The sequence below is a fragment of the Salmo salar genome, chromosome ssa27 (genome assembly GCF_905237065.1).
Source record: "Salmo salar chromosome ssa27, Ssal_v3.1, whole genome shotgun sequence".
NCBI classification, from domain to species: Eukaryota; Metazoa; Chordata; class Actinopteri; order Salmoniformes; family Salmonidae; genus Salmo; species Salmo salar.
Genome location: NC_059468.1, coordinates 25407588 through 25516488, shown reverse-complemented (window position 1 = coordinate 25516488; position 108901 = coordinate 25407588). Strand labels below are relative to the sequence as shown.

The following is a 108901-nucleotide window of genomic DNA, read 5'->3' as shown; positions in this document are numbered from 1 at the left end:
ATCGTGTATTTTGTCAGTATAACAGACAAGTTTTGGCTCCATCCAAAACAATGACGCAACGATGAATGGAAGAGAAAACGAAATGGGAGGGGGAGGGGAGGAGAAAAATATGGGAATGTAGCGCAAAGAAACATTTAGACCAGCCAGGCTCAGTAAGACTAGTTGAGAAGCCAGTGTTATTGTGTATATTTCAAGCATAAAGCTTATAGTTTGAAACCAAATCTAAGCCTACTATTATTCTGTACACTTCTATTATCCCACAAAGTTTTATTTTAGGAACTATGACGGTCATTACCTAAAAGCATTGCTCCTGGATTTATAAGGCATCAAATAATTAATTTGATGATTACTATCAGAAAAATGGGTCAGAATCTCTCCATCATCATGGTCACCTCAAACCAAATAAAGCAAGATTTACAGGTTAGGGCGAAATGATCATAGGCCTACCCAAGTGAGCAACACTGAACAATAATATAAAACACAACATGTGAAGTGCTGGTCCCATTTTTATCCTCTCCCTTACCCCCTCCGTCCTAATTTCCTCTTCTCTCCGTCGTTTCCTGAGCTGAAATAAAATATCCCAGAAATGTTCCATATGCACAAAAAGCTTTTTCTCTCAAATTTTATCCACAAATTTGTTTACATCCCTGTTAGTAAACATTTGATCCATTGTCAAGATAATCCATCCACCTGACAGGTGTGGCATATCAAGAAGCTAATTAAACAGCATGTCCATTACACAGGTGCACCTTGTGCTGGGGACAATAAAAGACCACTCTAAAATGTGCAGTTTTGTCACAACATAATGCCACAGATGTCTCAAGTTTTGAGGGAGCGTGCAATTGGCATGCTGACTGCAGGAATGTCCACCAGAGCTGTTGCCAGATAATTGAATGTTAATTTCTCTACCATAAGCCGCCTCCAATGTCGTTTTAGAGAATTTGGCAGGACGTCCAACCGGCCTCACCATGTGTAACCACCCAAGCCCAAGACCTCCACATCCGGCTTCTTCACCTGCAGGATGGTCAGAGGAGGAGCGGTTGGGGCGTATTTCTGATTGGCTGGGCCAGGCTACCAAGTGGGTGGGCCTATGCCCTCCCAGGCCCACCCATGGCTGCGCCCCAGCCCAGTTATGTGAAATCCATAGATTAGGGCCTAATTAATTTATTTCAATTGACTGATTTCCTTATATGAACTGTAACTAAGCAAAATCTTGTAAATTGTTGCCTTAATATTTCTGTTCAGTATAAAACAATAATTGGCTGCACTTTATTTTAAGGCACTGTGTTAACTGGGTATGCTAAGTAGCCACCTACAGAGAATATCTGATAGTAGTAAAAATGCGCGCCGGGTAGGTGGACTGTTCTCATTTTGAAACCATTTCATGTGTCTGAAGGTACAAACTCTGCCTTCCAGCCAGGCCCAGAGAACAAATCAAGTGGACCATAAACTGGCCAATCGGATGGCTCAGATGAACGGGTCTGCAGTAACATAGCAGGCATGAAAGCAAAGTTAATACTGTGAGATTTCAAAACGTTTAAAACCATGACTAGAGAGAGACTGTCAACGAATACAGCAGAGATGCTGTTTTTATGAGTTCAAGTTTAAGTTCTTACTCAGCACTGACTACACTTTATATTCAACACTTTTATAAGCCATAAAATGCGAGCTCTTCCTATTTCCACTCAGCACTTAAAAAAGCACTGCATCAGTAATGAATGAGTAGGAACATGTATCAATAGGCTTGAGTTGTTATTATTAGCAGCTAGGTTTTTTTTTTTAAATGGAGGAATATTTCATTTTCTCTGTTTATAGGAGTGACATGAATGTGTGCATGAAGCAGAAATAATGCAGTGCAACTGGAGTTTCGCCATCAGCTGGAAGATTGTGTCACTTTTTGGTCAGTGTCAGTGGAGGAAAGGGAGAGAGGAGGGATATTGAGAGATGGACCCTCAGTCTGCTGCTCTCTCCCTCCACTGAGACTGACCATCAGCTGCAGGCACCATCAATCAGCCCAGTAAAATAAAAAGCAAACTATTTAAATGTATCCTCACTCAGCTGTGCTCTACAAGTAATACAACAACGGATCCATTACCGGTGTGATCATATAGCCTACCTCAAATGTTGAAATATAAATTAAAAAAATGGCCCGAACAACAATGCATTGGCAGGGCAATTCGTTCAAAGCCAATATGCGATGATAATGTATTGGGCCTATAGCTTACTGCACAAACCTAATTGCTACAATACGGTTTTGAATTGGTTAATGTTGGATAGACTTATGTTTTTTAAGTCATGTTAAGCGGTAGATCTTGGATGGCATTTTGACTCAAAGTGATCTTGACTCAGTAAATGTTGGTGACCACTGTTCTAGAGTTTTCCCTATTAACACGTCCCTTTACTGTTGCAATTGTGATCAAACAAATGCATTACTAACCACTTTCAATGTAACATATCAAAACAAAACTAACTATGCAATATATTTTGTTGTAGGCAGAACACATCGGAATAGGGTTCTATTGCACTGACACACTACTCAGCCCATACTCTACACAGACCGGTGCAGCATAAACAATTTGAGCTGCAGGAGGGTTATATACAAGAATAGACCATTACCATATATGGATCTGTGCCATTTACTTTGAACTGGACTGTGTTTGCAGCATGAGCAGTCGTGAGTAGATGTGCTTGTTTTAGCAATATGGGAGTGATTGCTTCCTACAAGAGCACAAAACGTATACATTTCTAGACATATTTGAAAAGTATGTGAATAATAACACTATTTTGTAAAGTGGTTTCTTGCATCAAACAACATTTTCAGTCACCTCGTCTGAAGGACAAGTGGATTAACAGGTTAATGTCAAGCCCTGCATGCTTTTTTCCAAGTCTCATGGAATGTAGGCCTACATTGAACACCACACATTGTCTGCTACTGTAGGCTGAATGATATAACAGTTATTTCTATGTTAAAATGTTATGGGATGCATGTTCTCCATTGTTTTTGATGGTATGCCACTCTGGTAAGCCTACATTATGATCCAATAGCCACAGCAGCCTATATCGCCACTGTTAAAACTAACTTAAAGCGGGTACAGCCTCAGTGTTCACAGTAAACGCACTGGAAGTTGCACAGAATTTTCACAACATTCAAGTTTCACTCAGCAGACATGAAATTAGCTCAGTGCTTAAACATTGGAGTAGACATACTGTGAAATTAGTGCTACCTAATATTTTTTCCCCCTCTTTTGGTCAGAGGGTAGGCCTAATACCATTTTTTGTTGTTGCATGTATGAATGGTCCATATGAGCCTGTTTAACTGCTAACATGACAAACTAGACTTTCAATGAATTAATGCAATACTGTTGCAAATAGCTAATCAATGTACCAGATTAAATGTATAAAACACCATTCTCCCCCTGCAAGCTATCTTCATGAATAAAAAATACACACTTACTTGTTATACATCTTTTAATATTTTCGAATTATGGTCATAAAATATTTTCATGCATACACAGGAAACCAGATAGAATCTCATGACAGATGTGCACATAACTGTCAAAGAAAGCATTGCTCTGGCTGCATCCCAAATGGCACCCTTTTCCCTATACCTACAGTATTTATTAGTGCAATACTTTTGACCAGTGTCCTATGGGCCCTGTTCAAAAGTAGTGACCTATGGCGACAATAGGGTGCCATTTGGGACACAGCGTCCATAATGAAAGACAATAGTAAGGAATTCTCTGCTGCTTGTTGAGAATGTTTATTCATTCTCATTATTACAGTGGGCTGAAAGAGAGGGTGCTATGATGGACCTTCTCTCCATGCCTCCCCCCCCACACAACCCACTCCCTCCTGTATGAGTGTGTGTGCGTGCACTCGTCTGTGTGTAGTACCTTTGGTTGTGAGATTTGGCAATAATGTTCCTCTTTGACAGACCGTTTGTTAAAAGCCTTTTATGGCATTTCCATAGACACCATTAGGTTTAAATGAAAACATTTCCTGCTACATGAACTAATCTGGAATCTGTTGGGGAGAACAATGGTCATTAAAAGGTCATGTTTTTGCGATTTAACATGAATGAAATTACAATTACACTCTATAAAATGTGTGTAAAACCTCATATGTAGGGCTCTTGCTTTAAAGGACATCTGAAAGGTATAGCATCTTTAATGCATGTTTATCAATTGTTGCTAATTTAGTGGGAAGTGTCCTTTCTCTCCTTATTGGATTTAATCTGTGAATATAACATCAGTCAACCTGGGCGCTTGGTTTGTCGTCAACAAGCTTATTCAAGCTCATGCATGTGTAATGAAATCCACTCACTCACTCTGCATACACCAATAATGTGCAATATTGAGATAACAGAGAAATGGGAGGAAAAGTAAGATAATATTATTGTTTAACTGTCAAATGCAGATATCATCATTGCAATAGCTAGTTATTTAGTCAAAACTTACTCAGTTTGAAAATAAACACCAAACAACAATATTCATTCACTTTTCTTTAAAAAAATAAAAAAGTACCAACTTTGACTTTTATGTTTTAAAATGCCTGTACCAACACAATGTACCATACTTGAATAAAACAACAGAACAAAATAACCAATGAGATGGTGTCCTATTAAAACAGACTACAGCACCCCCAAACTGTCATACGCCACCATTCAATCATCCACTGTCTATTTTCAACAATAGTTAGGTCACTCTCTGAGTAAGGGGCATACTTACAGCTAGCCGAAATGTATTCCCTTAAAATGGCATCATGGTTTTACTGTATGTGCTTTTATAGCCACTACTAAGCAGTCCAAATCACATGCATACATACTACAAAATATACTTTACCATTTGCAAATTCATACATTAGCTGACTTAATGAAATAGTACTCTAACTTTATACAACCCTCGGTTAGCATGTCGTCAGCACATGCTACCTTAATAGTGCTTGTTCAAATAGTTAAGTTAGAAGCATTTGATATTCTAATTGTGCACATGATGGGTTATATGTATGCATGATGTTGTTGTTGCTATACGCTCTGTACAGAAGCAGTAGCATAATGTTGTTTGACACTTTGTGCTTTAAAATCCTTTTCCACCGTATCAATAGTATGCGTACCTACATTAGGGTAAGCATAAACACGCCATACAACACACACATTATACACCTTGATCAATACAGCTGCATTAACACACCATTTTGCTGTTGCATATTGTCACATTGAGCGAATATAAGTATTTTCAATACATTTTAAATCATGTGAAGAAATATAGAGAAAACAACTGAGTTGAACAATTCACACAAGAAATCACAACAACATTGATAGATATGGTCTCACCATTGTTCGTCTTTTGTTTGAATGAATGAGTCCTTTTTAAAAAGTCTGGATTATTCATGAGTACCTTTACTACTTTATTACCATGGTAACCCACTTATTCATCTGTTTATCCTATGTACATAACAAAACCTTTTCAAGTTTCCCTCACAAACAAGCACACTTCCTGATATCCCTTAATCACACAATGATCCACCATCTTCAAATAAATAGGATTTTGATAAAAAAAAAAAAAAAGGTTGACATGTAAATCAAATAAAAAATGTTTTAGAAACTAAAACAAGCCGTTCCGTTGAGAGTCCGGCCGTCTAAACTGCCTGACTTGAGGCTACTTTTTTCACAACAGTATGTAAGTACACATATCTATCATATCTCTGATTTATCATGAAGTTCTGAATGAAATGTTGCACTAGGAAGGGAGAACAGATGATATAAAAAATGACATTACATTGCGGGGAAACATTCTACTCATACCTTTATAAGTGCCTTATAGAACGACATTATGGCACAGACTCATTGGTTTTCAATCACAAGGCACTGACAAAGTGTCACTGGCCAGTCAGCTTGTCACCAGGCTTATAAAATGAACTGAATTCGTAATGACTGGTTAGAAATGTTTAGAAATGTACTATTTTATAATCTGAGGAAGTAATTATGATGGTGATGGATAATGTAGAAATATTGTCCTTCCTTCCCACATTGATAGCAATCGTTGATAATGTAGCTAACCTTCAATCTTCAGTGATGTGATGTGCACCATGATAAAGAGTGAGAAGTGACATCACAAAGTGGACGGACGCCAATAACTTGAAAACGGATGGTGATTTCATAGTTCAGATACTGATATGATAGCACCCCGAGTACGTACATTGTAATTTAAGGGCACCATGATTGATAGAGAATTAAGATTATAGCTAATTCAATCAGATATCGCTGGGTTGTGGGCACACCCAAACTGCACTGAGGGGGTAGTGGGCGGAAACCCTGAATTGGTGATGATGGGCAGTAGGGTTGAAGGTTGAAGTTCAGAGCCCTGAGGTGGTGTTCCTGTCATCAGGGCTGCTAGGTAAAGTTGAGGCTAGTAGTGAGGCTAATGGCTGGGGTTGAGGGTGAGGCTAGGAGTTAGGCTAATGACTGGGGTTGAGGGTGAAGCTAGGAGTTAGGCTAATGGTTAGCATTGAGTGTGAGGCCAGGAGTTAGGCTAATGGCTGAGTTGAGGGTGAGGCTAGGAGTTAGGCTAATGGCTGGGGTTGAGGGTGAGGTTAGGAGTTAGGAGTTAGGCTAATGGCTGAAGTTGAGGGTGAAGCTAGGAGTTAGGCTAATGACTGGGGTTGAGGGTGAGGCTAAGAGTTAGGCTAATTGCTGGGGTTGAGGGTGAGGCTATTAGTTAGGCTAACTGCTGGGGTTGAGGGTGAAGCTAGGAGTTATGCTAATTGCTGGGGTTGAGGGTGAGGCTATTAGTTAGGCTAACTTCTGGGGTTGAGGGTGAAGCTAGGAGTTAGGCTCATTTCTGGGGTTGAGGGTGAGGCTATTAGTAAGGCTAACTGCTGGGGTTGAGGGTGAGGCTATTAGTTAGGCTAACTGCTGGGGTTGAGGGTGAGGCTATTAGTTAGGCTAACTGCTGGGGTTGAGGGTGAGGCTAGGAGTTAGGCTAACTGCTGGGGTTGAGGGTGAGGCTATTAGTTAGGCTAACTGCTGGGGTTGAGGGTGAGGCTATTAGTTAGGCTAACTGCTGGGGTTGAGGGTGAGGCTATTAGTTAGGCTAACTGCTGGGGTTGAGGGTGAGGCTATTAGTTAGGCTAACTGCTGGGGTTGAGGGTGAGGCTATTAGTTAGGCTAACTGCTGGGGTTGAGGGTGAGGCTATTAGTTAGGCTAACTGCTGGGGTTGAGGGTGAGGCCCCAGAGGCTCAGGTTTAGGCCTCACACTGTAGCTTTACTCCCCAGTTAGAGACGGGAACTCTCCCTGTTCAACCCCAGGCCCAGCTCACCTACACTCTCATAGTCTGGCTCCTGAACCTGGTTCCTCAGCCCCAAGTCCTCTCCACTACCAGTCTTAATGAGGCAGATGTTCTCGTAGCCCGGGTCGATGCTCTCTGCAGGAGACTCCTGGAGGTCCCCAGGGGGTCCCTGGGGGTCTGACTCCCCCTCTCCGAGCTGGGGGTAGATGTCCCTGACAGTAGCGTAGAGATCACTGGAGGACGACTCAGGGACCAGACCTTTGATCTCAGCGATGCTGCTGTAGTCACTCTCCTTCTCCTCCACGTCTAGGTGTGTCTTCCTCACTGTGGAGTACATGTCTGACAGCTGGAGAGAAAGAGGGATGAGAGTGAGAGAGAAAGAGAGAGAGAGAGAGAGAGAGAGAGAGAGAGAAAGAGCGAGAGGAGAGAATGCAGTCAGAGTGAGCATCGAAGGACTATTTGATTTATGTATCCTTTATTCAACCAGGGAAGTCACAGACTGACATCTCTTTTTCAAGTGATTCCTATATAAGCACCAGGACAATAGGGGAATGAGTTCAGTGGAAGGTCACAACCCTACCTCGTTCTCTGACAGCACATGGTTGTGAAGCCCCGGTGAGGGAGAGAGCAACTAGAAGAGAAAACAACAAAAACAAGTCCACGCATTACAATATAAAGAACCATGTGTGTTGTGCATACTGAGCTAAGCAGGTGTATAATATGTAGTCAATCATTTCTGAACAACATTACTGATTAATCAGTTAATACACAATAACATCGCTACAATTCTCATTGTGTATCGCTGCTATATACAGTCCCTTACGATTGATGGGGTCATTAATCAACAACACATAGCTGACACAGACATCAAAAACACCTTTCTAGGGTCAATATCAGAGCTAGTACGGTAGCTAGCTGGCTACTACCTCACGCCTCCTATATGTTGGATGTACTGAGGATTAAGCCTGGTTTAAAATCCATTGTTCACTTGGTCAAGGACATATAAGATGTAAATCTTGAGTTAGACAACCCAAGGTTAACCAATGACTTTACATGGGGACTGGTGAGGATGATGGTGGGATAACTTGAATGGAGAACCAGAAAGGGTTGACCACTACCATCTATATTCAGCATCATCTATCTTCAGCATCATCTCTATCAATATTCAGCATCATCTCTCCATCTATATTCAGCATCATCTATCTTCAGCATCATCTCTATCAATATTCAGCATCATCTCTCCATCTATATTCAGCATCATCTCTCCATCATCTCCATCTATATTCAGCATCATCTATCTTCAGCATCATCTCTATCAATATTCAGCATCATCTCTCCATCATCTCCATCTATATTCAGCATCATCTCTCCATCATCTCCATCTATATTCAGCATCATCTCTCCATCATCTCCATCTATATTCAGCATCATCTATCTTCAGCATCCTCTATATTCAGCATCCTCTATATTCAGCATCCTCTATATTCAGCATCCTCTATATTCAGCATCCTCTATATTCAGCATCCTCTATATTCAGCATCCTCTATATTCAGCATCCTCTATATTCAGCATCCTCTATATTCAGCATCCTCTCTCCATCATCTCATCAATATTCAGCATCATCTCATCAATATTCAGCATCATCTCTCCATCTCCATCAATATTCAGCATCATCAATCTTCAGCATCCTCTCTCCATCATCTCATCAATATTCAGCATCATCAATCTTCAGCATCCTCTCTCCATCATCTCATCAATATTCAGCATCATCTCTCCATCTCCATCAATATTCAGCATCATCAAACTTCAGCATCCTCTCTCCATCATCTCATCAATATTCAGCATCCTCTCTCCATCATCTCATCAATATTCAGCATCATCTCTCCATCTCCAATATTCAGCATCTCTCCTTTGTTTCTATCTCAGAGAGCATTGAATCCATATGCTTACTTTATGGACAGACATTCTCCTTGATTAGCGAACCAATTCATTTGATTGCCTTGGAGCCCAGTGGTGTGGAATCATGAAGAAAGTTCTTGACCCCATCATCAACAAGCCTCCATGTGTCTCTCATAATGTTAGTCTGTTCTAATTCCTGAATTCCCTGAAGTCTTTGTCCATGTAGCTTTACAAATGAAAGTGCCAGTCCAGTTAAGTAAGTCGTTTCATGACTACAACCAGGAGTTGTTTCTGACTACATGACTTGACCAGGAGAAAACAGGTTCCTAGATATACCAGCCAAGTAATTTGTCCTGACTATATTATAGCTGAAAACTAGGGCCCAGAGTTGTTATGTCAGGTCACTTTCATGGTCAGGAAAAACTATGAAAAGTATGCATGTTAAGGCATTCCTTCACTCAGTTCAGATGTCTTATAGATAAGAATGTACACTATATATACACAGTTCCAAACTGTCTCTGGAAGCAAGGTCAGCACAAGAACTGTTCGTTGGGAGCTTCATGAAATAGGTTTCCATGGCCGAGCAGCCACACACACAAGCCTAAGATTACCATGCGCAATGCCAAGCGTCGGCTGGAGTAGTGTAAAGCTCGCCGACATTAGACTCGAGCTGAGGAAACGCGTTCTCTGGAGTGATGAATCACGCTTCACCATCTGGCAGTCTGATGGACGAATCTGTGTTGAGCGGATGCCAGGAGTACCCCAATGCATAGTGCCAACTGTAAAGTTTGGTGGAGGAGGAATAATGGTCTGGGGCTCTTTTTCATGGTTCGGGTTAGGCCCCTTAGTTCAGGTGAAGGGAAATCTTAACGCTACAGCCTACAATTACATTCTCGACAATTCTGTGCTTCCAACTTTGTAGCAACAGTTTGGGGCAGGCCCTTTCCTGTTTCAGCGTGACAATGCCCCCTAGTACAATGCGAGGTCCATACAGAAATGGTTTGTCGAGATGGGTGTGGAAGAACTTGACTGGTCTGCACAGAGCCCTGACCTCAACCCCATCAAACACCTTTGGGATGAATTGGAACGCCAACTACGAGCCAGGCCTAATCACCCAACATCAGTGCCCGACTCACTAATGCTCTTGTGGCTGAATGGAAGCAAGTCCCCACAGCAATGTACCAACATCTAGTGGAAATAATTCCCAGAAGCGTGAAGGTTGTTATAGCAGCATGATTTTGGAATGAGATGTTTGACAAGCAAGTGTCCACATACACTACATGACCAAAAGTATCAAGGCAGTTTGGGGTATGGACTGACAGACAGGACATCTACTATGAGGCTGATGATGGAGGACTGAAGTCTAACATACCAACGCATCAGTCAGCCTGAGGATATGTGGTTTAGTTTCACATGGGTACACAAACACACAGGCAAACACACACACACACACACACACAGGCAAACACACACACACACACACACACACAGGCAAACACACACACACACAGGCAAACACACACACACACAGGCAAACACACACACACACACGCAAACACACACACGCAAACACACACACACGCAAACACACACACACGCAAACACACACACACACACGCAAACACACACACACACACACACTCACACACTCACACACTCACACACACTCACACTCACACACACTCACACACACTCCGAATAAAATAAAGCTCTTTCCCTTTGGCGACAGACAACTTGACTGTTGACATGCTGAATATCACAGTTTATCTAAGAAAATTGCCCCTGGTGTACATCACACTAGTGACTGGCAAGGTCAATTACATTTTGTCAGTGTAGAGCAGAAGCTTGTAAAGTCACAGGCAACACAAAATCATATTATTCCAGAAAACAGAACAGAGTCATTTCTGTTTATTATGGTTCAATAGCTGTGTTACAGAGCAGGAGAGGATATTGTATGTGTCTGTGTGAGGGCTCTGAGGGTCTACCTGAGGGAGAACCTTTCAGACGTAAACACGCAGATGTCCTCCTGTACACACACACACACACACACACACACACTTGAGTGTCATCCGTCATCTGCCTGGTCTGTCAGACAGAGGAGAGCCTGCCCATAATCAATCTCCTTCCCTCTCCTCAGCTCATCTCTTCTCCCCCCCTCTCCCCCTCTCCTCCTCTCTGCAGCACCATAACAAAAAGACACCCACATCCTCTCCTCCACTCTGATCTGCATACATTACCATACACATTACGGTCTGACAAGACAAATCACCAGCCAACCCCAGTCACACCGATGCACCGCCACCGAGAATAAAGAACGTTCTGGGTTAACCTTAAATCAGCTCCAGAGTGTCTGCAAATGTGTGTGTCCATGCGATTCCACCAGTGCGTGTGCAATATGGAGGTTGTAAAAATAAAAGTGGGAGTAGAGACGCGTAGAGGAGAATTAATGCTGACTCCACATTCCAACACGGGGGGACGCAATAGGAACATGCTTTGGGGGTGCAGGTGGCCCAGCGCAGCCCTGCGGTTGGTTCAATATTTCATCATATAGCAGGGAGCCAGAGGGTCAAGCTGGGCTGGGCGTCACCTGCTGTCCAATGATACACTTGTATTACTGATTAGCTAATTGGCTGGAGCTTCAGAGACAAAAGATGGTTGCTAGGAGAAAAAGGAGGGTTAGACAGACAAGGCTGTGTGTGAGTGAGTGAGTGAGTGTGTGTGCGTGCACTTCGTTTTATTACGGGTGACAGGTTCAGTACACATCGCTGCGTTCCTTACCAGAAAGTAGGTTGGCCCTCTTTGAAGTCTCGTAGGTTGATTCATCGCTGTCTTTTTATTTATAAATCTCTCTCACTAAAACTCCCGGTGTAACTAACTTCATTAATAACCTTTAGATCTCTCTCATCGGGAGCAGGAAGTTTCATATATCCTAATTGAGCGGAAGAGGGAGTCTCCTTTGCCAGGGCAAAGGATGCAAATCACTATCTAGTGAAACAATGCATATAGTATTGTGAGGAATAGTTAGCGCTGTCGTCCTACTGTCCGTTTACTCAATTTCTCTCTTCCACACATAGGCGTACACAAACACAGACAGAAACACAGACAACCATCCTCACCTCTCCGTTGTGAAGTGCTGCCCCCATTACCACCACCCCTCCTGCGTCCATCATAGTAGGCTGGTTGTCGTTCTCATCCAGCACCTTGTCAGGTATAGGCGGGGGTCTGTCCTCCTCCTCGGGCTCCTCTGTGGGGCTCACAGCAGCAGCGATGGTGGCTGAGCGCCTGGCCTCCAGGTCTGCACTGTAACGGCTCTTCTTGTTCAGATCCACCGAGGCGTACTCCACTCCCGCGCACAGGGGCCCCCGCTCCGGGGTGCTGCAGGGGCTGAGGTGGCCATTGTGGAGGGCTGGACGGTGGTGGGAAGGGGGTAGGTGGTGAGGGTCATCATCGGGGCTGAAGGGGGACGTAGTACCGTGTCCGTTGGGTAGACCTACAGCCAGGCTCCCTGGATGGTCCTTCAGCTCTTTGACCGTCTCGTAGAGGGAGTCTTCAACGCTCACGTCACGGGACGCCGTCAAGGTGCCGCCTCTCTCCTTCATCACCTAGTTAGTTGATTGAGACAGCTGTCAGTACATTAGGACTAGTCTTCCTGGGTGTATACTCCAATACAATCCAGTACAACTATACAATAAAAACAAGAGGACTCATTCCAATGAGTAGCTGTATAAGTACACAGGCACAACAACATGAATCCCTAATACCGCGTAGGTGCCGTCTCCAGAGACGGGTAGAGGGGGTTCGCTGGAGGATCCCATCCCCTCCAGGGCGCTGTTGGGTGGGATGCTGGGCAGCTCGCGGTCCTGGGGACACTTGGAGCTCCGCAGCTCTGACTGGCTGGACAGCATCTCCTCAGAGGGCTGGGGACTGCTGTCCTGGGTGTCGGTCAACACTGGGAGAGGATGGATCAATCCAATTGAATCCAATGTTATTTTTAGATGAGTTGGGTTGAGTTTAATTGAATTGAATACAACAAAGGGGGCAGTGTGTGGGTGGGTGGTTATGCCGGGTTAACAGAGAGAGAGAGGGGGTAGTGTGTGGGTGGGTGGTTATGCCGGGTTAACAGAGAGAGAGAGGGGGTAGTGTGTGGGTGGGTGGTTATGCCGGGTTAACAGAGAGAGAGAGGGGGTAGTGTGTGGGTGGGTGGTTATGCCGGGTTAACAGAGAGAGAGAGGGGGTAGTGTGTGGGTGGGTGGTTATGCCGGGTTAACAGAGAGACAGTTTGAGAACCAGGTACTGCAGTGACGTCTCTTGTCTTAGACCACTGCGCCACTCGGGTGCCCCACGTCTCTGCAGTACTTGGTTCGAATCCAGGCTGCATCACATCTGGCCATGGACTAGATAGCCACAGGTGTGGAAGCCAAATGAATAATCAAGCAAATGTGTAAAGTGAAGGCTAAATGTAGATGTAATGTATTCTGAATGAAAATTCCACTCTCTGAAATGACGACAAACAAACAACACGTGCAGAAGAAGTCATTGTGTGTGTGTTTGTGTGTGTATTACCTGTACCACTGGTTAGTGGGCCGTTGTGTGAGCTGCTCACCACTAGGTCAGTCCCTGGGCTGTCCACAGATTGACTTCCGGTAAACGTCTCTCTCTCAGACACCTGTACAATAGAGACAAGGACTAGGTTAGAATGGGTCTAGGTGGCTTAATAATATAGACACAGATCTGGGATCAGTTTACCCTAAATCCCTATGTGGTCCTGTGTGGCTCAGTTAGTACACATACAACAAACATATGCGCTCACTGTACTAGAAGTCACTTTGGATAAAAACATCTGCTATGTGGAGCCAAATACATTACAAATACATTACAAATCCATGAAATCAGTGTCATCCAACTCCTCAATCTGAGAGGCTGAGAGCAAATCTAATGTATTTACACTTCATATTAACACCATGACATTGTGGGGGGAGAAACGGCATTGAGCTAGCAGCCACTGCAGGCCTTTGTTTGTTGTTTTTCAGACACCTTCACTGATAGAAAACCAAGAAACAGTGAGATATATAGTTCTATAGCACCTCCTATTGGCTGTGTCTGGTAATGACTGTTGCTAGGCTGAATCTGATGGAATTCCTATAGACATAGGCGTTAGCTGCGCAGCACTTAGCCTGTCGAGTACAAGACAACGAGCTTATTTAACCTAATAATGAGGGCAGTAATCATGCTGTCGAGTACAAGACAACGAGCTTATTTAACCTAATAATGAGGGCAGTAATCATGCTGTCGAGTACATGTAATGTATTCTTTACTATAGCTAATGCCCATCATGGTCCTCATCATCATGGAATAGCTGGGGATAGTGTAATAATTCATAATATGCACTCAGAATCCCATTGAAATAAACAGTTTACTATGCAATTAATGTGCTAACTCGTGAACTGGTGAAAAAAAAGGTGAATTAAATATTGTGGCTCTGAAAATACTGATTCTTCTCTGAGAACATTAAAGTCCATATAAAGATACTGCAGACTGAAGCGGAAGACATTCTACCCATCTGGTGTTGTTTCCAGACCACAGTACACAGTGTGTGTGTGTGTGTGTGTGTCGGAGTAAATATTTTGACTGCATTCATCACATTAAACTAATACTCCTTCCCCACTCTGGAATTCATGTCTCCCTTCTGTCTATTCCTTCCTGGATAATGTTGACCTCTGAACTCTTAACCTGGGTCATCTTCCCTCCCGTTCTACACCACACTCAGACAAAGGAGTGGCTACATCTTCCTCCCTCCCCGGTCATTATGGATGCTAATGTAACTGCCTCATGACACCCGACAGCACCCAGAGAGAGAGACACTGGCTCGCATGCACACAGGCACATGCACAAACAGCTTCACAACTCACAGCTGTTCTCTCCTCTCCATCAGTCTAACCCAGGAAGACACCAACCCACCAACTCAACCATTCTGCTAGACAAGTTGCCTCTGACATGTTCTCTCCCTTGTTTTCATTGACTAACCCTGTAACCCACAAGGCCAACCCTCACTCACTGAAGTGTTGAGAGGAATGTCTGACAGAAAATGAAAGGAGGAACTCTCAGATTTCTTTTCAGGGAGAGATATACACTTCAGCAGAATAACAGACTGGCTGTTTTAAGTGAAGGAAGCGAGGGAACCCTTTAAAAGAGGGAAAAGAGGAAAGAAAAGAGGACTACTTCAGACAGACTCACTCCATTCATGAGGTTCTCATGGTCTCCTGGGCGGCCATTGGATTTATTTTGCCTGGAGAAGAATAAGGAAGAAGATGATTAAAACGTAGACTTTGTCTGTTTTTAGAGTTTATGTATGGACTCTGAACTACAGAAGACTGTAATAATGCAGTCTATTATGCAGACACCCAACTGTGCTAGTCTGTCTGCCGGTACCAAAGTAAGAATGGGATTAATTAACTGAAATCAACAGTACAGTATAACTACAGTGGCTTCAGTATTCATACCCCTTGACTTATTCTATATTTTGTTGTGTTACAGCCTGAATAAAAAAAATATGTTTGTTTTGTTTTTGTCACCCATCTATACACAATACTCCAAAATGATTTTTAGAAATGTTTGCAAAAGTATTCACACCCCTGAGTCAATACATGTTAGAATCACCTTTGGCAGTGATTACAGCTGGGTAAGTGACTAAGAGTTTTCCAAACCTGGACTGAAAATTCTTCAAGCTCTTTTAAGTTGGTTATTGATCATTGCTTGACAGCCATTTTCAAGTATTGCGATAGATTGGCAAGACTAACTACGCCACTCAGGAACATTCAATGTCGTCTTGGTAAACAACTCCAGTGTATATTTGGCCTTGTGTTTAAGGTTATTGTTCTGCTGAAAGGTGAATTTGTCTCCCAGTGTCTGTTGGAAAGCAGACTGAACCAGGTTTTCGTCTACGATTTTGCCTGTGCTTAGCTCTATTCCGCTGATCTTTTTCCTAAAAAAAGTCCAGTCCTTGTTAATGACAAGCATACCCATAATATGATGCAGTCTCCACCATGTTTGAAAATATGAAGAGTGGTACTCCGTGGTATGTTGTATTGGATTTGCCCCAAACATAACACTTTGTAATCAGGACTAACATTTAATTTCTTTGCCACATTTTTTTGCAGTATTACTTATTGCAAACAGGATGCATGTTTTTGAATATTTTTTATTTGTACAGGCTTCCTTCTTTTCACTCTGAAATGTATGTTAGTATTGTGGAGTAACTACAATGTTGTTGATCCATCCTTAGTAATCTCCTAACACAACCATTCAACTCTGTAATTGTTTCAAAGTCATCATTGGCCTCATGTTGAAATCCTTGAGCAGTTTCCTTACTCTCCGGCAACGGAGTTAGGAAGGACGCCTGTATCTTTGTAGTGACTGGGTGTATTGATACACCATCTAAAGTGTAATTAATAGCTTCACCATGCTCAAAGGGATATTCAATGTCTGCTTTTTATTTTTACCCATCTACCAATAGCTGCCCTTCTTTGCGAGGCATTGGAAAACCTCCCTGGTCTTTGTGGTTGAATCTGTGTTTGAAATTAAGTGCTTGATTGAGGGACCTTACAGATAGTTGTATGTGTGGGTTACAGAGATGAGGTAGTCATTCAAAAATCATGTTAAAAACTATTATTGCACGCAGAGTGAGTCATTGCAATTTATGTGAATTGTTAAGCAAATTTTTACTTCTGAACTTATTTAGGCTTTCCATAACAAAGGGTTGAAGATTTAGACTCAATACATTTTAGCTTTTCATTTGTAATTAATTGTTACAGATTTGTGTGTATTGTGTGTAGATCAGTGACACAAACTCTCAATTTAATCTATTTTAAATGCAGGTTGTAACACAACAAGATATGGACAAAGTCAAGGGGCGTGAATGCTTTCTGAAGGCACTAAGTAAAACGACAGTATTCATGCATTTCATTTTATTGTGTCCCACTCACCCCTGGCAGCTGGCACACAGCTGCAGTAGCAGTGAGAGCAGCACGATGGCAGAGACGGCCATCAGGGTGACCACTAGGACCAGCGGCTCGTTGCCTAACGATGTTGCCGTGGCGACCCCTGACCCCGCAACCCCCAGTCCTAACAAGGCACTGAGCACCGGAGCCATGATGCATCACACACTGGGAGGAGACCTGCTAGCAAGGGGGCATCACACACATGGGACCGGGTGGGGGTGGGGGGGGCATCAAAAAGAATAGTGCACACTGATCAAGGAAGAAACCTCTGATCCACATCTCTTCATTCTATACTGACCATAACAGGTTCATTCTATACTGACCATAACAGGTTCATTCTCTACATTCTATACTGACCATAACAGGTTCATTCTATACTGACCATAACAGGTTCATTCCATACTGACCATAACAGGTTCATTCTCTACATTCTATACTGACCATAACAGGTTCATTCTCTTCATTCTATACTGACCATAACAGGTTCATTCTCTTCATTCTATACTGACAGGTTCATTCTCTACATTCTATACTGACCATAACAGGTTCATTCTCTACATTCTATACTGACCATAACAGGTTCATTCTCTACATTCTATACTGACCATAACAGGTTCATTCTATACTGACCATAACAGGTTCATTCTATACTGACCATAACAGGTTCATTCTCTTCATTCTATACTGACCATAACAGGTTCATTCTCTACATTCTATACTGACCATAACAGGTTCATTCTCTACATTCTATACTGACCATAACAGGTTCATTCTCTACATTCTATACTGACCATAACAGGTTCATTCTCTTCATTCTATACTGACCATGACAGGTTCATTCTCTACATTCTATACTGACCATAACAGGTTCATTCTATACATTCTATACTGACCATAACAGGTTCATTCTCTTCATTCTATACTGACCATAACAGGTTCATTCTATACATTCTATACTGACCATAACAGGTTCATTCTCTACATTCTATACTGACCATAACAGGTTCATTCTCTACATTATATACTGACCATAACAGGTTCATTCTCTACATTCTATACTGACCATAACAGGTTCATTCTCTACATTCTATACTGACCATAACAGGTTCATTCTCTTCATTCTATACTGACCATAACAGGTTCATTCTCTACATTCTATACTGACCATAACAGGTTCATTCTCTACATTCTATACTGACCATAACAGGTTTATTCTCTACATTCTATACTGACCATAACAGGTTCATTCTCTACATTCTATACTGACCATAACAGGTTCATTCTCTTCATTCTATACTGACCATAACAGGTTCATTCTCTACATTCTATACTGACCATAACAGGTTCATTCTCTACATTCTATACTGACCATAACAGGTTCATTCTCTACATTCTATACTGACCATAACAGGTTCATTCTCTACATTCTATACTGACCATAACAGGTTCATTCTATACTGACCATAACAGGTTCATTCTATACTGACCATAACAGGTTCATTCTCTTCATTCTATACTGACCATAACAGGTTCATTCTCTACATTCTATACTGACCATAACAGGTTCATTCTCTACATTCTATACTGACCATAACAGGTTCATTCTCTACATTCTATACTGACCATAACAGGTTCATCTCATTCTATACTGACCATAACAGGTTCACTAATTCTATACTGACCATAACAGGTTCATTCTCTTCATTCTATACTGACCATAACAGGTTCATTCTCTACATTCTATACTGACCATAACAGGTTCATTCTCTACATTCTATACTGACCATAACAGGTTCATTCTCTACATTCTATACTGACCATAACAGGTTCATTCTCTACATTCTATACTGACCATAACAGGTTCATTCTCTACATTCTATACTGACCATAACAGGTTCATTCTCTTCATTCTATACTGACCATAACAGGTTCATTCTATACTGACCATAACAGGTTCATTCTCTTCATTCTATACTGACCATAACAGGTTCATTCTCTACATTCTATACTGACCATAACAGGTTCATTCTATACTGACCATAACAGGTTCATTCTCTTCATTCTATACTGACCATAACAGGTTCAATCTATACATTCTATACTGACCATAACAGGTTCATTCTATACATTCTATACTGACCATAACAGGTTCATTCTCTACATTCTATACTGACCATAACAGGTTCATTCTATACTGACCATAACAGGTTCATTCTCTTCATTCTATACTGACCATAACAGGTTCATTCTATACATTCTATACTGACCATAACAGGTTCATTCTATACTGACCACAACAGGTTCATTCTCTACATTCTATACTGACCATAACAGGTTCATTCTATACTGACCATAACAGGTTCATTCTCTTCATTCTATACTGACCATAACAGGTTCATTCTCTACATTCTATACTGACCATAACAGGTTCATTCTCTTCATTCTATACTGACCATAACAGGTTCATTCTCTACATTCTATACTGACCATAACAGGTTCATTCTCTACATTCTATACTGACCATAACAGGTTCATTCTCTACATTCTATACTGACCATAACAGGTTCATTCTCTTCATTCTATACTGACCATAACAGGTTCATTCTCTACATTCTATACTGACCATAACAGGTTCATTCTCTACATTCTATACTGACCATAACAGGTTCATTCTCTACATTCTATACTGACCATAACAGGTTCATTCTCTACATTCTATACTGACCATAACAGGTTCATTCTCTTCATTCTATACTGACCATAACAGGTTCATTCTCTTCATTCTATACTGACCATAACAGGTTCATTCTCTACATTCTATACTGACCATAACAGGTTCATTCTATACTGACCATAACAGGTTCATTCTCTACATTCTATACTGACCATAACAGGTTCATTCTCTACATTCTATACTGACCATAACAGGTTCATTCTCTTCATTCTATACTGACCATAACAGGTTCATTCTCTTCATTCTATACTGACCATAACAGGTTCATTCTATACATTCTATACTGACCATAACAGGTTCATTCTCTACATTCTATACTGACCATAACAGGTTCATTCTCTTCATTCTATACTGACCATAACAGGTTCATTCTATACTGACCATAACAGGTTCATTCTCTACATTCTATACTGACCATAACAGGTTCATTCTCTTCATTCTATACTGACCATAACAGGTTCATTCTCTACATTCTATACTGACCATAACAGGTTCATTCTATACTGACCATAACAGGTTCATTCTCTTCATTCTATACTGACCATAACAGGTTCATTCTCTTCATTCTATACTGACCATAACAGGTTCATTCTCTTCATTCTATACTGACCATAACAGGTTCATTCTCTACATTCTATACTGACCATAACAGGTTCATTCTCTACATTCTATACTGACCATAACAGGTTCATTCTCTACATTCTATACTGACCATAACAGGTTCATTCTCTACATTCTATACTGACCATAACAGGTTCATTCTCTACATTCTATACTGACCATAACAGGTTCATTCTCTTCATTCTATACTGACCATAACAGGTTCATTCTCTACATTCTATACTGACAGGTTCATTCTCTACATTCTATACTGACCATAACAGGTTCATTCTCTTCATTCTATACTGACCATAACAGGTTCATTCTATACTGACCATAACAGGTTCATTCTATACATTCTATACTGACCATAACAGGTTCATTCTCTACATTCTATACTGACCATAACAGGTTCATTCTCTTCATTCTATACTGACCATAACAGGTTCATTCTATACTGACCATAACAGGTTCATTCTCTTCATTCTATACTGACCATAACAGGTTCATTCTCTACATTCTATACTGACCATAACAGGTTCATTCTCTTCATTCTATACTGACCATAACAGGTTCATTCTCTACATTCTATACTGACCATAACAGGTTCATTCTATACTGACCATAACAGGTTCATTCTCTTCATTCTATACTGACAGGTTCATTCTCTACATTCTATACTGACCATAACAGGTTCATTCTCTACATTCTATACTGACCATAACAGGTTCATTCTCTACATTCTATACTGACCATAACAGGTTCATTCTCTACATTCTATACTGACCATAACAGGTTCATTCTCTTCATTCTATACTGACCATAACAGGTTCATTCTCTACATTCTATACTGACCATAACAGGTTCATTCTATACTGACCATAACAGGTTCATTCTCTACATTCTATACTGACCATAACAGGTTCATTCTCTACATTCTATACTGACCATAACAGGTTCATTCTCTACATTCTATACTGACCATAACAGGTTCATTCTATACATTCTATACTGACCATAACAGGTTCATTCTCTACATTCTATACTGACCATAACAGGTTCATTCTATACTGACCATAACAGGTTCATTCTCTACATTCTATACTGACCATAACAGGTTCATTCTCTACATTCTATACTGACCATAACAGGTTCATTCTATACATTCTATACTGACCATAACAGGTTCATTCTCTACATTCTATACTGACCATAACAGGTTCATTCTCTACATTCTATGCTGACCATAACAGGTTCATTCTCTACATTCTATACTGACCATAACAGGTTCATTCTCTTCATTCTATACTGACCATAACAGGTTCATTCTCTACATTCTATACTGACCATAACAGGTTCATTCTCTACATTCTATACTGACCATAACAGGTTCATTCTATACTGACCATAACAGGTTCATTCTATACTGACCATAACAGGTTCATTCTATACTGACCATAACAGGTTCATTCTCTACATTCTATACTGACCATAACAGGTTCATTCTTTTCATTCTATACTGACCATAACAGGTTCATTCTATACATTCTATACTGACCATAACAGGTTCATTCTCTACTGACCATAACAGGTTCATTCTATACTGACCATAACAGGTTCATTCTCTACATTCTATACTGACCATAACAGGTTAATTCTCTTCATTCTATACTGACCATAACAGGTTCATTCTCTTCATTCTATACTGACCATAACAGGTTCATTCTCTACATTCTATACTGACCATAACAGGTTCATTCTCTACATTATATACTGACCATAACAGGTTCATTCTCTACATTCTATACTGACCATAACAGGTTCATTCTCTACATTCTATACTGACCATAACAGGTTCATTCTGAACATTCTATACTGACCATAACAGGTTCATTCTGAACATTCTATACTGACCATAACAGGTTCATTCTCTACATTCTATACTGACCATAACAGGTTCATTCTATACTGACCATAACAGGTTCATTCTCTACATTCTATACTGACCATAACAGGTTCATTCTCTACATTCTATACTGACCATAACAGGTTCATTCTCTTCATTCTATACTGACCATAACAGGTTCATTCTCTACATTCTATACTGACCATAACAGGTTCATTCTATACTGACCATAACAGGTTCATTCTCTACATTCTATACTGACCATAACAGGTTCATTCTCTACATTATATACTGACCATAACAGGTTCATTCTCTACATTCTATACTGACCATAACAGGTTCATTCTCTACATTCTATACTGACCATAACAGGTTCATTCTGAACATTCTATACTGACCATAACAGGTTCATTCTGAACATTCTATACTGACCATAACAGGTTCATTCTCTACATTCTATACTGACCATAACAGGTTCATTCTATACTGACCATAACAGGTTCATTCTCTACATTCTATACTGACCATAACAGGTTCATTCTCTACATTCTATACTGACCATAACAGGTTCATTCTCTACATTCTATACTGACCATAACAGGTTCATTCTCTACATTCTATACTGACCATAACAGGTTCATTCTATACTGACCATAACCGGTTCATTCTCTACATTCTATACTGACCATAACAGGTTCATTCTCTTCATTCTATACTGACCATAACAGGTTCATTCTCTACATTCTATACTGACCATAACAGGTTCATTCTCTACATTCTATACTGACCATAACAGGTTCATTCTCTACATTCTATACTGACCATAACAGGTTCATTCTCTACATTCTAAACTGACCATAACAGGTTCATTCTCTACATTCTATACTGACCATAACAGGTTCATTCTCTTCATTCTATACTGACCACAACAGGTTCATTCTCTACATTCTATACTGACCATAACAGGTTCATTCTCTACATTCTATACTGACCATAACAGGTTCATTCTATACTGACCATAACAGGTTCATTCTATACTGACCATAACAGGTTCATTCTCTTCATTCTATACTGACCATAACAGGTTCATTCTCTACATTCTATACTGACCATAACAGGTTCATTCTATACTGACCATAACAGGTTCATTCTCTACATTCTATACTGACCATAACAGGTTCATTCTCTTCATTCTATACTGACCATAACAGGTTCATTCTATACTGACCATAACAGGTTCATTCTATACTGACCATAACAGGTTCATTCTCTTCATTCTATACTGACCATAACAGGTTCATTCTCTACATTCTATACTGACCATAACAGGTTCATTCTCTACATTCTATACTGACCATAACAGGTTCATTCTCTACATTCTATACTGACCATAACAGGTTCATTCTCTTCATTCTATACTGACCATAACAGGTTCATTCTCTTCATTCTATACTGACCATACAGGTTCATTCTCTACATTCTATACTGACCATAACAGGTTCATTCTATACTGACCATAACAGGTTCATTCTCTACATTCTATACTGACCATAACAGGTTCATTCTCTACATTCTATACTGACCATAACAGGTCCTTCATTCTATACTGACCATAACAGGTTCATTCTATACTGACCATAACAGGTTCATTCTCTTCATTCTATACTGACCATAACAGGTTCATTCTCTTCATTCTATACTGCCATACAGGTTCATTCTCTACATTCTATACTGACCATAACAGGTTCATTCTATACTGACCATAACAGGTTCATTCTCTACATTCTATACTGACCATAACAGGTTCATTCTCTACATTCTATACTGACCATAACAGGTTCATTCTCTACATTCTATACTGACCATAACAGGTTCATTCTCTACATTCTATACTGACCATAACAGGTTCATTCTCTACATTCTATACTGACCATAACAGGTTCATTCTCTACATTCTATACTGACCATAACAGGTTCATTCTCTACATTCTATACTGACCATAACAGGTTCATTCTCTACATTCTATACTGACCATAACAGGTTCATTCTATACTGACCATAACAGGTTCATTCTCTTCATTCTATACTGACCATAACAGGTTCATTCTCTTCATTCTATACTGGCCATAACAGGTTCATTCTCTACATTCTATACTGACCATAACAGGTTCATTCTATACTGACCATAACAGGTTCATTCTCTACATTCTATACTGACCATAACAGGTTCATTCTATACTGACCATAACAGGTTCATTCTCTTCATTCTATACTGACCATAACAGGTTCATTCTATACATTCTATACTGACCATAACAGGTTCATTCTCTACATTCTATACTGACCATAACAGGTTCATTCTCTACATTCTATACTGACCATAACAGGTTCATTCTATACTGACCATAACAGGTTCATTCTACACTGACCATAACAGGTTCATTCTCTACATTCTATACTGACCATAACAGGTTCATTCTCTACATTCTATACTGACCATAACAGGTTCATTCTATACATTCTATACTGACCATAACAGGTTCATTCTATACTGACCATAACAGGTTCATTCTATACATTCTATACTGACCATAACAGGTTCATTCTCTACATTCTATACTGACCATAACAGGTTCATTCTCTACATTCTATACTGACCATAACAGGTTCATTCTCTACATTCTATACTGACCATAACAGGTTCATTCTCTACATTCTATACTGACCATAACAGGTTCATTCTCTACATTCTATACTGACCATAACAGGTTCATTCTCTACATTCTATACTGACCATAACAGGTTCATTCTCTTCATTCTATACTGACCATAACAGGTTCATTCTACACTGACCATAACAGGTTCATTCTCTACATTCTATACTGACCATAACAGGTTCATTCTATACTGACCATAACAGGTTCATTCTCTACATTCTATACTGACCATAACAGGTTCATTCTCTACATTCTATACTGACCATAACAGGTTCATTCTATACATTCTATACTGACCATAACAGGTTCATTCTCTACATTCTATACTGACCATAACAGGTTCATTCTCTACATTCTATACTGACCATAACAGGTTCATTCTCTTCATTCTATACTGACCATAACAGGTTCATTCTATACTGACCATAACAGGTTCATTCTCTTCATTCTATACTGACCATAACAGGTTCATTCTCTACATTCTATACTGACAGGTTCATTCTCTACATTCTATACTGACCATAACAGGTTCATTCTCTTCATTCTATACTGACCACAACAGGTTCATTCTCTACATTCTATACTGACCATAACAGGTTCATTCTCTACATTCTATACTGACCATAACAGGTTCATTCTCTACATTCTATACTGACCATAACAGGTTAATTCTCTACATTCTATACTGACCATAACAGGTTCATTCTATACTGACCATAACAGGTTCATTCTCTACATTCTATACTGACCATAACAGGTTCATTCTCTACATTCTATACTGACCATAACAGGTTCATTCTCTACATTCTATACTGACCATAACAGGTTCATTCTATACTGACCATAACAGGTTCATTCTCTACATTCTATACTGACCATAACAGGTTCATTCTCTACATTCTATACTGACCATAACAGGTTCATTCTCTACATTCTATACTGACCATAACAGGTTCATTCTCTACATTCTATACTGACCATAACAGGTTCATTCTCTACATTCTATACTGACCATAACAGGTTCATTCTCTACATTCTATACTGACCATAACAGGTTCATTCTCTTCATTCTATACTGACCATAACAGGTTCATTCTCTACATTCTATACTGACCATAACAGGTTTCATTCTATACTGACCATAACAGGTTCATTCTCTTCATTCTATACTGACCATAACAGGTTCATTCTATACTGACCATAACAGGTTCATTCTCCATACTGACCATAACAGGTTCATTCTCTACATTCTATACTGACCATAACAGGTTCATTCTCTTCATTCTATACTGACCATAACAGGTTCATTCTATACTGACCATAACAGGTTCATTCTCTTCATTCTATACTGACCATAACAGGTTCATTCTCTACATTCTATACTGACCATAACAGGTTCATTCTCTACATTCTATACTGACCATAACAGGTTCATTCTCTACATTCTATACTGACCATAACAGGTTCATTCTATACTGACCATAACAGGTTCATTCTATACTGACCATAACACGTTCATTCTCTACATTCTATACTGACCATAACAGGTTCATTCTCTTCATTCTATACTGACCATAACAGGTTCATTCTATACTGACCATAACAGGTTCATTCTCTTCATTCTATACTGACCATAACAGGTTCATTCTCTACATTCTATACTGACCATAACAGGTTCATTCTCTACATTCTATACTGACCATAACAGGTTCATTCTATACTGACCATAACAGGTTCATTCTCTTCATTCTATACTGACCATAACAGGTTCATTCTCTACATTCTATACTGACCATAACAGGTTCATTCTATACTGACCATAACAGGTTCATTCTCTTCATTCTATACTGACCATAACAGGTTCATTCTCTACATTCTATACTGACCATAACAGGTTCATTCTCTACATTCTATACTGACCATAACAGGTTCATTCTCTACATTCTATACTGACCATAACAGGTTCATTCTATACTGACCATAACAGGTTCATTCTATACTGACCATAACAGGTTCATTCTCTACATTCTATACTGACCATAACAGGTTCATTCTCTTCATTCTATACTGACCATAACAGGTTCATTCTATACTGACCATAACAGGTTCATTCTCTACATTCTATACTGACCATAACAGGTTCATTCTCTACATTCTATACTGACCATAACAGGTTCATTCTCTACATTCTATACTGACCATAACAGGTTCATTCTATACTGACCATAACAGGTTCATTCTATACTGACCATAACAGGTTCATTCTCTACATTCTATACTGACCATAACAGGTTCATTCTCTACATTCTATACTGACCATAACAGGTTCATTCTATACTGACCATAACAGGTTCATTCTCTACATTCTATACTGACCATAACAGGTTCATTCTCTACATTCTATACTGACCATAACAGGTTCATTCTCTACATTCTATACTGACCATAACAGGTTCATTCTCTACATTCTATACTGACCATAACAGGTTCATTCTCTACATTCTATACTGACCATAACAGGTTCATTCTCTACATTCTATACTGACCATAACAGGTTCATTCTCTACATTCTATACTGACCATAACAGGTTAATTCTCTTCATTCTATACTGACCATAACAGGTTCATTCTCTTCATTCTATACTGACCATAACAGGTTCATTCTCTACATTCTATACTGACCATAACAGGTTCATTCTCTACATTATATACTGACCATAACAGGTTCATTCTCTACATTCTATACTGACCATAACAGGTTCATTCTCTACATTCTATACTGACCATAACAGGTTCATTCTGAACATTCTATACTGACCATAACAGGTTCATTCTGAACATTCTATACTGACCATAACAGGTTCATTCTCTACATTCTATACTGACCATAACAGGTTCATTCTATACTGACCATAACAGGTTCATTCTCTACATTCTATACTGACCATAACAGGTTCATTCTCTTCATTCTATACTGACCATAACAGGTTCATTCTCTTCATTCTATACTGACCATAACAGGTTCATTCTCTACATTCTATACTGACCATAACAGGTTCATTCTATACTGACCATAACAGGTTCATTCTCTACATTCTATACTGACCATAACAGGTTCATTCTCTACATTCTATACTGACCATAACAGGTTCATTCTCTACATTCTATACTGACCATAACAGGTTCATTCTCTACATTCTATACTGACCATAACAGGTTCATTCTGAACATTCTATACTGACCATAACAGGTTCATTCTCTACATTCTATACTGACCATAACAGGTTCATTCTATACTGACCATAACAGGTTCATTCTCTACATTCTATACTGACCATAACAGGTTCATTCTCTACATTCTATACTGACCATAACAGGTTCATTCTCTACATTCTATACTGACCATAACAGGTTCATTCTCTACATTCTATACTGACCATAACAGGTTCATTCTATACTGACCATAACCGGTTCATTCTCTACATTCTATACTGACCATAACAGGTTCATTCTCTTCATTCTATACTGACCATAACAGGTTCATTCTCTACATTCTATACTGACCATAACAGGTTCATTCTCTACATTCTATACTGACCATAACAGGTTCATTCTCTACATTCTATACTGACCATAACAGGTTCATTCTCTACATTCTAAACTGACCATAACAGGTTCATTCTCTACATTCTATACTGACCATAACAGGTTCATTCTCTTCATTCTATACTGACCACAACAGGTTCATTCTCTACATTCTATACTGACCATAACAGGTTCATTCTCTACATTCTATACTGACCATAACAGGTTCATTCTATACTGACCATAACAGGTTCATTCTATACTGACCATAACAGGTTCATTCTCTTCATTCTATACTGACCATAACAGGTTCATTCTCTACATTCTATACTGACCATAACAGGTTCATTCTATACTGACCATAACAGGTTCATTCTCTACATTCTATACTGACCATAACAGGTTCATTCTCTACATTCTATACTGACCATAACAGGTTCATTCTATACTGACCATAACAGGTTCATTCTATACTGACCATAACAGGTTCATTCTCTTCATTCTATACTGACCATAACAGGTTCATTCTCTACATTCTATACTGACCATAACAGGTTCATTCTCTACATTCTATACTGACCATAACAGGTTCATTCTCTACATTCTATACTGACCATAACAGGTTCATTCTCTTCATTCTATACTGACCATAACAGGTTCATTCTCTTCATTCTATACTGACAGGTTCATTCTCTACATTCTATACTGACCATAACAGGTTCATTCTATACTGACCATAACAGGTTCATTCTCTACATTCTATACTGACCATAACAGGTTCATTCTCTACATTCTATACTGACCATAACAGGTTCATTCTATACTGACCATAACAGGTTCATTCTATACTGACCATAACAGGTTCATTCTCTTCATTCTATACTGACCATAACAGGTTCATTCTCTTCATTCTATACTGACAGGTTCATTCTCTACATTCTATACTGACCATAACAGGTTCATTCTATACTGACCATAACAGGTTCATTCTCTACATTCTATACTGACCATAACAGGTTCATTCTCTACATTCTATACTGACCATAACAGGTTCATTCTCTACATTCTATACTGACCATAACAGGTTCATTCTCTACATTCTATACTGACCATAACAGGTTCATTCTCTACATTCTATACTGACCATAACAGGTTCATTCTCTACATTCTATACTGACCATAACAGGTTCATTCTCTACATTCTATACTGACCATAACAGGTTCATTCTCTACATTCTATACTGACCATAACAGGTTCATTCTATACTGACCATAACAGGTTCATTCTCTTCATTCTATACTGACCATAACAGGTTCATTCTCTTCATTCTATACTGGCCATAACAGGTTCATTCTCTACATTCTATACTGACCATAACAGGTTCATTCTATACTGACCATAACAGGTTCATTCTCTACATTCTACACTGACCATAACAGGTTCATTCTATACTGACCATAACAGGTTCATTCTCTTCATTCTATACTGACCATAACAGGTTCATTCTATACATTCTATACTGACCATAACAGGTTCATTCTCTACATTCTATACTGACCATAACAGGTTCATTCTCTACATTCTATACTGACCATAACAGGTTCATTCTATACTGACCATAACAGGTTCATTCTACACTGACCATAACAGGTTCATTCTCTACATTCTATACTGACCATAACAGGTTCATTCTCTACATTCTATACTGACCATAACAGGTCTACATTCTATACTGACCATAACAGGTTCATTCTATACTGACCATAACAGGTTCATTCTATACATTCTATACTGACCATAACAGGTTCATTCTCTACATTCTATACTGACCATAACAGGTTCATTCTCTACATTCTATACTGACCATAACAGGTTCATTCTCTACATTCTATACTGACCATAACAGGTTCATTCTCTACATTCTATACTGACCATAACAGGTTCATTCTCTACATTCTATACTGACCATAACAGGTTCATTCTCTACATTCTATACTGACCATAACAGGTTCATTCTCTTCATTCTATACTGACCATAACAGGTTCATTCTACACTGACCATAACAGGTTCATTCTCTACATTCTATACTGACCATAACAGGTTCATTCTATACTGACCATAACAGGTTCATTCTCTACATTCTATACTGACCATAACAGGTTCATTCTATACATTCTATACTGACCATAACAGGTTCATTCTCTACATTCTATACTGACCATAACAGGTTCATTCTCTACATTCTATACTGACCATAACAGGTTCATTCTCTTCATTCTATACTGACCATAACAGGTTCATTCTATACTGACCATAACAGGTTCATTCTCTTCATTCTATACTGACCATAACAGGTTCATTCTCTACATTCTATACTGACCATAACAGGTTCATTCTCTTCATTCTATACTGACCACAACAGGTTCATTCTCTACATTCTATACTGACCATAACAGGTTCATTCTCTACATTCTATACTGACCATAACAGGTTCATTCTCTACATTCTATACTGACCATAACAGGTTAATTCTCTACATTCTATACTGACCATAACAGGTTCATTCTATACTGACCATAACAGGTTCATTCTCTACATTCTATACTGACCATAACAGGTTCATTCTCTACATTCTATACTGACCATAACAGGTTCATTCTCTACATTCTATACTGACCATAACAGGTTCATTCTATACTGACCATAACAGGTTCATTCTCTACATTCTATACTGACCATAACAGGTTCATTCTCTACATTCTATACTGACCATAACAGGTTCATTCTCTACATTCTATACTGACCATAACAGGTTCATTCTCTACATTCTATACTGACCATAACAGGTTCATTCTCTACATTCTATACTGACCATAACAGGTTCATTCTCTACATTCTATACTGACCATAACAGGTTCATTCTCTTCATTCTATACTGACCATAACAGGTTCATTCTCTACATTCTATACTGACCATAACAGGTTCATTCTATACTGACCATAACAGGTTCATTCTCTTCATTCTATACTGACCATAACAGGTTCATTCTATACTGACCATAACAGGTTCATTCTCTACTGACCATAACAGGTTCATTCTCTTCATTCTATACTGACCATAACAGGTTCATTCTCTTCATTCTATACTGACCATAACAGGTTCATTCTATACTGACCATAACAGGTTCATTCTCTTCATTCTATACTGACCATAACAGGTTCATTCTCTACATTCTATACTGACCATAACAGGTTCATTCTCTACATTCTATACTGACCATAACAGGTTCATTCTCTACATTCTATACTGACCATAACAGGTTCATTCTATACTGACCATAACAGGTTCATTCTATACTGACCATAACAGGTTCATTCTCTACATTCTATACTGACCATAACAGGTTCATTCTCTTCATTCTATACTGACCATAACAGGTTCATTCTATACTGACCATAACAGGTTCATTCTCTTCATTCTATACTGACCATAACAGGTTCATTCTCTACATTCTATACTGACCATAACAGGTTCATTCTCTACATTCTATACTGACCATAACAGGTTCATTCTATACTGACCATAACAGGTTCATTCTCTTCATTCTATACTGACCATAACAGGTTCATTCTCTTCATTCTATACTGACCATAACAGGTTCATTCTATACTGACCATAACAGGTTCATTCTCTTCATTCTATACTGACCATAACAGGTTCATTCTCTACATTCTATACTGACCATAACAGGTTCATTCTCTACATTCTATACTGACCATAACAGGTTCATTCTCTACATTCTATACTGACCATAACAGGTTCATTCTATACTGACCATAACAGGTTCATTCTATACTGACCATAACAGGTTCATTCTCTACATTCTATACTGACCATAACAGGTTCATTCTCTTCATTCTATACTGACCATAACAGGTTCATTCTATACTGACCATAACAGGTTCATTCTCTTCATTCTATACTGACCATAACAGGTTCATTCTCTACATTCTATACTGACCATAACAGGTTCATTCTCTACATTCTATACTGACCATAACAGGTTCATTCTATACTGACCATAACAGGTTCATTCTATACTGACCATAACAGGTTCATTCTCTACATTCTATACTGACCATAACAGGTTCATTCTCTTCATTCTATACTGACCATAACAGGTTCATTCTATACTGACCATAACAGGTTCATTCTCTACATTCTATACTGACCATAACAGGTTCATTCTCTACATTCTATACTGACCATAACAGGTTCATTCTCTACATTCTATACTGACCATAACAGGTTCATTCTCTACATTCTATACTGACCATAACAGGTTCATTCTCTACATTCTATACTGACCATAACAGGTTCATTCTCTACATTCTATACTGACCATAACAGGTTCATTCTCTACATTCTATACTGACCATAACAGGTTCATTCTCTACATTCTATACTGACCATAACAGGTTCATTCTCTACATTCTATACTGACCATAACAGGTTCATTCTCTACATTATATACTGACCATAACAGGTTCATTCTCTACATTCTATACTGACCATAACAGGTTCATTCTCTACATTCTATACTGACCATAACAGGTTCATTCTCTACATTCTATACTGACCATAACAGGTTCATTCTCTACATTCTATACTGACCATAACAGGTTCATTCTCTACATTCTATACTGACCATAACAGGTTCATTCTCTACATTCTATACTGACCATAACAGGTTCATTCTCTACATTCTATACTGACCATAACAGGTTCATTCTCTACATTCTATACTGACCATAACAGGTTCATTCTCTACATTCTATACTGACCATAACAGGTTCATTCTATACTGACCATAACAGGTTCATTCTATACTGACCATAACAGGTTCATTCTATACTGACCATAACAGGTTCATTCTCTTCATTCTATACTGACCATAACAGGTTCATTCTCTACATTCTATACTGACCATAACAGGTTCATTCTATACTGACCATAACGGGTTCATTCTATACTGACCATAACAGGTTCATTCTATACTGACCATAACAGGTTCATTCTCTTCATTCTATACTGACAGGTTCATTCTCTACATTCTATACTGACCATAACAGGTTCATTCTATACTGACCATAACAGGTTCACTCTCTACATTCTATACTGACCATAACAGGTTCATTCTCTACATTCTATACTGACCATAACAGGTTCATTCTATACTGACCATAACAGGTTCATTCTATACTGACCATAACAGGTTCATTCTATACTGACCATAACAGGTTCATTCTCTTCTTTCTATACTGACCATAACAGGTTCATTCTCTACATTCTATACTGACCATAACAGGTTCATTCTATACTGACCATAACAGGTTCATTCTATACTGACCATAACAGGTTCATTCTCTACATTCTATACTGACCATAACAGGTTCATTCTATACTGACCATAACAGGTTCATTCTCTTCATTCTATACTGACCATAACAGGTTCATTCTCTACATTCTATACTGACCATAACAGGTTCATTCTATACTGACCATAACAGGTTCATTCTATACTGACCATAACAGGTTCATTCTATACTGACCATAACAGGTTCATTCTCTACATTCTATACTGACCATAACAGGTTCATTCTCTTCATTCTATACTGACCATAACAGGTTCATTCTCTTCATTCTATACTGACCATAACAGGTTCATTCTCTACATTCTATACTGACCATAACAGGTTCATTCTCTACATTCTATACTGACCATAACAGGTTCATTCTCTACATTCTATACTGACCATAACAGGTTCATTCTCTACATTCTATACTGACCATAACAGGTTCATTCTCTACATTCTATACTGACCATAACAGGTTCATTCTCTTCATTCTATACTGACCATAACAGGTTCATTCTCTACATTCTATACTGACCATAACAGGTTCATTCTATACTGACCATAACAGGTTCATTCTCTACATTCTATACTGACCATAACAGGTTCATTCTATACTGACCATAACAGGTTCATTCTATACTGACCATAACAGGTTCATTCTATACTGACCATAACAGGTTCATTCTATACTGACCATAACAGGTTCATTCTTTTCATTCTGACCATAACAGGTTCATTCTATACATTCTATACTGACCATAACAGGTTCATTCTCTACATTCTATACTGACCATAACAGGTTCATTCTCTACATTCTATACTGACCATAACACGTTCATTCTCTACATTCTATACTGACCATAACAGGTTCATTCTCTACATTCTATACTGACCATAACAGGTTCATTCTCTACATTCTATACTGACCATAACAGGTTCATTCTATACTGACCATAACAGGTTCATTCTCTTCATTCTATACTGACCATAACAGGTTCATTCTCTTCATTCTATACTGACCATAACAGGTTCATTCTCTTCATTCTATACTGACCATAACAGGTTCATTCTCTACATTCTATACTGACCATAACAGGTTCATTCTCTACATTATATACTGACCATAACAGGTTCATTCTCTACATTCTCACTCTTCTCTACTGGGTATAAAAGTAATGGCAGTGCTCTTCCACGACTATATACATCTATATACTATAGTTACCTTGAGTTATGTTGTCACTTTCCAAATCATAAAATCATCATCCTTTAATGCAAAATGTGTCTTTTGTCTGTAATATATTTTTCGTTACGTGTAGGACCCAACTAAGACTGTAGTCATTGGCATTGGCTGATAGGGATCCTAAGAAATCAAATAAAAAATGGAATCCAATAGAAGACATTCTAATATCATTACAGTGGATATTAATTCATCATATAGCGCTACAATCTGTTACTGTTGTGCTATTACAGATCAGCCTAGTTCTCATGCAGTTGTTGCAATGTAGTGCAATGTTTTAAAACAGCCACAAGGGGGCAAGCCAGTGCAGACACAGACTGCAATGCAGGCATTCAGGGTCATACTATGTGCTACAGACCTGCTGCAGTCTCCTCACTCAGAGAATACTACAGAACTTGCGTACTGCGCATGTAATAAGTAACCTCCCCACGTAAGCCATATTTGCCTGAACACTATCCAAGAGGGTTAGGCTTAATTAAAATCAAATAAAATGTTATTCATCACATGCTTTGTAAAAAAACAGGTGTAGATTAACAGTGAAATGCTTACTTACGGGCCCTTCCCAACAACGCAGAGATAAAGAATATAGAGAAACAATAGAAAAGTAAAACACATAATAATAAAAGCAATAATAAATACACAATGAGTAACGATAATTTGGCTATATACACGGGGTACCAGTAGTGAATCGATGTGCATATAACTAGGATTAAAGTAACATAATAAACAGCAGCGTATGTGATCAGTCAAAAAGTGTTACTGGGTACTAAGCTGTACGCAGTACCCTCAGTAGCACCTTGCGGTCTAATGCCAAGCATTTGCCATACCAGACAGTGATGCAGCCAGCCAAGATGTTCTCGATGGTGCAGCTGTAGAGCTTTTTGAGGGCCCATGCCAAATGTTTCAGCCTCCTGAGGGGGAAGAGGCGTTGTCATGCCTTCTTCACCACTGTGTTGGTGTGTGTGGACCATGATAATTCCTGAGTGATGTGGACACTGAGGAGCTTGAAGCTCTCTACCCGCTCCGCTACAACCCTGTCTATGTGAATAGGTGCCTGCTTGGCCCTCTGTTTCCTGTAGTCCACGATCAGTCCTTTGTCTTGCTGACTTTGAGGGAGAGGTTGTTGTCCTGGCAGTCTCTGACCTCATCCCTATAGGCTGTCTCATCGTCGGTGATCAGGCCTACCACCATTGTGTTGTCGGCAAACTTAATGATGGTGTTGGAGTCGTGCGTGGAAACGCAGTCGTGGGTGAACAGGGAGTACAGGAGGGGACTAAGCACGCACCCCTGAGGGGTCACCGTGTTGAGGGTCAGCGTTGCGAATGTGTTGTTGCCTACCCTCACCACCTGGGGGCAGCCCGTGAGGAATGGCACCCTTCTCCCGAACGATTTTAATAAGCCAGAGAGGTTGTGTGGCCCAGATGGCTGGCAGCCCTGAGTGTTGCTAAGGACTGGGAACTGCATCTCTCTATGTGTGTGTTTATGTGTGCATATATCTGTGTGTATGTACAGCACCAGTTAAAAGTTTGGACACGCCTACCCTACTCACCTACTGGTTTTTCTTCATTTTTACTATTTTCTACATTGTAGAATAATAGTGAAAACATCCAAACTATGAAATAACACATGGAATCATGTAGTAACCAAAAAAGTTTTAAACAAAATATATTTTATATTTGAGATTCTTCAAAGTAGCCACCCTTTGCCTTGATGACAGCTTTGCACACTCTTGACATTCTCTCAACCAGCTTCAAGAGGTAGTCACCTGGAATACATTTAAATTATAAGTGCTCAGCATATGTGGGAACTCCTTCAAGACTGTTGGAAAAGCATTCCAAATGAAGCTGGTTGAGAGAATGCCAAGAGTGTGCAAAGCTGTCATCAAGGCAAAGGGTGGCTACTTTGAATGATCTCAAATATAAAAATATTTGGATTTTTTTTAAACATTTTTGGTTACAACATGATTCCATATGTGTTATTTCATAGTTTATGTCTTCAGTATTATTCTACAATAGTAAAAATAAAGAAAAACCCTTGAATGAGTAGGTGCCCAAATTTTACATTGGTACTGTGTGTGTGTGTGTGTGTGTGTGTGTGTGTGTGTGTGTGTATATATATACACTATCTGTGTGGAGGATGGAGAGAGAGAGCAAGAGAGAGAGGTAGAAAAGGAGGGCCTCAGAGACAGAAGAAAGAGGGTAGCTGATTTCTCTAACTAACCTTGACCTTCCCTTTTCAATCAGTCAACCAGACAGCAATAACAGAACAGCAAAGAAGAGCTAAACATACGTCCGAAGTGATGTGTGTTTACTAGGGCCGGTATTGCGATACTCGTTAGTATCGTGGCAATGAAACAAAACGCAAAGCGGATTTCTTTAGGAAAACAGCCCTAATGTTGGAAACAAACATCATTATGTTGTCATCCAGAGTCACATTTTTGTATTTTCCAAGCACACTATTTGACATACAGTAGGTTTTTATTAAAGGACCAAAGAGTTTGGTGTGCAACGTGTTTCCATTTTTGCCAAAGAAAACATTACTGGCATCGTCCCAGCCCTAGTATTTATGTGGGTCTGAAAAGTCCTTGTGCCACTCTGCTCCTATGCAAATGCAGTTGTGGAGCATGGGAGCTAACGTCAGGCCAGTATTGTGTAGCAGAAACCACACTCACACACAGAGAGTGTGTGGTGTGAAACTCTAGCCAGTAGCAGAGTGAAAACCACCCCTGCTTCAGTGTCAACATGACATCATAGGACAAATAAACAGCCACTAAATGATTAATATTAGAATGATCAGCACTCAGTTGTGAGGACTAAAGACCAGTGCTGAGAAGTGACACCAAGGGGCTGTATGTATGTAAACATACATACTATAAATAAACTAGTCTTTAAACACTCCACTGTACTCTACTCTATTTCACCTTCAGTGCTAGAGTGAGAAATATACACTTTTATCACTCCTGTGAGTTACAGTGCAAGCAGAAAGTAAACAGAACCATACCTTGACACCTTGGTTACTCAGGCTGGGGTTATTCACTAGCTCGTCCTTGCCTGCAGAGAGGAGAGAGAGGAGTTACTAGCTATGGAAAGTCGTGTGGTGGTGTAGAGTAGAGCACTGCAGAACGTACAGCAGGGTGGGGTATGATATTATGCATGGATGGCACACAGAAATGTATACAGTAACTGAGATGATAATGACTGTGTGACATCATCCCACTGCATTCTATGTATCCTCTGGGATGTGATCGGACTGTCCCTGATTCTCAACAGACAGAGAAGAGGACACCTACTGGAGAGGGACAACACATAACAGTGGGCTGTAACTGTTCCATCTGTAACATCTCACTGAGGCCTATCTCAATTATCTGCACTAAATTACTCACCCCACAACTTCTGAAAACACAAGAATGACAAACATCAAGAATGGGCTTTGATAAAAATTCAGATAGGATACTTGGACTCCTGATTTTCTGGTTTGTCCAGAAAGCTGGTTTATGGGTCATAGGGAGTATCCTGTAAGTTATGCCATGCCTTCTCAAGTTCATTTTCCTTGGTGAACAAAGTAATGCAGAGTTGTTTAAGAACAGCAAGCAACTCATTGATCGTACTTTCTAGGTACGTCCCAAATGGCAACTTATTCCCTGCATAGTGGACTACTTTTGACCAGAGACCTATTGGCCCCATAGAGAAGAGTGCCCTTTGAGAAGCAATCTCTGAGTAACTGCCAGTCAATGGGCTTGTTCAAGAGCATCAAAACCGTGATGTATCATGGGTAAATTGGGACTGACTGACTGATCTACGAATAATATTGAGTAGTTATTTATGATGCAAGGTGATCTGTAGATCAGTCAGTGTGTGTTATTGGTCTTGGAAATGAACCTGGGGCTTTCCCACCCAGACCCGATATGCATAAATAAAAAAGAATAATGTAGAGACCCAATTCGAACGGACCCAAGGACAACACGATCCCGTTCCGTATAGACCTGGTCGGATCCAGACCCGGTTCGATCCAAGTGAGGGAAGCAGCAGGAAATACATTTTCAAAGCTACTTTATTAACCAGAGCTGATGAAGCGCGAGAGGGAGGTGCCGCTCTAGCATGCGGGGGAGGGGCCGTACTGTGAGTGAGTGACATGGGGAGCAGGGAGGAGTGAGGGAGACAGCAACCAACCAAGTCGACTCGCTTCTATAGTAAACTAAAAGCTGCCATAGCTAGGTTATTTATCGTGAATAGTAGTATCTGTCTTGGACTGCATGAAACCGGTAGAAGTTTGTTAAGCTAGCTAATGTTAGCTAGCTAGGATAACTCAGGGTGCAGTGCATGCGCTTTCTCATCCTACAGTTACACATAACTCCATTCAGAGTATTAAGTAGCAGCCTACCTGTTGGTTCTTGGTCATTATAGCCTGTCCTTCTCCTTTAACATTTAATTCTGTCATTTTAATTCCATCTTCCATTCATTAGATATCTCCTAACTTTTGCCACACACAGAGGCTCTATGACTGTAGCCTATTGCCACTTTGATGACTTATAATTGGCCAACAAAAAGCTACACGCGCCACTCTCATGAAAAGCAAGAGCAGCAGCATAAATGATACCATTTCTCTCTCTCTCTATACTGCAACAGTCGTGTTCAGATCTGCACGGGCCTTTCTGAACAAGTCAGTTAAAATGACAAATACCCAAGATTCTTAAAATTACAAATACCCGAGACCCGTGACAATCATATCAGATCCGACCCATACCCGTGACATTATTTAGAATTCTGGACGTGGACCCACTACGGTCCCAGATCGGGAGAGAGGCACACTGCTTCTCTGTCTGTAGGCTTGTGAGAGAGACACACATAGCAGATAATTACAGACTGAATACCGTCGTGTCACCATGGCAACTCCATATTCTCCCCCACCCCTTCATGATTATTTATGGTTTGCGGGCAACAATTATAGAAATGTTTTAATCATGTTTCCCTGAACAGCACTGAGTGAAGGGACACAGGTGGAAGAATGATGATGACGAGGTTCGAGCTCCATCTGTCCAAGAATAGTAACTCCATCATCCCCTTCCCAAGTCCAAGAATAGTAACTCTCGTCCCCCTCCCTAGTCCAAGAATAGTAACTCTCGTCCCCCTCCCTAGTCCAAGAATAGTAACTCTCATCCCCTTCCCTAGTCCAAGAATAGTAACTCTCATCCCATTCCCCAGTCCAAGAACAGTAACTCTCATCCCCTTCCCTAGTCCAAGAATAGTAACTCTCATCCCATTCCCCAGTCCAAGAACAGTAACTCTCATCCCCCCACACAGTCCAAGAATAGTAACTCTCATCCCCTTCCCCAGTCAAAGAATAGTAACTCTCGTCCCCTTCCCCAGTCCAAGAACAGTAACTCTCGTCCCCTTCCCTAGTCCAAGAACAGTAACTCTCGTCCCCTTCCCTAGTCCAAGAACAGTAACTCATCCCCTTCCCTAGTCCAAGAATAGTAACTCTCATCCCCTTCCCCAGTCCAAGAATAGTAACTCTCATCCCCTTCCCCAGTCCAAGAACAGTAACTCATCCCCTTCCCTAGTCCAAGAATAGTAACTCTCATCCCCTTCCCCAGTCCAAGAATAGTAACTCTCATCCCCTTCCCTAGTCCAAGAATAGTAACTCTCATCCCCTTCCCTAGTCCAAGAATAGTAACTCTCATCCCCTTCCCTAGTCCAAGAACAGTAACTCTCATCCCCTTCCCTAGTCCAAGAATAGTAACTCATCCCCTTCCCTAGTCCAAGAACAGCAACTCTCATCCCCCTCCCTAGTCCAAGAATAGTAACTCTCATCCCCTTCCCCAGTCCAAGAATAGTAACTCTCATCCCCTTCCCTAGTCCAAGAATAGTAACTCTCATCCCCTTCCCTAGTCCAAGAATAGTAACTCTCATCCCCTTCCCTAGTCCAAGAATAGTAACTCTCGTCCCCTTCCCTAGTCCAAGAATAGTAACTCTCATCCCCTTCCCCAGTCCAAGAATAGTAACTCTCATCCCCTTCCCTAGTCCAAGAACAGTAACTCTCATCCCCCCACACAGTCCAAGAATAGTAACTCATCCCCTTCCCTAGTCCAAGAACAGTAACTCTCATCCCCTTCCCTAGTCCAAGAATAGTAACTCATCCCCTTCCCTAGTCCAAGAACAGTAACTCTCATCCCCTTCCCAAGTCCAAGAATAGTAACTCTCATCCCCCTCCCTAGTCCAAGAATAGTAACTCTCATCCCCCTCCCTAGTCCAAGAATAGTAACTCTCATCCCCTTCCCCAGTCCAAGAATAGTAACTCTCATCCCCTTCCCTAGTCCAAGAATAGTAACTCTCATCCCCTTCTCTAGTCCATAATGCATGTTGTCCTTTACAAGCCTATAACACCAACAACTTAAATAATTTAATATATTTTTGGGAAAACAATCAAACGAGGATATCTATGTGAAGCTAACTCAGAAGAAAAGCAGAATAACTCTTCCATCTCATCTTCTTCCCAGTCTGTCCATAACAGCTTTTTCCCTTTAAACTCAATACCCACCAAAGACAGCTACATTATTTCATATCTTTTAGACTGTGAAAAACCACCTTCCAGACCTCTGTGTGAGACTAAATGAACCCAGCAGCAATAAGCCCCAAGCCACAGAGAGAGTGCTCTCCTCTCCTGCCTGAAACAAGAAAGCACTCCACACTCCAGTCTTAATAGGAGAAAAACAGAGTCTTAGGAGAGAAAGAATCGAGAGAACATTCTATTCCCTGCCATAGAAAATAACAAAATGGAAAAGCCATTTAAAGTAGGAATGTGTTTGGACTGCAACGGAGAGGCCTCCTACTTTCGGCCCAGCAAACACACACACACACTCCCATTGCAGCTGCGACCCGCCGCCCAGCGCAGCACCATGGGCTTGCAGACTCCGGGACCCCTGCAAAATCACAGCCTCCATCTTCACCGTACAGTATCCCTCCGCACAAGAAAATAATGCTACCTCTGTGAGCAGTGTGTGGCTTGCTAGCGGCAGGCTGATGGTCTGAGAGAGAGACGGGTGCACACTGGCATGCCCGTGGAACACCACCGACCTTCTCTGTGAGTGGCCTTACACACGCACGTGCACATAGCTGGATATTGAGAACTCTTCCCAGGGAGGATTCTCATGTGTGAGCCAGAGGCATTTCCAGAATAAATAATTTGATAAGAGAATGGGGGGGGGAAACTCACTCTGGAATAATAATACAATGAGGAATTTTGGGTTGGGGGGGGTGCTTGTTATTTTATAATGTGCTTTCGCAGACAAAGATTATGTGGAAGTGAGAGTGTTCTCTAAAGTGCAATTTCAAATAATAAATAAATTGTAAAAGCAAAGAGAAAAAAAAGACAAATGTATTCAAAGTTATGCAAATTAGTTTAATTTTGAAGAAATCCTATGCCGCATTTTCGTGACATTAAAACTTCCATTGCACTCATGTGAGGGAATGTTTAATACAATACAAGGGCTTCTCACATTCTTGTATCAGACACAAATTCCTCTGTGATGTTTTTCAACCTGACAGAGTGAGAGCAGAAAGACGTGCCCAACAAAGACCAGCTCTAACAGGTCCTTATCCGCCTCTCATCAGGATTTCACGCCATACAGCATATGTTGCTGTCTCTGTGTGTGTATTGTGTGTGTGTCTGCTTGTGTTTCTCAGTTTGACAGGCCTAATGATAATCAATGCCATGCTATTCAGCATGAGCCCGCTTCTCTCCCCCTGTGCCCTCTGGGCACGTCCTCACACCTCCGGACCCCCCTCATTCAAGGGTTTTTCTTTATTTTTACTATTTTATACATTGTTGAATAATAGTGAAGACATAAAAGCTATGAAAAAACACATATGGAATAACGTAGTAACCAAAAGAGTGTTAAACAAATCTAAATATTAATAAATTCTTCAAAGTAGCCACCCTTTGTCTTGATGACAGCTTTGCACACACTTGGCATTCTCTCAACCAGCTTCATGAGGACTGCTTTTCCAACAGTCTTGAAGGAGTTCCCACATATGCTGAGCACTTGTTGGCTGCTTTTCCATCACTCTGCGGTCCAACTCATCCCAAACCATCTCAATTGGGTTGAGGTCGGGTGATTGTGGAGGCCAGGTCATCTGATGCACTACTCCATCATCTGTTCACCTACTCTGCGTCTCACAAAGACATGGCGGTTAGAACCAAAAATCTCAAATTTGGACTCATCAGACCAAAGGACAGATTTCCACCGGTCTAATGTCCATTGCTCGTGTTTCTTGGCCCAAGCAAGTCTCTTCTTCTTATTGGTGTTCTTTAGTAGTGGTTTCTTGCAGCAATTTCAACCATGAAGGCCTGATTCACGCAGTCTCCTCTGAACAGTTGATGTTGAGATGTGTCTGTTACTTAAACTCTGTGAAGCATTTATTTGGGCTGCAATCTGAGGTGCAGTTAACTCTAATGAACTTATCCTCTGCAGGAGCGGTAACTCTGGGTCTTCCTTTCCTGAGGCAGTCCTCATGAGAGCCAGTTTCATCATAGCGCTTGATGGTTTTTGCGACGGCACTTGAAGAAACTTTCAAAGTTCTTGAGATTTTCTGGATTGACTGACCTTCATGTCTTAAAGTAACGATGGACTGTCGTTTCTCTTTGCTTATTTGAGCTGTTCTTGCCATAATATGGTATTTTACCAAATAGGGCTATCTTCTGTATACCACCCTACCTTGTCACAACAACTGATTGGCTCAACAACAAAAAAATCCACAAATTAACCTTAAACAAGGCACACCTGTTAATTAAAATGCATTCCAGGTGACTACCTCGTGAAGCTGGTTGAGAGAATGCAAAGTGTGCAAAGCTGTCATCAAGGCAAAGGGTGGCGACTTTGAATAATCTGAAATATAAAATTCATTTTGATTTGTTTCACACTTTTTTGGCTACTACATGATTCCATGTGTGTTATTTCATAGTTTTGATGTCTTCACTATTATTCTACAATGTAGAAAATAGTAAAAATAAAGAAAAACCCTTGAATGAGAAGGTGTGTCCAAACCTTTGACTGGCACACACACACACACACACACACACACACACACACACACACATCAATACATATATATACACACACACACACACACACACAGTGAGTGGGTGTGTACAGTTGAAGTCGGAAGTTTACATACACCTTTGCCAAATACATTTAAACTCAGTTTCACAACTCCTGACATTTAATCCTAGTAAAAATTCCCTGTCTTAGGTCAGTTAGGATCACCACTTCATTTTAAGAATGTAACATTTCAGAATAATAGTAGAGAGAATGCTTTATTTAATCTTTTATTTCTTTCATCACATTCCCAGTGGTCAGAAGTTTACATACACAATTAGTATTTGGTAGCATTGTCTTTAAATTGTTTAACTTGGGTCAAACGTTTCGGGTAGTCTTCCACAAGCTTCCCACAATAAATTGGGTGAATTTTGTCCCATTCCTCCTGACAGAGCTGGTGTAAATGAGTCAGGTTTGTAGGCCTCCTTGCTCACACACACCTTTTCAGTTCTGCCCACACATTTTCTATAGGATTGAGGTCAGGGCTTTGTGATGGCCACCCCAATACCTTGACTTTGTTGCCCTTAAGACATTTTGCCACAACTTTGGAAGTATGCTCCAGATACTCAACTAGTCTAAAGAAGGCCCGTTTTATTGCTTCTGTAATCAGAACAGTTTTCAGCTGTGCTAACATAATTGCAAAAGGGTTTTCTAATGATCAATTAGCCTTTTAAAATTATAAACTTGGATTAGCTAACACAACGTGCCATTGGAACACAGGAGTGATGGTTGCTGATAATGGGCCTCTGTACTCCTATGTAGATATTCCATTTTCAAAGAAATCTGCCATTTCCAGCAACAATAGTCATTCACAATGTCTACACTGTATTTGTGATCAATTTGATGTTATTTTAACATAAAAAAAGTAGCTTTTATTTGAAAAAACATGGACATTTCTAAGTGTGTATATATATATATATTAGTTTCGTTTATCGCTTTGGTGCTATATATATATATATCAGCAAAGCGATAAACGAAACTAACAGAGAGGATACAGAGAACTTCTGACAGTGACACACCCATCCCTAAGGCTCGTCTGTGGGTCAATCATACAGTATATTACAGCCCTTCAGGATGCTGTCCCTCCGTGGCCCTGCCCTGTCTAAGACAATAGCATCAGCTAGCTAGCTAACACCACAGCTAATATCCATACCACAGACAAAACGATCAGCTAGCTAGCTAATACCACACCACAGACAAAACCCATCAGCTAGCTAGCTGATACCACAGCTAATATCGCACCACAGACAAAACCATTAGCTAGCCTGCTGATACCACAGCTAATATCCATACCACAGACAAAACCATCAGCTAGCTAACTAATACCACAGCGAAAACCATACCACAGACAAAACCATCAGCTAGCTAGCTAATACCACAGCTAATACCATACCACAGACAAAACCCATCAGCTAGCTAGCTAATACCGCAGCTAATACCATACCACAGACAAAACCCATCAGCTAGCTAGCACCACAGCTAATACCATACCAGACAAAACCATCAGCTAGCTAGCTAATACCACAGATAATACCATCAGCTACTTCGCTAACGCCACAGCTAACCAACTGGGACTAATCTAGTTTTGAACATGGTGCAAGCAGTCGGGGAAAGCCAAGAGAGGACACGCACACGCCGACTGTCAGTTCCATGGGTCAGTGCCCGATGCTCGCCAGACCTTCCAGTAGCGTCTAATCTAAACCAATCAGTGGTTGTCTCGCGGGGACGTGGCGAGAGGGAAATCTTCCAATTAAAACAGTCAGTGTTAATCAACAGAATATGGCGGGCGGTGTAGCCATGGAAACAGTGATAGTCCCACGGGTTGGTGTTAATGGTCTGACATGGAGGAAAATTGATCCGTCTTGTTTTTCCCCTAAATGGGAAGCAGTCGGACGGACAGACTGCATAATTTAGAGGGCTTCTCTGTATTTTTGGTTTCCTCTCATTTCTCATCTACATGAGGGAGACATTCAGTGCTGCTTGAATTTGTTATATATCTTCTGAGTTGCCTCTCTCTTTCTCATCTTTGAGTCCCTCTTCTTTTTCTCTGTCTTCATACCATCCAGGTTCTCCCTCTTCAGAGTTCCTCTTTCTCTCTTTAAAGATGCCTATCAAGTTTACTTTAAAACAAGGAATTAAGGAAATGAAATGGAAACTTGCTGAATGTTTTTCTGCAGTAACAGGCAGGGTAAAGTACAGCCGGTGCATATTTGTTTAACAGAGATGCTTCTCTAAAATAAGACGTATTTTTCAACAGAAACTCTCAAACCTTCTATATATAGCTTTAGGTCTCTTGAGGACAGGGCTGTAGGTCTCTTGAGGACAGGGCTGTAGGTCTCTTGAGGACAGGGCTCCCCCCTTTATTTAACTAGGCAAGTCAGTTAAGAAGAAATTCTTATTTACAAAGATGGCCTACACCTACATGACTCCCAATCACGGCCGGTTGTGATACAGCCTGGAATCGAACCAGGGTGTCTGTAGTGACGCCTCAAGCACTGAGATGCAGTGCCTTAGACCGCTGCGCCCCTCGGGAGCCCCCCGAAAATGTTTTTTTCCCCACACAGAAGATTCTTTCAGCCAAGAAATATCCCATCCGACCACATCAAGTGGAAAACAGAGGGTATGGATAACACCACACTGCCTGCCTTTCTCTATGAAGCCAGTTAAGGAACTGAGAAAGTAAAACAAACCAAATGTAACTCTAGCTCTCACACACAGCATTCCACTAGAGTTAGAGGTTGAAGCTGCACTTCTGGGGCTCAAAATGGGGGTTTGCATGGCTGGCAGGTTACTAAAGGAGTGCTGTCCCACCCTTTTCTCTCCCTCTCTCAGTAGTGTCTGCATTCAGGGCATGCTGCTCTGCTCTACTGTGTCCCTGGTTCAGCTAGCAAACAATACTGTCTGTGTCAACCATTAACACACTAAAGTCTGTAGTCTAAAGAAACTTCTCTATTTTTATCCATGTTATGCTCTAGGCGCACTAACGCTCGATTTCTCTCTCTCCTTTTCTCACCTCCTCTTTCTCAGTCCCTCCATCTGGTCAACACCAAAAAGGAGGAAGCATATTCATCATTATAATCGTCTCTATTTGGGGAGCGTGAGAGATTTAAACATCCGACCACAAAATGACACTAAACCTAAAATGAATATTCTCATAATCCCTTTTTGAATACTGAGAAGTACCAACTGCTTAGGGTCTAACAATCATTTGTTGAAATTGAATATGAGCTCATACTAAATATGTTGTAGTGCAGCTTTGTATCTATATCGCAAGTCAGCCGAGTCGGCCATTAAAATCACAAAGCGTAGTCTAAATGAATAACACGAGAGACTACACATTGTCACAGTCCCAGTGACTGTCACACATCCTAAATGACGTTCTCACCAAACATTTAGACAGCTGCTGACCTACTGACCTGCGCTGCTGAGGCTGGGGGGTGACATTATCAGTCAGTTAAGAGCGAAGGCCTGTTGATATCACTTCAGCATCTCAAAACGGAGAGAAAAACAAGAGGCCTGATATCCCACAAAGGAATCCAAGAAACACCACAGACACAAAGGGTCAAATATTCTTGGAGGATCCAAGAGATCAAGGGAATGTTATATTTTATTTAAGAAAACCACAAATTCTCCCTAATGTGAGGCGACAGCACTCAGCACTAAAAAGCAGAGAGTTGTCTTTGAGTCACAGGTTGTTGCTGCAGGCAGAGTCTTGCTGCTGGATCTTTGGAAATGAGCTGCAGATTGCCACTGATAGAGCAGAGCAGGTCTTTATTCAACAGGAGAGATTATGATGTGCTGCATAGCAGGGAAGATTAAAACATTAACACAGACATAGGCCTTGTCTGTCTCTCTTTCTGTCTCTCTTTCTCACACACGCTCTCTCTCTGTGTCCGTCCGTCTCCCTGTCCGTCCGTCTCTCATCTCAGGTACACAAGGACATTGGGTTGATTCATTATGCCAGCCCAAATGAGATGTAACAGATCTCTACAGAGTTTCTCTCCCTCTCTCTCACACACGCACACACACACACTCGTTGTGCAAACCCAACATCTTCATAACAGACACATACATCACAAACAACGTTCCCCCATCAGCACCCCACCATACATCACCTAGCTCTGACACCAGCCTGGAGGACAATACCCGCAAAGCAATGGGCTATTAATATGGGAGGATGAAGAAGCACCCACACAGACACCCACACCAACCGACAGACAGACAGACCCACACAGACACAGACAGACCCAGACATACACACCCACACAGACACCCACACCAACTGACAGACAGACAGACCCACAAAGACAGACAGACCCAAACAGACAGACCCTGACATACACACCCACACAGACAGACAGACACATACAGACCCAGACACCCACACAGACAGACCCAGACACCCACACAGACAGACCCAGACACCCACACAGACAGACATACACCCACACAGACACACAGACAGACAGGCATACACACCCACCCACACAGACACATACAGTTGAAGTCGGAAGTTTACATACACTTAGATTGGAGTCATTTTAACTCGTTTTTCAACGACTCCACAAAATTCTTGTTAACTTCTCTAGGGCCAGTGGGACGATTTCGTCCCACCTACGTAACAGCCAGTGGAATCCCGTGGCGCGTTATTCAAATACCTTAGAAATGCTATTACTTCAATTTCTCAAACATATGACTATTTTACACCATTTTAAAGACTCTCGTTAATCTAACCACACTGTCCGATTTCAAAAAGGCTTTACAACGAAAGCAAAACATTAGATTATGTCAGCAGAGTATCCAGCCAGAAATAATCAGACACCCATTTTTCAAGCTAGCAAATAATGTCACAAACCCAAACCACAGCTAAATGCAGCACTAACTTTTGATGATCTTCATCAGATGACAATCTTAGGACATTATGTTATACAATACATGCATGTTTTGTTCAATCAAGTTCATATTTATATCAAAAACCAGCTTTTTACATTAGCATGTGACGTTCAGAACTAGCATACCCCCCGCAAACTTCCGGTGAATTTACTAAATTACTCACGATAAACGTTCACAAAAACATAATTATTTTAAGAATTATATATACAGAACTCCTCTATGCACTCGCTATGTCCGATTTTAAAATAGCTTTTCGGTGAAAGCACATTTTGCAATATTCTAAGTAGATAGCCCGGCATCACAGGGCTAGCTATTTAGACACCCACCAAGTTCAGCCCTCACCAAAGTCAGATTTACTATAAGAAAAATGTTATTACCTTTGCTGTTCTTCGTCAGAATGCACTCCCAGGACTTGTACTTCAATAACAAATGTTGGATTGGTTCAAAATAATCCATAGTTATATCCAAATAGCGGCGTTTTGTTCGTGCGTTCAAGACACTATCCGAAAGGGTAAAGAAGGGTGACGCGCCCGATGCGTTTCGTGACAAAAAAATTCTAAATATTCCATTACCATACTTCGAAGCATGTCAACCGCTGTTTAAAATCAAATTTTATGCAATTTTTCTCGTAAAAAGCGATAATATTCCGACCGGGAATCTGTGTTTTAGTACAAAGAGAGAGAAAATAAAAACATGGGGTCGCCTCGTGCACGCGCCTCAGTCTCATTGTCCTCTGATAGACCACTTACCAAAGGCGCTAATGTTTTTCAGCCAGGGGCTGGAATTACATCATTCAGCTTTTTCCCGGGTTCTGAGAGCCTATGGGAGCCGTAGGAAGTGTCACGTTACAGCAAAGATCCTCAGTTTTCAATAAAGAGAGTCAAGAAGAACAAGAACTTGTCAGACAGGCCACTTCCTGTAAGGAATCTTCTCAGGTTTTTGCCTGCCATATGAGTTCTGTTATACTCACAGACACCATTCAAACAGTTTTAGAAACTTTAGGGTGTTTTCTATCCAAAGCCAATAATTATATGCATATTCTAGTTTCTGGGCAGTAGTAATAACCAAATTAAATCGGGTACATTTTTTTATCCGGCCGTGTAAATACTGCCCCCTAGCCCTAACAGGTTAACAAACTATAGTTTTAGCAAGTCGGTTAGGACATCTACTTCGTGCATGACACAAGTCATTTTTCCAACAATTGTTTACAAACAGATTATTTCACTTATAATTCACTGTATCACAATTCCAGTGGGTCAGAAATTTACATACACTAAGTTGACTGTGCCTTTAAACAGCTTGGAAAATTCCAGAAAATTCCATCATGGCTTTAGAAGCTTCTGATTGGCTAATTGACATAATTTGAGTCAATTGGAGGTGTACCTGTGGATGTATTTCGAGGCCTACCTGCAAACTCAGTGTCTCTGCTTGACATCATGGGCAAATCAAAAGAAATCAGCCAAGACCTCAGAAAAATAATTGTAGACCTCCACAAGTCTGGTTCTTCCTTGGGAGCAATTTCCAAACGCCTGAAGGTACCACGTTCATCTGTACAAACAAAAGTAAGCAAGTATAAACACCATGGGGCCTCGCAGCCGTCATACCGCTCAGGAAGGAGATGCATTCTGTCTCCTAGAGATGAACGTACTTTGGTGCGAAAAGTGCAAATCAATCCCAGAACAACAGCAAAGGACCTTGTGAAGATGCTGGAGGAAACAGGTACAAAAGTATCTATATCCACAGTAAAACGAGTCCTATATCGACATAACCTGAAAGGCCGCTCAGCAAGGAAGAAGCCACTGCTCCGAAACTGCCATAAAAAAGCCAAACTGCGGTTTGCAACTGCACATGGGGACAATGGGTCTTGGGTCTTCCAAATGCACAATGACCCCAAGCATACTTCCAAATTTGTGGCAAAATGGCTTAAGGACAACAAAGTCAAGGTATTGGAGTGGCCATCACAAAGCCCTGACCTCAATCCCATAGAAGATTTGTGGGCAGAACTGAAAAAGCGTGTGCGAGCAAGGAGGCCTACAAACCTGACTCAGTTACACCAGCTCTGTATGGAGGAATGGGCCAAAATTCACCCAACTTATTGTGGGAAGCTTGTGGAAGGCTACAGACAAACAGACACACTGGGAATGTGATGAAAGAAATAAAAGCTGAACTAAATCACTCTACTATTATTCTGACATTTCACATTCTTAAAATAAAGTTGTGATCCTAACTGACCTAAAACAGGGATTTTTTTTATGTCAGGAATTGTGAAACCTGTAGGGGCTAGGGGGCAGTATTTGTACGGCCGGATAAAAAACGTACCCGATTTAAACTGGTTACTACTCTTGCCCAGAAATGAGAATATGCATATAATTAGTAGATGTGGAAAGAAAACACTAACGTTTCTAAAACTGTTTGAATGGTGTCTGAGTATAACAGAACTCATATGGCAGGCCAAAACCTGAGAAGATTCCATACAGGAAGTGCCCTGTCTGACAATTTGTTCTCCTTCTGTGGCATCTCTATCGAAAATACAGCATCTCTGCTGTAACGTGACATTTTCTAAGGCTTCCATTGGCTCTCAGAAGGCACCAGAAAGTGTAATGGGGTGTCTGCTGTTTCTGGGCGAAGAACAGCAGGAGAATTTGTGAGTGGTCAGCCTGGGAACAGTGACACTGGAGATGCGCATTCATGAGAATTCTCAATTTTTTTCTTTCAGCCTTTGAATGAATACGTCGCCCGGTTGGAATATTATCGCTATTTTACGAGAAAAATAGCATAAAAATTGATTTTAAACAGCGTTTGACATGCTTCGAAGTACAGTAATGGAATATTTTGAAATGTTTTGTTACGAAATGCGCTCGCGTGTCACCCTTTCGGATAGTGACCTGAACGCACGAACATAACGGAGGTATTTGGATATAACTATGGATTATTTGGAACCAAAACAACATTTGTTGTTGAAGTAGAAGTCCTGGGAGTGCAATCTGACGAAGAACAGCAAAGGTAATCCAATTTTTCTAATAGTAATTCTGAGTTTGGTGAGGGCCAAACTTGGTGGGTGTCAAAATAGCTAGCCGTGATGGCCGGGCTATGTACTCAGAATATTGCAAAATGTGCTTTCGCCGAAAAGCTATTTTAAAATCTGACACCGCGATTGCATAAGGAGTTCTGTATCTATAATTCTTAAAATAATTGTTATGTATTTTGTGAACGTTAATCATGAGTAATTTAGTAAATTCACCGGAGGTTTGCGGTGGGTATGCTAGTTATGAACATCACATGCTAATGTAAAAAGCTGTTTTTGATATAAATATGAACTTGATTGAACAAAACATGCATGTATTGTATAACATAATGTCCTAGGAGTGTCATCTGATGAAGATCAAAGGTTAGTGCTGCATTTAGCTGTGGTTTTGGTTTTTGTGACATATATGCATGCTTTGAAAATGGCTGTGTGATTATTTTTGGCAGGGTACTCTCCTGACAATCTAATGTTTTGCTTTCGCTGTAAAGCCTTTTTGAAATCGAACAATGTGGTTAGATTAACGAGAGTCTTGTCTTTAAAATGGTGTAAAATAGTAATATGTTTGAGAAATTGAAGTTATAGCATTTTTGAGGTATTTGTATTTCGCGCCACGCGATTCCACTGGCTGTTGACTAGGTGGGACGCAAGCGTACACTTCTGACTTCAACTGTACACACCCACCCAGACACACCCAAAGAGACAGACCGACATACACACCCACAGACAGACACACAGAGACAGGCATACATACCCACAGACATACACACCCACACACAGACAGACAGATATACACACAGACAAACAGACAGACAGACACACCCAGACATACAGAGACAGAATCACTTTTATAATCATTGGCCAGTACAGAGAATTAAATAAAACCACAAGTCCAAATCCCTATCTCCATCCATGGCTAATTAACGAAAGGGACAATTTTAGCTAAGGATAACAACAACAAAAAATTACAATTATTCTCCCAGTGACATTTGGCTTCTGAGGTGATGCGATTGGTCTGAAGTCAAATCTAAACTGGCTTCCCTTAACACTTTTTTTGGTGTGCCAGGACCATACACAGCTGAGCTCAGCTCACTCAGTTTAGCTAAATGTTTTCAAGGGAGGCCAAATGCTTGCTGGCTTCCCTTGCATTCAATGCTACGTGCGGCAAAAAGTCACTATTTTTGACCAGACAGCATCAGATAGATGGCTACACATACGGAGACAGAGGGGAGCTGTTTCGTTCGCTCGGATGCTTTCTCGGGTGAGATACATTCAGCCTCTAGCAAATTGAAGGAAATGAATGAAACACAGAGACAAAAGACAAATAATTTTGTTCATTTTTTTCTTGGTACATTTTTCGGGGAAGTCTGGCTTCCCTTGGCATACATGAACACCCACCACTGGTATTGCCGCGCATTCCAAACTGTGTCAGACATGCGTGTGTCCTGTTCTGGACTGTTCAGCAGGAGTGTGGGTTGCTAAGAGGTATCTCAAAAACAAACATGTCCATAACAGAGCACTATGTTATTTTTGTAGGTATCCACAAGTTTGCGCCTATACTGGAAATAACTGGGGAAATGGGCTGGGAACCCTGTGGGGTGAGATGGAAGGCGTGCATGGTGAGACTTTGGAATAGACTGTTGGATATGCCAATTGCCAGAATAGCCAGCAAAGTTTTTCAATAGAAACAGGCCAGTTGGGACCAGTGGGCCGGCCAGGGAATTAATTGTATTAATTGTATTCTATTGTCCTTTCTACCACGATATACGTTTGCCCTTATTCCAGAAAGCCCACCAGATATACCCTGGCATTATGTGGCAGAGCGATGAGGAGAAAATGAAATGTTTTTGTGGAATTTTTAGATAAAGCCTGGAATAAAAGAAAAGGGTGCCCTATAATTAAGCAATACAAATATTTAGCCCCAGATATATAGTAAAGGGCATGTATGTATATAGATTGTGTGTAGGCCTGTCTCACAATTGAATCTTCTCTTTGTAACAGACCGGGTTCATTTTACTGCTCTAAGGTTTTTATTACTACTTGTACAACCTGATCTATTGTCATGTATTGATGCATGTTTCATTCTTTATGTGGTGCTCATTGCACACAACAGAATAACTATCATTGTAAATGTTTGTTTGTGTGTCAATTAGTCCAGTACTTTGGTGCGAACTGGCGATTTGAAAATAAAATGTCATTCATTCATTCACAGACACAATCAATGGGGTATTAATCTAGGGGCAGCATGGGGAGGTGGACAGATGCATGTAAACCCCCTCAGCTCCATTAGCAACAGGGTGATTTATTAAAACTAGCTGTGTGTGTGTGTGTGTGTGTGTGTGTGTGTGTGTGTGTGTGTGTGTGTGTTAATACTGGCTAGACCGGCAGGCTGCACACATGGCTGGGGATGGGAACTGATGATTTGAGATCAGGATGTGGCTGGATGGGGGTGCAGGGCTAGCTGAAACAGTGGTATAGGAGTGGGGTGGTGCATAACTCCACCAGGGTCTGTCCCTTCTCACCCCACCCTGTCTGATACAGATCGAGAGGGATGGAGGAGTGGAGAAGGATGTTGGGAGGACAGCATTAGAGGAGTGAGAGGAGAGGAGGAGGGTGTTGGGAGGACAGCATTAGAGGAGTGAGAGGAGGGGAGGAGGGTGTTGGGAGGACAGCATTAGAGGAGTGAGAGGATAGGAGAGGAGGAGGGTGTTGGGAGGACAGCATTAGAGGAGTGAGAGGAGAGTATGAGGATGTTGGGAGGACAGCAATAGAGGAGTGAGAGGATAGGAAAGGAGGATGTTGGGAGGACAGCATTAGAGTGAGAGAAGAGGAGGAGGGTGTTGGGAGGACAGCATTAGAGGAGTGAGAGGAGAGGAGGAGGGTGTTGGGAGGACAGCAATAGAGGAGTGAGAGGAGGAGGATGTTGGGAGGACAGCATTAGAGGAGTGAGAGGAGGAGGATGTTGGGAGGACAGCATTAGAGGAGTGAGAGGAGGAGGATGTTGGGAGGACAGCATTAGAGTGAGAGGAGAAGAGAGGATATTGGGAGGACAGCATTAGAGGAGTGAGAGGAGAGGAGGAGGATGTTGGGAGGACAGCATTAGAGTGAGAGGAGAAGAGAGGAGGAGGATGTTGGGGGGACAGCATTAGAGGAGTGAGAAGAGAGGAGGAGGATGTTGGGAGGACAGCATTAGAGGAGTGAGAGGATAGGAGAGGAGGATGTTGGGAGGACAGCATTAGAGGAGTGAGAAGATAGGAGAGGAGGATGTTGGGAGGACAGCATTAGAGTGAGAGAAGAGGAGGAGGGTGTTGGGAGGACAGCATTAGAGGAGTGAGAGGAGAGGAGGAGGATGTTGGGAGGACAGCAATAGAGGAGTGAGGAGGATAGCATTAGAGTGAGAGGAGAGGAGGAGGGTGTTGGGAGGACAGCATTAGAGGAGTGAGAGGAGAGGAGGAGGGTGTTGGGAGGACAGCATTAGAGGAGTGAGAGGAGGAGGATGTTGGGAGGACAGCATTAGAGGAGTGAGAGGAGGAGGATGTTGGGAGGACAGCATTAGAGGAGTGAGAGGAGGAGGATGTTGGGAGGACAGCATTAGAGTGAGAGGAGAAGAGAGGATATTGGGAGGACAGCATTAGAGGAGTGAGAGGAGAGGAGGAGGATGTTGGGAGGACAGCATTAGAGTGAGAGGAGAAGAGAGGAGGAGGATGTTGGGGGGACAGCATTAGAGGAGTGAGAAGAGAGGAGGAGGATGTTGGGAGGACAGCATTAGAGGAGTGAGAGGAGAGGAGGAGGATGTTGGGAGGACAGCATTAGAGGAGTGAGAGGAGAGGAGGAGGATGTTGGGAGGACAGCATTAGAGGAGTGAGAGGATAGGAGAGGAGGATGTTGGGAGGACAGCATTAGAGGAGTGAGAAGATAGGAGAGGAGGATGTTGGGAGGACAGCGTTAGAGGATTGAGAGGACAGCATTAGAGGATTGAGAGGATAGGAGAGGAGGATGTTGGGAGGACAGCGATAGAGTGAGAGGAGAGGAGGGTGGTGGATGGTAGGCAGGCATTAGGACTGCTGCTCTGCTTACGCTGCGGTTGACCATTGCAGCAGCACCATTTATCAGACAGGCCTCCACAGAGCTCCATGGGCTAGGAATCTATAATGCAGACTCCTGATCTAGTCCCAGAAACGAACTCTCCCTTATACCAGTCCTTTGTCTGGAGGGATCTGTCTGTCTGTGTATTTCTGTCTGTCTGTCTATTCTTTCTGACTATCAATTTATCTTTCTGCCCCTCCCCCCTTTCTTTCTCCATCTCTCCCTTCCCCCCTCCAGATTAGGCCTGGGCAAATGCAACATGACTCAACGGACATAAAGATATGGTAAAATATGGGCCAGCACTCAGAGAACAGATCTGTAGAGAAAGCACGGGAGGAGGATCAGAGACAGCAACAACATGTCTGTTTAAATCACTGGTCTGTACATCTGCAATGTCTGGCAAAATATATAATTAAAATGGTAGCTACACAGAAAGAAATCCCACTGTACGTCATGAATTTAAATATTTTAAACATAGGACATCGATAGAGCATAGGATAGATATTGTAGGGTAGGATATAGAGAGGATCATGTAGTTGTGGGTATAATGTAGATGTGCTATAGGGAACTGCAGCACATGATATGAGTTTAGGTGAAATTATATTCTAGAGAGAGAAATAACAGAACAGACTGAGTGAACCAACTGTGTGCATCAGAGCAGCAAATATAGAGCTGTTGGCAAATCTGTTGAAAGTCACAGAGGGCTTCGACTGGAATCTGAATAGAAATGAGCCAATTAGCAGGCAGTGTGTGTGTGTGTGTGTGTGTACGTTTCTGTCTGCAGACACGGTTGACACTTCCAAGGTGCCCAACATCTCACCACTGCTAATCTGGTGTAGAGAAAGAAAGGCCCTCAGTTTTATTATCCACACTGGTGGCTCTTAGAGTGTCTGACAGATCACACAAACACACCCTTGTCACGCATTTTTTATTCTTTTTTATTTGACCTTTATTTAACTAGGCAAGTTAGTTAAAAACAAATTCTTATTTTCAATGACAGCCTAGGAACAGTGGGTTAACTGCCTTGTTCAGGGGCAGAACGACAGATTTTTACCTTGTCAGCTCGGGGATTCGATCTTGCAACCATTTAGTTACTAATCCAACACTCTAACCACTAGGCTACCTGCCGCCCCGAGCTGCACGCACGCACGCACGCACACACACACACACACACACACACACACACACACACACACACACACACACACACACACACACACACACACACACACACACACACACACACACACACACACACACACACACACACACACACACACACACACACACACACACACTTCACCCTGCTCCTCTCCGTTCATGTGGTTCCGTTTCTGTTCCATATTATTCCCTACTCTGAGTGTTTGGCCTATGTATCCACTAGAGAGTTTAGCCTGAGTACCTATAGTGGCCAATTAAAACCCCAGCCTCCATTAGAGTCAATTAGCTCTCAATCTCCCGCTTCATTTCCCTTGTTAAACCATCAACCCCTGGACACTTCACACAATTTACACAGTGCTGGTTAGAGTGGTAGCAACATTTACTATCATACTGCACTTCAACGCTACATCATGATGTTAATTAATGCTACTATAATCCCCTTGTATTCATGTCAGGGTTTCCATTAGCTGGTAATAGCCGGCTTTTGGCCGATAAAAAAAATGAAAAGCCAATAAATAAAATTGGCAACGGACAATTGTCCGGGAGAATAAGAAAATATCCCAAGCAAAATAATGCTTTTTAGCCTATACACATTGATAGACTGGTCATGCTTATCGGTTCATTTGTATCATTTGGTGGAATTAAATTGGCACGTATGTACAGTATATTCGTTATGCATCTTATTTATCACACGCGTACAGCATGCAGATACAGAGCCTTTGGGCGTAGAATCTGTCAGACAGTGCAAGAGCTGCTGGAAGGGAGGCTTCATCAGCGCGTTACACACCACTTTGCAACGAGCTGGAGGCAGTACGCGTTTTGAAAAGATCTACTTCATTGTTTGAAACCTGAAAGTTTTAATACATATTATGGAGGCATGTCTTACCTTGTTTCAAAGCAGCCTAGCCAAATCAGACCATATCCATAGAGGCAATTATTTTATATCAACTTTGTCCAGTAGCCAAAGGCACAATCCTAGTCATATTAGCAACCCATGCTAGTTGTTGCATATTAGATCTCCCCTCTTTCTAAATTTCTAATGGATATTTTCATCTCTGTCACATGAATCCGCTAGCATGTGCGGTGCCCTTTTGACAACGGTGTTTTCCTGCTAATTGCATTATGGAAATAACATTTGCGTGTAGCCTACTGCCTTGTGCGCATTGCTGAGCTTTATGATGTGAAGAAATAATAGTTCATCAACATTTGAAGATAAATGCTCTGATCTGTTGCATCAGCCTTGTTAATGTAACCTAGGCTTACTGCAGGGCTTGACATTAACTTTGTCCTTCAGACAAGTGGGACTGATTTTTTACTTGTCCAATAGATACAAATACTTGTCCGAAACTGAAGATTCTGTAGTAGTAAAGAAATGACTTGACAGATGCGAGTTGATATTTATTGTTCTTTTTGTAATAACAGTGAACAACTCCTAACTCCCCAACAATATGGAAACTATAACAAACTGAATCTGAATACAATAAAGTACATCAGTGAATTCATTGACATTGTCCCTTGTGGGGCAGAATTGATTAATTACTGTATAATACTGAATAGAATAATAACCTATGCCAGGCTAATTAAAGCTGCTGGTTGCCATAGTGCCTTACATAGATAAAGAGATACATCTCTAAAACGTAGAGATCAAAATGTTCTTCCTGCAACACCGCCAAATTGACAATAGAAAAGGCAGGGGACCCCACTTGGAAAAAATGATATTCCCTTTACGCTGGCTGTGTTCACATTCTATGTCCTCCAGGCTGTCCCAACACAAAATAGTAACATGAAAGCAAGTTCTCATAGTGTAAACATTTCTTAATTGACACTAAACGGTTGTATTCTATAACCACTTAATTTGTTTGATACAATTACAATTTCAATTTCAGGCCCAAATTTACCCTACATGGCGCTAAACTCATACAATACCACAGAGCTGATAAAAAAATTGTAGGGCTTCCACTATTTGTCACATTGATTACTCTAGTCTAGAAGTTAGAGAAAGGAATCCCATTGGGCAATGAATGGAGGAACGTATAATGCCCCAACCAGCAGACTGAGTGACCAATCGCGTTCACGTTGTTATGCTGCGTTACGCAATCCCTTCTCAAAGGCAGGGTATGAGTCGAGAAACCTGCATATCTTCCTCAAAAGTACATGTCACCATTCCAAAGTTATACGATATTAAAGAGAACAAGTTAATTATCTCACATCTCTGAAAATATTTGTAATATTGTACTTGTTGACGAAATTCATGCTAATGTTGGGTTTTTGAGTTAGCGCCCAATTGACTCCTATTCACTCCTTGAAGGAGAGCTCTACTTGTCCCAGAATCGCCCAGAATGCACCGCATGGCCCATTGACCGTTAACTAGGATTCCAAAGGAGTTTCCCCAGCTCCCCAAAAGTATCTCTGGTTAGACGTTTCGCGAGCCGATGCTAAATAGCGTTAGCGCAATAACAATAGTCAATTGCGCTAACGCAAGTTATCCTGTTAGGGCTAGGGGGCAGTATTGACACGGCTGGATAAAAAAACGTACCCGATTTAATCTGGTTACTACTCCTGCCCAGTAACTAGAATATGCATATAATTATTAGCTTTGGATAGAAAACACCCTAAAGTTTCTAAAACTGTTTGAATGGTGTCTGTGAGTATAACAGAACTCATATGGCAGGCCAAAACCTGAGAAGATTCCATGCAGGAAGTGGCCTGTCTGACAAATTGTGTTTCATCTTGGCTCTTTTTATTGAAGACTGAGGATCTTTGCAATAACGTGACACTTCCTACGGCTCCCATAGGCTCTCAGAGCCTGGGAAAAAGCTGAACGATATCGAGGCAGCCTCTGGCTGAAACACATTATCGCTTTTGGCAAGTGGCCGATCAGAGTACTATGGGCTTAGGCGCGTGCCCGAGTCGACCGAATGCTTTATTTTCTTTCGTCTTTCTACCTAAACGCAGATTCCCGGTCGGAATATTATCGCTTTTTTATGAGAAAAATGGCATAAAAATTGATTTTAAACAGCGGTTGACATGCTTCGAAGTACGGTAATGGAATATTTAGAATGTTTTTGTCACAAATTGCGCCATGCTCGTCACCCTTATTTACCCTTTCGGATAGTGTCTTGAACGCTCGAACAAAACGCCGCTGTTTGGATATAACTATGGATTATTTTGAACCAAACCAACATTTGTTATTGAAGTAGAAGTCCTGGGAGTGCATTCTGACGAAGACGACTTTGATGAGTGCTAAACTTGCTGGGTGTCTAAATAGCTAGCCCTGTGATGCCGGGCTATCTACTGAGAATATTGCAAAATGTGCTTTCACCGAAAAGGTATTTTAAAATCGGACATATCGAGTGCATAGAGGAGTTCTGTATCTATAATTCTTAAAATAATTGTTATGCTTTTTGTGAACGTTTATCGTGAGTAATTTAGTAAATTCACCGGCAGTGTTCGGTGGGAATGCTAGTCACATGCTAATGTAAAAAGCTGTTTTTTTATATAAATATGAACTTGATTGAACAAAACATGCATGTATTGTATAACATAATGTCCTAGGGTTGTCATCTGATGAAGATCATCAAAGGTTAGTGCTGCATTTAGCTGTGGTTTGGGTTTATGTGACATTATATGCTAGCTTGAAAAATGGGTGTCTGATTATTTCTGGCTGGGTACTCTGCTGACATAATCGAATGTTTTTCTTTCGTTGTAAAGCCTTTTTGAAATCGGACAGTGTGGTTAGATTAACGAGAGTCTTGTCTTTAAAATGGTGTAAAATAGTCATATGTTTGAAAAATTGAAGTTTTTGCATTTTTGAGGTTTTTGAATAACGCGCCACGGGATTACACTGGCTGTTACGTAGGTGGGACGATTTGGTGCCACCTACCCTAGAGAGGTTATCAACTACCTTCAAACTACACGCAAACATAAAAATGTTATCCACGAGTTCATCTGAATGTGGGGTAGTAAATAAAGGGCTTCAATTCCAAAATACCAAACTATCCCTGCATAGCTAGCATTAGCTGATATATGTAGCCAGTTGGTGGCTAATTGACTGGCAAGTAATGTTAGCCTGCCTTCTATGCTAACGTTAGCTAGCTAACTTGGGTGTATATATAGCCAGCCTGTGAACCTATTAGTCGGTTACGGGTTACTAAAATCAACAATCGCTCAAACAGGTTCTATTTTGGTGAACTTACGTATCTGCAATACAGGGGAAATCCTGACACGTTGAGCAGTACATGACATCTCCCTCTGTGTCGACATATTGAACCCATGGAAACGTACAGGTCGGAATGAAGTTTCCTATCCTTTTTCCTCGTATGCTGCCTTTTTAGCAGGTGGTTCAAGGTTTGGTAGTGGTGGTGGACGATGGGGTGCTTTCCTGGTGCCGGGCCAGCTTTCGGTGCTTGTTGAAACATTTTTTATTAGACAGCTATCTACCGCTCTCCATCTCCTAGAGAGAACACCGGCAAGAGAGAGTAGGCTGCATACATTTGAAAACGGAGGTAAAACCGCGGGCACACACACGGGACACGTGACGAAAGAGAGACTTCAGACGAACCACTCCAACTCCCAGCTCAATTCATTTCGCCATATCTCTGTAGGCTACTTGAAGCGTACTGATAGATAGACAAGTGTCTCCGTGCAGAGATTGGGAGTTGACAGTGCACAACACATCGCATCCTTAGGACACTTTGATCAGATCTAACATATGTTATTTTTACTTGTCCATTCGGAGAGACTTAGTCTAGATTTTCCTTGTCCGGCAATTTTGTCCCTAGGCAAGCGGACAAGCATTAAAGTCCAGCCCTGCCTACTGTTTGAGTGAATTTGGAATCTATCGTCCCAGTATCCGTTTGGAATAGGCCATTTCTTTCTCGACAAGTTGACCAATAGAATAGGTAAACTTTTCTACTATGGGGGATAGTAGATTGACATAGGCTAATGATTTTGCTGTTCGTTACTTGTCTTGTTGGCTGAGGAAAAGTAAATGTGCACAGTTATTTTAACATCTTCAAAGTGCACATCAGAATTTGGTCAGAAGGACCGGCACATTGGTGCATCCTCGACTTACACGTTCTGTTAATATGAACTACCATAATCTAAATGTGATTTCTGTCATTCTGAACACCATGGGTGGACGCCCTAATCAGGTTACGCACCCAATGCCTATGGGTCTGGTAAATTTCTCAAATGTCCGGTAAATTAAAATGCTGCATGTCAAATATCTGACGCCACATTTTTCTAATGGAAACCCTGATTCATGGACATTACATATGATTTATAAACGTATTTGAGTAAAATAATAAAGGTTTGTTTTGTCATTCAAATTATGGGAAAGCTTAATAAACCAATTAGGCACATTTGGGACTTCTTGATAAAACATTATGAATATATATGTAATTGTTCATTGGATCAGTCTAAAACTTTGCACATACACTGCTCCCATCTAGTGGCCAGAATCTAAATTGCACCTGGGCTAGAATAATACATTATGTAAATTCTCTTGGAATTTTTTTTTAAATAACATGTTTTACTAGATCTAATGTGTTATATTCTCCTATATTAATTTCCTATTTCCACAAACGTCAAAGTCTTTCCTTTCAAATGGTATCAAGAATATGCATATCCTTGCTTCAGGTCCTGAAGTTAGATTTGGGTATGTCATTTTAGGCGAAAATTGAAAAAAAGGGTCGGATCCTTAAGCGGTTTTAAAAACGTTGCGCTTCACTGAACAGCAGCTGCAGGTGGCTCTACTCTCATTTTCAGCTAGGCCTCTTGTGGGTGAAGGAATTCAAATAATGAATTCAACACATCATTAAAAACAGATTATAGAAGCAGCAGTAGCTGAGAATTTTATTGTGGCATTATAAACAAATGAACAAAGTAATTTGATAAATGATATTGTATTTGCCATAAGCTCTTAGCTGTTTCAGGGGCTGTTACTAACTCCCTTACTTGACAGCCAAAACATGGAGCAAAACATTTATCCCTTGATGAGGAACTAAGAGTACCACAGGGCTGTAGAGGAGATTGCATGTCTTTGTAAGCTGCTTGCCCTCCAGAAAACATGTGTAATCATCCCTAGATTTGTATAAGACTACATATTTGGAGAATTATGTAAAACGTTAAGATTTCCTAGAAACGTCTAGAGTGCTTATCTGTCTATGAATGAATCCTTGGAGGGATCAACAAGAAAACAAACACACACACTCAGACTGACTCATGCACACTTATACACACAAACACGTGCGCGCACACACACAGCTCCAATCATGCCCTCCTCTCCGTCCCCAGTGACAGCACAGTATTGATTAAGTTCTATACACAGAGAGCCCAACTGCTGTGCTGCATATTCCACATTAGGATTTCTTGAGGAGAGGAGCTCAACTCATTCAGGAGGAGAGGAGCTCAACTCATTCAGGAGGAGAGGAGCTCAACTCATTCAGGAGGAGAGGAGCTCAACTCATTCAGGAGGAGAGGAGCTCAACTCATACAGGAGGAGAGGAGCTCAACTCATACAGGAGGAGAGGAGCTCAACTCATACAGGAGGAGAGGAGCTCAACTCATACAGGATGAGAGGAGCTCAACTCATACAGGATGAGAGGAGCTCAACTCATACAGGTAAACAGGATGAGAGGAGCTCAACTCATACAGGTAAACAGGATGAGAGGAGCTCAACTCATACAGGTAAACAGGATGAGAGGAGCTCAACTCATACAGGATGAGAGGAGCTCAACTCATACAGGTAAACAGGATGAGAGGAGCTCAACTCATACAGGTAAACAGGATGAGAGGAGCTCAACTCATACAGGTAAACAGGATGATAGATGCATTCCAACACTAGTCTCTTCCTGTCAACACAACAGGCTCTCTGCACTCGCATGTATGCACGCACACAGGTATTTCAGAGGAATTCCTCCAAGGTTAAATAATCTAAGGACGAGCCAGGAGGAGGGTCTTTAAATAAACCAAACAGGGGGGCTGTAGAGCAGGGAAGACAGTGGGCCAAAGCAGGACAGGGGGTCTGAGTCCAGGAAAGAGGCTGTGGACTGAGGCGTGGGCCAGACCATGGGCGGGAGGCAGAGGGGCCCTGGCCAGGCGAAAGGAAGCTCTACAGTATTCCTGAAGAGACTAAAAATAACCACACAGTAAACAGTCCTCCCGGGAGTAGCTCTAGAGGACAGAGTGTGTGTGTGTGTGTGTGTGTGTGTGTGTGTGTCTGTGTGTACACGTTTTCCTATACTTCTGAGTACCAGAAGTCCTCACAAGAATTGTAAACCAACAACTATTCAGAGAAGTGAGGACATTTTGCCGGTCCTCACTTGTAAAAAGGCTATTTTAGGTTTAGGGGTTAGGGTTATGGGTTAAGGTTAGGATAAGGGTTAGGTTTAGAATTAGGGTTAGTTGTTAATGGTTAAGGTTAAGGATGTAGGATTTTGAATGGGAATCAATTGTTTGGTCCCCAAAAAGTCCTCACAAGTATGTGTGAGAGTGAGTGAGAGAGGTATGGTATGGGATGTAGCTTGTCAGATGTCAGGGCCAGTAGTTTGGGGAGCGGCTCATCTGGACAAAGAGGCCCCAGGGAGGGGTGCTGTTCGCTGGGTGGATGACCCCACATCTACCCCACTATCCCAAAGCCCTGGGGAGGTGGGAGGAATGTAGCGAAGCACTGACAAAGAGATCCACCACGACCCTGCTATTCTCAGTTATAACAGCTGTGTGTGTGTGTGTGTGTGTGTGTGTGTGTGTGTGTACACTTTCACATGCTCAAGTCAAAGGGTAAAGGAATGGATGCAGCAGCAGTCCATGTTATGCAACGGTGGTAAGGTAAAGATATTAGCCACCACTGAGACAGATGAGTTCACTAAGTTCAGCCCCAGGATAGATTTCATGGGGAAAGTCAGATATAATGATCCATATTATCTGTCTTATTACCTCTGTAATGCTGCAGTTCACAGGCACACACCATTACGCTGGTGTAATCTAACATAATATAAACCAGGTGCTCAGGCAAGGGTCTCTCTCTCTTTCTCTCGCTCCAACTCTATCCATCTGTCTGTCTGTATTTCTTTCTGTCCTTTATTTTTCTCTCTCCCCCCTTCTATCTCTCTCTGTCTCCATGATGACTGACAGCCACTCTCCTCCTATCATAAAGAGGTAATGTCAGCCTGCTGCTGAGTTTAACACTTTCTGTGGACACATGACACTATTGTGATGACACTATTGTGATGACACTATTGTGATGACACTCTCATGCCCCATTTGCCCACTGTCTCAAGAGATAAATCAATTTCTAAGTCAGTGAAGGATTATGATAGCTAGCTACATGCTAGTCTCCTTGGTGCCCCAAATGGGTCACTGTTACCAGTCTGTCTGGTGCAGAAGTAAGGCTACGTAACTGTGTGTGTGTGTGTTCATGTCCAACAGTATCCTTTAAATACTTTCCCCTTGATTAAGGAATTCACTAGGGATTTTTCTAGTTAATTATAAGGCCTGAGTCTTTGTCTAGACAAGGGAGAGTTAATTCCCTTTGTTTTGTGGACTTGTCATGTAAGCCACCCTGTCCTGTGTGTGTACGTACTTCAAAATGTCCCTGTCACTGTCATTGTTTTTGCTGAGAGACTTCTCTACCACCACACGTTGTTCACTATTTGTTTTAGTCTCTGTAACTATATCCTTCTCCGGGCACCAAGTTACAAAAAGCTTATAGGCGTTTCAAGTTGTCGGCGCCGCGTCAGAGCTTTGAAAGGACGGTTTTTTGGGTTCCCATTGTTTGTGGTCGGAGATTATGAGGCCATTCTAGGTGGGATCCCAGCCAGCTAGGACTAGCAGCTTCCTTCACACACACACACACACACACACAACGTTACTCTCAGCTCAGGCAGGCAGACTTTTTATAGTGTCTTTCTCGCTCTCCAGACTTTCACGTTTTTCCACACAGAGAAATGAGACACATTCCTTTAGAAACGGCTCATCACGGTTTTGCAGGAAAGTGACCTACAGTAGAATCTGCCAGTGAATAATTTTCACTATGCTTTAATATGGGGAAAAGTCATAATATTCACAGAAAATCTGATAAATAAATATTGAAGGTTACTTTAGCGACAGCACTGGCATACAAGTCCAACTTAATTTCATTAAATTCGTTTTTACGTATACATCCCTCCCATGTTGCTTTCAATAAAAATAAGTCATGGCCCGGGAATGCTTTGAAGCCTTTCTAGCTCCCAACAGGTAGAGACTCAGCCACAGTAGATATAAAAACCTGCTACAGTACCACTGTTTGATGTAAACTGCTTTGAGAGAGAGACAGAGAGAGACACAGAGAGAGACAGAGAGAGACAGAGAGAGACAGAGAGAGACAGAGAGAGACAGAGAATGAAAGCGAGTCCCCATGCGGCCTCCTCGTCTCCTACTCATTTTTAAAAAACATACTGTATGGAGGAACTCAGTCCTGCCTCCCATCACTCTGCACTCACCTGTCTAGTTCTATACAGCAAGTTATTCAAGATGGTTGGGATTCAGCCAAAGAGCCTCCACCTATAGCACCATGGACATACTATATATTGTTTCACAGGAAATGAAACAGAAGGGAAGTATAAAAATAACAGACCTGAAACTACTGTGGTAATGAAACTACTGTAGTAGCACCAGCAGCTTGAAACACATGATATTTCCCAAATGGCACCCTATTCCCTACTTTTGAAGCAAGTAGTGCACTATATATGAAATAGGGGCCTACTTCCCAAATGGCACCCTATTTGAACCCCTTCTGAACAGATTCTACAATGCTGTTGTTTTTACTACACACTATTTGTTAATTTAATATAACTGATGTAAGACCCTATTAAAACATGCAACGGGCAAAGAAAACACATTACAGTTAGTTGCCATTCACTTGCAGCCATCACAGACTAATATTTTCATAAATAATGAATGAACTCGCTGGCTATCGTTCAGCAAGATGATTCAATCAAGACATCTCTATTCCTGGTTCTGCCTCTATTCTCTATCTATATTCTGCTGACCTCTAACATGCTGCGTGCGCAGGTTGATTTTGTCCTCCTACACCAGACACCATCAGGACACACAGGTTGATTTTGTCCTCCTACACCAGACACCATCAGGACACACAGGTTGATTTTGTCCTCCTACACCAGACACCATCAGGACACACAGGTTGATTTTGTCCTCCTACACCAGACACCATCAGGACACACAGGTTGATTTTGTCCTCCTACACCAGACACCATCAGGACACGCAGGTTGATTTTGTCCTCCTACACCAGACACCATCAGGACATGCAGGTTGATTTTGTCCTCCTACACCAGACACCATCAGGACACGCAGGTTGATTTTGTCCTCCTACACCAGACGCCATCAGGACACGCAGGTTGATTTTGTCCTCCTACACCAGACACCATCAGGACACACAGGTTGATTTTGTCCTCCTACACCAGACACCATCAGGACACACAGGTTGATTTTGTCCTCCTACACCAGACACCATCAGGACACACAGGTTGATTTTGTCCTCCTACACCAGACACCATCAGGACACGCAGGTTGATTTTGTCCTCCTACACCAGACACCATCAGGACATGCAGGTTGATTTTGTCCTCCTACACCAGACACCATCAGGACACGCAGGTTGATTTTGTCCTCCTACACCAGACACCATCAGGACACGCAGGTTGATTTTGTCCTCCTACACCAGACACCATCAGGACACACAGGTTGATTTTGTCCTCCTACACCAGACACCATCAGGACACACAGGTTGATTTTGTCCTCCTACACCAGACGCCATCAGGACATGCAGGTTGATTTTGTCCGTCCACACAAGACGCCATCAGGACACGCAGGTTAAAATATAAAAACGAACTCTGAACCAACTATATTAATTTGGGGACAGGTCGAAACGCATGAAACATTCATGGTAATTTAGCTAGCTTGCTTGCTCTTTCTAGCTAATTTGTCTTGGGATATAGACATTGGTTTGTTATTTTACCTGAAATGCACAAGGTCCTTTTATCCACAGATAAAAGGGTAAACCTAGTTAGTTTCTAGTAATCTCTCCTCCTTCAGGCTTCTTCTTCTTCTTTGGGCTTCATATGGCGGTTGGCAACCAACTTTAAGGTGCATTACCACCACCAACTGGACTGGAGTGTGGACCTCAGTTCAGCTTTCAATCACCCACGTGGGTATATGCTCCTAAAAACCAATGAGGAGATGGGAGAGGCGGGACTTGCATCAAGCGTAAAAAATAGCCCATGTTCTATTTTAGCGCCTGGCTATGCAGACGCTCGTTGATGCACGAGAGCAGTTTGGACGAAATGATTGAATAACGTGTATGTGTACATTTATTTTGCAACGCTCACACGTGTAACGCAAGCGGTGTGGTTAGCATGTAACAAGCCTTAATAATATCTAATATGGGGGCCTGCCAGGTGGCACAGCGTTCTAAGGCACTGTGTTGCAGTGCTGATGCATCACTACAGCCTCGGGTTCATGTCACAGCCGGGCCGTGACCAGGAGACCCATGAGGCGGCGCACAATTGGCCCAGCATCGTCCGGGTTAGGGAAGGGTTTGGCCGGCCGGGATCTCCTTGTCTCAATCTGCTCTAGCGACTCCTTGTGGCGGGCCGGGCACCTGCAAGCGGACTTCGTTCGTCAGTTGGGTGGCGTTTCCTCTGACACATTGGTGTGACTGGCTTCCGGGTTAAGCCAGCAGTGAGTCAAGAAGCAGTGCGGCTTGGCAGGGTCGTGTTTCGGAGGAAGCATGGCTCTCGACCTTCGCCTTTCCCGAGTCCGTAGGGGAATTGCAGCGATGAGACACGACTGGAACTACCAATTGGATACAACGAAATTGGGGTAAAAGTTGAAAAAAATGATAAAAAGAATATCTAATATGTCTCTCTAGGGACATTAAACCTGAGTGAAGCATCATGTTCAAGGAGGGATAGACAGCATTGGTTTAACACTTGAAGATCTGGCTTGGTGATACTCCCAGAACACGGGTGTTAAATTCCACACACACACCTACCTCTTGCTATCAGTCCGGCGGGCTAGGCTCGTGTCACAGTAATAGGCTGTACAGATGACAAGGCACACAGGAGCCTTGGATGGAGTTATGACCACAGTAAACAAAGCCTTGAGGTGTGGCCCTGCAGAGGATAATATGAGATACACACACAATCACTGATGATGGATTCACAGCAGCCTTGTACATTTTTTGGGGTACTCAAAGAATAAACATTACGACAACAGAAATGCTGTAAGTGACATTGAACATCTCTCACCGAGTTACAGTATGCCTAGTTCACACAGAGGAGAAAGGAACGAGGCATTAATCGAAATCAATAGGAGACTGAAAAGTGTGGTTGGCCGTTTCCAAAAGTCAAAGAGGATCCTTTCAAAAAGACCGAGCAGTGCCAATGTTATCTATCATAATGGTTGCTTTTTAAAGTCACACAGCTGTCAGATACAGTATGTAGGGATTGCAAGTGTGTACGTGTGACTGTCTGAACTGTGTGTGTGTACTGCTGTGGCTGTGTGACTAACAAGACCCCAGCTGTTGCAGACGCCACAGCAGCGAGTAACACGCACGCACACAGAAAGCCTACTGGGAAAGCTATGGGTACTGCTGCTCATCTCCCATAATCCTTTACTCCACCAACACCACAGCTGCCAAGGATATCCCAGGGGTTGACATGCCCCAGACGTCTCTCTCTGATGTTCCATACAGTACACAACGTTAAGTTAAACTGAACTCCACACAGTACAGATAGGAAGTCAACATTTAAATATATTGTAAATATCACATTTTAAATCTGACAAACAGGAATAGGAAAAAGTAGCTACACTGTTTTCTATCAAGCATGAACTATTCGATTGGACGACAGCGAAAGAAAAGTGTTGCCGTGTAACTTCCCATCTCTCTCCCCCCATTCTCTCTCTCTCCCTTTCCCTCTCTCCAAGATGAGGGACCCTACCGTGACACTGAGTGCCCTGCTGGCACACAAGGCCGCCACGCCAACCTGTCCATCCATCACCTAGCAACCCCATCACCCATGGAGACAGAGAAAAGAAGGATGAACTGACAGACTGAACAGACCTTAACCTCCCGTCCTCGCCAAGAGCCTGACAGACACATAGCCCTGTCAATACTATGTGATTATTCAAGGTGAGAGTTATAGCCAGACAGTCAGTCAATAAGATGCCTATAGAAGAGAGATGGATCGATTGCCATGAGGTACAAGCTATTCATCACACAATCACTATACAAGACAAGAACTGCAATTTGCTGGGCCTATTCACAAACAGACTCCCATCTGGAGCTCGCTCTCTCTGGATAAGAGCAAAATGGGACAATCTAACAATGGGGTGGAGGCTTTGTGAAACAGGTTGAGAGACTGACCATGATGGGAGGAGAGAGCAGATGAGGGGTGTGGTGGTCTGAGGGGGATATGAATCAGGACAAGCATATACTGTAAGCTAAAGGAGTGAGACATTCCAAAACACCCAGCACAGATCTATAGAGTATAACATAGAACCTGCATAGTTTTTGAGTTAAAGTTCTTTTTCACAGTTGTGGTTGAAAACATCCTAAAATACACTCTATGTACACACACAAAAGTATGCGGACACCCCTTTAAATTAGTGGATTCGTCCATTTCAGCCATTGCTGACAGGTGTATCAAGCACACAGCCATGCAAACTCCAGAGACAAAAATTGGCAGTAGAATGGTGACTTTCAACGTGGCACTGTCATAGGATGCTACCGTTCCAACAAGTCAGTTTGTCAAATTTATGCCCTGCTAGAGCTTCCCTGGTCAACTGTAAGTGTGTTATTGTGAAGTGGAAAGATCTAGGAGCAACAACGGCTCAGCTGCAAAGTGGTAGGACACACAAGCTCACAGAACGGGACCAACGAGTGCTGGAGCGCGTAGCACATAAACATTGTTTTTCTTCGGGTTGCAACACTCACTACAGAGTTCCAAACTGCCTCTGGAAGCAACGTCAGCACAATAACTGTTCGTCGGGAGCTTCATGAATGGGTTTCCATGGCCGAGCAGCCGCACACAAGCCTAAGATCACCATGTGCAAGGCCAAGCGATGGTTGGAGTGGTGTAAAGCTTGCCGCCATTGGACAGTGGAAATGCGTTCACTGCAGTGATGAACCACATTTCACCGTCTGACAGTCCGACAGACAAAACTGAGTTTGGAGAACGCTACCTGCCCGAATGCATAGTGCCAACTGTAAAGTTTGGTGGAGGAATAATGGTCTGGGGCTGTTTTTCATGGTTCGGGTTAGGCCCCTTAGTTCCAGTGAAGGGAAATCTTAACGCTACAGCATACAATTTCATTCTAGACAATTCTGTGCTTCCAACTTTGTGGCAACAGTTTGGGGAAGGCCCTTTCCTGTTTCAGCATGACAATGCCCCCTTGCACAAATCAAGGACCATACAGAAAATGGTTTGTCGAGATCGGTATGGAAGAACTTGACTGGCCTGCACAGAGCCCTGACCTCAACCCCATCGAACACCTTTGGGATGAATTGAAACGCAGACTGCAAGCCAGGCCTAATCATCCAACATCCGTGCCCGAAGCAAGTCTCCACAGCAATGTTCCAACATCTAGTGGAAAGCATTACCAGAAGAGTGGAGGCTGTTTTAGCAACAATGTTCCAACATCTAGTGGAAAGCATTACCAGAAGAGTGGAGGCTGTTTTAGCAACAATGTTCCAACATCTAGTGGAAAGCATTACCAGAAGAGTGGAGGCTGTTATAGCAACAATGTTCCAACATCTAGTGGAAAGCATTACCAGAAGAGTGGAGGCTGTTATAGCAACAATGTTCCAACATCTAGTGGAAAGCATTACCAGAAGAGTGGAGGCTGTTATAGCAACAATGTTCCAACATCTAGTGGAAAGCATTACCAGAAGAGTGGAGGCTGTTATAGCAACAATGTTCCAACATCTAGTGGAAAGCATTACCAGAAGAGTGGAGGCTGTTATAGGAACAATGTTCCAACATCTAGTGGAAAGCATTACCAGAAGAGTGGAGGCTGTTTTAGCAACAATGTTCCAACATCTAGTGGAAAGCATTACCAGAAGAGTGGAGGCTGTTTTAGCAACAATGTTCCAACATCTAGTGGAAAGCATTACCAGAAGAGTGGAGGCTGTTATAGCAACAATGTTCCAACATCTAGTGGAAAGCATTACCAGAAGAGTGGAGGCTGTTATAGCAACAATGTTCCAACATCTAGTGGAAAGCATTACCAGAAGAGTGGAGGCTGTTATAGCAACAATGTTCCAACATCTAGTGGAAAGCATTACCAGAAGAGTGGAGGCTGTTATAGCAACAATGTTCCAACATCTAGTGGAAAGCATTACCAGAAGAGTGGAGGCTGTTATAGCAACAATGTTCCAACATCTAGTGGAAAGCATTACCAGAAGAGTGGAGGCTGTTATAGCAACAATGTTCCAACATCTAGTGGAAAGCATTACCAGAAGAGTGGAGGCTGTTATAGCAACAATGTTCCAACATCTAGTGGAAAGCATTACCAGAAGGGTGGAGGCTGTTATAGCAACAATGTTCCAACATCTAGTGGAAAGCATTACCAGAAGGGTGGAGGCTGTTATAGCAGCAAAGACTGGACCAACTCCATATTAATGCCCATGATTTTGGAATGAGACGTTCGAGGAGCAGGTGCCCACATACACTACATGACTAAAAGCATCTCGAAATGGTTGACAGCTTTATTTTAATCCAGCCCTCATCAGCTGCTGTCAGTGTTTTCGTAACATTAAACATGAAAACTGGAGCTGTGTAAAAGAGGACAGGGGAGCTGCCAAAAAAGGTTTTGCTCATGACATCAACTGAAGTGCCTGGAATCTTACTGATCCTCAGTGTGAGTGTCACAACATCCCTGATGAGTGAAAGCCAGATGAATATGTCCCTTCTACACGCAGAGTGATGGACGGACGGACATGCACACAGTGTGCCCGAAATATTACTGGATAGTGCTGTTTCACATACCCAAGCACGTGTTGCAGAGACAGCAGTGGAGGTCTAAGGTCTCTTGCTGTCCTTATCCAATCATCATGCAGCAAGTTTGATTACAACTGGATTTCCTCTACTCACTTCCTGTCCAAGTAGTTCCCATTGGATCCTTTCCTGCCATCTTCATCATAACCTTTCTTCCTGAATGATCATGTGTTCCCATACAATAACAGTCCCATTCCCTAACATTCCCATTCCCTATTAACAAAACAAATGCTTTCTGTCGGATACCTAATCATGAACCTCAACCCTCATACTGTCTCCTCTCTCTCTTGTTTTCTTCTTAATTCTCCTCCCTCGTCTTTCTGTTTCACATCTCCTTTTAATTCCAATAATCTGTCTCTCCTGTTACGAAAGAAAGAACAGAAAATCCTTCCCTATTCCCAGTGTTTAGTCATGCATTGCATTATAGATGATTAAACTACCACCCTTCTCCCTTCTAAAGGGCAGTGAACTTGAAAAGAATGCACAACACACTAGAATGCACTAGAATGTTCTAAAATACACCATTCTTTAGTTTTGGCCTGAGCTTTCCTCTCCAGTCGTTCAGTATTCTGAGGAGGTTTCCTGGCCCTGCTTGAGTTCAGAACCTTTTTGTTGCTGCTCACTGCAGCACAGTCCCTCCTTGCTGCGTGCCTCCTCTTTTTCAATATCCCCCTCTTCTCTTTTCTAATCTCTCTTCTTCCAGCACTCCCTCCATCTCAAGTCCTGAGAGATTGCCAGCATTATCACAAGACACACACATCTTTCATTCCACTACATTTCCTTTCCACTCCACACTCCCCCTCCCCTCTCAGATGGTTGGTTGATGTATGTGTTTGATAAATACATTCCTATATTCTTACATAGTTGGTTAAATGTTAAAAGGGCTTTTGTGACCAAGGACGAATCATTTTTAGGGGGGTATTTTTCTAAATGTGAAGAACCTAGCTCACACTCAACTATGGAGAATTTTTATCTAGTACTCTTGTATAACATTAACCATGTTTCCATACAGTTTTTATGCGAGTAAAGTCATATCGTATAAAAAAATTTATGACAGCTGTGATGGCAACAGAAAGTTTGTGTAATTGAATAAATGCCAACAGATAATTTGTTCATTTGACCCGGTGTCTGTAAAATGAATTATGCGAGAAATGACGGTGGAAACACCTTTATGCACAAATATTGAAATAATAACCATCATATTGAAATCAATTTTGATTCACGTGATGATATGATGAGTGGTCCTCCCACTAAGACTCGGGAAACCATGCAGTTTCTTAGGCTACAGATTAAATAAATTATGAACTTCACAGGGAGGTGAAAGAGCAAGGTGATGAGCTTCACAGGGAGGTGAAAGAGCAAGGTGATGAGCTTGATGCTCCTTCACAATAAATATCCAGGGTCTTATTCTGGTGACATGATGATCGATGCTTGACTGCCGCTTGATACAAATACAAAATATAAATACTCTTATCCATAATAATCTCATCGTCTAGATAAGGATACAGTGCATTCGGAATGTATTCAGACCCCGTAACTTTTTCCACATTTTCTTACGTTACAGCCTTATATTAAAATTGATTAAAATGGATTTCCCCTTCAATCTACACACAACACCACATAATGACAAAGCAAAAACAGGTTTAGACATTTTTGCACATTTCTATATATACAAAAAAAATGAAATATCACATTTACATAAGTATTCAGACCCTTTACTCAATACTTTGTTGAAGCACCTTTGGCAGCGATTACAGACTCAAGTCTTCTTGGGTATGACTCTACAAACTTGGCACACCTGTATTTGGGGAGTTTCAACCATTCTTCTCTACAGATCCTCTCAAGCTCTGTCATGTTGGATGGGGTGCGTTGCTGCACAGCTATTTTCAGGTCTCTCCAGAGATGTTCGATCATGTTCAAGTCCAGGCTCTGGCTGGTCCAATCAAGGACATTCAGAGACTTGTCCCGAAGCCCCTCCTGCGTTGTCTTGGCTGTGTGCTTAGGGTTGTTGTCCTGTTGGAAGGTGAACCTTCACCCTAGTCTGAGGTCCTGAGCACTCTGGAGCAGGTTTTACTCAAAAATGTCTCTGTACTTTTCTCCGTTTATCTTTCCTTTGATCCTGACTAATCTCCCAGTCCCTACCGCTGAAAAACGTCCCCACAGCATGATGCTGCCACCACCATGCTTCCCTGTAGGGATGGTGCCAGGTTTCCACCGGACGTGACGCTTGGCATTCAGGCCAAAGAGTTCAATCTTGGTTTCATTAGGCCAGAGAATCTTGTTTCTCACTGTCTGAGAGTCTTTAGGTGCCTTATGGCAAACTCCAAGCGAGCTGTCATGTGCCTTTTACTGAGGAGTGGCTTCCGTCTGGCCACTCTACCATAAAGGCCTGATTGGTAGAGTGCTGCAGAGATGGTTGTCCTTCTGGAAGGTTCTCTCATCGCCACAGAAGAACTCGAGCTCTGTCACCTTCCTGACCAAGGCCCTTCTCCCTCGTTTGCTCAGTTTGGCCGGGCGGCCAGCTCTGAGAGTCTTGGTGGTTCCAAACGTCTTCCATTTAAGAATGATGCAGGCCACTGTGTTCTTGGGGACTTTCAATGCTGCAGAACTGTTTTGGTACCCTTCCCCAGATCTGTGACTCGACACAATCCGTGTCTTGGAGCTCTACGGACAATTCCTTCGACCTCATGTCTTGGTATTGCTCTGACATGCACTATCAACTGTGGGACCTTATATAGACAGGTGTGTGCCTTTCCAAATCATGTTGAATCAATTGAATTTACCACAAGTGGACTCCAATCAAGTTGTAGAAACATCTCAAGGATGATCAATGGAAACAGAATGAACCTAAGCTCAATTTCGAGTCTCATAGCAAAGGGCCTGAATACTTATGTAAATAAGGTATTTCTGTTTTTGCTTTGTCCTTATGGGGTATTGTGTGTAGATTGATAAATAATGTAAAAAATGTTAATTTAGGATAAGGCGGTAATGTAACAAAATGTGGAAAAAGTGAAGGGGTCTGAATACTTTTCGAATGCAGTGTATATAAAATATTTTTCTTATGTCCGCTTGTTCATGTTGCAATTTGTCTCATCTCCTTCGCTCCTTCCCATTTACACCAGAGACCTGTATATAATGACGAGATGCACGTCTTCACCCTAACAATGGGAGTCGTCGTCCCAAAGGCGGGAAAGCAAGCGACAAGTTTAGGTCCAAAATAAGCCCATAGCAATGCATTGGCCTTATTTTGAACAGATGATAGCGCTTCGCTTCTTCCTCTATGGTTCACACACACACACACCAAGCCCCTCCCCCTGCCTCTCACGCCAACAAAGTTGAGAGATCACATCGTCTTTGCTGACAAGCGGTTTCAACTCGCTATTTGGATTTGAGGTTTGGTCCAACAGAACAGGTCATATGGACACCACAACACATGGAGACACTATTTTACTGTAATAGACAAGAAGTTCACTTTTTTTAATGACAGCCGTTTTATGTCTCAACTACTCAAATTGCGTGCAGAGCAGACACTATTAAAACAAGAGCATTACTGAACATTGATTCTGGAAAATGAATGTTCAGTTTGTCTCGCGCAGCATTGAGATGCCGCTAGCAGCATTTTAGACAAAGACTGTTAAACTAGCTATATAGTCTGTGTTTTATAAATGTGCAATAAGCATAAAACACAATTATATAAGGAATTGGAAACTCGTTCTCATTCTGAGAAATAAGGTAGGCCACTTGATTTCAACATCTGAACAAAGTGGACTGGCTAGCATGCTGTTCAAACAGCTGGAGACAGACAGAAGGGTGTGTTCATGACAATTCAACTGTTCAACCTTGTTAGCTAGCAAATAGATCCAAATTGGCTACAATATAAAGATTAGCTGGCTAATCTCTAGCACGTGGGTTTGAGAGATTGTTGATGAGACCTGTGTTCATTTTCCATAGCCTAACGCCTGCTTCAAGTCATTATTAGTGAATGTGCATTATGCATGATTCTATTTACATTTTTAACAAAAAAGGGGATTTCCATAGACCGACTTGAAAGCCAGATCAAAGATTGCAAAAAAGTAAGTCATTTAATTATTAGTAGGTCTTATGGTTGTGAAAGGCTAATATTTAGCCTAGGTATAACTTTACAAGCCCTTAATTCATTCGATTATTGCTGACTGTTTGAAATGCTGTGTATTCTACCCTTAGTTGAACAACAATGCTTATTTAGAGAATAAAATAAATCTGATATACAGTACCAGTCAAAAGTGGACACACCTACTCATTCCAGGATTTTTCTTTATTTTTTTACTATTTTCTACATTGTAGAATAATAGTGAAGATATCAATACCATGAAATAACACATATGGAATCATGTAGTAACCAAAAAAAGTGTTAAACAAATCCAAATATATTTTATATTTGAGATTCTTCAAAGTAGCCACCCTTTGCCTTGATGACAGCTTTGCACACTCTTGGAATTCTCCAACCAGCATCACCAGGAATGCTTTCCCAACTGTCTTGAAGGAGTTCCCACATTGTTGGCTGCTTTTCCTTCACTCTGCGGTCCAACTCATCCCAAACCATCTCAATTGGTTTGAGGTTGGGTGATTGTGGAGGCCAGGTCATCTGATGTACCACTCCATCACTCTCCTTCTTGGTCAAATAGTCCTTACACAGCCTGGAGGTGTGGTGGGTCATTGTCCTGTTGAAAAACAAATGATAGTCCCACTAATCATATCGCTGCAGAATGCTGTGGTAGACATGCTGGTTAAGTGTGCCTTGAATTCTGAATAAATCAGAGTGTCACCAGCAAAGCACCCCCACACCTCCTCCTCCATGCATCACGGTGGGAACCACACATGCGGAGATCATCCGTTCACCTATTCTGCGTCTCACAAAGACACGGCGGTTGGAACCAAAAATCTCAAATTTGGACTCATCAGACCAAAGGACAGATTTCCACCAGATCTAATGTCCATTGCTCGTGTTTCTTGGCCCAAGCAAGTCTCTTCTTCTTATTGCGGTCCTTTAGTAGTGGTTTCTTTGCAGCAATTTGACCATGATGGCCTGATTCACGCAGTCTCCTCTGAACAGTTGATGTTGAGATGTGTCTGTTACTTAAACTCTTGTGAAGCATTTATTTGGGCTGCAATTTCTGAGGCTGGTAACTCTAATGAACTTATCCTCTGCAGCAGAGATAACTCTACATGATTTCATATGTGTTATTTCATAGTTTTGATGTCTCACTATTATTTTACAATGTAGAAAATAGCAAAAATAAAGAAAAACCCTGGAATGAGTAGGTGTCCAAACTTTTGACTGGTACTGTTTATTGTGAATCTCCCATAAGTTAGAAAAAAATAGAGATATGATTTTTTAGGCCATATCGCCCAGTCATGCATACATTTGCTCACTCTCTCAATTCAATTTAAGGGGCTTTATTGGCATGGGAAACATATGTTAACGTTGCCAAAGCAAGTGAAGAAGATAATAAACAAAAGTGAAATAAAAAATAAAAATTAACAGTAAACATTACACTCACAGAAGTTCCAAAAGAATAAAGACATTTCAAATGTCATATTATGTCAATATACAGTGTTGTAATAATGTGCAAATAGTTTAAGTACAAAAGGGAAAATAAATAAACATAAATATGGGTTGTATTTACAATGGTGTTTGTTCTTCACTGGTTGCCCTTTCCTTGTGGCAACAGGTCACACATCTTGCTGCTGTGATGGCACACTGTGGTATTTCACCCAGTAGATATGGGAGTTTATCAAAATTGGGTTTGTTTTCTAAATCTTTGTGGATCTGTGTAATCTGAGGGAAATGTGTATCTCTAATGTGGTCATATATTTGGCAGGAGGTTAGGAAGTGCAGCTCAGTTTCCACCTCAGTTTGTGGGCAGTGTGCACATAGCCTGTCTTCTCTTGAGAGCCAGGTCTGCCTACGGCGGCCTTTCTCAATAGCAAGGCTACATTCACTGAGTCTGTACATATTCAAAGCTTTCCTTTAGTTAGGGTTAGTCACAGTGGTCAGGTATTCTGCCACTGTGTACTCTCTGTTTAGGGCCAAATAGCATTCTAGTTTGCTATTTTTTTTGTTAATTCTTTCCAATGTGTCAAGTAATTCTCTTTTTGTTTTCTCATGATTTGGTTGGGTCTAATTGTGTTGCTGTCCTGGGGACTGTTTGTGAACAGAGCCCAAGGACCAGCTCATCTCTCTGTTCTCTATCTCGCTGAGGCTGGGCCTAGTCATGCTATGGATGGTGGTGTAGATGAGGCTGGGCCTAGTCATGCTATGGATGGTGGTGTAGCTGAGGCTGGGCCTAGTCATGCTAGGGATGGTGGTGTAGATGAGGCTGGGCCTAGTCATGCTAGAGATGGTGGTGTAGCTGAGGCTGGGTCTAGTCATGTTATGGATGGTGGTGTAGCTGAGGCTGGGTCTAGTCATGTTATGGATGGTGGTGTAGCTGAGGCTGGGTCTAGTCATGCTAGAGATGGTGGTGTAGATGAGGCTGGGTCTAGTCATGTTATGGATGGTGGTGTAGCTGAGGCTGGGTCTAGTCATGTTATGGATGGTGGTGTAGCTGAGGCTGGGTCTAGTCATGTTATGGATGGTGGTGTAGCTGAGGCTGGGTCTAGTCATGCTATGGATGGTGGTGTAGATGAGGCTGGGCCTAGTCATGCTATAGATGGTGGTGTAGCTGAGGCTGGGTCTAGTCAGGTTATGGATGGTGGTGTAGATGAGGCTGGGCCTAGTCATGCTAGAGATGGTGGTGTAGATGAGGCTGGGTCTAGTCAGGTTATGGATGGTGGTGTAGATGAGGCTGGGTCTAGTCAGGTTATGGATGGTGGTGTAGATGAGACTGGGTCTAGTCATGTTATAGATGGTGGTGTAGATGAGGCTGGGTCTAGTCAGGTTATGGATGGTGGTGTAGATGAGGCTGGGTCTAGTCATGTTATGGATGGTGGTGTAGCTGAGGCTGGGTCTAGTCATGTTATGGATGGTGGTGTAGATGAGACTGGGCCTAGTCATGCTATGGATGGTGGTGTAGATGAGGCTGGGCCTAGTCATGTTATGGATGGTGGTGTAGATGAGGCTGGGCCTAGTCATGTTATGGATGGTGGTGTAGATGAGGCTGGGTCTAGTCATGTTATGGATGGTGGTGTAGATGAGGCTGGGTCTAGTCATGTTATGGAGGGTGGTGTAGAGGATGCTAGGTCTAGTCAGGTTATGATAGTGGATGAGGAGAGTATAGTGGGGAAGGGTAAGAGACTAGGGGGGTGGAGGAGGGTGTCAAGCGGAAGAGGAAAAAGGGGGAGAAGAAAGGAGGTGGGAGGGGAGAGGCTGGTGTGGTCAAAGGCACCAAATAAACTTTGCCTGGTGCTGGGGGGGAGGCCCCAACTAGAGAGGAAAGGCAGGTGGTCAGCATGGGACCTGAGGAGGCTTTCTTTTCAGACTCCTCCTCAATTGCTCCAAAGCTGACAGCCAGTCAGGCAGAGGGGTCAAAGTATACGCTGAGTGAACTGTCAAAGTACCTGGAAAAGACTAAAGGGAAAAAGGTTCATATTTACGCTTTTTTTTGTGATCCAGGAAAGTTTGTAAGATCAGTACAACACACTATGAAAAATGAGGGGCATGGTGTTCTCACCCAGGAAACGGTTTAGGTTGAGGAAGTGGGTCACAACAGTGCATAAGTGTCTACCTTCAGACACTGTTTAGATGTATAGTTTCTTTCTGGCACTGGGGCTTTTTGAGCTTTGCTATTGGTCTCTTTCTTTGCTGGCTTTTCTCCCACTTCTTATGGAGACTCTTCGGATAGGCTCGCTCAATATAAGTGGCGCCAGAGATGTGGGAAAGAGGAGTGTGTTGGGTGAATATGTAAAACAAAAAAAGTACAGGTGTTGTTTCTGCAGGAGACACATAGTGATGTGTTGAATGAAGTCGATTGGGGGCTCTGGTGGAAAGGGGAAAGTGTGTTGAGCCATGGGACAATGTTAGTGCAGGGGTGGCAGTCCTTTTTGCACCGGGTCTGTCTGTAAAAATTTGCTCCTCAAAGGAGGTGTGTATGGGTAGACCGCTTGTAGTAGAATCAGAAATTAACAATCGGGGTTTTCTCCTTATAAATGTGTATGCGCCTAACACAGGGAGAGAGTTGGTTCTGTTTGGGAGTCTTAGACAGGAACTCTCACAGGTAACGCCTGAGAAGACGCTGCTGGTCGGCGAGGACTGGAACTGTACCATGTATTTTACGAAAGACAAATGTGGAGGAGCCTCATTCAGGCTTAGTGGGGTGTTAAGGGACATCATTAATCAGTTTGACCTAATGGATGTTTGGAGAACTAGACATCCCAACACAAGATACATGGGTGAAGGTTTTTGGGGCTAGGGTGAGTGCAGCCCGACTTGATCATTTTTACATGTCCAGGAATCAGAGCAATAAGCTGTTAGGTGCTACCATTCTCCAAGTGGGTTTTTCAGATCACCACATAACCATGACTCGGCTGTCTATTTCACCAGGGCATCGGCAGGCATCCTATTAGAAGTCTCTTACAAGATGCTACTTTTTGCTCAGGTTTCCAGACTGTTTGGGAAAGGTGGGGGCAGCAAAGAGAGGAGTATGAGTCTCTGAGTCAATTTTGGGATGTGTGAAGTCTAAATTCTGCTTTTCTGTCAATAGTATACAGCTCTCATCTTCAGAGGCTAGGAGAGTATTGGGGGAACTCGAGTGTAGTATCAGTGAGGAGGAAGTAGAGATGGTGGGGCAAGGCAATGTAGGCCTCCAGGCTAATTTAGCTGAATTACGTAGGGACCTGGGCAGTTTTTTCCAGGTTAAAGCAAAGGGAGCACTTGTAAGAGCTAGGTTCTCCATGCTCAAGGAGATGGATGCTCCCAGCTCCTTCTTCTTTGGTTTGGAAAGACAGAGCGGTGAAGCCAAGGGTATGCATTGTCTATGGCTGTCTGATGGGCGGGTGACCTCTGTGGTGGGGGAGATGCGGGAGCGGACTGTGGAGTTTTATACTGAGTTGTATAGGGCAGAAATGTGTGATCCTATGTGTGCTCAGGTCTTGTTCGCAGGACTCCCTAAGCTCTCTCTGGCACAGAGGGATGAAATGGACATTCCTCTTTTGTCCCATGAACTGGCAGAGGCCATAACCCAGATGTCCCCCAGCCGTGCACCAGGGGTCGGCTGGGGGACATCTGGGGAATAATTGGGCTGGACTTCTTTTGCGCGAGTGCGTCGGGGTAGGAGAGTTGCCGATGAGCTGCCGTCGGGCGGCTCAGACTCTCCTATCCAAGGAAGGGGACTTGTGTGAACTTGGAGGCCTGTGGCATTGCTCTGTGCGGACTACAAGATATTTGCCAAGGTCCTCTCTAACAGACTGAAGTCCCATCTGGACTCGATAGTACACAAGGACCAGACATCTTGTGTACCGGGACGCTCAATCACAGACAACTTGTTCTTAATCAGGGACGGGTTGGACATGTCGAGAGTTTCTAATGTGAACTTTGAACTGGTCTCTTTAGACCAAGAGAAGGCTTTTGATAGAGTGGACCATGAGTATCTGTTTAATGTGATGTCTGTGTTTGGGGAAAAGTCTTTGGCCTGTGTGAAGATGTTGTATGGTCAAGGTGGGAGGGGGGCTCAGTAGGCCAGTCTGGGTGTATTGTGTACATCAGGGCAGTTATATACACTAGCCATTGAACATATTTTGGGCCTGCAATGCAGGAGACTGCAGGGAGTGTGCTGAACAGGCATGGGTGTGGTGACAGGCATAGCAGTGTCAGCATATGCAGATGATGTTTCTGTGAAGGTCAGGGATGGTCAGGATATGCAGGCACTAGAGACCAGTCTGAAGGTGTACGAGGGAGCTTCATCAGCTAAGGTAAACTGGGGCAAGAGCAAAGCTCTGTTATGTGGGGCATGGGGGGATAGGGCCCCTCTGCTTCCAGGGGGTTTGCAGTGGGGTTGTGAAGGGCTTGTAACTGGGCTCAGAGAGGTGGGTCAGGAAGAACTGGGAGGGGCTGTCACAGGCAGTGGTGTCAAGACTGGCCAGGTGGAGGTGGCTCCTGTCCCAAGTGTCATATAGGAGGGTGCTGATAATCAACAACCTGGTGGCATCTTCCCTGTGGCATAAACTGGCTGTCCTCAACCCCCCCGCCGGTCTGCAGGTGGATTTTTTGTGGTCGGGCCATTACTGGCTGAGGGCGGCAGTGTTGTACATGACCGTTCACGAAGGAGGACAGGGCCTGGTGGAACTGGAGAGCAGGGTGGCTGCATTCCGACTAAAGGCGGTGCAGAGACTGCTGTACCATATTGATGTTGGCTGGAGGGAACCAGCATGCGCACTGCTGAGGAGAGCTGGTGGATTAGAGTTGGACCAGCAGCTGTTCCTCATGAAGCTGGAGAGGCCGAGTACAGCAGGTCTCTCAGATTTTTACTCTGCAGTGCTGAGGGCCTGGCAGCTGCTAAGGCCCACACGAGAAGGGGGTGTGGAGCCTGGGCTGTGGGTGTGGGAGGAGCCTATCTTCAACAACCCAGCCATCCCTTTGAGATCGGTCCAGTCGGCCACCCTGCAGAGGCAACTGATGGCAGCGGGTTTACAAAGGCTGGGTGACCTGCGACTGCTGGGAGAGGAGGGGTGGAAAACCCTGGAAGTCCTGGCACAACAAACAGGAATAACGTCTCTTAGGCTGCTGGAGAGATTCCTGGAGGAGGTCCAGGAGGCACTGTCTGAGCCGGTAAGGGGGGTGTTTGAGCGGCCAAAGGGGGAGGGGCCACCACTGCAGGTGACAGCAGAGACTGGAGACTGGCAAGGGGGTCTGGAGGACTTGTTAGATTTTAACACTCCGAGCCTGGGAGAGTTTGAAGGGGTGAGAGGTAAAGCCCTCTACAACCTCTGTGTCAAGGTAAGGAACATTAGGAGCCTAACAGGAGTGAAGGCACATCAGTGGCAGAGGGTATGTGGGGCGGAGAGTATGGTGGGTTTTAGATGGAGGGGGCTCTACAAACCCCCAGTACCAAAGAGGTCAGGGGACCTCCAGTGGAGGGTTCTTCATGGAGCCCTGGCCACTAACAGCTGGTTGGTACGTGTTGAACCGGGAATCAGACAGGGGTGTCCTTTATGTGTCATGAGTGAAACTGTGATTCATGTGTTTTCTGTGTGAGCCAGGTTAATGTCACTGATGTCTCTGTTGGAATGTCTGTGTGAGAGGTTGGGGGAGGTTTTTACTGTTAGGGTGTTTATAATGGGGTACCGGTATTCAAATAAGGAAAAGGCCAAATGTGTGTTGTTGAGTTTTCTGTTTGCTCAGGCAAAGTTGACTATTTGGCTAACAAGGAGAAACAGGGTCAAAGGTGGGGGGATAACAGACCCTTTACTAGTGTTTAATGGGATGGTCTCTGCGCGCCTTAGGGTGGAGTTTGAGTTCTATAGAATGATAAAAAGTGTGGAGATGTTTCAGGAGATATGGTGTGTTGGGGGGCTGTCTGTATAGCTGGGGAAGATGTTTCAGGAGATATGGTGTGTTGGGGGGCTGTCTGTATAGCTGGGGAAGATGTTTGAGGAGATATGGTGTGTTGGGGGGGCTGTCTGTATAGCTGGGGAAGATGTTTCAGGAGATATGGTGTGTTGGGGGGGCTGTCTGTATAGCTGGGGAAGATGTTTCAGGAGATATGGTGTGTTGGGGGGCTGTCTGTATAGCTGGGGAAGATGTTTCAGGAGATATGGTGTGTTGGGGGGGCTCTGTACAGCTGGGGAAGATGTTTCAGGAGATATGGTGTGTCGGGCGGGGGCTCTGTATAGCTGGGGAAGATGGGTTGGCTATACGGTTGTAGAAGTAGTGAGGTTTTGGTTATTGTGATTTGTGGTGTTGTTTTGTATCATGGGATAGAGGGCAAGGAGAGCATGCAGTACAGGGGATATTTGTTTTCTTTAAAGGGGGGGTGGGTGGGGGGGTGACATTTTAAAAAAATGAGGATGTATCATTAAAGAAAGTCAAAAAGTCGCACTCTCCCCCCCTCCCATGGCCATCTCCTCTATGAGTGGCAGATTGTTTACTGACGTTCTCCTTACTCTCCAAAGACATAGGGCTCATTGAGTAAATCCGTGGCTGGGTTGTTTGCCAAAGCGGACAATCTGTAAATATGCTTCCCCGTTGTCCTTTTTGGCAAACGGCCAGCCACGGATTTACTCAATGAGCCCTATGTCTTTGGAGAGTAAGGAGAAGAGGAAATTCCCTTGATGGCTAACGTCAGTAAACAATCTGCCCAGTGAAGGAAGGGAGGTGGATAACGTGGATGAATCCCTTGCTGTCCTTCTCATGTTACTACTGCACTTTGAGGGGAAACAGATATATGAACGCTCTCTCTGGTGAAATGGGCTCCATCCTACTGTATTACCAGATGCATTATCAATATGAAGGCTCTCTCACACACCGTACAACACTACATACAGTAATCAGACAGTTCACCCAGGGGTGATCCCTCCCAAGTCTTCCTGTTTCTGCTCACTTTTTCCACATTGTTACGTTACAGCCTTATTCTAAAATGTATTAAATTAATAGTTTTCCTCAATCTACACACAATACCCCATAATAACAAAGCGAAAACCAGTTTTTAGAAATGTTTGCAAATTAAATTAAAAACAGAAATACATTATTTGCACAAGTATTCAGACCCTTTGCTATGAGACTCGAAATTGAGATGTTTCTACAACTTGGAGTCCACCTGTGGTAAATTCAATTGCTTCGACATGATTTGGAAAGGCACACACCTGTCTATATAAGGTCTCACAGTTGACAGTGCATGTCAGAGCAAAAACCAAGCCATGAGGTCGAAGGAAATGTCGTAGAGCTCCGAGAAAGGATTGTGTCAAGGCACAGATCTGGGGAAGGGTACAAAAATATTTCTGTAGCATTGAAGGTCCCCAAGAACACAGTGGCCTCCATCATTCTTAAATGGAAGAAGTTTGGAATCACCAAGACTCTTCCTAGAGCTGGCTGCCCGGCCAAACTGAGCAATCTGGGGAGAAGAGCCTTGGTCAGGGAGGTGACCAAGAACCTAATGGACACACTGACAGAGCTCCAGAGTTCCTCTGTGGAGATGGGAGAAACTTCCAGAAGGACAACCATCTCTGCAGCACTCCACCAATCAGGCCTCTATGGTAGAGTGGCCAGACGGAAGCCACTCCTCAGTAAAAGGCACATGACAGCCCGCTTGGAGTTTGCCAAAAGGCACCTAAAGGACTGCCTTTTTTCCCCTAAAGACCACGAGAAACAAGATTCTGTGGTCTGATGAGAAACAAGATTGAACTCTTTGGTCTGGATGCCAAGCGTCACGTCTGGTGGAAACCTGGCACCATCCCTACAGTGAAGCATGGTGGTGGCAGCATCATGCTGTGGGGATGTTTTTCAGCGACAGGGACTGGGCGACTAGCCAGGATTGAGGGAAAGATGAACAGAGCAAAGTACAGAGAGATCCTTGATGAAAACCTGCTCCAGAGCCCTCAGGACCTCAGACTGGGGCGAAGATTCACCTTCCAACAGGACAACGACCCTAAGCACACAGCCAAAACAACACAGGAGTGACTTGGGGACAAGTCTCTGAATGTCCTTGAGTGTCCCAGCCAGAGCCCAGACTTCAACCTGATCTAACATCTCTGGAGAGACCTGAAAATAGCTGTGCAGCGATGCTCCCCATCCAACCTGACAGAGCTTGAGAGTATCTGTAGAGAAGAATGGGAGAAACTCCCCAAATACAGGTGTGCCAAGCTTGTAGCGTCATACCCAAGAAGACTTGAGGCTGTAATCGCTGCCAAAGGTGCTTCAACAAAGTACTGAGTAAAGGGTCTGAATACTTATATAAATGTCATCCGATTTATATTTACAGTGTCGCAGAAAAGTGAGTACACACCTCACATATTTGTAAATATTTGAGTATATCTTTTCATGTGACAACACTGAAGAAATGACACTTTGCTTGTATAACAGTGTACATTTGCTGTCCCCTCAAAATAACACAACACACAGCCATTAATGTCTAAACCGCTGGCAACAAAAGTGAGTACACCCCTAAGTGAAAATGTCCAAATTGGGCCCAATTAGCCATTTTCCCTCCCCGGTGTCATATATATATATATATATATATATATATATACACACACACACACACTTGCAGAAAGTTCTAAAAACCTGTTTTTGCTGTGTCCTTATGGGGTATTATGTGTAGATTGATGAGGAAAAAACTATTTAATCCATGTTAGAATAAGGCTGTACCGTAACAAAATGTGGAAAAAGTCAAGGGGTCTGAATACTTTCAGAATGCACTGTATGACTCTGATACAGGCAGTGTGTTGCTCCAGACCAGATTCGCCTCAAATCAGATCAAGCCTGGACAACCAGGTGAGGTACAGTTGCCCATATCATATCATACCATACCATACCATACCATATCATACCATATCATATCATATCATACCATACCATACCATACCATATCATATCATATCATTGATTTTCCATCAATGATATCAAGCTTCTTGATTTAGTGTTTGATATTGAGCCTGAGTGCTTCTAAGGTCCAACTATAACAACATTTGAACTAGTGTGGCCACTGTCCACTGAATAGCACTGCCTATCTGAACTGGGACTGCGGTTGAGAGAGGGCCTTTGTTACATGTTGTTTTCCTACGTTTTGTATTAATATGCCCCAGCTAGATAACAAAGTGGTTTCCCAGCCAGGCCACCCATTAGGAAGAGGAAGAGGGAGGTCCCCTTAATTGTGAAAAGTACAAAAGCTATGTGGTGTGGTGCACTGTGGGTAATTAGGAGGATAAATATCCACGTCCCCGTCCCTCCGCCCACCCAAGACTACCGATAGACAGGACAGCAGATACTGCTGGTTGGGAAGTTTCCAGAAAGAAGGAGAGTGGGGAGAGAAGAGGGGAGGTAAAGAGAGGGAGGAGGTAGATAAGGTCTTTCTCAGACTGGAAGATGCCCCCTCTCTGCCAGGAGCCTCCACCTTCCGTTCGATGCAAGGCCACTTGACAGGTCATCACATGTCTCCTCTGATTGCAATCAGTGAAAAAAACAACACAGTAAGCAAAACCTGCACTGCATTTCATGTTATCAGACATCTGACTCCACCCACTATGTATCTAATGTACAAATACAGTAAAACAAACTACAACTGCACACCAGAAACATGAGAAACATCTGAACATGTTTCTATAGACCATCTGCATAGTTCTCAGATCATATAGCCGGGAGAAAAGGCTATAAACAAGACCAGTCCCTCTTATCAATAGACAAGCCTACTAACAGGCCCATTGCACCTCAGGGACCATAGGGCCTTGATGACTCTCCTCCTGACATACAAACAGACACATGGTTGTTTGTGTTTATCATCGTGTGTCTTTTGGTTGTTGAGTCCGATGCAACAGGTCTTCAGGGTACTACTCCCTGACGAAGGCCATGCAGCCGAAACACCAAGAGTTTTTAAACTTTGTTTCCATTGAACATGTCATACAAATAAAGGCATTTTCATTCATTATATGAAGAGTGCCTTGGTCCTCCTTTCTTTTTGAAGACCAATTTACCCCCTTTACCAAAGACCAGCTTCTGTCTACCAGAACCTACTATTGTGTACCTTAGCAGGTTCTGTCTAGCAAAACCTACTATTCTGTACCTCAGCACCTTCTGTCTAGCAAAATCTACTATTGTGTACCTTAGCAGCTTCTGTCTAGCAAAACCTACTATTGTGTACCTCAGCACCTTCTGTCTAGCAAAATCTACTATTGTGTACCTTAGCAGCTTCTGTCTAGCAAAACCTACTATTGTGTACCTCAGCAGCTTCTGTCTAGCAAAACCTACTATTGTGTACCTCAGCACCTTCTGTCTAGCAAAATCTACTATTGTGTACCTTAGCAGCTTCTGTCTACCAAAACCTACTATTGTGTACCTTAGCAGCTTCTGCCTACCAGAACCTACTATTGTGTACCTTAGCAGCTTCTGACTACCAAAACCTACTATTGTGTACCTTAGCAGCTTCTGTCTACCAAAACCTACTATTGTGTACCTTAGCAGCTTCTGTCTACCAAAACCTACTATTGTGTACCTTAGCAGCTTCGGTCTACCAAAACCTACTATTGTGTACCTTAGCAGCTTCGGTCTACCAAAACCTACTATTGTGTACCTTAACAGCTTCTGTCTACCAAAACCTACTATTGTGTACCTTAACAGCTTCTGTCTACCAAAACCTACTATTGTGTACCTTAGCAGCTTCTGCCTACCAAAACCTACTATTGTGTACCTTAACAGCTTCTGCCTACCAAAACCTACTATTGTGTACCTTAGCAGCTTCGGTCTACCAAAACCTACTATTGTGTACCTTAACAGCTTCTGCCTACCAAAACCTACTATTGTGTACCTTAGCAGCTTCTGCCTACCAAAACCTACTATTGTGTACCTTAACAGCTTCTGCCTACCAAAACCTACTATTGTGTACCTTAGCAGCTTCTGCCTACCAAAACCTACTATTGTGTACCTTAACAGCTTCTGCCTACCAAAACCTACTATTGTGTACCTTAGCAGCTTCTGCCTACCAAAACCTACTATTGTGTACCTTAACAGCTTCTGCCTACCAAAACCTACTATTGTGTACCTTAGCAGCTTCTGCCTACCAAAACCTACTATTGCGTACCTTAACAGCTTCTGCCTACCAAAACCTACTATTGTGTACCTTAGCAGCGCTTCCCTTCCTTATTTTCTTCCTACAAGTCCTCCAGGGATGTTGGGTGGTGTGTTGCTGTTGAATGAAGCTCGTGTTTCTCATCAACACATGACCATAAGACACACACTGACACTCTAAGACCTGATTTAAAAACACATTAATAATGCCTTCCTCTACAGGAAGTGTTAAGACTACACAGGGCCACCTAGTCAGATGGTGGCAGAGCTTCAGTGTGTGTGTGTGTGTGTGTGTGTGCGCCCGCGTTGGTTTGTCTCTCTCTCCCGGTCTCCCTGCAATGTTGTTATCCAGTGGAGTGTGAGATGAGGTTCTTCCCTCTGTCTGTGTCACATCATACAGAAACAGCAGCAGCAACACACTCTGCACACACACAGTACTGTTCTGTCTTGTTCTATCCTATCAGATTTCATACAGCAGGCAGCAGCCACAGCAACAACCAGCCCAGACACCTCGGGTCACAGCACAGCAAGTCATCTCCAAAAGGACCAATCAGTGCTTGACGCCCTCAAGCTGGAGTCAACTACGTAACTATGTTAGTGTCGCATCCCCCCCAGTGTTAGAGTCACATCCCCCAATGTTACCCCAGTGTTAGTGTCGCATCCCCCCCAGTGTTAGAGTCACATCCCCCAATGTTACCCCAGTGTTAGTGTCGCATCCCCCAATGTTACCCCAGTGTTAGAGTCACATCCCCCAATGTTACCCCAGTGTTAGTGTCGCATCCCCCAATGTTACCCCATGGCCCCCAGTGTTAGAGTCACATCCCCCAATGTTACCCCAGTGTTAGTGTCGCATCCCCCCAGTGTTAGAGTCACATCCCCCAATGTTACCCCAGTGTTAGTGTCGCATCCCCCAATGTTACCCCAGTGTTAGAGTCACATCCCCCCAATGTTACCCCAGTGTTAGTGTCGCATCCCCCAATGTTACCCCAGTGTTAGAGTCACATCCCCCAATGTTACCCCAGTGTTAGTGTCGCATCCCCCAATGTTACCCCAGTGTTAGTGTCGCATCCCCCCCAGTGTTAGAGTCACATCCCCCAATGTTACCCCAGTGTTAGAGTCACATCCCCCAATGTTACCCCAGTGTTAGTGTCGCATCCCCCCAGTGTTAGAGTCACATCCCCCAATGTTACCCCAGTGTTAGAGTCACATCCCCCAATGTTACCCCAGTGTTAGAGTCACATCCCCCAATGTTACCCCAGTGTTAGTGTCGCATCCCCCCAGTGTTAGAGTCACATCCCCCAATGTTACCCCAGTGTTAGTGTCGCATCCCCCCAGTGTTAGAGTCACATCCCCCAATGTTACCCCAGTGTTAGAGTCACATCCCCCAATGTTACCCCAGTGTTAGAGTCACATCCCCCAATGTTACCCCAGTGTTAGAGTCACATCCCCCAATGTTACCCCAGTGTTAGTGTCGCATCCCCCCCAGTGTTAGAGTCACATCCCCCAATGTTACCCCAGTGTTAGTGTCGCATCCCCCCCAGTGTTAGAGTCACATCCCCCAATGTTACCCCAGTGTTAGTGTCGCATCCCCCAATGTTACCCCAGTGTTAGTGTCGCATCCCCCAATGTTACCCCAGTGTTAGTGTCGCATCCCCCCAGTGTTAGAGTCACATCCCCCAATGTTACCCCAGTGTTAGTGTCGCATCCCCCAATGTTACCCCAGTGTTAGTGTCGCATCCCCCAATGTTACCCCAGTGTTAGTGTCGCATCCCCCAGTGTTAGAGTCACATCCCCCAATGTTACCCCAGTGTTAGTGTCGCATCCCCCAATGTTACCCCAGTGTTAGTGTCGCATCCCCCCAGTGTTAGAGTCACATCCCCCAATGTTACCCCAGTGTTAGTGTCGCATCCGCCAATGTTACCCCAGTGTTAGCGTCACATCCCCCCAGTGTTAGCGTCACATCCCCCCAGTGTTAGCGTCACATCCCCCCAGTGTTAGCGTCACATCCCCCCCAGTGTTAGCGTCACATCCCCCCAGTGTTAGCGTCACATCCCCCCCAGTGTTAGCGTCACATCCCCCCAGTGTTAGCGTCACACCCCCCCAGTGTTAGCGTCACATCCCCCCCAGTGTTAGCGTCACATCCCCCCAGTGTTAGCGTCACATCCCCCCAGTGTTAGAGTCACATCCCCCAGTGTTAGAGTCACATCCCCCCAGTGTTAGAGTCACATCCCCCAGTGTTAAAGTCACATCCCCCAGTGTTAGAGTCACATCCCCCAGTGTTAGAGTCACATCCCCCAGTGTTAAAGTCACATCCCCCCAGTGTGTATGGGGCAAAATAATGACCTATAACTGGATGCACACAGCTTTGTTTCCCCAGTCTCATCAGGTCTGTACTAATGACAGGAGAGGAACGAATGATACGTGTCAAGTTATCCACAATCCTGAGGGAGACCTCTGATTTCCCATCACCGCTATGGGACTTCTATTTAATCACATCGGCAGTGTGTACTTTGAAAGGGCCAGTCGCCAGGCGATCCTTGGGAAATGTCTACTTGAGCAGTGCAGCAGAAGAGACTGCTGCACTGGCTTCCCAACAACAGGACAACTATCAGACACAAGCTTTAACCTCCCTCCTCCCTGTTATCCTGAGAAAATTGCTAAGGGCCTCCGGTTGATAACAGTGTGTTGGACAGGCAAAATCAGACACGGCGTGATGTGAACTGTGTCTGGAGTCTGGACAAACACGTCTGGCAGTAGTTATAGTACACTACATGGAAAAGTATGTGGACACCAAAGTATGTGGACACCTGCTTGTCGAACATCTCATTCCAAAATGATGGCCATTAACATGGAGTTTATCCCCCCTTTGCTGCTATAACAACCTCCACTCTTCTGGGAAGGCTTTCCACTAGATGTTGGAACATTCCTGGTGGGACTTGCTTCCATTCAGCCACAAGAGCATTAGTGAGATCGGGCACGGATGTTGGGCGATTAGGCCTGGCTCGCAATGAGCGTTCCAATTCATCCCAAAGGTGTTCGATGGGGTTGAGGTCAGGGCTCTGTGCAGACCAGTCAAGTTCTTCCACACCGATCTCGACAAACCATTTCTGTATGGACCATTGTGCATTGTCATGCTGAAACAGGAAAGGGCCTTCCCCAAACTATTGCCAATGTTCGAAGCACAGAATTGTCTAGAATGTCATTGTATGCTGTAGCATTAAGATTTCCCTTCACTGGAACTAAGGGACCTAGCCCAAACCATGAAAAACCCCAGACCATTATTCCTCCTCCAAACTTTACAGTTAGCACTATGGAGTCGGGCAGGTAGTGTTCTCCTGGCATCCGCCAAACCCAGATTTGTCCTTCTGACTGCTAGATGGTGAAGCGTGATTCATCACTCCAGAGAACGCATTTCCACTGCTCCAGAGTACAATGGCGGGGAGCTTTACACCACTCCAGCCGACGCTTGGTATTGCACATGGTGATCTTAGTCTTGTATGCGGCTGCTCGGCCATGGAAACCCATTTCATGATGCTCCCGACGAACAGTTCTTGTGCTGGCGTTCCTTCCAGAGGCAGTTTGGAACTCTGTAGTGAGTGTTGCAACAGCGGACAGACGATCTTTACGCTCTACAGCACTCAGCGGTCCCGTTCTGTGAGCTTGTGTGGCCTACCACTTCGCAGCTGAGCTGTTGTTACTCCAAGACATTTCCACTTCACAATAACAGCAATTACAGTTGACCGAGGTAGCTCTAGACGAACTGACTTGTTGGAGAAGGTGGCATCCGATGACAGTGCCCCGTTGAAAGTAACTGAGCTCTTCAGTAAGGCCATTCTACTGCCAATGTTTGTCTCTGGAGACTGCATAGCTGTGTGCTCGATTTTATATACCTGTCAGCAACAGGTGTGGCTGAAATAGCCGAACCCAATAATTTGAATGAGTGTCCACATACATTTGGCAGGTAGTGTAGGTGCTAAACCTGAGAAAAGGAATTCAGACAATGGTGATCCAACATTCCAAAGACTAGAATACAATGACAGTCCAAGAGTGACATGTTTCTAAGGCGTTGCCTACCTGACAACCAGATGTCTTATATGTCTCTGTGTATTGCTTCATTTGGCTTTTAAAGTGCACGCCTAATTGTAGAGGAACAGGGTGTAGCTAGCCTTCCATGTGACCTGGTGTTCACTTCCCTGTACCCTGCTGTGGCCTTTACCCACGCCACACTACCCTCACTGTTGTTTTCAACGTGTCGCACAGAGCTAAATTCCAAATGGCACCCTATTCCCTATATAGTATACTAGGGCCCTGGTCAAAAGTAGTGCACTATATACGGAATAAGATGCCATTTGAGACTCATCCCATGAGACTATTGTAGACATGGCATGACATCCCAATGAATCATCAGAACCAGACAAATGACACTTTCTCATGACACACTGACTTACTCCCTGTCATAATCAACTACTGTCATTTAATAGGAAACCAAACAACCACAACAAAACCTGATCTAATGAGTGAAGTTGGAGCAGGGTAAACACGGACAGGATAACCACGTCAATCATAGGGTTTCGCCGATTTGAATCACACAGTAAACATGATCAAGATTGCAGCTAACATTAAGTGATCTTGATCTGGAAGCTGTTTGTCTTGTTCAGTGGGTCACAGAATAACTAAGCCTCTATTATAAAATCATTAGTAAAATCGATGAATAGGTATTCTGCAATGCAGCCAGATAGGACTTTAGGTGGATTCCTTGTTTTGAATATCACAGCCAGGACATTTCCTTATCTGGTTAGGTAATGAATAGTACAGTGAGGTTCAGATTAGAATCCTGGGTGAATTTGGTGTTATTGAGTTTTTCCAGCATCAATTCATATTAGTGGATATTAAAGTGGATCAACATATTTTCCCACCATCAGGAATGTCAATGTAATGGAATGACCTTTGAGAAATGTACCTGTCTGTTGAAAATTGTGTCTCTTCAGTTGTTCTTGTTCCAATCATTGCCTCTACTAACAGGCTCTGAAGGCCATGGCAACAAGTGCTCTAACAACGTTCATGTCCAAATAGAAAATCAATTTGGCCAGGGTCAATAGCAGTAAGGAGAATCTAAAGATCACCAACAATGGTCTGACGAGGAGAGATCAATACCTTCATTTTATGATAAGCATTTACTCTCTCTCTCATTCCTTTTCTCTGTATTTCTCTTTATTTTTTCATCCCTCTCTTAATGTCTGTCCTTGGCTTCGATACATCTCGCCACCTCCTCCCTCTGTTTCTGCTATGACATCTTCAGAAAAGGTTTACAAGTTTCACCTGAAACACACGGATAGTATTAAACTATAATAAGAAAGCATTTACAGTTTCTGGTGAGTGAATTGTTAATTCCATTGCTATTGGAGAAATTAGGAATAATGGAAATGGTTTTGTAGCCTAAACTAAATTCAATAATTTAGGCTTGCAGGGGGGGAAAGGAATGGGAGTTCTCTGAAGATAGAGAGGCTTTTGAAGCCTGGAAATTAGAGTAGGTGAGGAGAAGCACAAAGTGAAAGTTTTAGTGCCAACAAAGCCCTTTTCACTACAACCACAGTTGTCAAACACTCTGCTGACAGAGGCTTGCTGACAGTGTTTTTATTTGATTTATTTTACCGTTATTTTACCAGGTAAGTTGACTGAGAACACAGTCTCATCTACAGCAACGACCTGGGGAATAGTTTCAGGGGAGAGGAGGAGGATGAATGAGCCAATTGTAAGCTGGGGATGATTAGGTGGCCGTGATGGTATGAGGGACAGCTTGGGAATTTAGCCAGGACACCGGGGTTAACACCCCTACTCTTACGATAAGTGCCATGGGATCTTTAATGACCTCAGAGAGTCAGGACACCTGTTTAACGTCCCATCCGAAAGACGGCACCCTACACAGGGCAGTGTCCCCAATCACTGCCCTGGGGCATTGGGATATTTTTTAGACCAGAGGAAAGAGTGCCTCCTACTGGCCCTCCAACACCAGTATGACTGTGGCTGAGGGAGAGGAATGGCTCTGAGGTGGCTCAAGAGTACTTCCTGTTTCCTAGACTACCTTATTGAGCTTGTGTGATCAGAATCTACATCTCATATAAACATCCCTGTGGTTAACAGAACAAACCTGCCTAAACCATTAGCATCCCAACACACACACACACAGACGCATGCATGCACAGACACACAAACACTTATCAACCGGGGGCCCTTAGCAATTTTCACAATTTAACTCTCAGCCCCTGAGGTAAACCAGTTTAATGTTCAAAGGTGTCAAATGGAGCATGTTGAAGTAATTGCCTCTCAGAGTGTCAGAGTGGAGAACCAGACACCTCACTGTTTACATCCGAATGATGGTAACAAACACTTTTCAAGCTTTCTGAAGTGGATAATCAAGCATGTGTGAGATAGATATACATTAGCCTAGATCAGTAAGGCCTATTTAAATAAATTGGACAATAATCCTGTTATACGTTTATGGCATCCCTATCACTAGGTCTAGCTATCAGTAGAATCAAGGTTGAGAAGCCCAGTGGGTGCAGTGCAGACACCTTCACACTAGAGGTCGACCGATTAATCGGAATGGACGATTAATTAGGGCCGATTTCAAGTTTTCATAACAATCGGTAATCTGTATTTTTGGCCACCGATTTGATGTTTTTTTTTTTAAATGATTATTATTTTAGTACACCTTTATTTAACTAGGCAAGTCAGATTAAGAACACATTCTTATTTTCAATGACGGCCTAGGAACGGGGGTTAACTGCTTTGTTCAGAGGGGATTCAGAGATTCGTTTTTGCAACCTTCCGGTTACTAGTCCAACGCTCTAACTACCTGCTTTACATTGCACTCCACGAGGAGCCTGCATGGCAGGCTGACTACCTGTTACGCGAGGGCAGCAAGAAGCCAAGGTAAGTTGCTTGCTAGCATTAAACTTATCTTATAAAAAACTATCAATCTTAACATAAATCACTAGTTAAACTAGTAATATCATCAACCATGTGTAGTTATCTAACATGTCCTGCGTTGCATATAATCGATGCGGTGCTTGTTAATTTATCATTGAATCACAGCCTACTTCGACAAACGGGTGTTGATTTAACAAGCGCATTTGCGAAAAAAGCACTGTCGTTGCACCAATGTATCTAACCATAAACATCAATGCCTTTCTTTAAAACCAATACACAAGTATATATTTTAAACCTGCATATTTAGTTAATATTGCCTGCTAACATGAAAATGTGTCACTTATCTTGCGTTCATTGCACGCAGTCAGGGTATATGCAACAGTTTGGGCCAGCTGGCTCGTTGCGAACTAATTTGCCAGAATTTTATGTAATTATGACATAACATTGAAGGTTGTGCAATGTAACAGGAATATTTAGACTTAGGGACGCCACCCGTTAGATAAAATACGGAACGGTTCCGTATTTCACTGAAAGAAAAAAACTTTTGTTTTTGAGATGATAGTTTCCGGATTCGACCATATTAATGACCTAAGGCTCGTATTTCTGTGTGTTATTATGTTATAATTAAGTCTATGATTTGATATTTGATAGAGCAGTCTGACTGAGCGGTGGTAGGCAGCAGCAGGCTCGTAAGCATTCATTCAAACAGCACTTTCATGCGTTTTGCCAGCAGCTCTTCGCTGTGCTTCAAGCTGTTTATGACTTCAAGCCGGGTGGGTATAATTTGTGGAACGTTCCAACAGGAATCCATTCCAAAAACTTCCTAAATAACAAGGTTGCCAAAAAACAACACATACAAAGTTGTATAGCGGCAGAATAAGATACCGGATAGGGGTGGTCTATTTCATTGCGTTTTTCACTCATCACGTTTATTCCGAAAAATGTCTGTCCTCACTCTGGCTGCCTATGGACAAACATTAAGAATAAGCTACGTGGAGAGTTGATGCCTATTCGGCAGCTAGTTAGCTAGGTTTGTATGCGTTGCTACTTTGTATGCGTTGTTGGTTGGCAACCTTTTACTTTACATTTTTTGGAACAGATTCCTGTTGGAACGTTCCACAAATTATACCCACCCCTTCAAGCCTGTCAACTCCCAAGATTAGGCTGGTGTAACCGATGTGAAATGGCTAGCTAGTTAGCCGGGTGCGCGCTAATAGCGTTTCAAACGTCACTCGCTCTGAGACTTGGGGTAGTTGTTCCCCTTGCTCTACATGGGTAACGCTGCTTCGAGGGTGGCTGTTGTCGATGTGTTCCTGGTTCGAGCCCAGGTAGGAGCGAGGAGAGGGACGGAAGCTATACTGTTACACTGGCAATACTAAAGTGCCTATAAGAACATCCAATAGTCAAAGGTATATGAAATACAAATCGTATATAGAGAGAAATAGTCCTATAATTCCTATAATAACTACAGCCTAAAACTTCTTACCTGGGAATATTGAAGACTCATGTTAAAAGGAACCACCAGCTTTCATATGTTCTCATGTTCTGAGCAAGGAACTTAAACGTTAGCTTTCTTACATGGCACATATTGCACTTTTACTTTCTTCTCCAACACTTTGTTTTGCATTATTTAAACCAAATTGAACATGTTTCATTATTTATTTGAGGCTAAATTGATTTTATTGATGTATTATATTAAGTTAAAATAAGTGTTCATTCAGTATTGTTGTAATTGTCATTATTACACATAAATATATACATATACATACATTAAAAAAAAAACATGTATGTATGTGTTTTTTCAAAAAAATCGTCCGATTAATCGGCATCGGCTTTTTTGGTCCTCTAATTATCGGTATCGGTGTAGAAAAATCATAAATCGGTCAACCTCTACTTCACACATTGTCTCTAATCCCAGCTGTAGAAACACTTGGACAACTGAAGTGTGCTCCTGTCACTCAGAAGGTGACCAAAGTCCTCGTGGTTCCCAGTGTTTTAGAAGAACGTAGTCGTGTTGGTTCCCAGTGTTTTAGAAGAACGTAGTCGTGTTGGTTCCCAGTGTTTTAGAAGAACGTAGTCGTGTTGGTTCCCAGTGTTGTAGAAGAACGTAGTCGTGTTGGTTCCCAGTGTTGTAGAAGAACGTAGTCGTGTTGGTTCCCAGTGTTTTAGAAGAACGTAGTCGTGTTGGTTCCCAGTGTTTTAGAAGAACGTAGTCGTGTTGGTTCCCAGTGTTTTAGAAGAACGTAGTCGTGTTGGTTCCCAGTGTTTTAGAAGAACGTGAGTCGTGTTGGTTCCCAGTGTTTTAGAAGAACGTAGTCGTGTTGGTTCCCAGTGTTTTAGAAGAACGTAGTCGTGTTGGTTCCCAGTGTTTTAGAAGAACGTAGTCGTGTTGGTTCCCAGTGTTTTAGAAGAACGTGAGTCGTGTTGGTTCCCAGTGTTTTAGAAGAACGTAGTCGTGTTGGTTCCCAGTGTTTTAGAAGAACGTAGTCGTGTTGGTTCCCAGTGTTTTAGAAGAACGTAGTCGTGTTGGTTCCCAGTGTTTTAGAAGAACGTAGTCGTGTTGGTTCCCAGTGTTTTAGAAGAACGTGAGTCGTGTTGGTTCCCAGTGTTTTAGAAGAACGTAGTCGTGTTGGTTCCCAGTGTTTTAGAAGAACGTGAGTCGTGTTGGTTCCCAGTGTTTTAGAAGAACGTAGTCGTGTTGGTTCCCAGTGTTTTAGAAGAACGTAGTCGTGTTGGTTCCCAGTGTTTTAGAAGAACGTAGTCGTGTTGGTTCCCAGTGTTTTAGAAGAACGTAGTCGTGTTGGTTCCCAGTGTTTTAGAAGAACGTGAGTCGTGTTGGTTCCCAGTGTTTTAGAAGAACGTAGTCGTGTTGGTTCCCAGTGTTTTAGAAGAACGTAGTCGTGTTGGTTCCCAGTGTTTTAGAAGAACGTAGTCGTGTTGGTTCCCAGTGTTTTAGAAGAACGTAGTCGTGTTGGTTCCCAGTGTTTTAGAAGAACGTAGTCGTGTTGGTTCCCAGTGTTTTAGAAGAACGTAGTCGTGTTGGTTCCCAGTGTTTTAGAAGAACGTAGTCGTGTTGGTTCCCAGTGTTTTAGAAGAACGTAGTCGTGTTGGTTCCCAGTGTTTTAGAAGAACGTAGTCGTGTTGGTTCCCAGTGTTTTATTAGAACGTAGTCGTGTTGGTTCCCAGTGTTTTAGAAGAACGTAGTCGTGTTGGTTCCCAGTGTTTTAGTAGAACGTAGTCGTGTTGGTTCCCAGTGTTTTAGAAGAACGTAGTCGTGTTGGTTCCCAGTGTTTTAGAAGAACGTAGTCGTGTTGGTTCCCAGTGTTTTAGAAGAACGTAGTCGTGTTGGTTCCCAGTGTTTTAGAAGAACGTAGTCGTGTTGGTTCCCAGTGTTTTAGAAGAACGTAGTCGTGTTGGTTCCCAGTGTTTTAGAAGAACGTAGTCGTGTTGGTTCCCAGTGTTTTAGAAGAACGTAGTCGTGTTGGTTCCCAGTGTTTTAGAAGAACGTGAGTCGTGTTGGTTCCCAGTGTTTTATTAGAACGTAGTCGTGTTGGTTCCCAGTGTTTTATTAGAACGTAGTCGTGTTGGTTCCCAGTGTTTTAGAAGAACGTAGTCGTGTTGGTTCCCAGTGTTTTAGAAGAACGTAGTCGTGTTGGTTCCCAGTGTTTTAGAAGAACGTAGTCGTGTTGGTTCCCAGTGTTTTAGAAGAACGTAGTCGTGTTGGTTCCCAGTGTTTTAGAAGAACGTAGTCGTGTTGGTTCCCAGTGTTTTAGAAGAACGTAGTCGTGTTGGTTCCCAGTGTTTTAGAAGAACGTAGTCGTGTTGGTTCCCAGTGTTTTAGAAGAACGTAGTCGTGTTGGTTCCCAGTGTTTTAGAAGAACGTAGTCGTGTTGGTTCCCAGTGTTTTAGAAGAACGTAGTCGTGTTGGTTCCCAGTGTTTTAGAAGAACGTAGTCGTGTTGGTTCCCAGTGTTTTAGAAGAACGTAGTCGTGTTGGTTCCCAGTGTTTTAGAAGAACGTAGTCGTGTTGGTTCCCAGTGTTTTAGAAGAACGTAGTCGTGTTGGTTCCCAGTGTTTTAGAAGAACGTAGTCGTGTTGGTTCCCAGTGTTTTAGAAGAACGTAGTCGTGTTGGTTCCCAGTGTTTTAGAAGAACGTAGTCGTGTTGGTTCCCAGTGTTTTAGAAGAACGTAGTCGTGTTGGTTCCCAGTGTTTTAGAAGAAGGTAGTCGTGTTGGTTCCCAGTGTTTTAGAAGAAGGTAGTCGTGTTGGTTCCCAGTGTTTTAGAAGAAGGTAGTCGTGTTGGTTCCCAGTGTTTTAGAAGAACGTAGTCGTGTTGGTTCCCAGTGTTTTAGAAGAACGTTGTCGTGTTAGTTCCCAGTGTTTTAGAAGAATGTAGTCGTGTGTGCTGAAGAAGTGCACTTCAAGTCCCCTCCACCACAGCTGCCAGTATCCCTATGGCTCATTTTGACCTGACATAGTACACCACTAATGTAGGGGTTGAATTTATGACAGATATGACCGCACGCACTGTTGTCTGCTTCAATCTATGTTGTCAAACACAATCACTATTATATTACTATCAGTGAAAAACTAGGATGTCTAGCTGAGCTGTAAGCATTTCGTTGGACGTAACTACTATCAGTCAATAAACTCACTGTGGTATAGTACAGCAGAGAGTAACCGTCTCCCTGAGGGAAGCATCCAACATGTGGTCAAACTAATGTGATGATTGTTATGTTACAGTAGTAGTGGTTGTCTGCACTGCATACTGCCAAACTAGCCAGAGAATCTGGGAAGGTTTGAAGCCTGCGCTCTTCTTTTTAATCCCAGTAGACAGACTACACACACACACACACACACACACACACACACACACACACACACACACACGTCCACACGGACCGAGGGAGGGCGTTTCTCTTGGCACAGGGGAACAGTAAGTGCCAGCCTGCCATACCAGTGGTAGGGAGAAACCTCTAAGCCTGTTGGTGTCAATAAAGTCAATGCTGTTTGTCTGTCTAATGACAGGGTATGCTAGTCTTTAGCTACTGGCCCAGTCATCAATCTGAACTCAATCCTTCTGATATAATAGAACATAAGCATCTTTATGTTATGGAGGCCATTGCCGGGTAACACTGGGCATCTCAATATACCATCAGGGTACTAAGTAGAATATAATACACCTACTGTCACCTGCTGCTGGTCTTGCTGTGTGACTATATACCCAGTTTATATCTGTACCCATGCAGGAAGTACATTTGCATCTCAACACCAGGGTAATGTCACTGTTATAAAAATTGAGTGCCAAATACTAGAGAACATTAATTTCATTGACTATAAAACTAAAAACGGTAGTGCTTGAAGAGAATAGACAAACAAAATCTTCGCAAGAGGCCAATGCTCTAGTCTCTACATTTGTCTTGAAAGTGTAAAAGCTTCTTTATATTAATACCATGTATGCCAAGTCTAATGTCTTCTTATCCATAATACATGTGTGGCTTTTTGAAAAGCATACAATATGAAATAGGAAGGAATTAATATACTTCTCAGTAAAAACTGAGAACTCATGGCAAACGCAGGGCAGCAAGCAAGGAGATGCACCCCATTCAACTTTGAATTGATCCCCCAAATTGTAACTGCTGCATTACAATATATTAAATTGCCTACTAGCCTAACTAAGCAGAAACTTTGATTCTGCGCTCCAACTAGTTGAAGCAGATTACACCTATCATCCTATAGCGGTCTCCCTGCAACCCATGTGCCCTATCACCCTAGTCGAGTTTTTCAACTGTGAAGTTGAGAAACACGGCTACTATCTCCCTAATCAATATTCCCCCCAAAATTTGGTTCATTCCTCAAATCGGCTGTTCGACGCCCGCCTTCCTCGCATTGCGGTGCTGCGGCATAATAAAAATAAAAAAAGACATATCAATGAAGTTTCGGGAAAATGTGCCTATAGCAACCCAAACCCACACCTCAATACCATTCGAAATAAACGGACCTGTCGACATGAAGACGCAACTTTCTACATTCGCTGATGAAGGAGTCTGGAGACCACTTACCATAGAAGACCATCCATGAATAGCAGTCGGTCGTTAGGCTACTGTTGAATTGAAACTCGTTGGATTTGTGCAGTGCGGCTCCACCACCTCAGAAAACCCCGCATTTAATAAAGAATTTACATAAAATGAATACGTCTTGGTAAACCCTCAAAACAAATTGTATTCAAAACTCTGAGGAACGTTCTCTACCGTGCACGAATATTCCCAGACGTAGTACGTTGCTATTCAGACTATGCACCCAGACCCACTCCTATTCTCCGGTAAAATGTTGAGGAGGAGTGACAGATCGGGCAAGCAGCTGCGCTATGGTCTCTGGGACATGTAGTGCGTAATTGCACTCAGAACGTGGAGAGCGTTCCCACTGGAAACAGATGTCAATTCGGCGTCTATTCCACGTTGGTTCAATTTAATGTCATTGAAATGACGTGGAAACAACGTTGATTCAAACAGTTGATTCAACACATATATAGTAATGCTTTATGTAGAGTCAATGTATTAGGCTAGATCTAGCGTGTTATACATTATTAGAATGGCATTTAATTGTTTTAGAACACCACTTGTATTTGCAGAACAAGATACCTTGATAGATGAGTATTAAGAACACAGGGTATTAAGAACACAAAGACAATAGCTGTAGTCTGTCCATCTTCAACAAGCCTACATGGGTATTTTGGGAGTGAGCCCTCCTTTGGTTAATAAATGAAGAAAGACAATGACAGTCATCTTTGGCTTCCTGATAATCCCCTCATAGGCTGATTGAAAGAATAATTCAGCATGGCCATAACTTATATTTAGGCACTCAAAGTTGACAAAACCAGTAGAAAATAATATACAAGCACCCCTTACTGTTCTTTAACCTTTATTAGGAATCGACCCCTCCCTGTTCAATTCCGCTACATTGTTTCTTTGAGCCTACCCCCTCCCTGCTTATGACTTGGTCCTCTGACTGAATAGACCATTGAGTTTAGGGCTGCAACAGGGTGTGGGGAGTGGTGAAAACTGTATGGATCAAAAGAAAGCCCGTTACTTACACTTCTTCATAGAAAAAGGGCCATTAATGGTGAGAGTGTAGGAATGTCATAAACCCCTTTTTAACACTATTTATCACTTTGATGAATACAGTATAGCTAAAAATAAAAGCATTTTATTTCCGCAAAACTGAAAAAGAGCCGATGGCAGCTTGGAAATGTTCTTTTGCGCAATATTTTGGTGAGGTCTGTTGTCATATACAATGTTTTCTCACAGTCACAACCCACCACAGCTGTTATCATTGTACTGTATGCGTACTGTAGCCTGCCTACATTTATTTATGGTTGAGAGGACACAGAGGCAGTGTCAGAATATATCTACCATATTTCTTGGTACATTAGACATGAAGGTAGGGCTATCTATCTGAGTTTAAATTAAGTGTACCATGAATGGATTTGATTAATGGATTTGATTAATGAATACTGCTATATTCACCCACTGCTTTTCATTATAACCCAATGCCATATTGTTTTACATTTTCTGCTTGGAAATCAGTTTTGATTAAATAAGTCTTGGTTAAATCAGGAAAATGCCTGTGTTAATAAAGCACTATGTAGGCGACACATGGAGTAGAACCCCATGAAAAGACTCAAACACTAACGGCATCTGACAAACCACCGACAGTATCATTTGAATAAAAGTGTTTTGAATTGTGTGCATTCTTGTATAGTTGACCCTTTCCACCTGGTTCTAGAAGCAAACAACTGTAGCTGGCCTTATGCTCTACTTCCTCACTCCCCATTCATTTGATTTTGTGACTTGTCAGTTTGATTGTCTATTTTAAAGACACACCTCTGCTTTATTGACTCAGAGCATGACACTGTCTGAGTGTGTGTGTGTGTGTGTGTGTGTGTGTGTGTGTGTGTGTGTGTGTGTGTGTGTGTGTGTGTGTGTGTGTGTGTGTGTGTGTGTGCGTGTGTGTGCGCGTGTGCGTGTATTTACCTCTGCTATATTAAATTAGATCATGACAGATTGCTCCAGACGGTCAGTCCTCTCCAACCTAACTTAATTTTACACACCAACATCATCAGTCAGTAGATTAGCAGAGATTGTCAGTAGCGATTTCCTCTCAGTTACAGTAATCAATGATGTCATGTTATTCAGAAACAGTTGCTAGTGTTTATTGAATATTAATTAAGAGAATAGCATAAAATATGAGCTATAGATGCATGAAAAAAACTGAAATTATACAAAATATGAGGGAATTTAGGATACACATGGATAATTATTGTTTATTATAACCAGTGGAAATGAAGTAGGCCTATAGCCAATACTGAGAGAACTTAATGGAAATAGAGCTGCCGCCGCCATCTTTGCTTCCTTTGCGGTAGAACTTCCAGCAGCCAATTCTTCACACTTCGGCTTCAGTTACTTCCAGCAGCTAGCTAACTTGACCCGCCGTTTAACAATGAGCTCTTCATGATAAACCTGTAGCACTCTTAGAAAAATGGGTTCCAAAAGGATTCTTTGTCTGCCCCCATAGGAGAACCCTTTTGGTTCCAGGTAGAACCCTTTCTGGCTCCAGGTAGAACTATTTTGGGTTCCACGTAGAACCCTTTGTGGAAAGGGTTCTACCTGGAACCAAAAAGGGTTCTTCAATTCTTTTTAATCTGAGTGTATCATATAATATGTTCAGTAAAGGTTGAATGTTTTTTTAGCGCTGCAATGTACTGATAATCAACCTTTTACGGTCCGAGTACAGTTGTGGCACATTACGATCTACACCCACCTCCAAACTATCCATCTCTTCAACTTTTTCATTCCACTTTGGACAAGAACACTACAGTAGGCCTGCAGCAGAACAAACCAGATGTCTTGATGGTAGTGAGAGGTAAGTCAAGTGAGAGGTAAGTCCATTCAGAGATGGAAGAGGAAGTGAAACACCACACTCTTAGTTTTTTACTGGTTCAATGAAAGTCAATGACCTAAGTAGACCAGACCTAGCTTCTACTTGATTGGTGTCTATGGGAGACACTCCCACTTAAGTAAACCGGAACATACTTTTTTGGGACAATTGTAAATGGCTTGAGTGAGCTATCTATAATTGATCCACTATTTTTGGGTCAGTGGCCATAACACAGAGAATTTAAATAAAGATGCCTAGAAATGGTTTCGCCAATAGAAATCCTCAGATCTAAATATTAAGAATTATAAACTGGGTAGTTTGGCTCCTAGATGCTGATAGGCTGAACGCTGTGGTATATTAAAGCAATAAGACCCGAGAGGGTGTGGCATATGGACAATGTACCATAGCTAAGGGCTGTTCTCATAAGTGACATGACGCAGAGTGCCTGGATACAGCCCTTAGCCTTGGTATATTGGCAATATACAGCACCACTAACCGCCGAGGAGCCGTTTTGCTATTATAAATTGCTTACCAACGTAATTAGAACAGTAAAAAAAGTAGTTTTGCGTCACACCTGTGGTATATTTTCTCTTATATACTGAGTGGTTTGATCCCTGAATGCAGATTTTTTTTTTTCAAATCAAAAATTAACCTTTATTTAACTAGGCAAGTCAGTTAAGAACAAATTCTTATTTACAATGACGGCCTACACTGGTCAAACCCGGACAACGTTGGGCCAATTGTGCACCGCCCTTTGGGACTCCCAATCACAGCCGGTTGTGATTGGCTGACAGCTGTGGTATATCAGACTTTATAGCAGTTTATAATAGCAATAAGGCTCCTCTGGGGTTTGTGGTATATGGCCAATATACCACGACTAAGGGCTATATCCAGGCACTCTGCGTTGTGTCACTTATAAGAACAGCCCTTAGCCATGGTATATTGGCCATATACCACAGCCCCTCAGGTCTTATTACTTAAATATATGACTCTGGAAATCCCTGATTACGCTTGTACTGTAGGTGTTGTCATTGTGACGTTAGCTAGCATAGCTCATGCCCAGAAACACGTCTAACGAGGTTGTAGTAATGGCAGTTTCAGCTACTTAAGACATTGTCTCAAATCTAGATTTTGCCTTTAGATTTCGAGAAAAATAACAACTTAGGACCAATTTTTTACTTCTCCCATTGACTTCCCAAACCCTGGTCTGGTTTGTCGAGTCTGTTGGTCCTCTGGGTTTCAAAACTCTGTAGTCATCATTTAAATAAGGTGAATATGATTTGACAAAGCCTACCTAAGCTTGTACATATTATAAAGTAGGCTGTCAGTGGCACTGAATTATAGCCTAATTAATCCTATTGTAGCGATCCTTGTTACAATTCCCACCAAGTGGGATAATCCTATTGGCGCAATATGTGGGGTATTTGCCTTTCGCGCCAGGAACCCTGCCCCGCCGTTCGCTACATTGGTGCCAGAAGTGGGATGATGACCAAGAGGCCATTGCAACGCACGGCCCAAACTTTTAAAGGGGTCTGAGTAGTCGAAACAAGAGGATGGGCCTTCCGGTTCGGAGGGGGCAGTGTAGTGAGCCTTGCTATATGAGCCACATTACAATTCCCACCAAGTGGGTTAAGCCTATTGTTTCAATGTGCAGACTGTTTGCCTTTCACGCCAGCACCCTGGGTTTGCTTCCCTGCCCCGCCGTTCACTACACTAGGCTATTTACAACATATTCACCCACACACCAAAGACAATTTAAAGAGCCACTGAACATGCTGATTGGCATTGGTGTTTTTCTGTTACTCATAAGAAAAACGCGATTTCAGTCTTGGGGGTGTGTTTCCTGACTGGTTCTGCATTTGGTTAATTATGTTTTTCCCCCATGAGACACTGTAGAGGAGGAAGTCTGTCTCACTGTCTATGCTATTGGACAGAGAGCAATCACTGCAGCTGTTCACCCCATGTTAGTGGGCAAATGGAAATCATATAATCAAAACCCAACCTTCATTACCAGTTGTGACACATGGATGTTCCAAACTCCATTTTAGACGAGACTGACTTTATGACCCAAATGATCCTACTTACACTTTGTAGTCAATTTTGACACTACAATAACTGTTTCTTACTCGAATCGATGCCATTTTCAAAGGGATTCGTTGCATTTAAATGCAGTCACGCGTTAAATAAATGTTAAAACTATGTTCACACACCATGCAAAGTTGTAACCCGATAAATTATTTTAATGATCAATTTGTAATATTAGTCATGTTTTATCCATTACTGCCATCTAGTGTGTGCATAATGAGCAATTAGTGAAAGTGACATAGGATGCTTTTACTTGTGTTATGCACTACTCCCCTCTAGCGATGAACATTATTTGTGAGAGTATTCAGTAAATTTGCAGATTATCTATAGATCTGTCAAAATGCTCATAGGCTGTTCTGAGACGGTACCCGCGACTGAACACATTCTCCGGAGGTGAAAGTAAGTAAAGCAGATCTGTATGTATTCTAAGTTAGCCTCTCTGCAGTGACACACCCACCTGATAGTGTCATATTAAAATAAATCAACATCAACCACCCCTACAAACAATGACATTTGGTCTGTGTGCCAGGAGTCTGCTCAACCCCCTAGACACAGTAACATAA

At 42.3% G+C, this 108901-nt stretch overlaps 1 protein-coding gene across 6 annotated transcripts; it reads right to left on the bottom strand.

Moving 5' to 3' along the window:
- Nucleotides 1–3450: 3450 nt before the first annotated feature.
- Nucleotides 3451–103662, bottom strand: LOC106588814 (phosphoprotein associated with glycosphingolipid-enriched microdomains 1). Of its 6 annotated transcripts, none has more exons than XM_045709299.1 (10): nucleotides 103379–103657; nucleotides 69692–69812; nucleotides 38385–38434; nucleotides 17170–17364; nucleotides 15422–15473; nucleotides 13751–13853; nucleotides 12949–13136; nucleotides 12304–12789; nucleotides 7869–7919; nucleotides 3451–7634 (listed from the first exon to the last, which is right to left on the bottom strand). In XM_045709299.1, exons 4-10 carry the CDS (start codon nucleotides 17334–17336, stop codon nucleotides 7275–7277), a joined length of 1407 nt encoding a protein of 468 aa, XP_045565255.1. In that variant the 5' UTR covers nucleotides 17337–17364; nucleotides 38385–38434; nucleotides 69692–69812; nucleotides 103379–103657; the 3' UTR covers nucleotides 3451–7274. The 6 variants fall into 6 exon arrangements, with proteins under 6 accessions (XP_045565255.1, XP_014033734.1, XP_045565256.1 ...); XM_014178259.2 differs by having other exon boundaries at nucleotides 17170–17361; XM_045709300.1 differs by lacking the exon at nucleotides 69692–69812 and having other exon boundaries at nucleotides 103379–103465; nucleotides 103568–103646.
- Between the last annotated feature and the right edge of the window lie 5239 nt (nucleotides 103663–108901).

Coding starts and splice junctions, on each gene's coding strand:
- LOC106588814 (XM_014178258.2), bottom strand. CDS start 17,336: ATGGCTCCGGTGCTCAGTGCCTTGTTAGGACTGGGGGTTGCGGGGTCA. Junction 13,854..15,421: donor ATGAGAACCTCATGAATGGA/GTGAGTCTGTCT, acceptor TCTATTGTACAG/GTGTCTGAGAGAGAGACGTT. Junction 7,635..7,868: donor ATGTGCTGTCAGAGAACGAG/GTAGGGTTGTGA, acceptor CTTTCTCTCCAG/CTGTCAGACATGTACTCCAC.